The sequence below is a fragment of the Dendrobates tinctorius genome, unplaced genomic scaffold (genome assembly GCF_039654945.1).
Source record: "Dendrobates tinctorius isolate UK_male_01 unplaced genomic scaffold, ASM3965494v1 ptg000158l, whole genome shotgun sequence".
Taxonomy (NCBI): domain Eukaryota; kingdom Metazoa; phylum Chordata; class Amphibia; order Anura; family Dendrobatidae; genus Dendrobates; species Dendrobates tinctorius.
In genome coordinates this window covers 41,907,155-42,037,500 of record NW_027361825.1, presented here as the reverse complement: position 1 = coordinate 42,037,500, position 130,346 = coordinate 41,907,155, and the positions used below count along the sequence as shown (strand labels likewise).

The 130,346-nt window shown below is 45.3% G+C and overlaps 1 protein-coding gene across 1 annotated transcript; it reads left to right on the top strand.

Moving 5' to 3' along the window:
* Positions 1–31,880: 31,880 nt before the first annotated feature.
* Positions 31,881–106,054, top strand: LOC141052140 (NTPase KAP family P-loop domain-containing protein 1-like). Its single transcript, XM_073549373.1, has 6 exons — positions 31,881–32,025; positions 40,927–40,960; positions 44,848–45,045; positions 58,481–58,573; positions 91,542–93,202; positions 105,187–106,054. Exons 2-6 carry the CDS (start codon positions 40,939–40,941, stop codon positions 105,373–105,375), a joined length of 2,163 nt encoding a protein of 720 aa, XP_073405474.1. The 5' UTR covers positions 31,881–32,025; positions 40,927–40,938; the 3' UTR covers positions 105,376–106,054.
* The last annotated feature ends 24,292 nt before the right edge of the window (positions 106,055–130,346 follow it).

Sequence of the window (130,346 nt, the reverse complement as noted above, 5' to 3'; positions counted from 1 at the left end):
GTCATGGTTTGGGTAGTGTGAGGGGCCACCTAAAAATGTTGGAAAAAAACGCAAACGCGGTAAAAACGCGCTAAAAACGCATACAAACGCATAAAAACGCTGCGTTTTTTTCATGCATGCTCATAAAAATGCTTGAAAAAAACGCAGCAGTTGTATGCTTATGTATGCGTTTTTTCAATGCGTTTTTTTGCGGGAAAAACGCGCTGCAAAAAAAAGCAAGTGTGAAACTAGCCTAAGCCCTCATATACAGCATTCTAGAATACTGTGTATGTATGGCTCCAATCCACTCTGAATAACACAAAAAATAGCCTTTATTATACGCATCTACAGGATTGTCCAGTGCAATGGACAAGGCTGGTCTGGATCCAGCACCTCCTCTCTTCTTCTGATTCCTGTCCTCTTTCCCTGTGCGTACACATGACGTACCTTTCTGAGGACAGAGCAAAGTATTGTAGTGCACATGCATCGGCGATCTTTGACATCTTTCCATGCGTTCACATTACAATAGTTTGCTCTGCCTTCAGGGCTGCCACTAGGAATTTCGGATCCCCATACTGGCAAAATTTTCGGGGCCCCCTTGAGACTCCGCCCAGGCTCCACCCAGCCCCGCCTCCACCCCTCAAACTGTCCACAGTCTCACCGCTCTCTTGGAAAAACTCCACTTCTCACCTATCACACATTAACAGTTCCCATCACCAGATCACATAAATAGTCGGCAGCTTTTGTTTTGGACAAAACAATTTTTTAAGCCGCCACCATAACAGGGTAGACACTTTTGTCCAGGCCCTACTCTACTGTAACCTATTAAATATTTATTAAAATAGGCAATACACTTTAGGTATATTTTTATTTATTTTTCAATTTTTAAAATGACCAATAATATCACATACAAGGAACAAATACCGCTACACCATGTCCAGACCACATATTACCACCACATAGTGACCTATAATACCACATACAAGGAACAAATACTGCCACACCATGACCAGACCACATATTACTACCATAGTGACCGAATAATATCACATACAAGGAACAAATACCACCACACCATGCCCAGACCACATATTACCACCAGATGGTGACTGAATACTACAATACTGATCATTAATAAAAAAAACATAATACTATCACCATAAGTGGCTTTATACACAGGAGATCTGTATTTAGTATGCAGCGTCTGTGTACAGGTAATATATTGATCAATGACATTATACACAGGAGCTCTGTATATAATGTACAGGTAACACAGTGATCACTGGTGACATACACAGGACCTCTGTATATATAGTATACAATGTATAGTGTCAATGTACAGGTAACACACTAGCTCACCAGTGATGTCTGTAGGTGAAGTTCTTCATCCTTGCTTTTCATTCAACCAGCACAGATCACCATCACGTCTTCAAGCCAGGACTCGTCTCTGCAGGAAATAACATGGTTATCTAGAGCTCCGCTTGCAGAACACATTACTAATTTTTTCCCAACTTCTACATTACACCACATGAAGAAAAAAAAGGCGACATAGTGTCGCTCTGCACAGTAACAGGACCGCCCCCCCATTTAAAACAGTATCCTCAAAATATTAAATATGTGACTGCAGTAATAATATCCCTTAATTAGCCCCTATGGTAATAATATTCCCCATCCTGACCCTCGTGTGTCTCATTCCTGGCTTTAGCCATATGTTCTCCCATCCCATCCCAACCTCATGAGTATACATTCTGCCCCATATGATCTCCATTGTATCCATCCTGCCCCATGACCCTGTGCGATCTGTCTCCAATCATGCCCCGTATCTCCATTCTGCCCTCATGTTCAGCACTCTGCCCTCATGTTCAGCACTCTGCCCTCATGTTCAGCACTCTGCCCTCATGTTCAGCACTCTGCCCTCATGTTCAGCACTCTGCCCTCATGTTCAGCACTCTGCCCTCATGTTCAGCACTCTGCCCTCATGTTCAGCACTCTGCCCTCATGTTCAGCACTCTGCCCTCATGTTCAGCACTCTGCCCTCATGTTCAGCACTCTGCCCTCATGTTCAGCACTCTGCCCTCATGTTCAGCACTCTGCCCTCATGTTCAGCACTCTGCCCTCATGTTCAGCACTCTGCCCTCATGTTCAGCACTCTGCCCTCATGTTCAGCACTCTGCCCTCATGTTCAGCACTCTGCCCTCATGTTCAGCACTCTGCCCTCATGTTCAGCACTCTGCCCTCATGTTCAGCACTCTGCCCTCATGTTCAGCACTCTGCCCTCATGTTCAGCACTCTGCCCTCATGTTCAGCACTCTGCCCTCATGTTCAGCACTCTGCCCTCATGTTCAGCACTCTGCCCTCATGTTCAGCACTCTGCCCTCATGTTCAGCACTCTGCCCTCATGTTCAGCACTCTGCCCTCATGTTCAGCACTCTGCCCTCATGTTCAGCACTCTGCCCTCATGTTCAGCACTCTGCCCTCATGTTCAGCACTCTGCCCTCATGTTCAGCACTCTGCCCTCATGTTCAGCACTCTGCCCCCATGTTCAGCACTCTGCCCCCATGTTCAGCACTCTGCCCCCATGTTCAGCACTCTGCCCCCATGTTCAGCACTCTGCCCCCATGTTCAGCACTCTGCCCCCATGTTCAGCACTCTGCCCCCATGTTCAGCACTCTGCCCCCATGTTCAGCACTCTGCCCCCATGTTCAGCACTCTGCCCCCATGTTCAGCACTCTGCCCCCATGTTCAGCACTCTGCCCCCATGTTCAGCACTCTGCCCCCATGTTCAGCACTCTGCCCCCATGTTCAGCACTCTGCCCCCATGTTCAGCATTTTGCCCCAGTCCAGCATTCTGCCCCCATGTCCGGCATTCTGCCCCCACGCCCGGCATTCTGCCCCAACGCCCGGCATTCTGCCCCCAGGCCCCCTGGATCGCCGCTGTCAAAAAAAAAAAAAAAAATGTTCTCCTTACCTTGCCGCGGTCCAGCGGCGGGCAAGGCTCCCTCCGACCTTTCACGCTGCAGTGCGCTCTAGCCGGCGACAGACACTGACGTCAGACGCCGGCGAGGTGCGCGCTGTGGCTGACGTCAGCTGCCAGCCTCCGATTCGCTGGCAGCTGTTAACTATTGACGTGCGGGCCGCCGGGCCCGCATGTCAATAGCGTTTAGCTGCCGCCCGCAGCGCCGCTAGCCAGGACCCGGTTTACCTGCCGGTGGGGGCCCGCCGGGCCCCATACACCAGTCAGGGCAGTAATGCCCTGATGGAGGCCTGTCTGCCTTCATCAGGGAAGAGAGGAATGCGCCTATGCAGGACCATGGTGGAGGACACAGTGGATGACATAAGACATGTTTATTTAGGCTATTTGCAGACAGTTCCCCAAAACTGTCTGGAAATAGCCTAACTATACCTTATAAAGCTACCTTTAGAATGGCAATGGGCTACCTTACCTAATATGTCCCTGTGTCAATGCACACTTTGCTTATATGGTTTGGCCTCCCTAATGTCTTACTCCACTTTAGCAGCAAAATTCCCACTTTTTGATAAATCATATTGGGTCGCCCTCACACCCAGGGCTATGGGGTACTCGATACCGGGCCCAATGAGCTTCAGTGGGAGATGTCACGGCAGCTGGGACCCAGCCAGTGGCCCTGAGTGCCCAATGTAAAAAGGAGAATGTTCAGTGTGCTGATGGTAGTGAAAGTTTATAAGTGATTCGTGACGCCACCTGTGGTATTTGGCAATAGAGATGTAAGCCGACGCTGCAGACAGATCCTCTGGGACAGATGGTGTGGTGCAGTAGTGATGTTATAGCCCTCCACAGGCAGGTGTTATGAATGAGTCACCGAGGAGGAAAAAAACAAAAAGTAAGCTAAGCCCAGAAAACCGGAGAGGTTGGTAACTAGCGGATTGCAGACCCCTGATCCTATACACACAACTAGCAGTAGCCGTGGAGCGTGCCTACGGTGGTCCTAGACACCTCGTCACGGCCGGAGACCTAAATAAGCCTAAAGAAAGAAAGGGAAAATCTAAACTGCCCCAGAGCAGACCTCAAAGCAATAGACAGCCCCCAACATGTATTGTCGGTGAAACAAGATGAAAACACAAACACAGATAGAAAGATAGGCGGAGCAAACGATGGGGCCCTCACTAACTAGAAAGGACAGGAAAGAAAAGCTACGGTCTGCAATTACGCAAAAAACCCTGCCAAAAAATGTCCAACACGTCTGATAGAAAAAGGCCCTGAAGTCGCAAGACTTCAAATCACTATATCAGCACTCAGGTATATTCTGAAGACAGCAAAAGAGATCAACTGATCAGAGACAAAATGGGGATTCAGCCCAGTCCCAGCCAGGGCTGGCTGAACACAAAAGCTGAGTAAACCAGACAAAAACTCATATGAACAGTAGCAGAGAAAACTTAGCTTAAAGAAGGCAGGAACCAAACTGGAAACCAGAAGCCACAGTCAGGAGAAATCACCAGCAAGAAACTAGGGAGTCGGCTGCCTTAAATCCTATCAGAAATTCCTGATGTCCAATCACAGTCCTCTTCCTCAGGTGGCCGGTCTCTGCAATTTAGATCAGCTTCATTACCTCCCTTCACCAACAGAGGGAGTCCAGATAGAGAACTCGCTACTCCTCTGTCAGCACAGCCAGCTCCATAACCTTCACCAGAAGCCAGAGGCAAACCCGAAAATGAGCTCACAACAGGCAGGGCTGTAGTCGCAGGGCAGTGTAGGTGAAGTGACACTGAGATGGTGTAGTGCCAGGCGCGAGGGATGTAGCAGTGCTGGGCAGGTTGGCGCGGGAATAAGTGGAGGACACCAGGGCATGTAGTTCCAAAGCTTTACTCAGTCTGCTGTACAAACAGGTGCCTGCTTCCGTGCCATGTCCTCCGGGTTAGGGACTCAGTCAACCTCCAGGCCAGTTGGAATACTCCTTTCCAACACTCCGCCAACATATGTGCCTTTTCTGAACATCTCCTCTTATAGCGCCTTTGAGTGAAGTACTCCTAGTACTGAGTTACACTGGAGTTCCTCCTGTCAGATGTTCCTATGAACTCTACTTGTATGGCAGACAGCTGTAGCCTGCTTCGGGGACTCCTTGCTACTAAGTGCCGGCTCACTATTCAATTGCTGTTGTGCCCCCAAGTCTTGTGTGGGAATAAAGTGGTCTATACTTCTATTCCTCCGGTGTCTGCGGCAGGACCATTAGTATCCGTACAACCTCGGGGACCGGACCCCGGCCTTGCGATTAGAAGTTGAAAAGGGTTCTCCTCTAACCCTGGTCCTTGTTGTATTATTCTCCTTACGTTCCGTACTAATCCTTCTTTCCAATGGAGAATCAAGCTTCCTTTCTCTGTCTCTTTCCTGTGCCCGCAGACCCTGATCACTGTGGCCTGCTGCAGCACTTCCTTCTTCCATTCCTCTCCCGGGGATTTTCTCTATCTCACACTCTGTCCTTCTACATCCTCACTCACTGACTGAGTCGAAGACTGACTGACTCAACTCTTCCCGCTCTTTTGGTGCGAACTAAACTCCACCCACCTCCCAGCACGTTTCGTGTTCCAAGCAGGGAGCCACCAAGGGGTGCTTTGCTATACTCCAAGCAGGGAGCCGCTGAAGGTGCTTTGCTACACTACTTTGTGGTGTGGGGTGCAGGTGTTGGAGTGTGGTCAGGTGTTTCCACCTTACCTGGATGGTGGGGTACCACACCTCAGGAGGAGGTGCAGTACCTCTGTGGCGACTGAGCCTCAGGGGCACCACAATATCAGCATGCAATGTTTTAGATCTAACAGTGACCTATTTTAATTGCAACTGTAATGCCTCCCAAAAGACACATGTCCCATAGTGTTGACTGGCACACCGGTCACCTTAAACACTGCGTCAAGGCTTATCTGGTGAGATGGATTCACTAAGAGATTAGTCAGAGTAAGCAGCACAGACCAGAGGTGATGGCGCAGCAGAGCTGTACTTGCTGGACGACCAGTGAATCACTGATAACTGGGACAGCAGGGTATGCAGGATAGTAGAAGAACAAGCAGCGTAGGAAACACCAGAAGACAGAAGTGTGAATATGTGCTATAACTATAGATGTAGAGTCAATCTAGGACTTGCATCAGACAAATAGTTAATGGGAGAGTTGTATGCTATCAGCAGACATTTGATCAATAACAGTCATGTGTGTTACACACCCCTCCCAGGTCCGGACTCTTCTCCCTTTGCCTCAGTGTACTGCCCGCTGCTCCATGTTAGGCTTTGCAGTTTACCAGGCCTGTGATGTCATCTCCCAAGGCCTTTTGAGACCCTTAGCACACAGACCTGTTGGATTGTTATCCTAGACTTAGTATACCCTGTGTTAACATACTCCCGTTCCCGCTGCCTTACTGACTTCACTGCAATCATCCTGCTACTTCCAAGACACTTGAGGGTGTCTCATCCTCGTTTCCCATATTTCATTCTGCCAGCTGCACCAACACTCGGGACTTATATACCCACCCGGACCCGATGCTTAGTGGGTCCACTTCACCTGGTGAGCTGTAATAGAATCCATAGACCATGGATCCCAAAGGTGCAGCATCAAAAACACCAGTGCTGTGGCATATGGATGATCTTTCTGGATTGGTAGTGCAACGTGCTGACAGCAAATGGAACTGGTCCAGGATGTGCAAAATCTCAGCCAGTATGGATGCACTACCTCGGATTCTTGTAGTTTCACCACCAGCTCCTCAACACCAGCCACAGCCTGATGTGCAACACCCAGGCTGGAATGACACGCTCCTGGCTTTCTTCTACACCGGCCGGTCCAGTCATGTCAAAGATGAATTTACAGGTAGGGATTTGCTTTCTTCACTTGATGATTTCATTTCCCTCACTATTCATGTGGACTTAACGATTTATAGAACGATATAGGGGATCTGAGGAAAAAACTCTGGATTCTCATGTCTCACCTTCAAGAGGAGTGCCATTCACCCTGTTACAGGCTTGGAACCATCCAGAGGGAGAGTATATCACCTATCTCTCCCAGAGACTGAGGCAATGTCTGACTACTAAAGAGAACCTAGAAAAGGGATTCAATAGAAAATATTCATTCCCTGCAAGTGTAGATTTCTTCTTCGTTACAAAAACATGGATCTCTGAGACCGTGCATAGACTATGGAGGTTTAAGTGAAACCACTCCAGAAGACCATTATCCATTGCCCCTCATCTCTGAGCTATTTGATAGGATTAAAGGTGCTTTTGTCTTCACTAAATTAGGTATGTGTCACGTTACTAACCTAGTCCATTTCTAAGAGGGTGATGAATGGAAAATAGTGTTCAATTCCTGCGATGTTCAATATGAATATCTATTGATGCCTTATGGATTATGCAATGCATCGGCTGTGTTCCAGCACTACATGAATGAGATATTTTGTGATGTCCTATATCAGTATGTCTGAGTTTACTTTTGTCATGCCGGTGACTTGCACTGTTTGTATGGGTTGCCCTTACACCCAGGGCTGTGGGGTACTCGGTATCGGGCCCGCTGAGCTTCAATGGGAGATGTCATGGCAGGCTGGGACCCGGCCCATGGCCCTGGGCGCCCATTGTAAAAGGGGTTGTTTCAGTGTGCTGATGGAAGTGAAAGTTTATATGTGATTCGTGACGCCACCGGTGGTATTCGGCAATAGAGATGTAAGCCGACACTGCAGACAGATCCTCTGGGACAGATGGTGTGGTGCAGCAGTGATGTTACAGCCCTCTACAGGCAGGGCTGTAGTCCCAGGGCAGTGTAGGTGAAGTGACACTTAGATGATGTAGTGTCAGGCGCGAGGGATGTAGCGGTGCTGGGCAGGTTGGCGCAGGAATAAGTGGAGGACACCAGGGCATGTAGTTCCAAAGCTTTACTCACAGTCTGTTGTGCAAACAGGTGCCCACTTCCGCGCCGTGTCCTCCGGGTTAGGGACTCAGTCAACTTCCAGGCCAGATGGAATACTCCCTTCCAACACTCCGTCAACATATGTGCCTCTTCTGAACGTCTCCTCTTATAGCGCCATTGAGTGAAGTACTCCTAGTACTAGGTTACACTGGAGTTCCTCCTGTCAGATGTTCCTGTGAACTCTACTTGTACTGCAGACAGCTATTGCCTGCTTCGGGGACTCCTTGCTATTAAGTCCCGGCTCACTAATATGTTGCTGTTGTGCCCCCAAGTCTTGTGTGGGAATAAAGTGGTCACTACTTCTATTCCTCCGGTGTCTGCTGCGGGACCATTAGTATCCATACAAACTCGAGGACCGGGCCCCGGCCTTGCGCTTAGAACTTGAAAAGGGTTCTCCTCTAACCCTGGTCCTAGTTCTCTTATTCTCCTCACGTTCCATGCTAATCCTTTCCAATGGAGAATCAAGCTTCCTTCCTCTCTTTCCTGTGCCAGCAGACCCAGATCACTTTGGCCTGCTGCAGCACTTCCCTCTTCCATCCCTCTCCCTGGGATCTTTTCTGTCTCACACTCTGTCCTTCTACATCTTCACTCACTCACTGAATGAAAGACTGACTGACTGACTCAACTCTTCCCGCTCTTTTTTGGTGTGAACTAAACTCCACCCACCTCCCAGCACGTTTCGTGTTCCAAGCAGGGAGCCACCAAGGGGTGCTTTGCTATACTCCAAGCAGGGAGCCGCTGAAGATGCTTAGCTACACTACTTTGTGGTGTGGGGTGCAGGTGTTGGAGTGTGGTCAGGTGCTTCCACCTTACCTGGATGGTGGGGCACCACACCTCAGGAGGAGGTGCAGTACCGCTGTGGCGACTGAGCCTCAGGGGTGCCACATGTAAGTACCATCCTACTCACTGCATACACTGCTCTGCTCCTCCCAGTGACAAACCATCTAGCTGAGCTGCCTCGTGCATCACTTCCAGCAGTGCTACATGCTCCTGTTGCTGTAGTGCCTCCACCCGGCTATAAGGAGGTACAGCTGAACTCCTGTAGGAATTTAAAACCACTGTGTCCTGCAGAGTTTTGCATAGGAAGTCACTTAGTTATTCCTCTCCAGGGAAAGCCAGGCCAGTGGGTCAGTGGGTCCACACCCACCATCATCACAATCTGGACGACATCCTAATATTCCCCGGAGACTTTGACAATCATTGCCTTCATGTCCACTCCATTCCGTGTACAAATATGAAGGCCAGATTTATAATGTGTAAACAAAAAATAATGATTATTGATGGTTTAAAAAAATAGTGTAGTGTGTAAAATAAGATGAAATAGTGCAAAAAGAAAACATCTCATTTGCTGGTCTACGCACGGACCCAGAAAAAGTTTTCGCCATATTAGATTGGCCACAGCCAGTTGGTCTCAAAGCTCTCGAAAGATTCCTTGGCTTTCCTAATTATTATCACCAGTTTATTAAAAACTGCTTTCAAGTGGTTGCTTCACTGATGCTCCTAACTCGGAAGGAAGCTAATTCCCAGAACTGGTCAGAATCTGCTGTTCAAGTCTTTCTAGAACTCAAGTCTTGGTTTTCTACTACTCCAGTCCTGCACAATCCTAATCTAGATAGGGGAATATTATGGAGAGGGACAGTGTGGGGGGACATTATGGAGAGGGAAATTTTATGGGGAGGCTAAGTTTGGGGGGTATATTTTAGAACGAGGCAGTGTGGGGCAGATATATTGTGCAGGAAGCACAGTGATGGGCCATCATTTATTCAGGGGCACAGCATAGGAGATATTTTTATTTATGGGGCACGATAATAATACTTTTATTTTAAGGGCACTGTGTCTGGAAGTGCTGCTGAAGATAGAGATGATGGAAGTCTGCAGAGACAAGCATTGGGCAGGAAATCTCATTATGGCATCTGGATAAAATGGAGAAAAGAACAACTTCAATCAGAAAAGATGTCACTTACAATATAAGGTACCTGGATATAAATTTTTATTTGAATACAGAATATGTCTAAGCAGTCCTTTGGTTCCTGTGTGGTTCAAAGTCTGATAAAGACTAGTAAAGAAACTCCCAGATCTCTTGACCATAGTTAAGGACATGCTAGGAGTTGTAATTCATGCAATACAATTTTATGTGGGGCTGACCTGACACTGCAATTTAAAGGTGTGCGAAGCGTGACAATGTATTCATGTACTGATGTGGTTCTGATTATGGTGTTTTTGTGCTGCATTCATGTGCTGATAATGTTCTTGATGCTGCGTTCATGTACTGACAGTGTTTCTGACACTGCATTCATGTACTGATGGTGGTTCAGGCACTGCATTCATGTATATATGGTGGTTTTGAAACTGCATTCATGCATTGACAATGATTCTGGTGCTGCACTTACATAGTAATGGTGATTCTGATACAGCTTTCATGTACTGGTGGTGGTTCTGGTGCTGCATTTATGTACTAATGTTGGTTCTGGCTCTGCACTATGTGCTGGTGGTGGTTCTGATCTTGTGCACATGTAGCAATCCATGTCATATGTGAGATTATGAGGAGGGTATCTGCTCCAAAAACTCAGTTTAAGTTAGTGTGTGTTGAGGTGGTAGGCCAGTCTGAATAAATGCGTTTTCAGGGCACGCTTAAAATTGTGGGTATTGGGGACTAATCGTATTGACCTGGGAAGTGCATTCCAAAGAATTGGCGCAACACGTGTATAGTCTTGGAGACGGGAGTGGGAGGTTCTGTTTTTCGAGGATGCTAACCTCAGGTCATCAGCAGAACGGAGGGCGTGGGTAGGATGGTATACTGAAACAAGGGAGGAGATGTAGGGTGGTGCTGAGCCATGAAGAGCTTTGTGGGTGGGGGTAATAAGTTTGTACTGGATTCTGGAGTGGATGGGTAGCCAGTGTAATGACTGGCACAAGGTAGAGGCATCGGTGTAACGATTGGCGAGGAATATGATCCTGGCAGCAGCATTCAAGACAGATTGGAGGGGGGAGAGTTTGGTAAGAGGGAGACCGATTAGAAGAGAGTTACAATAGTAGAGACAAGAATGAATAAGAGAAACAGTAAGAGTTTTTGCGGAGTCAAAAGTAAGAAAAGGTCGAATTCTAGAAATGTTTTTGAGGTGCAGATGACAAGAGCGAGCCAGTGATCGTATATGGGGGACAAAGGAAAGCTCAGAGTCAAGTATGACCCCAAGACAGCGGGCATGTTGCTGCGGAGTAATAGTGGAACCACACACGGAAATGGCAATGGCGGGTATAGGTACATTAGTAGCGGGAAGAAACACAAGGAGTTCAGTCTTTGACAGGTTCAGTTTCAGATATAGTGAGGACATAATGTTAGACACAGCATTTAGACAATCACCGGTGTTTTCTAGAAAGGCTGGCGTGATGTCAGGAGAAGAAGCGTATAATTGGGTGTCGTCAGCATAGAGATGGTACTGGAAACCAAATCTACTGATTGTTTGACCAATAGGGGCAGTATAGAAAGAGAAGAGGAGGGGGCCTAGGACTGATCCTTGAGGAACCCCAACAGTAAGGGGAAGATGAGAGGAGGAGCCAGCAAAAGATACAGTAAAGGAGCGGTCAGAGAGATAGGAGGAGAACCAGAAGAGAACGGTGTCCTTGAGGCCAATAGAATGTAGCATAGTGAAGAGGAGCTGATGATCCATAGTGTTGAATGCTGCAGAGAGATCCAAGAGATTTAGCATGGAGTAATGACCATTTGATTTAGCTGTTAGTAGATCATTAGAGACTTTAGTGAGGGCAGTTTCAGTAGAGTGTAAAGAGCGGAAGCCAGATTGGAGAGGGTCGAGAAGAGAGTTATCAAAGAGATAGTGAATAAGACGGGAGTGGACCAGGCGTTCCAGGAGTTTAGAGATGAAGGGAAGATTAGAGACAGGTCTATAGTTAGCGGCACAGTTTTGGTCGAGGGATGGTTTATTAAGTAGTGGATGTATGACGGCATGCTTAAATGAGGAGGGAAAGATACCAGAAGAGAGAGGTTAAATATTTTAGTTAGGTGAGGGATGACAGCAGGGGAAAGGGGCTGAAGTAGATGTGACGGAAATGGGTCACTGGTGCAAGTGGTTGGGCGAGAAGATGCAAGGAGCCTGCTTACTTCTTCTTCTGTGACTGATTCAAAATCAGAGAGTGAGCTAGATGCACTGGGGGAGGGAGGACAGACAGTGCATGGTATGAGGTGATTGGGAGATAATTTCCTGTTGGATCTGGTCAATTTTTTCTTTGAAGTAATTGGCCAGATCGTCAGCTCGAAGCTCCGTGGTTGGGGCCTGTACTCTTGGGTAGAGTAGAGAATGAAAAGTGTCAGAGACGTTTAGGGTTATTGGACAGTGAGGTGATGAGGGTGTTGAAATAGGTTTGTTTGAGAGGTGAAGGGCAGTGTTGTATGTTCGAAGCATAAACTTATAATGGATGAAATCTTTGGGTCGGTTGGATTTTCTCCACAGACGTTCGGCGCACCTGGATCACCGCTGCAGGAAACGTGTTTGCAGGGTGTGCCAGGGTTGTTGCCGTCTGTGTTGTGGTGTTCTATGTATAGGAGGTGCAAATTCATCCAGGGCACTTTGAAGTGTTTCATTGTAATGCTTCAATGCAGAATCAGGACATAAGAGGGAGGAGATAGGGGCCAATGAAGACTGCAAGTTCTTCATAAGTTTCTGGGTGTTAATGACCTGTATGTTTCTATAAATATGGACAGTGGGGGTGACCTGAGCAGCCTGGCAGTTCTTGATAGAGAATGAAAGAAGGTTGTGGTCAGAGAGTGGGAGAGGGGAGCTTGCAAAATCATCCACTGCACAAAGCCGAGAGAAGACCAAGTCGAGGGAGTTTCCGTCTTCATGCGTAAAATAGTAGAATTAGTAAGCTGCGAAAGGCCAAACGAGGAGGTTAGAGATAAAAGATGAGTAGCAGATGGGGAGAGGGGAAGAGCAATGGGGATGTTGAAATCGCCCATGATGAGGGTAGGGATGTCACAGGAGAGAAAATGTGGAAGCCAAGTGGCAAAATGATCCAGGAACTGATGGGAGGGGCCGGGAGGATGATATACCACCGCCACTCGCATGGAGAAGGGGGTGTAGAGTCTGACAGCATGGACCTCAAAAGAAGGGAAGATAAGTGAGGGTACTTGAGGGATAACCTGAAAGGTACATTTTGGTGATAGGAGCAGACCAACGCCTCCACCTGCTCTATTGTCTAATCTTGGGGTATGGGAGAAGTGTAGTCCACCATATGAAAGAGCAGCAGCAGCGGTATTGTCTGACTGCTGGATCCAGGTTTCAGTAAGAGCCAGAAGGTTAAGAGAATTAGAAAGGAAAAAGTCATGAATGAAGGAGAGTTTGTTACACACTGAGCGAGAATTCCAAAGTCACAATTAAGAGAGACAGATGGCAGGCAGGGAATATTAATAAGATTAGAGGCGTTTCTGAGTGTAGCAGTTGGTGGGTTTGACTTCCTATAACATGGGGGACCAGGGTTGGGAGCAATGTCTCCTGCGACTAGAAGAAGGAGGATAGCAAGAGTGAGCAGATGGTTAAGTGAAATGTGAGAGCGTCTCTGATGTTGAATAGTGGGACTGAATGGATCTGTGCTGCGTAGCAATGTGAAAAGAGCGTGAGTGCTATACATAGGAGAGGAAAGGAGTGAGGGGCCAATATGGACGGAGTGTAGAGAGTTAATACCAGGGTGGTGGATGTGTGTAAATGCAGCGGCCAGGATATAAATTATACAAATGCATATGGTAAATATTTGCGGTAGCCCAAATGTACAGGGAGTAGATTTATTTATTTGTCTTACCTGTCTCCTGCCCTGTCTAACTGCCATGTTAAAAAAGTAACATGGTCATTCTTCTGGCGTTTTCTGCTTGAGGAAGACACTTTGTACTTTACAATATAAGTCAATGGAAAAGCTCAAAAGATTACAATTTTTGGAGCGTTCTATCATCACTTTTACTTAAATTCTTATTTCATAAATCAAAAGTACACATGAAAACAAGCAACTTAGTAATACATCTTATCAGAGAGATCTACTTCATTCTCTCTCGGGACCGATCAGCCATTTTCAAAATTCTCAATTTACGAATAAAATGTGTATTGAGTGAAAAAAGATTACATTACTGAGAGAAGACATGGCGGTTGCTACTGATAAGATTTTATTTACCAGTTAATTTGATGATTTTGAAAAATAAATGATCAGTCCTGAGCGATAAAGAAGCAGATTACTGTGATAAGACATATTACAAAGTTGGTTATTTTCATGTGTGTCATTGATTTCTGAAATAAAAATGAAAACAACTGTTCTTTAACCCCTTTACCCCCGAAGGTGGTTTGCACATTAATGACCAGGCCAATTTTTACATTTCTGACCACTGTCCCTTCATGAGGTAAAAACTCTGGAACGCTTCAACGAATCTTGGTGATTCTGAGACTGCTTTTTTGTGACATATTGTATTTCACATTAGTGGTAAAATTTCTTTGATATAACTTGTGTTTATTTGTGGGAAAAAATGGAAATTTGACGAAAATTTGGAAAATTTAGCAATTTTGAAACTTTGAATTTTTATGCCCTTAAAACAGAGAAATATGTCACACAAAACAGTTAGTAAATAACATTTCCCACATGTCTACTTTACATCAGCACAATTTTGGAAACAAAATTTTTTTTTAAGAAGTTATAAGGGTTAAAATTTGACCAGCGATTTATCATTTTTGCAACAAAATTTACAAAACCATTTTTTTAGGGACCTCCTCACATTTGAAGTCACTTTCAGGGGTCTATATGGCAGAAAATACCCATAAGTGACACCATTCCAAAAACTGCAAGCCTCAAGCTGATCAAAACCATATTCAAGAAGTTTATTAACCCTTCAGGTGTTTCACAGGAGCAGAAGCAACGTGGAAGGAAAAAATTAACATTTACATTTTTAGTCACAAAAATGATTTTTAGCAACAATTCTTTTTATTTTCACAAGGTTAAAAGGAGATAATGGACAGATAATGTTGTTGTACAATTTCTACTGAGTACGTCGATACCCCATATGTGGGGGAAAACCACTGTTTGGGCGCACGGCAGGGCTCGGAAGTGAAGGAGCGCCGTTTGACTTTTTCAAACCAAAATTGGTTGGAATTGAGATCGCATGCCATGTCGCATTTGGAGAGCCCCTGATGTGCCTAAACAGTGGAAACCCCACACAAGTGACTCCATTTTGGAAACTAAACCCCCCAAAGAACTTATCTAGATGTGTGATGAGCACTTTGGCCTCCCCCAAGAGTTTTACTAAAGTTTGTAACACCCGGGCGTGAAAATAAAGAATCCTATTTTTTCCATAAACATGATCTTTTAGTCCCCAATTGTTTTATTTTCCCAAGGGTTACAGGAGAAATTGCACCCCAAAAGTTGTTTTCCAATTTGTCCTGAGTACGTTGATACCCCATATGTGGGGGTGAACCACTTTTTGGGCGCATGGCAGGGCTTGGAAGTGAAGGAGCACCGTTTGACTTTTTCAAACCAAAATTGGCTGGAATTGAGATCGGACACCATGTCACGTTTGGAGAACCCCTGATGCGCCTGAACAGTGGAAACCCCTCACAAGTGACCCAATTTTGGAAACTAGACCCCGGAAGGAACTTATCTAGATGTGTGGTGAGCACTTTGAGCACCCAAGTGTTTCAATAAAGTTTATAACGCCCGGGCGTGAAAATAAAGAATCCTATTTTTTCCACAAAAATGATCGTTTTAGCCCCCTGTTTTTAAGTTGGCACACGGGGCTCAGAAGGGAAGAAGTGACGTTTTGGAATGTAGACTTTGATGGAATGGTCTGTGGGTGTCATGTTCCGTTTGCAGATCCCCTGATGTGCCTAAACAGTAGAAACCCCCCACAAGTGACCCCATTTTGGAAACTAGACCCCTCAAGGAACTTATCTAGATGTGCCTAAGCAGTGTCAATGTCCAACAAGTGCCTCTGTTGTGAACACTTTTGACCTGGCTTCTGAGTTTGGGCTCCCTCTCGTGGTTGCTGCGGGTAATGGAGCTGGTCTAGCTGACAGAAGTCAATCACCTGAGCAGGATGATTGGAGGTCAGGTGTTACAGACTGGGAAGATTTAAGTGAACAACCTTCCCTCAGCTCTTGCCGGTGATTTGGTTTGCTTCCTGAGCACATTTTGAAGTCTGCTTTTCTCCTGCTCCATCCTGCATCTTTCAGATAAGTTATTTGTCTTCTTGAATCTTTTTTTGCATTGGATGCATTTTTGCTTGTCTCTGATTTTTGCTTAGCTGGTGTTAGTTCAGCCTGGTTCCATGTTGGAACCTGTGCTGGACCCTGTTCCATATGCCACAGCGTATGTGTCATGATCCAGGTTGGATTATGACAGATTTTGCACAAGTAACCTTTTTTATTTCCTTTAAGCTGTTTGCTTAAAGTTAGTTTTGCCCCCGGTGGCCATTAGGGTCATTACACTGTGGTTGTTTTAGTTCTAGTTTTGCCCCCGGTGGCCGTTAGGGTCATTGCACTCTGGTTACTTTAGTTGCCCCCGGTGGCCGCTAGTGTTATTGCACGTGATTATGAAACAGGTGTGATTCCCTGGCTCCTACCTATAAAGGAGTAGCAGGTGGTCTCACACACTGTTGGTGATATTGCTCATTTCCAACCAAGTCTGGTGAAGGAAGGAACTACAGAGAGGAGTTCCTGGCAGCTCAGGGGAACTCTGGTGTAATAGCTTCAGGTGTGAATTCAGGTGTCGAGCTTCAGAGGTGAAGCTGAACTTTGGTGTCATACTCTGTTGCTGGGAGCAATAGCAACAGAGCAAAGCTAAGTGGTGTTTTTTCCTGTTTGCTACTTTCCTTGTGTGTTTATTAGTGCAGTGGTGGGATTAGTTTCTGCACCGTCCAATTCACTAGAAAGGGATAGGTGCAGGGCGAGCTAGGGATTTGAGGTATCCAGCTCGTCACCAGGTGCGGAACCTGCCTAAGGATCGTCAGGAGTGTAGGGACACTGACTCAGGGGAGTGCAGGAGGTCTCCATGTCCCCATTCCCGATTGCAGGGCCCTCCATTGTAACGGTTTCCCCGGTGTTCCCCTTAACTCTGTTTAAATTCGCCCTGCTGGAGGCGGTGTATCCAGGGTCATGGGTGTTATAGAAATTCGCCCTGCTGGAGGCGGTGTATCCAGTCACACATGACATTACAGTATGTTAGTCTATTTAGTAACCAATTCACACCAGAGTTCTGATTTAGTGGGGGAGAGGTTGTGTGGCCTCAGTAATTTTGCATATCAGACGTGTTGGATTTTTCTTAGGGCTTTTTGTGTGATTACAGACAGTAACCTTTCCTGTCCTGTTCTATCTAGACAGTTTGGGCCCCATCATTTGCTTACTATATTCTCTGCCTTACTATATTCTCTGCCTGTGTTTTTTTGCTTCATTTTGTCTCACTGGCAAGATATGTTCGGGGGCTATCTATTCCTTTGGGGTTCTACTCCGGGGCAGTTTAGCTTTCCCATTTCTCTCTTTAGGCTTAGTTAATTCTGTGGCTGTGCTGAGGCATCTAGGGCATCGTAGGTACGTTCCACACCTAATTCTAGTTGTGTTGTCAGTTTAGGGGTCAGCAATCCGCTAGCTACCAACCTCTCTGGTTATCTGGTTGCCTAGTCTACTTTATTCCTCGTTGTCCTCCTCAGTTACCTAATCATAACAGAATCACTGGCCTAACTGTAGATCCTAGGGTACTCTAAAGAAGTAAAGAATTGTAAAAAAAAAAAGTCTGTCAGAATTTTTTATATATTTTTTCCTCTTTTTCTCTGGGGGCCGTAGGAGGATTTTTTCTGTAATGGATACTAAGCAATTGTCTAATCGTGTTGAGCAGCTCGCTGCTGAAGTTCAGAGAATTTCTGCCTATCTCGCTCAGTTGTCTGCTGTAGAACCTAAAATCCCTATTCCTGATTTATTTTCTGGGGATCGGTCAAAATTTTTGAACTTTAACAATAATTGTAAACTGTTTTTCACCTTGAAACCTAATTCCTCAGGGAACTCGGTGCAGCAGGTTAAAATTGTCATCTCCCTGTTGCGCGGCAACCCTCAGGATTGGGCTTTTTCCCTGACACCTGGGGATCCTATTCTGACTAATGTGGATGCGTTTTTTCAGGCTCTGGGGTTATTGTATGATGAACCTAATGTTATTGATCAAGCTGAGAAAGCCTTATTGGCATTGAACTAGGGTCAGGAATCGTCAGAGTTATATTGTCAGATATTCCGAAAGTGGGCGGTCCTTACTAAATGGAACAATGATGCCCTAGTGGCTTGTTTTCCTAAGGGATGCCCTAGCGGCTTGTTTTCCTAAGGGTCTGGCAGAGACCATTAAAGATGTTATGGTGGGATTTCCTGTCCCCTCTGGTCTCAAAGACTCTGTCACTGGCCATTCAAATTGACAGCCGTTTAGGTGAACGTAAAACTATGCGAGAGGCGGTGTTGCCTTTCGAACAAACTTCTGAGTCCATGCAGTGTGATAGGGTGTTTTCTAGGGCTCAACGTCAACAATTTAGAAGGCGTAATAAGTTGTGCTTTTTTTTTGTGGGGACGCCTCTCAAACTATTTCCGTCTGCCCTAAGCGGGAAAAACAATTTGCTCACTCATCTGTTTTGGGCAATATACAGCCTAGATTCCTTTTGTCGGTTTTCTTGATCTGCTCCTTATCTTCATTTTCTGCTAAGGCTTTTGTTGATTCAGGAGCAGCTTTGTATCTGATGGATTTTGATTTTGCCAATTGTTGTGGTTTTCCCACGTACCCCTGCAGACTCCTATCCCTTTGAGGGGTATTGATGCTACTCCTTTGGTGAAGAATAAACCCCAGTTTTGGACCCAGGTGATAATGTGGGTCGCCCCGGACCACCAAGAGAATTGTAAATTTTTGGTGTTGCATAATTTACATGACATTATTGTGCTGGGTTTTCCTTGGTTGCAGACCCATAATCCTGTTCTGGATTGGAAATCTGTGTCTGTGGTTAGTTGGGATTGTCAATGTGTTCGTAGTGACACTCCTGTTTTCTCTACCTCTCCCCAGTCTCATGATGATGTCCCTGACTATTTGGCTGATTTCTCTGATTTGTTTAGCGAGAGTAAATCTGCGTCCTTGCCTCCTCATAGGAGTTATGACTGCGCGATCGAGTTAGTACCCGGTTGTAAGTTTCCCAAGGGACGGCTCTTCAATTTATCTGTACCTGAACATGATGCTATGCGAGCCTGTATCAAAGAATCCTTGGAGAAGGGTCAAATCAGACCGTCCTCTTCACCTTTAGGTGCCGTCTTTTTCTATGTGGCCAAGAAAGATGGCTCATTGAGGCCATGTATTGACTATCGTCTCCTTAATAAAATCACTGTTAAATATCAGTGTCCGTTACCCCTGATTTCTGATTTATTCTCCAGAGTGAAAGGTGCTAGTTGGTTTACCAAGCTTGACCTCAGGGGGCGTATAATCTTATTCACATCAAGCACGGTGATGAATGGAAGATGGCGTTAAATACTCCTGAGGGGCATTTTGAGTACCTAGTGATGCCTTTTGGGCTCACTAATGCCCCTTCCGTCTTACAATCTTTCATGAACGATATTTTCTGGGATTTTGTGGACAAGTTTTTGATGGTTTATTTGGACGATCTTTTGATGTTTTCCAATGATTGGATTCTCATGTGGAACATGTTCGGACTGTATTCCGGATTTTGAGAGAAAATGCTCTGTATGTTAAGGGATCGAAATGTCTCTTTGGCGTACAAAAAATTTCGTTTTTGGGATTCATTTTGTCCCCGTCCACTATTGAAATGGACCCGGTCAAGGTCCAGGCTATTTATGATTTGGTTCAGCCCGGTTCCTTGAAGGCTCTCCAGAAATTTTTGGGTTTTGCTAATTTCTACCGTAAATTCATAAGTAATGTTTCTGGTATTGTTAAACCACTGACGGATTTGACCAAAAGGGGCGCTGATGTGGTGAATTGGTCTCCACAGGCAGTCTCGGCGTTTCAGGAGCTTAAGCGGAGATTCACTTCTGCTCCTGTTCTACAGCAACCTGATGTTTCCCATTTCAGGTGGAGATAGATGCTTCTGAGATTGGTGCAGGAGCCGATCTGTCTCAAAGAGATCCGGTAATCTCTAAGATGAATCCTTGTGCCTTCTTTTCTTGAAAATTTTCCCGATCTGAACGTAATTATGATGTGGGGAATCGGGAGTTGTTGGCTATGAAGTGGGCATTCGAAGAGTGGAGACATTGGTTGGAGGTGGCCAGACATCAAGTTGTGGTCCTCACCGACCACAAGAACTTGATCTATCTCGAATCAGCCAAGTGATTGAATCCTAGACAGGCTAGGTCGGCATTGTTTTTCATGCGTTTTAATTTTGTAGTCTCCTTTCTTCTGGGCACTAAGAATATTAAGACGGATGCCCTCTCTAGGAGTTTCTTTGTGGATTCTCTTGATGTGACTGAGCCTACTACCATTCTAAATGAGGGTGTGGTTCTTTCTGCTATTTCACCTGATTTGAGACTTGCCCTGGAGGAATTTCAGGAGGACAAACCTGAACGATGCCCTATGGGGAAATTGTATGTCCCCGACCAGTGGAGGAGAAGAGTAATGTCTGAAATTCATTGCTCCCTGTTAGCTGGTCATCCTGGTAATTTTGGTACCAGAGATTTGGTGAGTTGCTTTTTTTGGTGGCCTGCTTTATCTCGTGATGTCAGGAATTTTGTGCAGTCCTGTGGGACTTTTTCTTGGTCCAAACCCTGTTCTCGTTCTAGTGAATTATTAGTGCCAATGCCGGTGCCCAGGAGACCATGGACCCATATATCAATGGATTTTATTTCCAACCTCCCTGTCTCTCAGAGAATGACTGTTATCTGGGTGATCTGTGACAGATTTTCCAAGATGATCCATCTTGTACCACTGCCGAAGTTGCCATCCTCTTCTGAGTTGGTGCCCTTGTTTTTACAGCAGGTGGTTAGTTTGCACGGTATTTCAAGAACATTGTGTTTGACAGAGGAGTCCAGTTTGTTTCCAGATTTTGGAGAGCTTTTTGTTCTAAACTGGGAATTCAGTTGTCCTTCTCCTTTGCGTTTCACCCTCAGACTAATGGGCAGACTGAGAGAGCAAACCAGACCTTGGAAACCTATTTGAGATATTTTGTGTCTGCTGATCATGATGACTGGGTCTCTTTTTTGCCCTTGGCTGAATTTGCTCTAAATAATAGGGCTAGTTCTGCCACTTTGATGTCTCCTTATTTCTGCAACTTCGGGATTCATCCTCGGTTTTCTTCAGGGCAGGTGGAGGCTTCGGCCTGTCCAGGTGTTGATTCTGTAGTAGAGAGAATGCAGCAGATTTGGGATCAAGTAGTGAATAAGTTGTCTCACTCTCAGGAGAAGGCCCAATGGTTTGCCAATCGGCATAGGACTATTGGTCCCCTGTTTAAAGTGGGTGATATGGTTTGGTTGTCTTCAAAAAATATTCCTATGAAAGTTGAGTCTCCAAAATTTAAGCCTAGGTTCATTGGACCTTATAAGGTTTTGGAAATCCTTAATCTCGTTTCTTTCCGTTTGGCTCTTCCAGGAACGTTCAAGATTCACAACGTCTTTCATAAATCTTTGTTGAAAAGGTTTGAGGAGCCAGTAGTTCCCATGGCTGCACCCCCTGATCCTGTATTGGTTAAGGGTAATCTGGAGTATGACGTAGAGAAGGTATTGGATTCTCATCTGGCTAGAAAGGGACTCCAGTACTTGGTCAAGTGGAAAGGTTATGGTCAGGAGGATAATTCTTGGGACTTTGTTTCCATCATTGATGCCGAGAGATTGGTTCGCGCCTTTCACCGGGCCCATCCTGATCGGCCTGGTGGCGTGGGTGAGGGTTCGGTGACCCCTCCTCAAGGGGGGTACTGTTGTGAACACTTTTGACCTGGCTTCTGAGTTTGGGCTCCCTCTGGTAGTTGCTGTGGGTAATGGAGCTGGTCTAGCTGACAGAAGTCAATCACCTGAGGAGGATGATTGGAGGTCAGGTGTTACAGACTGGGGAGATTTAAGTGAACAACCTTCTCTCAGCTCTTGCCAGTGATTTGGTTTGCTTCCTGAGCACATTTTGAAGTCTGCTTGTCTCCTGCTCCATCCTGCATCTTTCAGATAAGTTATTTGACTTCTTGAATCTCTTTTTGCATTGGATCCATTTTTGCTTGTCTCTGATTTTTGCTTAGCTGGTGTTAGTTCAGCCTGGTTCCCTGTTGGGACCTGTGCTGGACCCTGTTCCATATGCCACAGCGTATGTTAGTCTTTTTAGTATGCAGTTCACACCAGAGTTCTGATTTAGTGGGGGAGAGGTCGTGTGTCCTCAGTATTTTTGCATATCAGACGTGTTGGATTTTTCTTAGGGTTTTTTGCGTGATTGCAGACAGTATCCTTTCCTGTCCTGTTCTATCTAGACCAGAGGTCTCAAATACACAGCCCGCGGGCCGCATGCGGCCCCTGAAGCAGTCATCTGCGGCTCGCGGTGCACCACGTCGCACTCCCTGAGGTAGGTAGAAGGGGGAAGGCAGTGGCATGCATTAGGAGCGTGCGATGGCTGTGTGCACAGGACCTGTGATGAGGACACAGGAGGGGAGGAGTCAGAGGTCACATGATCAGGGCTTCAGTGTATGCAGGACGCTAATGTCTGTGCTGGTTGTCATGGCGTTGGATGCCGGTAAGTTTCTGTGTGGAGTCAGGAGGGTTTTACAGGGTGGATGTAGCAGAGCTGAGTGTGTACGAGGTGTATGGAGCGGAGCCGTGTGTACGAGGACCGAGGTGTGCGGAGTGGAGCCGAGTGTGTACGAGGTGTATGGAACGGAGTCGTGTGTGTACGAGGACCGAGGTGTACGGAGCGGAGCCGTATGTGTATGAAGTATGCGGAGCCTAAGTGTATGAAGTGTACGGAGCGGAGCCGCATGTGTACGAGGAGTGCAGAGCCGCGTGTGTATGAAGTGTACGGAGCGGAGATGTGTGTGTGCGAGGTGTGCTGAGTGGAGATGTGTGTGTATTTTGGCATGGCACCAGGGCCCATAACTTTGTACTTATGCCACTGCTCACGCTAGAAGAGAGGAGTGCGCCGCTCCGTAGTGGCTGTGGCCCTGCGTGATGACATCACACCAGCGCACAGAGAGCGGAGGCTTGACTTTCCTCCCATTGCTGGATTTTGCAGGTGACTGTGGCTGTGCGTGTACAGCGAGATGATAGTGCCGGCTCACATGCAGAGCTGATACTATCATCCGCTGAGGTTAAGGCTCCTTCACATACAGTGATCTCGCTAGCAAGATCGCTGATTTTGTGACGCCATAGCGATCTCGCCAGCGAGATCGCTGTGTGTGACGGGGATCAGCGACCGGCCCCCTGCCGGTTATCACTGATCGTGCAGCATTGGCCTGGGCCACTTTCAATCGCTGGTCTCCCGCTGCCCAGCACACATCGCTGCGTGTGGCAGCGAGAGACCAGCGACGCTGAATGCTTGTTTCTAATGTAAACATCGGGTATCCAGGAGTCCCGCAGCTCTTAGATACCCGATGTTTACATTAGAAACCAGTGTGTACGCCAGTTTCCAAGGTAAACAGCGGGCATCCAGGAGTCGCGCGGTTCCTGGATACCCGATGTTTACATTAGAAAGCAGCGTCGCTGGTCCTGATCGCTGGGGCTGTCTTGTGACCGCTCACCAGCGATCAGCCTAACAATGTCCAAGTGATCCCATCATGTCGGATCGTTCGAGGGATCGCTGGGACATCGTTATGTGTAACGGGGGCTTAAGCTGTACATCACAGCTGACAACCTGTTTAAACGGTCACGATCGGTATTAGCACCGATCGCGGCCGTTTAAGCCCTTAGATACCGCTATCAATTGTGACTGTATTAAGTTTGAAAAGAATGCGGCCCACCAGCTTAAATTTTTTTTTTTTATGTGCGGCCCATTTACTCTGCCGAGTTTGAGACCCCTGATCTAGACAGTTTGGGACCCATCATTTGCTTACTCTATTCTCTGCCTGTGTTTTGTGCTTCATCTTGTCTCACCGGCAATATATGTCCGGGGGCTATCTATTCCTTAGGGGTTCTACTCCGGGGCAGTTTAGCTTTACCATTTCTCTCTTTAGGCTTAGTTAATTCTGTGGCTGTGCCGAGGTGTCTAGGGCATCATAGGTATGTCCAACAGCTAATTCTAGTTGTGTTGTCAGTTAAGGGGTCTGCAATCCGCTAGCTACCAACCTCTTTGGTTATCTGGTTGCCTAGTCTATTCCTTGTTGTCCTCCTCGGTTACCTAATCATAACATGCCTCCTTTTTGGAAACTAGACTTATCTAGATGTGCTCCCTTTTTGGAACTAATCTACTGTTTCCTATTATGTAAATTAGTAGTGCATGGAGGAGTGGTACAGTTTGAAGCAATCTTTCATACACATGCCAGGTTTGTTGGGGCAGGTGTCGCATTGATAAGTGGAGTCCTTGCGTATTTCCCTTTTGTAACATACTCGGCACCTTTTTTGCGGCTTACCTTTTTTTTCAGTTGGCGGGACCACTCCTGGGAAATGCTGACCTGGTACGATACGAGCACCTTCTTTTCCGGAAGTACTGGAGCCCTCTCCTTCCTGAGTGCAAAATATCAGGGCCTTAACCACTACCTCCTAGAACTGAAGGTACGACGTATCGGTGTGGTGTGCACATTGTGACAGCAGGAAAGCATTGAGCATTGCCATTTGTACGATGTGCACGGCCAGCTTTTTGTACCACACCTTGTCCTTTTTCAATGCACTGTACGGTTGGAGGAGTTGATCAGAGAGATCAACGCCCCCATGTTTTTGATGTACCCCAGTACACAGTCCGGTTTGTAGACCTGTGTAGAGATACCTCGTATAGTGCTGAGGGCGCTGCCATCACCATGTATAGTGGTCCAGAGAAGAACATCCCTCTTGTCCTTGCACTTGACCACCAGCTGGTGGTCACTACATTGGGCTCTGCTGTCACCCCTTCAGAGCATCTGCCCAAGTAGCGTTTTCGGGAGGCCTCTCTGATTTTTGTGGACAGTACCGCATGCTGCGGTACCTCGCGCAGAGAGGAATTTGAAGATTGGGATGCTGGTATAAAAGTTATCAGTGTAGAGTTGATAACCTTTATCCAGCAGTGGGTGCACCAAATCCCACACAATTTTTCCACTCACTCTCAGGACAGGGGGACATTCAGGGAGTTCAATCCTGGTGTCCTTTTCTTCATAAACTCTAAACCTGTGGGTGTACCCTGAGGTACTCTCACACAGCTTATAGAGTTTAATTCCACTCCTGGCCCTCTTGCTGGGCAAGTACTGATGGAATCCGAGCCTTCCCTTAAAACCAAGCACTCATCCACGCAAATGTCCCTTTGGGGCACGTACACTTCAGCAAACTTTTTGTTGAAGTGTTCGATGACTGGCCGAACTTTGAATAGACGGTCAAAGTTGGGGTCATCTCGTGGGGACACTGTGCATTTTCGGTATAATGCAGGAATTTGTGGATGGCCTTAAAACGCGTCCAGGCCATGACCATTTGGAACACTGGAGTGTTGTATAAAACATCAACACTCCAATATTGCCGAAGTTCTGGCTTCTTCAGGATCCCCATGTGAAGGACCAGACTCCAAAACTGCATCATTTCAACTGCATCTACAGGAGATCAGATAAAAAATGATGAACCGGGGTTTTGTGCCAAAAATTGAACAGCATACAAATTAGTTTGGTCCACCATGAGCTTAACAAAATTCTCAAAGAAAAAGACTTTGAAAAAGTCTATTTCTGTGAGGCCGGTGGTGTCAAATCTTGATTCCTGATTCGGCCACAAAATCAGGAATCAGTGGCTCGTAATTTTCGGGGGCGAGGTCCATACGGGGTCTGTAATGGGGTGCGCTGGATCATCTTCTGGAAAGGTGGGCGCTGCTTCATCTTCTGTCCTGGGACATCTGTGTGGCGGTTCTGCAGGACCTGAGGAGGACGATGTGGAGGAAGAAGAGGATGAGGATGAAGAATCTGAAAAGTAAAGAAATGTGGGATCCTCTCCCTCACTATCAGTGTTGGAGGCAAAGAAAGCATATGCCTCCTCCACTGAATAGCGCTGTTGGGACAAACGTGACAGGCGTGACATTTTTTTTGAGTATGATGCTTGTGTTAAGTACTTTTGTTTTTAACTGTTTGTGTGTGGGGGGAGTGTTTGGTGCAAACTTGTCTGAAAAGAAAAAGATAAAAGAAAATAAGGGAGAAAAAAATGTCTGTGAAAAGAAAAGTGTAAAATAGCAGCAGCTCTGATAAGTGAACTATTTCACTTATCAAAGCTCGGCGGCTGCTGGATGTGTGCACGGGGGTTGTGCAAGGGGGGTGAGAAAGAAAAGTGTGAAACAGCAGGCATGAGCTCTGATAAGTGAACTGCATCACTTATCAAAGTGCGGCGGCTGCTGGATTTGCACACCGGGTGGCGCAAGGGAGGTGTGAAAAAGAAAAGTGTGAAACAGCAGGCACAAGCTCTGATAAGTGAACTGCGTCACTTATCAAAGTTCTGTGGCTGCTGGATGTGCACACGGAGGTGGAGCAAAGGGGGTGGGAAAGAAAAGCGAGCACTAGTGTTGATCAGTGAACTGCATCACTAATCAATGCTCGGCGGCTGCTAAATGTGCGCATGGGGGCAGTGCAAAGGAAGGGTGGAGGAGGAAAAAGAGGGGAAATGGGGGGATTGGGGTGGATGAAGAGAGATCGGGCAGGGATCAGGAATCGGAACACTTACGGTTGTAGTCTCTCTTTTGTCTTCTTTCTTCTGTCTTCAGCAGCAATTGTGGTGTCACAGGCTTCTGTGGCACTACAAGACCCAGCACAGCAGGAGATCCAGCAGTGTGAGCATTCTGCAGGAATCCTCAGCTAGTGTTAGGACCTGCAGAGCAGTCACAGACAGGTCAGAGACAGGTCATTCCGCTGCTGTGACCTGTTATTGGTGGGATCGATGATGACATCGATCCCATCAATCAGAGCTGGCCCTGGTGAAGCCGGTGTTGCTAGCTGTGATCTCCGATCCTAGGCAGGTCACCGGCAGATCACAAGCAGGGCACAGCGCGGTCACACCCATCGTGCCAATCAGCAGCTGCACGCCATGCATGGCCTTTCCTAGGCACCAGCCTAGGATCGGTGCTATTATAGCACCGATCCTAGGCAGGTCATCGGCAGGGTACAGCGCGGTAACACCGCGGCTGTGAACTGCGATTGGAGTGATCGATGTGATCGTTGATCGCGCGAATCTGAGCGGTTTTGGATGATGCCAGGCACCAGCCTAGTATCGGATACATCGGTACTCGATCCAAGGCTGGGACATCACTGTTTCAGCCAATCTGATTGGCTGAAACAGTGAGAAACGCTGCTATTGGCTGTTAAGAATTGAACAGCGCTCGTGAGTGCGGGTGGACGGGGACACCCAACCAGGATACCGACACCATCTTCCCACAGGTAAGATGGTGCCGGAATTTTAATGCGATCACCGTGACTTCGGTCGCAGTGTCGCATTAAAGATATGACGTACTATCCCGTCCATGATCAGACAGGCCCAGATTACATGGACGGGATAGTACTTTGGATGTCAGAGAGGGGTTAAAAAAAAGCAGTTTCTTAATTATTCAAGAGAGTAAAAAAATAACAGTAAAAAGACTAAACTATGGGAAAATCCTATATAAAATGCTGGATGAAAAGATGTTCAAAGAACTTTCAGGAAATGACTGAAAAATCTACATAAAAGATGCTTCAGGAAAAAGAACTCCAGAGTTTCCTGGAATGTCTTCTGCTTTAACCCCTTCCTGACATATGATGTACTATCCCATCCATGTGCCCTGGGCCTTAATGTCCATGGACGGGATAGTACGTCATAGCGATCAGCTGCGCTCACGGGGGAAGCGCACCTGATTGCGGCCGGGTGTCAGCTAATTATCACATTTGACACCCGGCACTATGTGCCAGGAGTGGTCACGACCCGCTCCCTGCACATTAAAACCAGGCACACTGTGATCAAACATGATCGCAGTGTACCGGGGGCATAGGGAAGAATCATGCAGGGAGGGGGCTCCCTACGTGCTTCCCTGAGACCCAGAGAACAACGCGATGTGCTCGCGTTGTTCCGAGGGCCTCCTTACTGCTGGCCCCGGATCCAAGATGGCCGCGGGGGCCTTCCGGGTCCTGCAGGGAGGTGGCTTCCCAGTGCCTGCTGAGAGCAGGCGTGGAGAAACCGCCTGCAGTGCCTGTCAGATCGCTGATCTGACACATTGCAGTGCAAAGTGTCAGATCAGCGATCTGACTTTATATAGTAATGTCCCACCCTGGGACAATGTAACAAAGTGAAAAAAAAAATTACATGCATAAAAATAATTTTTAAAAAATTCCTAAATAAATAAAAAAAATATTCCCTAATAAATACTTTTTTTTTTTGTAAATAAAAAAAACAATAAAAATACTCATGTTTAGTTTTGCTGTGACCGTAACGACCCGCCCTATAAAACTGTCCCACTAGTTAACCCCTTTAGTGAATCCCTTAAAAAAAAGGCAAAAAACAATGCTTTATCATCACACCGCCGAACAAAAAGTGCAATAACACGCGAACAAAAAGATGGATATAAATAAACATGGTACAGTTGAAAATTACATCTTGTCCCGCAAAAAAATGAGCCACCATACAGCATCATCAGTGAAAAAATAAAAAAGTTATAGCTCATAGAATAAAGTGATGCATAATTATTTTTTATATAAAATTGTTTTTATTGTATAAAAGCGCCAAAACATAAAAAAATTATATAAATGAGGTATCACTACCATCGTACTAACCTGAAGAATAAAACTGCTTTATCAATTTTACCACACGCGGAACGGTGTAAACGCACCCCCCCAAAAAAAATTCACGAATTGCTGGTTTTTGTTCATTCTGCGTTCCAAAAATTGGAATAAAAAGCGATTAAAAAATGTGATGTGCCCAAAAATGGTACCAATAAAAGCATCAAATCGTTCCGCAAAAATTAAGACCTCACAGGTCTCTGGGTCAAAATATGGAAAAATTATAGCTCTCAAAATGTGGTAACGCAAAAATTATTTTTACAATAAAAAGCATCTTTTAGCGTGTGACAGGTACCAAACATAAAAACGCGCTATAAATAGTAAATCAACCCCCCCCCTTAGTTAGGGAAAAATAATAAAATGTAAAAAAAAATGTATTTATTAGGGTTGGGATTAGGGTTAGGGGTGTGTTGGGGTTAGGGTTGGAGTTAGAATTCGGGGTTTCCACTGTTCAGGCACATCAGGGGCTCTCCAAACACGACATGGCGTCAGATCTCAATTCCAGCCAATTCTGCCTTGAAAAAGTCAAGCGTTGCTCCTTCCCTTCCAAGCTCTGCTATGCGCCCAAACAGTGGTTTACCCCCACATATGGGGTATCAGCCTACTCAGGACAAATTGCACAACAACTTTTGGGGTCCAATTTCTCCTGTCACCCTTGGAAAAATAAAAAAATGGGGGCAAAAAATCATTTTTGTGGAAAAAAAATATGATTTTTTTATTTTTATGGCTCTACGTTATAAACTTCTGTGAAGCACTTGGGGGTTCAAAGTGCTCACCACACATCTAGATAAGTAACTTGGGTGGTCTAGTTTCCAAAATGGGGTCACTTGTGGAGGGTTTCCACTGTTTAGGCACATCAGGAGCTCTCCAAACGCAACATTGCGTCCAGCCAATTCTGCATTGAAAAAGTCAAACGGCGCTCATTCCCTTCCGAGCTTTGCCATGCACCCAAATAGTGGTTTACCCCCACATATAGGGTATCAGCGCACTCAGGACAAATTGCACAATAACTTTTGGGGTCCTGTTTCCCTTGGGAAAATAAAAATTAGAGGTGAAAAGATCATTTTTTTTGAAAAAATATGATTTTTTAATTTTACTGCTGTACGTTATAAACTTCTGTGAAGCCCTTGGGGATTCAAAGTTCTCACTACACATCTAGATAAGTTCCTTGAGGGGCCTAGTTTCCAACATGGGCTCACTTGTGGGGAGTTTCCACTGTTTAGGCACATCAGGGGCTCTTCAAACGCGACATGTGGAGAATGCCTGCTTGGTAGGGAATCCCCACATGTATTCAGGCTGTATAGCAGCCGCAAATCATGCATCTGTTTCGACACAAACTTAATCTCCAAGCACGCCAAAATACTCGGAGGACACCCGAGCATGCTCGGGAAAATCCGAGCAACGAGTATAATCGCTCATCACTAGTGCTGACCCATCACTGCCATCATCTGTGCTCCAAATGAGTATGCTCTGATATCAGTGCAGCTGAAAGCAGATAAATAGACTAGGAAAAAGCAGAGTTTGGAAAACACTTACCGGCTATTTCCTGCAGGAATGAAAACAAATACCCCAATAAAGTTTCACGTCTTTCAATGCTGGAAAAAATTATTTAAAAAAAAATCTAAAATTAAAGTTATAATTATGCTTTAAGAGAAACTATGCAAATAGCAGCCAAATAAAAAGATGATCCAGTTCAATATTAATAAAAAATTGTATAATTGTTTGGAGGAAGATAAATAGGTACTTTAAACAGGAATAACCAAGTATCTGGAGACAAGGGTACATAGAGGAATTCATTCAATGTGACAGATAGTAGACTCATGAATTATAGTTTGAGTGACTCTTCTTTCCCATATTACCTTATGGTATGCCATGAATAAGACCTGAATGGACGAAACGCGTCGGTTGGAACACCAGGGACCCCATATCTACCATGTACCTAAGCAATTACCAGTTTTAATGTTTTCAAATAAAATTGTGATTTTATCTCAAGAAGTTTTCACCCTGGAGATCACTTTTTTCTGACCTTATAACCGAGGTCAGGAGCGGAGAGGTCAGGCAGGACAGATAAACAGGCTGGATTATTAACAGGAAGTTTAATACATGAGGATGCATACACAAGGGCTAACAGATCAGGAAACGTGTTAGAGCAAAGACTGGTGGGTGGAGCTGCTTAAAATAGGACCTGCTGGAAAGAGATAGGCCAGACCAATGACGGCTCACAAACCAGACAAAACATTATTATGAGGGCAATCTGGCCATGCCCCCCCTCCCCAGAGCCACAGGGTGTGGCATGTGAACATAGTGCTAGCTTTTCCTTGGGTGGCAATAAATCTTGATGTCATGACCCACACGAGATGGATGATACCACATATACCAACAACAGGCTGGAATCAGGAGAGGAAGGCCCTAACAGTAGAGAACGTGGGATGGGACACCTCCTGACTCCAACCTGAGCCTATCTCTAAGCTCTAGACAGACAGAAAAAGGGGAATAGTACTTAACAACTACTACCTCAGCTGCAAAGCACCAAACAGCAGAGGATAAGGCACCAGGACCCTGAACTCCATGGAAACAGCAGATTCATCACTGACCCCAGAGCGCTCTGTACTCCAGGCTGGACATCACAGAATAACTCTACAACCGACAGTCAGCTGATGGATCATGTGATTATCTAAAGGATGGTGAGAGTGGTCACCATCCACATCGGCTGAACAGCAAGAAAGCATCTGCCAGCAAGGAAACTGACATTAACCCTTGCTGGCCCAAAAAGTAAAAAAAGTTACATTTAAATTATAGCAGAACTAGAGCTGCCACGAATCTAAAAATGAATAGTAACACTTGAGTTGAAGTTTTGGCATTTAAAGCACATGTAATATTGTAGCACATGAGATTAACTTAGCCCAATTGTCTACAATCAAAAAAATGAATGACTACATTAAAAACTGGCTCCTTATCCAGGCCAAACACAAGATAATTAATGATTAAAATAATGGATGGAATTGCTAGAAAATCCTTTTCCTTCTTTGGTTCTACAATAGCTGAACTTCACCAGCTGGAGCTGGCATCCATACATCAACTTTCAGGTGTATCCAGAACAATTTCTTTTTTTTTCCCAACAAGATAATTAGTTCTCTGGAATTCCACACCCCAAAGGATAATTTACATGCGTCTTATAGGAGGTGAATACTATAAATATTTCTAATATCAGCTTTAACTCAATCCAACAACAGAATCCACCTGTATCCATTACTTCCAGATCAAGTGTTGACCGTAAGTAGAAGGATTTCTTTTATTTTTATTCTAAACTTTAACAATGATATTTACATATCTGGGTTGTGATTTTAACTAAATTCATATTTTGATGTCCTATGTCATGAGCAAAACATTTCTATGGATTCCATTGTTCTGTTACTGAGCACCTTCCTTATTCTGAACACAGCCATTGAGCTATACTGTATGTTCATAAGAACACCGAATATCTTTTATTAACCCAATAGATGCACAACTAATTGAAACAGGTTTGTTTTTATAATATCTTTTTGCATAAAGATATATTTTTTTTTTAAATATTGGTTTGTTTTGCTCCTGAATGAACTTATTAGCTAATTTATGATCAAAAGTTGTTTGGGTGAGGAGACGGAGGGGTTGTAAATATTAAAAAAATCTATACGTATAGACCATAATGACATGTGCTAGGCTGTATACTAAAGTGAAGTTTAACAAATGCATTTTTTTTTTCAATAGAATATATCTTATAGACACTGACTAATGAATTAGGCCGGTTTCACACTAGTGCATTTTCAGCGCGCGCACGGCCGGGGGTAGCTCCGCCCCCGAGCCGGCTCTCTGCCCGGCGTGCCCGCCCCTTCCTTGTAGCGCCGCCTCCTAGCGGACAGCGGCGCCTGCGATCGGCGCACCCTATCTTTAGCATAGGGTGCGCCGATCGTGCGCAGGCCGTGCGCTAGTTGCGCTTTGACCTGCGCTGCGCACTTTTGACGGTGCGCCGTGCGCGCCAAAATCCGAAAAGTTCGATTTTGGCGCGCACGGCGCACCGTCAAAAGTGCGCAGCGCAGGTCAAAGCGCAACTAGCGCACGGCCTGCGCACGATCGGCGCACCCTATGCTAAAGATAGGGTGCGCCGATCGCAGGCGCCGCTGTCCGCTAGGAGGCGGCGCTACAAGGAAGGGGCGGGCACGCCGGGCAGAGAGCCGGATCGGGGGCGGAGCTACCCCCGGCCGTGCGCGCGTTGAAAATGCGCTAGTGTGAAACCGGCCTTACTGGTATTTTACACTTATCTCTATTACAGATTGCCATTTTATAAAGGCTATATCTGATGTGCTGCAGTGTCCTCTCCTCTGCCTTCCTTTTGCCCAGCACTTAAAATGAATTTATCATTGGAAAATGACATATTGTTGAAATCAGGCTTTTGTGTTAAATGTATTTCTTTTTTAAGTTGTAGAAATGTTTTATTTAGTCATAAATTTGTGTTAAAAATAACATTGAGAAATCTTGCAATTTTCACACTAGCCACTTCATTTTTTTTACATACTAAGGGGACATTTCATCAAAGTGTTTTAGCCAGAAAACTAATGTAAAACACTTTTAAAAGTCTCTAAAATTTTGAGCAATGCGTAGTTGTGTAAAAATGTAGTGACCATCAAGGAACAGTCTCTAACAATGAATAGCCTGTGCATAGGTCATTGTGAAGGAAGGGAGAACAGGGTCAGCTGTCACATCACCTATTGTTATGGGTGGATCCTGTGTTATCAGCTGTATTTAGAGGTGTTACTTGTTATTACAATCCTACCTCTGATGATAATGAGCCTGCTGAAAACTCTTCATGAATGGAAATTTGCAAGATTACTAACTTTATTTTAAAAAGGCGGATTGTTATATGCAAATGCATTGAGCAACGCTGGAAACAATTTAATCAGAATGTGGCCGAAAGTATGCACAAGACCGCCCTTCTTGGCATTGACACTGGAGAATCCTCACAATTGTGCACTGCTTGCAATGTGAGGATTCACAAGTCTGCAGTCACACAGAGTGACTGCAGACTTGTAGTAGACTGGACAAACCTTTTAAGCAAATAAGGTAAGGTATATTGCTTTTCCCCTATTTCTCAACCAAGACATAAAATAATTTCAAATAGTGTAATAATAGACAAGACGTTAATGAGAACATCACTGGTGGTTCTCGACACTAAATAGGTTAATGGGCTAGGTAAAGTACCATGTGTCTGTCTGTTTACTCACCTCCTCAGTCTCCTGCACTGTCTGCGTTGAGTAGGGCTGCGGATGGCAGCCCTCTTCCCCCTTTCTTCCAAAATTTTGCATTTCCGTGTGGTCGCCGCACACATCAAATCGCTGCATGCGGACGCATCTGCATACAACGCATGTCCCTGCGTACCTAATGTTAAAGATAGGTACGCAGGGAAACGCAGGACGCATGTGGGAGTAGGCGGAGCGTGGGCGGAGCTTCACAGAGGAAGAATGGAGGAAGTAGGCTACCATCCACAGCCCTCCTCAACGCAAGTGTGAAACTAGCCTAAAAAGGCTTAAATAGACCCCAATCTCGAAATAAATGCAATCTCCAAAATAATACAGAGCTAAGAATAATGCTGGGAACATCTGTTGACTGAATATTGACGTTGGAAAATAATCCTTCATCCTTGGGGGAATCTATGTCTCCTCCTGGTAAGTGATGTTTTACATTGTTCACATTAAATACTTAGGCCTATGCAACAATGTATTTCTTGGGCTTGTTAAAAAATAATTATTGTTTTGCTTCAAATTTAAAGTGAACCTGTCATGTGAAAAAATGCTATTTACCTGCAGATATGGGGTTGATCTGCAGGTTAGTAGCACTTTGAACTTGCCCATTGCCTGCACTTACACCCCTGCTGCTGGGAAATAATGAACTTTATGCCTCCCAGTAGCATTCCGGTTTCAGTCACAGGGAAGATGCCGTCGCGCATTCAGTCACGGCTCTTTGCATAGAGAGTGGCGGCTGCAACCGAACCCTCAGCACTCAGACCCGACAAATGATGATTATTAGTGGTAGGTTAAGGCTGGAGTCAGACACAACCAATAAAAAATCGATCCCATTTTAAAGGTCCAAAATCGCACAAAGGTATCTTAACCAGTGATGCGTTTTTGATGCGATTTTTCTTCATTGATGCGATTTTAATCGCATGTAAGCATCTGTTTTACATCCGTCTGCCGATTTTTTTTTTTCTCTGACCATTCCAAAATTGACAAATAACCGTTCTTAGGCCTGAAACTCATTTAAAAAATCATCCCGCCCTATATTTATGGCCTCTCCAACAGGTGTGAGGCTGCCACCTTTGACATAGTCACTGCTTGGATTCGGTTAGCTCTGCTTTGTGCTAAACATGACAGACAGGCTCACTTTTAACACCACTGAGCGTGTTCTTTTCTATTGGGTTTTATCCCGACGTTTTGGGGAGCAATACCCTGTGATTGTGGATCCGAGGAGGCGTAGGCGAATGTGGGTCCATCCCCTTTTGCTCCGAAGGATATCCATTTCCACCGTCTCTATACATCTCTGCGTAGCCATCCGGAGAAGTTCTATCAATATTGTCGGATGAGCCTTGCGACCTTTGATATTTTGCTCGAGATTGTGCGCCCTGGGATCACGTTTCAGGACACGAGGATGCGCAAAGCTATTTCTGCTGAGGAGCGTCTACTCCTCACCTTACGGTATGTCTCAAACCAATATGTTGATGATGTGTGAAGCTGCATATTTATTTAACACACCTTTAATCATATTTCGTATTGCCCTATTATCTTAATTTATTTCCAAAACATTTACCAACAAAAATGTTATGCTTGTGGCTTTCAGAACCAAGCCATGGCATGTAATCTTATCTTCATCATGCCTACTTTAGACTTCCTCGACTTTAAATGTGTTTGAAACTGTATCTGTTGTTTGTTTGGCTATGTCCTAATTTTTTTTTTTCCTTTGTTTTTTAGCTTCCTTTCAACTGGCCTTTCATATGCTGGTCTGCATTTAGAATTTTTAATTGGGAAATCAGCAATCTCTGGCATTGTGCGGTCTACATGCTCCAAAATCTGGACCAGACTCCATCATGTGGTAATGCCGGAGCCCAAAATGCCTGACTGGTTGCGTATCTCCCGTGGATTTGAGGACACGTGCCAGTTTCCACAATGTATTGGAGCCCTAGATGGGAAGCACATCCGTGTGCGTAAGCCGCCGAACTCGGGGTCCCAATTCTATAATTATAAACAATATTTTTCTGTAGTATTGTTGGCTTTGGTTGACACTCACTACAGGTTTATAATTGTAGATATTGGGGCCTATGGAAGAACCGGAGACTCCAGAGTCTTCAATTCTTCCATTATGGGTCGGCGGCTGCGTAATAATGAGCTTGACCTACCACCACCACCACCACGTCAGCTTCCCAACTCAAATCTGGAACCGGTGCCTTATGTTATTGTAGCAGATGAGGCGTTCCCATTGAGCAGACATATCATGAGGCCATATCCACGACGAACCCTTGACCACCGGCGTAGAATATTTAACTATCGCCTATCACGTGCTCGGCGACTGGTGGAATGTGCCTTTGGCATTCTTACCGCCAAATGGAGGGTCCTACAGTCCGCAATTCAGCTGAGTGAAGCTAATGTCAATGAAGTTATTAAAGCCTGTGTTGTCCTACATAACTTCACAAGGATACATGACTGCCCCTCATATGATGATGCTGAAGTGGACTCTGCTAATGTGTCTAGGCCTAGGACTCATGTAAACCCACCCCGTCGTCCAATTTCCGGACTCAAAGTCCGTGATGTGTTGACAAATTATTTCGTAACACCTCAGGGTGCAACTCCATGGCAAGATGATGCCTTATCTATGTAGTGGTTTGTTAGTGTTGTGTTCTCATAAAGATTTTTGGCTTTACCTTTGTGTTATTTTTTTTTTTACCAGTACTTGTTACTATATCTATCTAACACATTACAGAACATGTACGTACATGAACAGACACACATAGTGAATGTAAACAAGTTTATTACTTGTATTTTTTTGGGTTATTGCGGTAACATATAACCATAGTAGTTGCCTTTGGCCTAATGTTATCAGCACATTAGGATTAAACATTTCAAGGCAAACAAAAAACATCATCGACAATACACCAAACCTAACAACAAGGTAAAAATGAAAACTTACAAGTCATGGTAGGTTGAGGGTGGTGAAGGTGGGGGGCCAGTTTGGAGATTTGGCCTTGGTTGCTGGGCCACATCTCTGTCCCCCTGTGCACTGGCAGGTGGCTGTGCCATCTGTTGCATCCTGGCAGGATCTATTTGTGGGTTTTGGTAGGGGTAATTTTGTAATTGTTGTGGGTAGTCCTGGTAGGGCTGCCCAATTTGCCCATATCCCCCAATATGTCCATGTCTAACATACCCATGTTGGGGCCAACCACCAACATTGGGTAAGTTAAAGTGGCCATATTGGGCATGTGCGCCCTAGCCCATATATTGGACCTGTGGAGCCACATTGGGGATGTGTGCAGGCTGAGGCGGAGGTGTTGCCACCCGTGGAGGAGGAGGAGGAGGAACAGGTTCCAAGGATGGTTGACTTGTCACATCAAGTCCAACCAGCCTATCAATCTGATTCTCCTCTGACAGCTGCCACCTTTCAAGAAACTGAAAGACACTGCAGGGATTATTGGGTGGTGTGCTGGCATCCAAGACGATTTGGAGAGCCCCTCTCGTACGCAGCCTGTACCCACGGGGAATTGCCCTCAAATACTGTGCCAGACTGCGCCCATATGCCTCCTTCCCATCATCATGAGCAGCTGTCGACAAGTAGTCCAATACACCTCGGTCAACCTGCATCCTTGTTCCCGAAGCTGCTCCTTCTCTCCTGCGCCTGCCTCGTCGTGGTAGGGCAGAAGGCTGTGGCGAGGTCTCCAGTGGCATGGTGGGGCTGCTACTGTTGGCCCGGTCATCAGGCTGTGCTGGCTGGCAAACTGTTTCTGGTGGTGGTGATCTTGGTGGTGGTGCTGGTGTTGCTCCTGGAAGTCCAGAAGATGGGCCGGAGCCTGCAGCAACATCCGACTCAGGATCATTCAGCACCTCAGAGTCGGAACCCGTCTCCCTCTCTGTGAGGTTTGACTCGGTGCTACAATGGTAAAAATCACATCAAGTATATTGTGCTTACAGAATATACAAAGTACTACATTAAACCATGTACTTACGGTCTCAGCTCCATCACAGGAGCCAGGAAATGTAGGCGGTCGTAATAGAGGTATTTCCTCTTTGTGGTTCCGGCCGCTCCACTACGGGACCTCAGCTGTCTCTCCCTCCTATATGTGTCCCTGCAGCTGCGCCAACGCCTTGTCACATCAGTCGCTACAATGTTAACAAAAACACAGGATTTTGTTACAACACACATATGGTTATGTAATCAAGGGTTACCCAATGCTTAGGCACACATTTTACAAATGATATGATTTATATTCCTGTTGACTCCACACCAATCAACCAAAAAAAAAAAGGTCGAGGCCTACTACAAAGGACCTTCGAAACAACATATTTGCTAACCAAATTTAAAAAATCATGTGGTAATAATGCGAACATCTATGCTGTTTTTATTACAAAAACACTAGTTATATAGTGGCTAAGATACGGGCCCAAAAAATAGAAGATCACTGCATTTGGTGGCAGAACAATTAGCTAAATAAATCAAACTTTTTTCACGCAAAATCTTCATGCTGCCACCAGTCAGGAATTTGGAATGTAGATGTAGTAAATATGGTCCAAAAAAATAAAGGCAAAGTCATTAATTACTGATATCTGAGCAATGACTTATTGGGCCTTACATTGTGCAGATTAGATTAGGGGATTTGATTATGTGAACACATTCTTTCACTTACTAATTTGGTCCCGCTCCTCCAGAGGTCTTGCCGCATATCCAGGGAACATCTGGCCACAGATTCTTGTCCACGCTGCCTCCCTGCGTCTGCGGTCAGCATAGTGGGGATCTCTCTGGTCCCATTGTTCTGGCCTCTCCTGGAACAGAACTATCAGCATTTCCACATTCACTGGCGTGGACATGATGGAGGACTCCGTGGAGGCGTTCTTCCTGGGTTTTTTTTATGCTGCTTGAGAAATTTGCATACCCAAGCTTCCTGGCCATGCCTCCTGCTCTTTCCTGTTGCCCAGGAGAAGTCTTGAGATTTAATCGCAAGTCACACGTGTGGTGCGTTTTCCATGCGATTTTTTTATCGCATCCATAGACTTGCATTGTCGAATCCGATCCGAAAATCGGTGACAATCGCAGCATGCTGCAATTGTCTCGGTTCGACAAAAAATCGCATGATGTGAGCAGCACCATAGAATAACATGGGTTCGAATGCAATGCGATTTTTTTATCACATTGCATTTGTCCGTTTTAATCGCCAGTGTGACCCCGGCCTAATAGCGTTTTTCATGTGACCGGTTCAGTTTAAATAACTAGTATTTCATTTACACTGTGTTCCAAATTATTATGCAAAACATATTTCCTCATATATTCTCTACATTACCTATATGAATTGCAGTCATTGTTATTTACCAGTCATCTAATATTCTAGTATAATTGCAATGTTTTTGAACAAACTGCCTATGAAAACAGTATATTTTTAAAAATAAGAAACACTAAAAATGCATGTTCCAAATTATTATGCACAGCAGTTTTCAACCTTTTTATTTTTATTTTGAACAAAAAAATGGTCAATTGTGAAATTATAAGCATTATCAGCTTATTACAAAATGAAATCAAACAGTTTTCAAGTCAAACCTTTATTCTAGGTGATGTTACATTTGCACATAGGACCCCTTGTTCGAAAGAAGCTTTTGAACTCTCTCGTCCATTGAATTTGTCAGTTTTTGGATGGTTTGTGCTTCAATTGTTTTGCATGTGGACAGAATACCCTCCCAGAGCTGTTGCTTAGATGTGAACTGCCTCCCGCCATCATAGACACTCCTTTTGATGATGCTCCAGAGATTCTCAATGGGGTTGAAGTCAGGGGAAGATGGTGGCCACACCATAAGTTTGTCCTCTTTTATGCCCATAGCAGCCTGAGATGCAGATGTGTTATTTGCAGCATGAGACGGTGCATTATCATGCATGAAAATGATCTTGCTGTGGAAAGCATGGTTCTTCCTCTTGAACCATGGCAGGAAGTGCTGTTTTAGAAATTCCACATAGATTATGGAGTTCATCTTTACCCCTTCAGGGATCCTAAAGGGGCCGACAATCTCTCTCCCCATGATTCCAGCCCAAAACATTACTTCACCTCCTCCTTGTTGGCGCCTTAGCTGTGTTTTCATGGGGAGTCCATCAACCAGCCATCCTCCACTCCATCCATCTGGACCATCGAGCATTGCATGGCACTCATCGGTGAACAAACAGTTTGGAAGTCAGTCTTCATGTATCGTTTGGCCCACTGGAGCCGTTTCTGCTTGTGTGCAGTGGATAGAGGTGGTCGACAGGATGGCTTACGCACAGCGGCAAACCTCTGAAGGACCCTGCATCTTGTTGTTCGGGGGACGTTGGAGGCACCAGCAGCTTCAAAAACTTGTCTGCTGCTATGACAAGGCATTTTTGCAGCTGCTCTTTTAACCTGACGCAATTGCCTGTTGGAAAGAGTCCTCAATTTTTCCTTATCAGCACGCACACGTGTGTGCTGGGAATCAGCTACATACTTCTTGAATGTGCGATGATCACGATGAAGTGTCTTGGCAATGTTGATTGTAGTCATGCCTTGACCTAAATACTCCACAATTTGTTGCTTCTCAGCAGCCGACACATCCTTTTTCTTTCCCATTTTGGCAAAAAATGTAGGCTGCTTAATAATGTGGAACAGCCTTCTTAAGTAGTCTTGCCTTTATTTGGACACACCTGCCAAACTAATTTGCACAGGTATCTGCAATTGCTTTCAGTGATATAAAGAGCCCTGACACACATCACCATCAATGAGTTTAAATGACAAACAAAAAAATTCTAACCTTATCACTCCTAAACCCTTTTTACATAATAATTTGGAACACAGTGTATATTATTTAATTATTATTTTGTTATTTATGTTTATAAACAATATACAGGGTAGCTTTTCTAATTTTCTAATTTGTTTTTATTCATGTGCAGGAACACATTAGGATGGAGTCAAATTGCAATATTGGTAAGTATGACGCACTCCAATCAGCAATGACTGGATGTGAATCTTTTGGTGATACTAGATAGAAGAGGTGTCCAAATATTGTGTTTTAACCTGAAAAAGCTGGAATAAAACAATAGCACAATAGGGTACGAACTGATTAAAATATAGGGCGGGTGGGTGAGGGAATTGCTTACCTGGCTCGGGTTGTGTGACCACAACCACAGAAATCAGTTAAAGGGGTGATCCAAAGGCAAAGTCATTTTCCTCCTAACTCTCTATTTGATGCCATAATCTAAGCTATTTTCTAATATACTTGCTTTAAAAATTCCCTACCGTTCCTTCACTCCCTAACTACTTAATCTGTTTTTCTATTTTTTTTTTTTACTTCCTGTCTGATGACAATTCATATGAGAGCCCCCAGTGCATCCTGGGATACTCAAATGAAGCATCATCAAAGCAGTGAGCAGATGCTGCCATCATTGTCACAGCCTCTGTCCCCTCCTTGAAACAAAGCATCATCAGAGACTCTTACTTTAGGGACTGGTCCCTGCTCTGTTACCTGTCTCCTGTGCACTGTCCCCAATCACCTGCATGGTGTACCAGCTCTGATGGTTGTTTACATGAATAGTGATAAGCCGGCAAAAGAGAGGTGTCAGAATACCTGAAGAGACCAGTGACGTCACCTGCGAGGAGCGGCGCTGGTCTCCTGCACACCTATGTAGTGCTCTAACTGTATATAGAGGGTACTAGGTGGGCTCTTACTGTATATAGGGGGAATATGTGTAGCTCATGCTGTATATAAGGGGCTATGTGGGGCACATGTTGTATATAAGAGTCTATGTGGGGCACATGCTGCATATTAGCGGCTATATGGGGCACATATTGTATATCAGAGTCTATGTGGGGTACATGCCATATATTAGAGTCTGTCGGGCACATTCTGTATATCAGAGATTATTTGGGGCTCATATTGAATATCAGAGGCTATGTGGGGCACATGCTGTATGTCAGAGACTATGGGTGGCACATGCTGTATATCAGAGGTTATATGCAGCACATGCTGCATATTAGAGGCTATATGGGGCACATGCTGTATATCAAAGGCTATGTGAGGCTCATGTTGTATATCAGAGGCTATGTGGGGCACATGCTGTATATTAGAGGCTATATGGGGCATGTGCTGTATATCAGAGGCTATGTTGATCACATGCTGTATATAGGGGGTTATGTTGGGTTCATGCTGTATATATGAGGGTATGTAGTGACTCATACTGTATATAGGAGGCTATGTGGGGGCTCCTTCTGTAAATAAAAGGCCATGTGAGGGCTCATACTATATATGGAAGGCTGTGGGGGCTCATACTGTATACAGGAGGCTATGTGGGTGCTCATACTGTATATAGAATGCTATGTGGTGGCTCATACTGTATATAGAATGCTATGCGGGGAGGCTCATACTGTATATAGAAGGCTATGTGCGGGCTTATGCTATTTATAGGAGGATAAGTGGGTGCTCATACGGTATAAAGAATGTTATGTGGGGGCTCATACTGTATATAAAAGGCTATGTGGGGGCTCATGCTGTCTATAGGAGGCTATGTGGGGGCTCATATTGTATACAGAAGGCTATGTTGGAGCTCTTACTGGATACAGGGGGCTGTGCGTCGGCTCTTATGGTATATAGGGGGCTGTGTGTGAGCTCTTACGGTATACAGTGGGTAAAGAAAGTAGTCAGGCCTCTTTACATTTTTCACTATTTGTTTCATTGCAGCCATTTGGTAAATGCAAAAAAGTTCATTTTTTTTCTCATTAATGTACACTCTGCACCCCATCTTGACAGAAAAAAACATAAATGTAGACATTTTTACAAATTTATCAAAAAATAATAAAAATCTTTATTTTTTATATAGCACTAACATATTCCAAAGCGCTTTACAGTTTGCACACATTATCATCACTGTCCCCAATGGGGCTCACAATCTAAACTCCCTATCAGTATGTCTTTGGGAGGAAACCAGAGTACCCGGAGGAAACCCACACAAACACGGGGAGAACATACAAACTCCTTGCAGATGTTGTCCTTGGTGATTCAAACCCAGGACTCCAGCGCTGCAAGGTTGCAGTGCTATCCACTGAGCCACTGTGCTACCCACAAGAAAAACTGAAATCACATGGTCATAAGTATTCAGACCCTTTGCTCAGACACTCATATTTAAGTCACATGCTGACCATTTCCTTGGGATCCTCCTTGAGATGGTTTTACTCCTTCATTGGAGTCCAGCTGTGTTTAAATAAACTGATAGGACTTGATTTGTAAAGGCACACACCTGTCTATACAGGACCTCGCTGCTCACAGTGCATGTCAGACCAAATGAGAATCATGAGATCAAATGAACTGGCCAAGGAGCTCCGAGACAGAATTGTGGCAAGGCACAGATCTGGCCAAGGTTACAAAAGAATTTCTGCAGTACTAAGGTTGCTAAGAGCACAGTGGCCTCCATAATCCTTAAATGGAAGAATTTTGGGGCCAGCATAAGTCTTCCTAGTCCTGGCCATCCAGTCAAACTGAGCAATCCTGGAAGAAGATCCTTGGTGAGAGAGATAAAGAAGAACCCAAAGATCACTGTGGCTGAGCTCCAGAGATGCAGCAGGGAGATGGGAGAAAGTTCCACAAAGTCAACTATCACTGCAGCCCTCCACCAGTAGGGCCTTTATGGCAGAGTGGCCTGACGGAAGCCTCTCCTCAGGGCCAGACATATGAAAGCCTGCATAGAGATTGTTAAAAAAAACACATGAAGGACTCCCAGACTATGAGAAATAAGATTCTCTGGTCTGATGAGACGAAGATAGAACTTTCTGGTGATAATTCGAAGTGGTATGTGTGGAGAAAACTAGGCCCTACTCATCACCTGCCCAATACAATCCCAACAGTGAAACATGGTGGTGGCAGCATCATGCTATGGGGGTGTTTTTCAGCTGCAGGGACAGGAAGACTAGTTGCAATTGAAGGAAACATGAATGCGGCCAAGTACAGAGATATCCTGGATGAAAACCTCTTCCAGAGTGCTCTGGACCTCAGACTTGGCAGAAGGTTCAAATTCCAACAAGACAATGACCCTAAGTACACAGCTAAAATCACAAAGGAGTGGCTTCAGAACAACTCTGTGACCATTCTTGACTGGACCAGTCAGAGCCTTGACCTAAACCCAATTGAGCATCTCTGGAGAGATATAAACTGGCTGTCCACCAACATTCATCATCCAACCTGACGGAACTGGAGAGGATCTGCAAGGAAGAATAGCAGAGGATCCCTAAATCCAGGTGTGAAAAACTTGTTGCATCATTCCCAAGAAGACTCATGGCTGTACTAGCTCAAAAGGGTGCTTCTACTCAGTACTGAGCAAAGGGTCTGAATACTTATGACTATGTGATATTTCAGTTTTACTTTTTTAATAAATTTGCAAACATTTCTACATTTCTGGGTTTTTTTTCCAGTCAAGATGTGGTGCAGAGTGTACAAAAACAAACAAATGTTTTAGAATTTACCAAATGGCTGCAATGAAAAAAAAGAGTGAAACATTTAAAGGGATCTGAATACTTTCCATACCCAATGTATAGTGGGCTGTGTGTAGGTTTCTACGTTATATAAGAGGGCTGTGTGCGGGTTCATATGATATATAGTGGGATGTCAGCATACTTAATTCTGCTTAAAATTAAGTGATATCATTATTATTAATATGACATAATTATAATTGTGCTAATATTAATATTTGAGCAGAATTAATTTCAGCCTATTGGTTCGACCATCCACAACAGTCATGGTCTCTCATGTGGCCCCTTGAAAAAATGAATTGCCCATCCCTGGTATAAGACATAATGTTCTTCTTCCTCGATTTTTCCCTATAAAGAGAAAATGTGCAGAACCCAAGATGATGACAACACCTCAGATGATGATGATGACAATACCTCAGATGATGAGTACACCCTAGATGATGATTTTTGTAAAGCACTGGCCTGGACTCTCTATAAGGGGAAATGTCCTATGACAGTTGGTCTGTATGTACCATGGGGCAGATGCAAGGATGCCCTGCTTGCCAAGATCAGGGGTAAGCATAACAGTTGTATTTGGACACATACAGGATTCTTATTAAATGTACAAGGTTTTTTAGGAAGTAGAAAAGAATCAACTTGTCACAGTGACCAGTCCAATCACACATGTCGATTAAAGCTCTCTTCAAACCACATTCAGTGTGTATATGCAGTATATAAATTAGTAGATATGTAGGCGCATGCATTAAAATTATACATAGAGCCCTACAGAGAAGACAGAAGCCAAAAAGTGCCCTTTTGACATCCACTGGGTAGCTACAGTGGATAAAAAAAGTTGGCACAGACCTGTTAAAATGCTAGGTTTTTGTCATATAAAAAATCATGTCAAGAGACTCAAGAAGAATAATTTTAGAACTGTTTCCAGTTTTAACCCCTTTCTGACATGTGCCGTAATAATAATACGCACATGTCGGATTCCCCCTGTTTGGTTCAGGCTCCGGCGCTGAGCCTGCACCTTTCCGGGCACATGACAGCTGATCTATACAGCTGACATGTGCTCCCAACAGCCGCGGATGGAATCACAATCCACCAGCGGCTGTTAATTAGTTAAATGTATTTAACTCGCGCTTACAGGAAGCACGTCACGGGCTCCGCCCATCGGCGTCCCCGTCACATGATCGCTGGGTCGGCATGACAATCAGAGGTCTGCAGCAGACCTCTGTGGTTGTCATTGTCAGATTGCTATGAGCGCCGCCCCGTGGTCGGTGCTCATAGCAGGTGAACATTTCTACTACACACAGGCGATCTGATCATCGCCTGTGTGTTGCAGAGGCGAACAAAGTACTGCAGCTTCTAGTCTCCCATGGAGACTATTGAAGCATGCAAAATGTAAAAAAAATAATGTTTTTAAAAATATTAAAAAGATAAAAAATGTAAAAGTTCAAATCACCCACTTTTCGCCCCATTCAAAATAGTCATAAAAAAAATAAAATATACACATATTTGGAATTGCTTAGTTCAGAATCGCCCTATCAATATAGAAAGGAATTAACCCGATCACTAAACGGCATAACAAGAGAAAAATTAAAAACGCCAGAATTACTTTTTTTTGGTTGCCATTACATTGCAATAAAATGCAACAATGGGTGATCAAAACATTGCAGCTACACCACAATTGTATCAATAAAAATGTCAGCTCGGCATGAAAAAATTAAGCCCTCACCCAGCAGCAGATCATGAAAAATGGAGACGCTATGGGTCTTGGAAAATGGTGCTTTTTTTTTTTTGTTTTACAAACTTTGGAATTTTTTTTCACCACTTTAATAGAAAAGAACCTATACATGTTTGGCGTCTATGAACTCGTAAAGGCCTGAAGAAATCATAATGGCAGATCGGTTTTAGTATTTAGAAAACATAGTGAAAAAAACATTTTCCAGTGCAAAATATGTTAAAACCAATGGCATTGTTCAAAAGTACAACTTGTCCCGCAAAAAACAAGCCCTCACTTCACCATATTGACTGAAAAATGAAATAAGTTATGGTTCTGGGAAGAAGGGGAGCAAAAAATGAAAATGAATAAACGGAGAATGGCCTGGGGGTTAAAGGGTGAATATCAACTATAATCTGTATAAATCCATTGAGAAACAAACGGAAATTTTTTTTGGGGAAAATAAAAATAACAAAGCTAAAATAATGTGGTCTCATAATTGTGAATACCTTCTTAGACTTGGGAAAGTAGTGTTCAAAATTTGACAATCACATTTACACAGTTACATAATAGTCAGTACACAGTTGACATCATTTACAGCAATTCTGACTAACCTCGTAGAATGTTTCGCTGTTTTGGAAGAGTTTTCCTGTTATTTTCTTATTATCATTTTACAGAAAAAGCTATGGTCCATAACCAGCTTACAACAAAGCATAGGGATCTAATTGTTGAAAGTTATCAGTTAGGAGAAGGGTACAAAAAATTTACACGACATTAAATATACCATGGATCACTATGAAAACGGTCATCACAAAGTGGCTTTAAGGGGTTTTCCCACGAACAAAAGTTAATTTCAATCAATAGATCTTGGAATGATAATATTTTCCAAAATTGATGTGTTTCAGTAAAATGTTCCTGTGCTGAGATAATCTTATAAATGTGTCCCTGCTGTGTACTGTGTAATGGCTGTGTCTGACTGTACAGGAACATGGTCCGATCATACCACAGCTCCTGCGTATGGGGGGGGAGAAAAAACAGTATACAGACCTTACATCATGAAATGAATCTTTATTTGAAGTAAAAAATTGTTGTAAAAAAAAGGCAGGGTAATGCTTTACCTCAAAAAAAGAATCAGCTTTGATCCCATGCTGTGCTATCTGTATACTCTTTTACTCATTCCCCTGACCAGTAGATGTGGTGTGATCAGGCCATGTTCCTGCGTGGTCAGACATGACCATTACAAAGTACACAGCAGGGGCACATTTATAAGATTAAATTATCTCAGCACAGGAACATTTTATTTAAACACATCCAATTGTGGAACTTATTATTATTACAATATCTATTGATTAAAATCAACTTTTGTTTGTGGGACAACCCCTTTAACCCCAAGGGTGATTTGCGTGTTAATGACCGGGCCAATTTTTACAATTCTGACCACTGTCCCTTTATGAGGTAATAACTCTGGAACACTTCCATGGATCCCTTTGATTCTGACACTGTTTTCTCGTGACATATTGTACTTTATGTTAGTGGTAAAATTTTATTCATATAACTTGCATTTATTTGTGAAAAAAACAGAAATTTGGCAAAAATTTTGAAAATTTTGCAATTTTCCAACTTTGAATTTGTATGCCCTTAAATCACAGAGATATGGCAAACAATAAATTTAATAAGTAACATTTCCCACATGTTTACTTTACATCAGCACAATTTTGGAACCAATATTTTTTTAGTTAGGAAGTTATAAGGGTGTGTGCACACGCTGTGGATTCTGCTGCGGTTCCGCAGCGGATTTGGCCGCTGCTGATCCGCAGCAGTTTTTGCTGTGGTGTACAGTACCATTATTCCCTATGGGAATAAAAAAACGCAGTGCAGACGGTGCGGATTTTTCCGCACAGTTTTCCTGCGGTTTTGAAACCGCAGAAAGAATTGACATGTGAATTCTTTCTGCGGTTTCCGCTGCGGTTTGCCACCTCCTCCATTGTGGAGATGAAAAACCGCAGGGCAAAACCGCAGAGCAATCCGCAGGTAAAACCGCAGGTCTTTTGACCTGCAGATTTACCTGCGTATTTTACAAAATCCGCACGGCCAGATCCGCACCCCATTCCGCAGCGTGTGCATGTAGCCTTAGGGTTAAAAGTTGACCACCGATTTCTCATTTTTCCAACACCATTTTTTTTAGGGACCACATCACATTTGAAGTCACTTTGAGGGGTCTATATGATAGAAAATACCCGAAAGTGATACCATTCTAAAAACTGCACCCCTTTGACGGTACTCAAAATCACATTCAAGAAGTTTATTAACCCTGCAGGTGCATCACAGGATTTTTTTGAATGTTTAAAAAAATGAACATTTAACTTTTTTTCGCAAAAAATTACTTCGGGTCCAATTTTTTTTATTTTACCAAATGTAACAGGAGAAATTGGACTGCAAAAGTTATTGTGCAATTTGTCCTGAGTAAGTGGATACCTGATATGTGGGGGGAACCACTGTTTGGACACATGGCAGAGCTCAGAAGGGAATGAGTGCCGCTTGACTTTTTCAATGCAGAACTGGCTTGACGCCATATTGCATTTGGAGAGCTTCTGATGTGCCTAAACAGTGGAAACTAGACCCCCCAAGGAACTTATCTAGATGTGTGGTGAGAACTTTGATCCCCCATGAGCTTCACATAAGTTTATAACGTGCAGTCGTAAAATTAAAAATCATATTTTTTGCACAAAAATGATCTTTTCACCCCCAATTTTTATTTTCCCAAGGGAAACAGGACCCCAAAAGTTATTGTGCAATTTGTCCTGAGTATGCTAAAACACCATATGTGGGGGTAAACCACTGTTTGGGCGCATGGCAGAGCTCGGAAGGGAAGGAGCGCTGCTTGACACAAAATTGGCTGGAATTGAGATCGTGCGCCATGTCGCATTTGGAGAGCCCCTGATGTGCCTAAACAGTGGAAACCCCCGACAATTGACCCCGTTTTGGAAACTAGACCCCCCATGGAACTTATCTAGATGTGTGATGAGCACTTTGAACCCCCAAGTGCTTCACAGAGGTTTATAACGCCTGGGCGTGAAAATAAAAGAAATCATATTTTTTCCACAAACATCATCTTTTAGTCCTCAATTTTTTTTATTTTACCAAGGGTAACAGGAGAAACTGGACCCCAAAAGTTGTTGTGCAATTTGTCCTGAGTACGCTGATACCCCATATGTGGGAGAAAACTACTGTATGGGCACACATTGGGGCTCGGAAGGGAAGTAATGATGTTTTGGAATGCAGACTTTGATGGAATGGTCTGCGGGTGTCATGTCACGTATGGAGAGCCCCTGATGTGCCTAAACAGTGGAAACACCCCACAAGTTACCCTATTTTGGAAACTAGACCCCCCAAGAAACTTTTCTAGATGTGTGGTGAGCACTTTGAACCCCCAAGTGCTTCACAGAAGTTTATAACGCTCGGGCATGAAAATAAAAAAATCATATTTTTTCCACAAACATGATCTTTTAGTCCTCAATTTTTTTTATTTTCCCAAGGGTAACAGGAGAAATTGGTCCCCAAAAGTTGTCGTCCAATTTGTCCTGAGTATGTTGATACCCCATATGTGGGGGTAAACCACTGTTTGGGTCCATGGCAGAGCTCGGAAGGGAATGAGCGCCGTTTGACTTTTTCAGCGCAAAATTGTCTGGAATTGAGATCGGACGCCATGTCGCGTTTGGAGAGCCCCTGATGTGCCTGAACAGTGGAAACCCCCCACAAGTTACCACATTTTGGAAACTAGACCCCCCCCAGGAACTTATCTAGATGTGTGGTGAGCACTTTGAACTCCCAAGTGCTTCACAGAAGTTTATAAAAAAATCTTTTTTTCCCACAAAAATATTTTTGCCACCAATTTTTTATTTTCCCAAGGGTAACAGGAGAAATTAGACCCCAAAAGTTGTTGGGCAATTTGTCCTGAGTAGGCTGATACCCCATATGTGGGGGTAAACTACTGTTTGGGCGCATGGCAGAGCTTGGAAGGGAAAGAGCACCGTTTGACTTTTTCAATGCAGAATTGTCTGGAATTGAGATCAGGCGCCATGTTGCATTTGGAGAGCCCCTGATGTGCCTAAACAGTGGAAACCCCCCAATTCTAACTCCAACCCTAACCCCAACACACCCTAGCCCTAACCCTAATAGGAAAATGGAAATAAATACTTTTTTTGATTTTATTATTTTTCCCTAACTAAGGGGGGGTGATAAAGGAGGGTTTGATTTACTATTTGTGGCAGGTTTTTATGTTTGGCAGCTGTCACCTGCTTTTTATTGTAAAAATAGGTTTTGCATCATCACATTTTGAGAGCCTTAATTTTTCCATATTTTGACCCACAGGGTCTTATTTTTGCAGGACGAGTTGATGTTTTTATTGGTACCATTTTCGGTCACGTGACTTTTTTTTATCTCTTTTTATTCCGATTTTTGGGACGCAGAATCAACAAAAACCAGCATTTCATGAATTTCTTTTGGGTGGGCGCTTACACCGTTCCGTGTGTGGTAAAATTGATAAAGCCGTTTTATTCTTCGGGTCAGAACGATTACAGCGATACCTCATTTATATCATTTTTTATGTTTTGGCGCTTTTATACAATAAAAACAATTTTATATAAAAAAATAATTATTTTTTCTGCGAGCTATAACTTTTTTATTTTTTCGCTGATGATGCTGTATGGTGGCTCGTTTTTTGCGAGACAAGATGACGTTTTCAGCGGTACCATGTTTATTTATATTCGTCTTTTTGATCGTGTGTTATTGCACTTTTTGATCGGCGGTATGATAAAGCATAGTTTTTTGTCTTGTTTTTTTTTTTGAAGGGGTTCACTAAAGGGGTTAACTAGTGGGACAGTTTTATAGGGCGGGTTGTTATGGTCATGACGATACTAAATATGTATACTTTAATTGTTTTTTTATTCACAAATAAAATAATTTATTAGGGAATTTTTCTTATCATTTATTTAGGAATTTTGTAAAAATTATTTTTACACTTTTTTTTTTTTTTTTTACTTTATTAAATTGTCCCAGTGTGGCACATTACTATAAAGTGTCAGATCGCTGATCTGACACTTTGCAGTGCACTGTGTCACATCAGCGATCTGACAGGCACTGCAGGAGGCTTTCTCAGCGTCTGCTCTCAGCAGACACTGAGAAAGCCGCCTCCCTGCAGGACCCCGAAGGCCCCCACGGCCATATTGGATTTGGGGGCCTGCAGAGAAGAGGCCCTTGGAGCAACATGAGCACATCGCATTGCTCCGAGGGTCTCAGGGAAGCACGCAGGGAGGAGGCTTCCCTATGCCCCCGGTACACTGCGATCATGTTTGATCGCAGTGTGCCAGGGGTTAATGTGCCGGGTGTCAGCTGTGATAATCAGCTGACACCCGGCCATGATCAGCTGTGCTCCCCCGTGAGCGCTGCTGATTGCGCTGACGTACTATCCCGTCCACGGTTATACTGGCCCAGGTCCCACGGATGGGTGTAGTATGTCCAATGTCAGAAAGGGGTTAAATTTGGCACAGCAGTGACTTTACCTAGAGCTGGACATGCCTCAAAAATTGATGAAACGGGAACAAGAAATTTGTTACTGTAAGCTGCCAGTACAAAATCCATGTGTTCATTAGGATCTGATTCTGACCCTTTCTTTTGTATTGAAGCATGTAATGAGCATATGCAAGGTCATTGTGAATAGAGGGGTAGTAGGGTCTCCTGTGACATCGCCTATTGTGATTGGTGGATCCAGTGATCCAGTGATATCAGCTGTGTCTAGAGGTGTTATCAGTAGAGATGAGCGAACCTTTCAAAGTTCAATTAGCCGAACGATTAGACGTTCGCTGAGCATGTTTAATGAATGGTTCAACAAACGTATAAGAACCCCATTAGATTCAATGGGAGATCAAATCAAACGTATACACCACACCTTAAGGGGTGACAAAAGCTTCACAAAATAGCTAAAATTAGGGGTATAACCAGAAGGAGAAGAGAAAAGAGAAAAATGTTTATAGAGACCACGAGGACTAATCACAAAGGCAGACAGAGTATGTACTATGATCCCGGCATATCAATTATCGTAAAAGGATAAGGTAGCAATTATCTTAGCATATTTTGGTACATCGATAAGGATAAGAAGGATTCCCAATTATACCATTTCTCAGCCACTTTGTTAGCTGCCTCTTGTGTATGGGCTATCAGGAATTCCATCCGGTGAACTCTAGCCACCTCCGCAAACCATTCCTCTAGCGAAGGCGGGTCTAAGGACTTCCAGTGTTATGGAATTACCACCTTAGCCGCCTGAAGAAGGTGCCTCAATAACGACTTCTTAAAAGCATGGTAAACATAAATAGTAGAATTGCTTCCATGCGTTTAGGGATTGACACCCCCGTCATTTCTTTAATCGCTTTAAGAACACCTTTTCAGAAGGCCGCCAAGGCCTGGCATGCAAGTGTCATCAATTTCCACAGAGTGGAAACAGTATAGTAGGCCTCTGATACACCTTCTACTACAGGCAACCACCAGATGGAGACCCAACTTTGAGTTTTAACATTTCAAAAAAATGTTTGTAACATCAGCAGAAGTAGCAACAGCAGGCACATAAGATACCACAAACATGGCACAGACTGCAATAAAGCAAGATCAATGCATGACACCAAAAACTACACCATCGCCTAGTCTGCCCAATCTGCTACTGGGGTGAAAAAGTCATTGGAGATACATGACTTGTTCATTTGATGACAGTTAGGCAGTCTACAATTTCAGGGGACAGCAGGATGCGCTTATCCATCAGGACATCACCTCCATCGTTGAAGACACATTTTGAGAGAACGCTGGCTGCCGGGCATGACAAAACCTTCAAGGCATGACAGATGAACTTAGGCCACTCTTCCATGTTTGAAGATCAAAATATAAAAGGTCCAAACCTCCCCCTGATGGCATTGATATTGATCTCCAGATATTCCTGCACTATCCTCTACAGTCATTCACAACGTGTCAGACTTGTACTCTGTTCTGCTGGTGCACGGGCTGGTCTAAAGAATATGTTAAATGACTCACAGATATTGCTTCTGCCACTTACACTGCTGCTGCTAATTTTTTGGCGATGATGCCTTGACGTTCCCGGGGTTGGACATCTAGTACTGGGATGCACACTTGTGCCTCACTGCTGTCTTGGGTGAAACCGCTCTTAAGATTGTTACGCGTCTGGATCGCCTGCTAGGGCCGTGGGGTACTTGGTACCGGGCCGGTATTTAAAGAGGTAGTTTCACGGCAGCAGTTGACCCGGTCCGTGGCCCTGAGCATCCAATTAAAGGGATATTTAAAAGGGAAATAAAGTTTATAATGAAGCTTTTGATAAAGTGTTTGTGACGCCACCTGTGGTATTCGTTCAGGGGACCGACGTTGCAAAGCAGAACCTGTGGGATGGTGACAGGGCAGCAGAGATGCTATAGCTCTCCATAAGTAGAGCTGTATCCCAGGGCAGTTTGGATGTGGATGTTAAAGGTGATGTTGGTAGAAGTGATGCAGGGCAGGTGATGCAGGAATGATCTGAGGACACAAGTGAGGTGCAGTTCCAAAGCTTTACTCACTGTTCTAGTGCGCATATGCCCACTTGGTGCTGCGTCCTCCAGGTGAAGGGTTCAGCAAACTCCCAGGTAGATCAGGATTCAACTTCCCAGGACTCCTCTCAATATATGCCTATCCTGGCCGTCTCACTGTGTTGGCTTTCCGCCTCTCCTGCCCAACACTTCACAGTAAGTGTCCCAGGCCAGCAGCTGCGGACCTTGTCAGGTGACTCTGTATCCCCTTGCTCCCTTATAGCTGCCTTTCGGGTGAAGATAACTGTGGCTTGTGGCTGAAGCACCTACAGGTGCCCCTGCCTCCGGCTTGCTAGTTGAGTCTGGTGATTCCTCCACTAGGCTTGGGGGCTGGTACCCCCATGCAACCTGGTCTCTCCAATACTGAATCGGGCCCCATGGGTGGCATCCACACTTCCTGTGCCCCTAAGACCCCTTCTGCTCTCTGGGAGCTTCCTTCTGTCTCTTTCCCTCCTTCTTCTGCTCCTCCTGACAAGGAGCTGCTTCACCACATGTCTCTCCACTTCCCTTCCACTCTCTCATCTCTACTTCCCGCTCTCTTCCTACCAACTCCACCCACCTCCCAACACCCTTTACTACCCAGCCAGGAATGAGACCATCCTCCCATAAGGCACGTCCAGGGTGCCCTGCTGCTATAGTGTGTGTTGGGTGCAGGTGTTTGAGTCCAGGGTCGTGCTCCCTCCTTACCTGAGAATTGGGTACCACACCTCTGGGTGAGGTGCAGTACCTCTGTGGCGACTGGACCCTCAGGGGCGCCACACATCTATCACCTTGTCCTCCTCCATTTGTTCCTAATGCATCTTCACTAACAGTTTGTCTAGTACCATGAGCTCCCCTTGATCGCTGTAAGCCACCCTCCCATTGCACCTGCCTAAGCGACGACAGTCCGGAAATTTGAGATATTGTTATCCCTTCCACATCCTCCTCTGCTTCCAACTCATCCACTAGGTCCGTCACCTCCTCACGCAGACTATTCAAACTGTGCTCCAGTATGTAGATGACCGGAATAGTGACGCTGATGATGGCATTGTCAGCGCTATACATCTTAATAGCCATTTCAAAACTATGAAGAAGGGTGCAGAGGTCCTTCACCTGTGCCCACTCCGCAAGGGTGATTTGCACCACATCCAGACTACACTGGCTCAGGCTATGCAAAAGGACATACTGCACCAGGACTGCTGCCACAGTCGCTGCAACATGGGAAGAGTGGAATTCCACCGTATTGGACCTTCGCTAATCAACCGATTAAGCGGTAGGCCGAAAGACCTCTGTAGCGATGCCAGTCAATGACTTGCGGAGTGCGATTGTCGGAAGTGAGCACACAGTGACCATGCTTTCTGCAGCAATGTATCCAGGCAGGGATAGTGGTGGAGAAATTGCTGTACTACCAGGTTGAGGATATGAGCCATGCAAGGCACGTGTGTGAGGTTGCACAGGCGTGGGGCCACCACCAGGTTTGTACTGTTATCACACATGGCATTCCCTAGCTCCAAGTTTAGTGGAGACAGCCATTGCTCTAAATCGACCTGGATACCTGTCCACAGCTCTTGAGCTGTGTAACTAAGATCTCCAAGGCATATTAATTTAAACACTGCTTGATTGTGGTGAGCCATAGCTGTGCAGTATGAAGTGGAAACATTCTATCTGCACTGTTGCAACGCGTGTCTGATTAAATGAGAGGTTGAGGGCACAGGTGGAGGCCCTAGAGAACGTGGAGGAGGCAGAAGCAGTGGAGGAACTGTTAGATTCAGAGGTTTGTCCCACAAGCCACCATAGTCACCCAGAGCCCAGTCAGCGAGATGTAACGCATCCGCCCATGTTTGCTCATCCATATGTCAGTGGTGAAATGCACCCTGGAGACATAGATATTTTCAGGGTACGAGTGATGTTGTCAGCGACATGCTGGTGTAGCGCAGGCACAGCTTTCTTAGAGAAGTAATGGCAACTGGGCAACTGTTACTGGGGGACTGCAAAGGCCATCAACATTCCGAAACTGTCTGTATCCACCAGGCAAAAAGGCAGCATTTCCATGGCCAACAGATTGGAGATGGTGGAGCTCAATCTCTTAGCTTTGCCATGTGTAGGAGGAAACATTTTTTTATGTGACCACAGCTGCGGGACCGAGGGCTGGCTGTTGTGCTGAGAGAGGACAGAGTACAGAGAATAGGACAAACTGCTGGACTGTGAGTGCAGTACAGGCGGAGATGTTATGGTGGATTGGGAAACATGTGTTGTGCTAGGTGACACAAAAGCAGCAGTCATGTCTACTTCGGTAACAGCTGACCGGCTCTCACTCACCCTGACTGTGGTGGGTAAACAGTTGTGGTTTCTGCGGCTGGAGAGCTGTGTGAGAAGACTTGGCATGGTGACGGAGGAGGAAAAAGCAGCAGATGGGGTTGATGTAATGGCGAGTCGTTGGCGAAGCCCGCTATTCTGCATTTTAGTGCAATGAGATTCCCACACTAAGGCATGCTGATTGCGCATGTGCAAGTTCATGTATGTAGTTGTCAAATTTTTGCAATTTTTGCCTTTTCTGAGGCTTTTTTTGCAAATTTGACAGATAACATGTGTTCGGTTATCCTTTGTGGTGTCAAAAAAGGCCCAGGCGGCAAGCCCCTGCGAACAAGAAATTTGTGATCCTGTACTGGCCACAGCCAGAGTTGGGGCTGAGGATGCAGTGCTTGTCGTGGTTGCATCACTTCATGTCTGTGTGGGAAGCCACAACGTAACCTCCTCATCTTCCTCCTCCTCCATCTCCTCTGCTGAGCTACCCAGCTGCATACCTCTGGGATGACACCAAGAGGGATCTACAACCTCATTGTCATTCTCTCTGTTCTCACATTGCTCACCCTGAGAGTCACTCTCCTCATCTTCCTGCCCTGACACCACAGTACAGTCAACGTGCACCTCTGGTATCTGAGTCTCATCAGGATCACCTCCACCCTTGGTGGTTAACGTCTGGTGTCGAGGGTCTGGATTCTGCTCAGACCCTACTTTGTCCAACCCCGGATCCAGCATGAAAAAATTTTGGTTATTGGTGCAGATGCTTTCCTCCTCTGGATTCTGTGATTCTTTGGAGCAGACCTCTGATGCCCATGGAATAAAATGTGTGAACAGCCCTGCAGAATGGCACATCTGAGGTTCCCCACAGTCAATTGTGCGTTTGGCAATTTTTGATGCAGGGGGAAACAAGGGTGATTGGAGTGCCACCTATGAAGATTGTACTGGGTGTGATGATAAGGTGGAGGAAGAGGAGAGGCTACTTGATACAGCACTTGCCATCCAATGTAGCACATGCTGCTTCTCAGCCTCATCTACAAGGCGTATCACTGTGCGGCCGCCAAACAAAGGGAGTCGAGTAGCCCAGCCAGTTACAGATATTGTCAGTGGTCTTTGGATAGGATGAGAGAGTATTTGTTCAGTTGAGCTTTAACTCACATTAACACCTAACCCATGAATATGTCGATATGTCGAACACCAAGCCTATTTCCCCTTCCACCACGATCTTGCTTTTTCCCTCTCATGTTGTAAGTAGCCTTCCCCTCTTGTACCCTGCTGTTTCACAACCTTAGGCCAACAGCTGTCATTCACCTGTCACTAAATGACAACCACTATTTATTTTCTTAGGTAGTCTGTCTGGACAACACTCTTTTACATAACGATTTTTAAGTGGAAATCTGGCCTTCTGATTTGCCACTGAAAACCAGTTTTAGCACAAACGATTTGCAGTAGCAAATTCGGCTTCCGGAGACTGCCACACAGTTTGTGCACAACCTACTTTTATGCTGGAAGATCGATTTCACATCACACAGGACAGGATCCTATCTATTTCGCTGACAAGTTCACTTTCAGCACCAGCTCTAGCGCAGGAAACGACCTCTCTGCAATGTGACACTGAGCAAATGGCGCCAGCAAAACAAGATGTCCACTTTTTATATGGCCAGGGACATTTGACTTTGGCAACCAATCACAGAAGACTTTGTGTCATGACATTGTGTATGGTTTCTGCACCCTGGTTGGTTTCCGGAATCAGCACACACAAAATTAAGGGGTAAAAAAGCATATGCCGCTCATGTAATCTCTTCAGACACTCCTCTTTCTCTCCATACCCCCTCCCCTCATCAAACACATCCCCCCGTCCCTTCCGCTCATCATACAGCAGTACTATCGTAGTCAAATTAATAACAAACGCATTAGTGGAAACGCGATGATTTACCAAACTGTGACCGACTTTTGCTGACTTTGAGTAAATATGCTTGTGAAAGCGAACACAAATCCGAATGTGCTACGTTCCTACCAAATTTGAGATTGGCGAATGTTTTCGAACAGGATTGCTCTTCTCTAGTTATCAGTCATTGTTATGCTGTTTATGATGACAAGTAGCCTGCTGAAAACTCTTCCAGAATAGACAGGAAGTATGAGTCTAGAATAGCTCTAGTGGTCAGTGTGATAATTGCTAGATTACTAATTTATTTATTTTTTTATAAAGGTTGTGATATGAAAAAAAAAATGTTACTCACTTATTTCCTTTCATCTGCTGAATCATAAAGATATAAGCTATAGTATACCAAAACATTATAACCAAATGTTTTTTTTTCTAACACCCTACATTGCCTTTAAAATTTTAAAAAAAATCAGGTCTTAATATTTTTTTTGTTACTACAGAAAACATTTGCAAAATAAAGTTTGAATCTGAAGAAAAGTCTGAGTTTGAAGAAAAGAAAATGCCAAAACCCTCAGAAACAATGCCTCTCAAAGGTGAGAAGTTATTGTAAGGTAGGATGGACATTCATTGCAATCTGTTGGTCACCCTGCTGTGTGAATTAAGGTGATAAAAGAAGATGCAGACCCCTTGTTTCTCCACCTCAACTGAGTATTTATGACTAGACTTGTACTCCGCTTCTTTATTCTTGTCAGCCAGCGAACTCCTGTCTTAGACTGCGTTCACATGTCGCGTTTTTTTTGCGTTTTCGTGGCGCTTTTTACCGTGCGATTTTGCCATAAAAACGCGAAAAAACAGCATCCCATGCAATCCTATGGGATTCTGCAATGCTGTGTTAAAGCTGCGGATTTTCCCACGGCGGAATCGCAACGCATAAAAATCTGCAGCATGCTCATTAATTTGCGGAATCGTGGTGATTCCACCCACATACAGTAGGATTGCATTGTTCTGATTACTTTCCGCATGTGGCTGTGCCCACCATGCGAAAAGTAAGCAGAACATTTGTGGATGGTACCCACAGTCCGGAGGAGAGGAGACTGTCCTCCGGGCTGTGGGTACCATATCCTTGTAGAAAAATAGAATTAAAATAAAAAAATCGGGTTATATTCACCTTCCGGCGTCCCGCGCAGCGTCCCCAGGCTTCAGCGATACACGCGGCAGGTCCCGTTCCCAGTAATGCATTGGGATGACCTTTGCTGACATCGCGTCTCGCGATCATGTAGCGATCTTGCGAGACCGCGACGTCAAAGGTCATTGCCGCAATGCATCACTGGGAACGGGACCTGCCAGAGCATCGCGGAGGCCTGGGGACGCTGCGCGGGATGCCAGAAGGTGAATATAACACGATTTTATATTTTTTTATTATTTTTAACATTAGATCTTTTACTATTGATGCCGCATAGGCAGCCTCAATAGTAAAAAGTTGGTCACACTAGTCAAACACCATGTTTGACGAGTGTGACCAACCTGTCAATCAGTTCTCCAAGCGATGCTACAGATCGCTTTGAAAACACTAGCATTCTGCAAGCTAATTATACTAGCAAATCGCTAGTTTTTCAGCGGGAATTTAAAATGTGATTTTCCGGCAGAATGGAATTCTCGCGGTAACTTCCGCGGGAGTTCCGCAACATAGCCTTACACACCACTGAACACACAGGTCACTTAGATATTAAAAGGGGTCAGGGCTGGGGGATCAAAGACTCCATTTTCCTTTGCCACAAGTACAAAACATGGGGGACTGGCAGACCTGGACCCTCAGGTGGGGAATATATGGCATTACATGGTGGGCAAAGAGTTCTCCTGCCAAGTTCTCCCTGCATGTACAAGGGAGAGAAAAAGATGGTGGTGGCTGGGAAAGTTAGCCAGTCTGCAGTATGTCGCGGGGAAATACTGTGTTTCTACTACTGCGGTGTTCACTGATATGGGTTGAGGATAAAAGATGGCGGTGCTGAGGTGCCATGTCAGACCTCAATGTCGCATTAACTGAAGTGCTGCTGCACCTGCCGAAGATGGAAGCTGTCCTGAAAGAGCTCCGGAGGAAGATAGGGGAGGACGGCGCCCTTGCCTGCCTGCAGCGATACCTGCTCGGTCCGAAACTGACAGACTCTGACACCAGAGAGCTGCAAGTGCATGGCTGGTCTCCATAGAATAAATCTATCACCGATTGTCAGGTGACTATTTAAAGGATGGTGGGAGTGGTCACCACCCACATCAGCTGACCTAGCAACTCAGCAGGTGCAACAGGCTGCCAGCAAGGAAAACTGACATTAACCCCTGCTGGCCTGAAAGGAAAAAAGCTACATTTAAATTATAATGGAACCAGAGCTGCCACAAATCGAAAAATGAATCATGACAGGCAAACATGGCAGGCCAGCCCTCCACAAGGGAATATTTTAATAAAAGCATTGATGCCGGTAAGGTTGGAAAAAATGCGAAAGTGGCTAGAGCGGCACCCAAACTGCAACATGGCAAACTTATTAACTGACAGGTTTTCAGACGGGTTTGTAATTCCTCAATTTTTCTGGTGTAAGGTGCACAAGGGTGGATAACTTAAAATCAGCTGAACTACACCCAAAGGTGGTGAAAAGCAGATTAGATAAAAAAGAAATAGCTGGGAGAATGGCGGGCCTCTTTAAGGAGCATCCTTTTGTCAACTTCCATCTTTCATCTCTGGGGGTTGTTCAAAAGAAGGAACCAAATTATTTTTGACTATTTTATCATTTATCTTACCCATATGATTCATCATTAAATTATAGCATTGATAATAGCCTGATATCAGTAAGTTACACATTAGCAGAGGTAGTTAATCGCTTTGGGTAAGGGGCTCTAATGGCCAAGTCTGGCATTGAATCAGCATTCAGCCTGCTTCCAATTCATCAGGATAGTTTCAATTCTCTGGGTTTTCAGTTTCATGGCTTTTTTCTATGTTGATAACTGCTTAACAATGGGTTGTTCTCTATCTTGTTTTCATTCTGAAGCATTTTCTTCATTTATAAAATGGGTAACAGCAGATCAGTGTATGAATGGTGGGTTAGCGGACTATTTGGATGTTTTCCTTTTAGTTGGGCCAAGGGATTTGGATGTGTGTAGTGAACTGTTGGTTACTTTGGAGCTAACCTGCAGCGACTTAGGTATCCCTTTGGCTAAAGAGAAGACAATTCCTCCAGGTGTCATGGTTTGTCTGGCTCGGTTATTCTAGGGTTAATTCCTGTAGCCTCACTCTGACCCTGGGTGGACGTTTTATGGCCTCCATTTGGGAATTTTCCTTGCCAGTAATACTTTCACCCTGGGCTGAGTGTGTTGACCCTTGAGTGTGTTTTGTGCCTTGTGCTGGTTTGCCCGATACTTTGTTTTTTGACTCTGTCTGATCTCTGGACACTGCTTGTTGGATTCTGTTTCTGCACCTTCTCTGTCCACTTGGTATTGAACTCTGCCTGGCCCCGACTATCCGTTCTGTCTAATCCTTTGGTACTGTCGTGCTATAATAATAATAAATCTTTATATAGTGCCAACATATTCCGCAGCGCTTTACATTTCAAAACACAAGTCATAAGTAACAACGTTAACAATACAATAATTATTATTATTAATATTTATTTATATAGCACCATTGATTCCATGGTGCTGTACATGAGAAGGGGTTACATACAAATTACAGATATCACTTACAGTAAACAAACTAATAATCACAGACTGATATAGAGGGGAGAGAGGACCCTGCCTTTTCAGGCTTACATTCTACAGGATGGTGGGGAAGGAGACAGTAGGTTGGGGGGTTGCAGCAGCTCCAGTGATGGTGAGGCGGTGGCTCCAGTAGTGGTGAGGAGGCAGCAGGGATCATTGCAGGCTGTAAACTTTCCTGAAGAGATGGGTTTTCAGGTTCCGTCTGAAGGATCCGAGTGTGGTTGATAGCCGGACGTGTTGGGGCAAATCTCATGCTTTGACCCCGGCCAGATCTGGTTTATGTCCCAGTATATGCCCCTGGGTAACTCTGTCCCTTAGTTGCCTTTCTAGGAGTTTTCCTTAAGCTCCTAGCTCTCTGGAGCGTAGGCCATGCCCCCAACAGTCAGGTGCTTCAGGTCCTATCTAGCCTCCTAAAGCAATCTCTCTTCTGTCCTGCTCACCCCGCATTCCTAGGAGCCTAAGGCTGTCTTCTGAACCCCTTCCGGGAGATTGCACCGGTGAGTTCACTTGCAACCCTTCCCGTGACACCAGGTAGTTGTATTGAATATTTAGGAATAGTTATAGACACGGTAACTTTCACGGATGAATTTCATTTGCCATTAGCAAAATTAGAAAAGTGTACGAGGGAGGTCAAATCTTTACTGGGTTTGTTGGCCTTCGCTTCTAGGATGATGCCGATGGGAAGAGTTTTTGTAAACATTTAGCTTTACATATAGTTGTCATAAGAAATCCATGCTTTTTTCACGTTTGCATATCTAGAGATATAAAGGAGTCTTTGGAAGTATGGCTGGAGTTTCTGAAACACTTTAACGGTCGTGCTTTGTGGCGAGACCCCTTCCTGACAGCTGAGCAGATGAATCTGGCTATGAACTCAGACGCATCAGAAGGTTTTGGCACCTTTTGGAATGGGAGATGGTGTGCAGGAAGGTAGCACCTGGCTTGGATAGAAAATGGCGCCACAAAGAGCTCGGTTATATTATAATCATTCCCGATCTTGCAAACAAGAGTATTTTACTCAAATCAGACAATAGAGGTGTAGTATTTGCAATACTTGTCTGTCAGGTAGGTGTAGCCTAGTGGTAAAGCTGCTTAGACATTTGGTCTTGGTATTTTTAAAATGGAACATCTAGTTGAAAGCAGTCCATGCTAAAGACAAATGCAATTTAATAGCTGATAGTGATGAGCTAGTATACTCGTTGCTCGGGTTTTCCCGAGCATGCTTGGGTGTCCTTTGAGTATTTTGGCGTGATCTGAGATTTAGTTTGTATTGACGCAGCTGCATGATTTGCGGCTGCTGGACAGGCTGAATACATGTGAGGAATGCCAGTTTGTAGAGAATCCCCACATATATTCAGGATGTCATGCAGCCGCAAATCATGCAGCTGCTTCGACACAAACTAAATCTCTGAGCACGCCAAAATACTCGGAGGACGCCCAAGCATGCTCTGGAAAAGCCGAGCAACGAGTATACTCGCTCATCACTAATAGCCGATTCACTCTCTCCTTTTCAGGTCAGGAAATTCCTAAATGTCGTGCCAGGTGCCCAATAAATAGGAGAGCATTGTCCGGAGTATCTATCGAGATTAATCTAGACCTAGTTATGGAGCTTTTGCAGCAGTCAGTAGGGGGTTCAACCTGGAAAGATTACCTGGCGGCTTGGGAGCTTTGGTCCTGTTTTTGCAATACAAGAAATTAGGAAGTGGGTAGACGTTCAGAGAAGGCCGCTTTGTTATTTACTATGTCTCCTTTTTCATTAAACTACTTTGACAACGACCACTTAATAGTTAATTTTTAGTGAAACATATAAAAAGGATAAAAGACGGAATATTGTTTCCATGATGGCAGATGCCCTATCTCTCCATCTATGTTAAATTACTTATGCTCATTTTCATGCTGTTATGACAATTTTGAAGTACTACTATTTTGTACAGCCGCTTCATAATTGTTTTTTTGGGCTCTACGTTAGGGGAGCTATTAATGAGAGGCAGAAAGGGAATGGAAGGTCCAAATGTTGAGCACTAGAGTTGAGCGACTTTTGTTTTTTTAGGGTCGAGTTTCGTTTCGTGAAACCCGACTTTTCCAAAAGTCGGGTCGAGCAAGATCGGCCGACTATAGGGAAAAGTCGGGGTCGTCCCGAAACACGAAACCCAATGTAAGTCAATGGGGAATAAAAGTCGGCAGTGAGAGGAGGACAGGAAACACACCTACAGTGCCCATTTGAATGCCAAAAGCATCAATTCTTCTTACTTAAGCTTGTCAACCTTAATTAACTTCATAATACAAGTTACGCACTGAAAAATGGGGGTTATTTGGCTAAAGTTGTGGGGGGGTAGGGCTGGCTCCAGGTTTTCATGTGCCCTGGACGAAAGAGCGCCCCTTTAACACATACCACAACTCATCATGCTTCGATACGGCAGAGAAATAGCGGTATAGTACATTGAAAAATACTTCACTTTTTACATCTCATGACAAGGCCCATCTATTTCTCCATACAGAATCATTGGTCCCATATAATGTTTGAAACAGTATATGATGAGCTCCACATAATGCTACAGTATATGTTGGTCCCCATGGATGAAGCTCCACTGTCTTATGGGCCCAAATAATGCTCCAAACATAATGGGCCACATTTCTAATGCTCTAGTGTATAATGGGCCCTGTAAATGCTGCTCCAGTGTGTGATGTCCACCTTTGGAATGTTCCAGTGTATGGTGGGCCCCATCTATCATTCTCCAGAGTATAGTGCTCCCCCAAAATTGCTGTCCCAACATTGAAAACAATGAAATAAGTCTCCTCGCTAGGGAATCCCTGTACTAGTCTGGACTCCTCGTCGTTCCCATCTTCCATCTCACTGCACAGTATTTCAACCTTGCAAGTGCTGTGATCCTGAGCAAGCAGGGGGGGCCCACTCATTGGCGACGGCACTGGCACAGGGCCCCTGATAGTACGGTGGTGTGTCTGATGGCGGGTGGGCCGAACCTGCACTTTCATCTGCAGCTTCCTCTTTGTCACCGTGTAAGATGGAACTGTATATGGGAAAGGTAACCTGAGTTTCATCAGGGTCAGATTCAGGCCGTGTAGCGTGCGAGGGGAATGTAGTGGTCTGGGTCAATGTACCAGCAGATTCATCGAGCAGTGGCTGGGCATCAGTGCACTTGTGTCGCCCCCAGGAGTACGGTCACCACAGTGGCATTACCTTCCTCCTAGGGAGTGTGATGTCATGCTTGGGAGCAACAAAGGATCTCTCTAGCAGGATAACTGATTGGGCGGCGTTATTCCCACGAGTCATGGCCCTCCAAACAGCGTTCATGAAGGCAAAGTGTTTGTTTTACGTGGGCAGTATGGTTGCAAAGCTGAACCTTAAAGGAATGTCCTGAAGGGCACCACCAGGAGTGGAGCCTACGGTTTAATTCGACTCCACCTGGGAAACCTCAACCATGCCCCGCGGTCCGAGTCCGGCTTACTAGAGGGACATGTGAGGCTCTGGCACATGAGATTGGCCAATAACTGGTGTGTCATGCCCTTACATGTCCGTGGCTGCATGTGCGCTACACTGAAAAGGCCAGCGTTTGTCGCTTAAAGGTGCAGATAACCCGCTGAACAACGTTAGTGATGGGGATCTGAGATTACAATTATTACCCGCGAACGATGATTTCCCAGTAAGTGCAGGTCAACCGCAGTTCTGGAATTAGGCCTAACCGTCATTCCTGAAAAAATGAAAAACTTACGTGTGCAAACCACAGGTGCTGTAGCTTGCTTAACAGCTCGCCAGCCGTTCTCAGGCCCAGTATGGATTACACGTGATTGCACAAAGGTGAGAAAGGGTACCGTATCCCCGGATAACATGTATGGATAGCATAGTGTACACATTCAAAATATATGTCTATACATCAGGAGGCAGGCTCAGACGGTGTTAGGCCCAGTATGGATTGCACGTGACTGCACAAAGGTGAGAAAGGGTACTGTATCCCCGGATAACATGTATGGATAGCATAGTGTACACATTCAAAATATATGTCTATACATCAGGAGGCAGGCTCAGACGGTGTCAGGCACAGTATGGATTTGACGGCCCAGACTACACAGCGGAGGAGCAGGGAGAGGTAAAGATTGCAAATGCTGGGGCCCTGCCCAAGCAAGGGGGGCCCACTCGTGGGCGTCGGTACTGGCACTGGGCCCCTCATAGTACGGTGGTGTGTCTGACGGTGGGTGTGCACCACCACCGTCAGAGACACTTGATTGCACTATGAGGGACCCTCTGCCAGTGCCCGCGCCCAAGAGTCGGCCTACCCACCTGTCCAGGGCAACGGCACTCGCACGGTGTCGTGCGCTAGTTGGTGACCCCAGCCATGGGGGGGGGGAGGAGGCAGCACAGTTAGGGAGTTTTGGAAAGTGGCATATGTTGATGTTGGACATTCAGCTGATGCAAAAGGCGAAATAGGTCAAGTCCCAGGAAGAGGTGGACCAAAGCAAGCCATTTTTCTGTCACCCTATGTGTCATCAGGGGAAGGTGGGACAAAATCCTTGGAAACCCATGCATGGTTCATTTTAATGAAGGTTAGATCATCCACATTTTGGGTTGACAGACGGGTCCTTTTTTCTGTCAGGATTGATCCAGCTGCACTGAAGACTCTTTCCGATAGCACACTTGCAGCTGGGCAAGCGAGCTCCTGTAAGGCATATTGTGCCAATTCAGGCCAGGTGTCCAGTTTAGCGGCCCAATAGTCAAAGGGGAATGACCTGTGTGGGAGAACATCGATATGGGAGGAAAAGTAGTTTGTAACCATAGTTGACAACTGCTGTCTCCTGTCACTTTCCATCGATGCGGTATTACCAGTTGTGTGAGCGGTACTTGAAAAATCAGTCCACAACATTGTCATGAAACCCCTGTCTCCAACGACACTTCTGCTGTGTGCACCACGAACACCTCTGCCAAGCTGCCCCCGGCCCGTACGGCTCGTGTGAGAACCATCACCGCTGCTGTGTGCTGGGAATGCCTCAAGCAACCGATTTACCAGAGTTGCTTGTTTATTAGCCAATATTAGGTCAAGGTTCTCCTGTGGCATGATGTTTTGTAATTTGCCTTTATAGCGTGGATCCAGGATGCTGGCCAACCAGTAGTCGTCATCGTTCATCATTTTGGCAATGTGGGGGTCCCTTTTTAGGATCTGCAAGGCATAATCTGACATGTGGGCCAATGTTCCCGGTGTCAATGATGCACTGCGAGTGCTGGTTGGAGGAGCACTTTCTGGCAAATCCACATCCCTCCAGTCACGCACAAACCCTGTACCAGACCTTGCCACGCCAACATTTTCACTTGCCCCACGAGATGCATCCTCCTCCCCTAAGTAATCATCCCCATCATCATCCTCCTCCTCCTCTTCTTCCTCCACCTCGTCCAGGAGAGGTCCCTGAACAGACAATGACTAAATGTCATCAAGGATTCCCTCCTCGTCAACATTGGCTGCAGACGCCTGCTCCTTAAGGTGCATCAAAGTTTGCATGAGCAGACGCATAAGTGGGATGCTCATGCTTAGGATGGCGTCGTCTGTGCTTACCAGCCGTGTGCATTCCTCAAAACACTGAAGGACTTTACAGAGGTCTTTCAGCTTCGACCACTGCACACCTGTCAATTCCATGTCTGCACTCAAAGTGCTTGGCCGTGTATCCTCACACAAATGCATTATGGCCTGCCTCTGCTCGCACAGCCGCTCAACCATGTGCAGGGTGGAGTTCCACCTTGTTGCAATGTCGATAATGAGGCGGTGGTTGAGAAGGTGGAGCAATCGATGCAGCTTCTGCATACGAATGGAGTGTACAGGCGACCGGCGGATGTGCGCGCACAGTCTTCGCACCTTCTGGAGCAGGGCTGTTAACTCCGGATAATTTTTGAGGAAGCACTGCACCACCAGGTTCAAGGTGTGAGCCAAGCAAGGTATGTGGCTGAGTTTTGAGAGGGCTATGGCTGCCACAAAATTACGGCCGTTATCACTAACTACCTTGCCTGCCTCAAGATGTACACTGCCCAGCCATGACTCAGTTTGTCGCTGAAAGTACTCGGCCAGCACCTCTGCGGTGTGTCTGTTGCCCAAACACATCATCTGCAACACAGCCTGCTGACGCTTTCCACTAGCTGATAGGGGGACACCTCGTGTGCAACAGTGGCAGCTGCAGATGGAGTGCTCGTACGACTGCGCTCTGTGGACGAGCTTTCGCTTCTGGAGGAGGAGGGTCGACCGCCTACAGCCAACTGTTTCCTATACCGTGGGCTAGGCAGCACTGTCCCACCACCGCTGTCCCCTGTGGACCCTGCATCCACCACATTAACCCAGTGCGCAGTGATGGACACGTAACGGCCCTGGCCATGCCGACTGGACCATGCATCAGTTGTGAGGTGCACCTTTCCACTCACTGACTGCTTGAGTGCATGGACAATGCGGTCTTTCACATGATGGTGGAGGGCTGGGATGGCTTTGCGAGAGAAGTGGCGACTGGGTAGATCATAGCGTGGTACTGCATAGGCCATGAGTTCGCAGAAAGCTGCGCTTTCCACCAACCGATAGGGCATCATCTCAAACGAGATTAGTTTGGCAATGTGGGCGTTCAAACCCAGTGTACGCGGATGAGAGACTGAGTACTTTCTTGACCTACTCATAGCGTCTGGGAGGGTGAGCTGGACTTTAGAGCTTCATATGGTGGAAGTAGCGGTGGACAGGGCGGACTGAGAGAGGGTTGATGATGGTGATGGAGTTGGTGTTCTTTCTGATGGCCTAGATTCAGTATTTCGTTGATATAACAGTGGGATTCCCTGACTGCTGTGGCCTTGCAACGACACCTCAACATTTGCTGCTGTGCTGACCGGTGGGCTTACAGTGGGGGAAACAATGTAGCATTGCTGACTACCTTCTTTGTGATCAGTTGCACATGTGGTACTTGAGGTTTGGTGTTGTGTCCACGCTTGCAAGTGCATGGTGGTTAAATGTCTAAGCATGCAACTGGTATTCAAATTTTTCTGATTTTTCCCTCGGCTAAAGGTCTTTGCGCACTTCTTACAGATAACCTTGGCCTGATCATGAGGATTTTGCTCAAAAAAGTGCCACACTGCACTCTTCCTACTTTGGCAGACATTTTGCGGCCTAGCACGCTGTGATATTTTGACCCTCTGGACAAGCTGTCCAGCAACTCTTTTGATTTTTGGAACCTGTCTTTGGAGTGCTCCGTGCCTGCCAGATAACAGCTGTTGCGATGTCGATGTCTGCTGTGGATGCTCCTCATCTGAGCTATTGGAAGCAGCACCCTCTTCCCCCAATGGATGCCAATCTGGGTCAACAACTGGGTCATCCATCACCTCCTCTTCAATGTCATGTGCACCTTCCTCTGTGTCACCGTGTATGGTGGTATAGTGTGCGGGAAGGGGCACCTGAGTCTCATCAAGGTCAGAATCTGGCTCTGTACACTGCGAGGACAATGTAGTGCTCTGAGTGAATGTACCAGCAGAATCATCTATCAGTGGCTGTGCATCAGTGCACTCCATGTCAGATTCATCTTGGCCTGGGTAATTCACCATTTCACTTGGTAATCCAGGCATGGTATGTGAAAACAGCTCCATGGAGTAATCAGTAGTATGGCCTGCGTCATCCTTCAATCTTGGTTGGGGTGAAGGACACAAGGAAAGGTGTGGTTCATGAACATGAGCCTCCAATGACGACTCAGTGCTTTTACTTTTTACAACTTCAGAAGAGGAGGCGATAGAGCTGGAGGCTGAGTCAGCAATGTAAGCCAAAACTTTTTCCTGCACCTCTGGCTTTAAAAGCGGTTTGCCAACTCCTAGAAAAGTAAGCCTTCGAGGCCTTGTGGAGCCAGACGATGACGCAGGCTCAACACCTCCTGCATTCGGTCCTATTTTGCTTTTGCCACTTCCATCAGATCCACCACCAACACCATCATTACCAGCTGCCAACCCCCGCCCAATTCCATGGCCTCTTCCACCAGCCTTCCTCATTTTTGGTAGAAATGTAGACAAAATCCAACAAACTATATAGTAATGTAAAACAAGGTACAAGGTGTCTATAGGACAGGGGAGATTTTGAATTTCTGCACACACTTGTGGACACTGGATACTTATGGATTGTTTGAGGCCCACTGAATATCAGAGCGCTCTGTCACAGGCTCGATGGCACAGGTGTGAAAAAAGTGACTACAGGATCACGGAGATTTTGAATTTCTGCACACACTTGTGGACACTGGACATTTATGGATTGTGTGAGGCCCACTGAATATCAAAGCGCTCTGTCACAGGCTCGATGGCACAGGTGTGAAAAAAGTGACTACAGGATCACGGAGATTTTGAATTTCTGCACACACTTGTGGACACTTATGGATTGTGTGAGGCCCACTGAATATCAGAGCGCTCTGTCACAGGCTCGATGGCACAGGTGTGAAAAAAGTGACTACAGGATCACGGAGATTTTGAATTTCTGCACACACTTGTGGACACTGGACACTTATGGATTGTGTGAGGCCCACTGAATATCACAGCGCTATGTCACAGGCAGAAATTGGCTAGTGTATCACAAACTACAAGGTGTATATAGAATTGGGCAGAATAGGAATCTCCCTAGAGTGTAGGTCTGTAAGAACGGAACAAGTCCTCCACTTATCCTTCCACAGTGACACACAGCTTCACTGTGGCCGTGATAACAGCCGTTACACGGTACTGAGAGGAGCGTGCACGTACACGGCTGTCCGGTGTATGTAAAATTGTCAAGCTCCGTGTTTTTTAAGTATACGGACTGACACACGCTGTCTCTCTATAGTTTTGAATGGGATCAAACAGCAAATATATTTAACTGTTTGAAAGCTAGACAAAACTAGAAGGTGCAGGTCTGTAAGAACGGAACATGTCCTCGACTTATTCTCACAGAGTGACACACAGATAGCTTCACTGTGGCTGTGATAACAGCCGTTACACGGTACTGTGTGAGGAGTGTGCACCGCTGTATGGTGTGAAAAAATGCACGCTCAGTACCTCAGCAGGACAAAAGAAAAAATTGAGATTGCTTTGAAAAAAGCAGTTTGCAGAGCAGTGGGTAAACAGCAATGCAGCTGTCAGGAAGCCTTAGAAGGCAGCCTAACAACCAACACAGCTGATCCACCAAAATATAGCCTCCCCTTGCACTGCACACACAGTGACTGGTGCGTTGTACAGGCAAAATCGCTAGCAGCAGAAGCAGTTTTTGTTTCTTCTTCCCTGCCTAACACTCTCCCTACAGAATCAGCAGCAATCTCTCCCTATGCTAAGATCGGCAGAAGTAAGATGGCGGTTGGCGTGCACGCCCTTTTATACCCCCTGTGACGCCCACCAAAGCAAGCCAATCACTTGCATGCCCTTCTGAAAGATGGTGGTGACCCCTGCCTATGTCATCACGTTGCCCACAGTGTCCGTGGATCCTGATTGGCTGAAAAAGAGCGCAAAGCAAACTTATGAAACGCGACTTTGGCGCGTAAGTCGCCGACCTCATCCTAGGGTCGGGTTTCGTTTCATGAAACCCGACTTTGCCAAAAGTCGGCGACTTTTGAAATTTTTCGACCCGTTTCGCTCAACTCTATTGAGCACGTTGCTGTTAAGACTGATTATGTTATGTTATATATAGCCAAATCTAAAAACGGACCAAGCCAGGAAAGGCAATTGGTTAAAATTAATGTGTCTACCAGAGTAGAACATTTTGTCCAGTTTGCTTAGTCAGGAAGTATGAAAAACTGCACCCAGCAAATGATTTTAGAATACTGTTGCACCAGTCTGGGGAGCCTTTGACGCAGTTGTAAGGTGGACGACTGGACCGCGAGTACCTGCATGCCGGGTCCTGAACTGAAAAGGCTACATCGCCTGTTCCTGGGGTGGGGGGAGAGCCTGAGTGGGCCGGACCTTCCCCTATTGCCTGGGGGAAGCGTTAGTGTGGTGGACCTTCCTGCTGTCCCAGGAAGGTGGTGTGAGGTGGAGGAAAAGAGCAGACAGCAGCAGGGGGATAAAACCAAAAAGCGCGTGCTGCAGAACAGTTTGGTGCCAACGGAGTGTAGCACACAGAGCGGCGAGAGGCGCGCTCTGCCCCCCTGTCCCCACCAGAGAGTACCAGTGCTGCGACAGGCCGCAGCTGCAGAGCCGTGCACACAGAGCAGAGCCGTGCACACAGAGCAGAGCTGTGCACATAGAGCAGAGCCAAGTCGTGCACACAGAGCAGAGCTGAGCTGGCCATGCCACAGCAGAGAGAAGGGCCAGGCGTGCTGTAGAAGCCAGAGAGAGGAGTGCTCCGTCCTGGGAGTACCAGTGTCGCTCAGGTCAGTGTCCGCCTTCACCCTCCACCAACAAGGGGACCAGAGGTGAAGCAAGAGGTAAAGCAAGGTGCCAGATACTTCGGGCCCTTGAGTACTGCACATAAAAGAGACTGGGTGCGTGACCGTTATCTACACCCTGACATTGCCAGCTAATAATTGCCTTGAGACTTGTGACCTGACTTCATTAGTGGTTATAGTTGCAGAGCCATGTTGGGCTCGTACAGGACTGTGGCCCGTACCCTTGTCAGCCACTGCAGTATATGGACTTTAGGGCAGTGGAAGGTACCCGAGACCGATCACTGTCGCCAGAAGACGGGGTATTATTGTTTACCGGACCCCATTGGAAAGGACACCGCACCAGCCTTTGTCATCAATATTCACTTCATAGACTGAGGAACCAGTGACTTTCATCGGAACCGCCGTGATTTGTACCGCTGTTCTTCTTCTCACCATATCCTTTTGCCATTTATACTGTTAATCCCTTGTTTAACCCTTTACCTCCCTGCGTGGAGTATTCCCCTGTAAAATAAAATGGTTAACCCTTGCTCTGCCTCCTGCCCGTCACTGAATGCAGTGTACCTGCTTACACAGTTACAGTTCAGGAGTATTCTAAGTAAACTCCTAGGTAATTTGGGACTAGGTGGTAAATATTTTTCCACTCACTCTTTCAGGATTGGGTGTTGTGAGTTCATTTTCCCCTTTACCACTGAGGCCCGATGAACTCCCTCTTCTAGTAAAGAAAGATAGTGAGCCTGATTATCAGGCATCTGGGTCTAATGATGATGATTGGCTGAGTGGAGTTTCTGACTGGATATAAGGCTGTCCACACCCGTCTGCTCTGCGGGTGATTTCTCTGTGGATCCTTGGATACCAATCTGAATTCCTGCTCTCCAAAAGCTAAGTTTTCTGCTCTGCCGTTTGCATTTGTACGTTGTTTTTGTTTTGCTGGATTTCTGTCATTCCCTGCTGGGGTGATCTGAATTCCTTTAGCTCTGTCTTCAGAAAATACCTGAGTGCTGATATAGTTTTTGAAGCCTAGCTGCTTCAGGGCCTTTTTCCATATCAGCCTGTTGGCTTTGTCTTTTCAGGGTTTTTGCAGATTGCAGACAGCAGCTGTCCTATCCTGTCCTATTTTAGTGAGTTTGGGCCCCATTGTTTGCTCAGCCTATCTTTCTATCTGTGTGTGTGTTTTTTCATCTTGCTTCACCGTCATTATATGTTGGGGGCTGCCTTTTACTTTGGGGTCTGCTCTGGGGCAGTTTAGTTTTCCTTTTCTTCCTTTAGGCTATTTAGTTTCTCCGGCTGTGATCGAGGGGTCTAGGGCACCGTAGGAACCCCCCACGGCTACTGCTAGTTGTGTTGTTAGGTTCAGGGGTCTGCAATCTGATAGTTGCCAACTTCTCCGGTTTTCTGGACTTAGCTGCTATATTTGTGTCTGCCTCCTACGGTGACTCTTTCATAACAGAATCACCCGCCGAACCGCAGATCCTAGGGTACTCAATAGCAGGAAAGAATTGTAAAAAAAAAAAAAGGTGTGTATATTTTTTTTCCTCTATATCTCTGAGGCCGTAGGGGGATTTTTTTTTCTCTCAATGGAGATAAAGCAATTGTCTGATCGTGTGGAGCAGCTCGCTGCGGAAGTGCGGGGAACTTCCGCCTACCTTGCTCATTCTCATACTGCTGAACCAAAGATTCCCACACCTGATGTATTTTTTGGGGATCGGTCTAAATTTTTGAATTTCAAAAATAATTGTAAATTATTTTTTGCCTTGAAGCCTAACTCGTCAGGGAGCTCCATGCAGCAGGTTAAAATTGTCATCTCTTTGCTGCATGGCGATCCCCAGGATTGGGCGTTTTCTTTGAAACCAGATGATCCTATTCTGACTAATGTGAATGCATTCTTTCAAGCTTTGGGGTTGTTGTATGACGAACCTAATGCCATTGATCAGGCTGAAAAGACCCTGCTGGCATTTAGCCAGGGTCGTGATTCTGCAGAATTGTACTGTCAAAAATTCCGAAAGTGGGCAGTACTTACTACCTGGAATGATAATGCCTTGGCTGCTCTCTTTCGGAAGGGTTTGTCAGAAGCCGTAAAAGATACTATGGTGGGATTTCCTGTTCCCTCTGGTCTTGACGATTCTATGTCATTAGCCATTCAGATTGATCGGCGTTTGCGCGAACGCAAAACTGCACGAGTGGTGTTGCCACTTGTTGAACGAGTGTCTGAGCCTATGCAATGTGATAGAGTTTTGTCCAGAGAGCAGCGTCAGGAGTTCAGAAGGCGTAATAAGTTGTGTTTTTTCTGTGGAGATGCCTCGCATATTATTTCTGTCTGTCCTAAACGAGAGAAACGCTTTGCACACACGTTTTCTGTTGGTGGTGTTCAACCTAAGTTTCTTCTGGCTATTACTTTGATCTGCTCCCTGTCCACATTTTCCGCCAAGGCTTTTGTGGATTCGGGAGCAGCTCTAAACCTAATGGACTTGGATTTTGCTAAACGTTGTGGATTTCCGATGACACCTCTGCAGACGCCTATTCCTTTGAGGGGGATTGATGCTACTCCTTTGGCAAAAAATAAACCTCAGTTTTGGACCCAGGTGGTAATGCGGGTCGCCCCAGACCATCAAGAAAATTGCAGATTTTTGGTGTTGCATAATCTGCATGATACCATTGTTCTGGGGTTTCCCTGGTTGCAAATTCATAATCCAGTTTTGGATTGGAAATCTGTGTCTGTGGTGAGTTGGGGTTGTCGGTGTGCCTTTAGTGAGGCTCCGGTGTTTTCCACATCTCCTCAGTCGCATGATGTTCCTGATTATTTGGCGGACTTTTATGATGTATTTAGTGAGAATGAGTCTGCGTCTCTGCCTCCTCATAGAAGTTATGACTGTGCAATTGAACTGAGCCCGGGGTGTAAATTCCCCAAGGGTCGGCTCTTCAATTTATCTGTACCCGAGCACGAGGCTATGCGATCCTATATTAAGGAGGCGTTGGAGAAGGGTCATATTAGACCATCCTCGTCACCCTTAGGTGCCGTTTTTTTTTTTTGTAGCCAAAAAAGATGGATCATTAAGACCTTGTATTGATTATCGTGCCCTCAACAAAATTACTGTTAAATATCAGTATCCGTTACCCCTGATTTCGGATCTATTCTTAAGAGTTAAAGGTGCTTGTTGGTTTACCAAGCTTGACCTCAGGGGGGCGTATAATCTTATTCGCATTAAGCATGGGGATGAATGGAAGACGGCGTTTAATACTCCGGAGGGACATTTTGAGTACCTGGTGATGCCTTTTGGGCTCACTAATGCCCCTTCTGTCTTCCAGTGCTTCACGAACGATATTTTCCGAGATTTTGTCGATAAATTTTTGATTATCTATCTGGATGATATTTTGATCTCCAAGGATTGGGATTCTCATGTGGAACATATTCGGACTGTGTTCCGGATCTTGAGGGAGAATTCCCTGTATGTCAAAGGATCTAAATGCCTTTTTGGAGTACAGAGGATTTCTTTTTTGGGATTTATTTTGTCTCTGTCAACTATTGAAATGGACCCGGCCAAGGTACAGGCCATTCACGATTGGGTTCAGCCCACTTCTTTGAAGGCCCTTCAGAAGTTTTTGGGTTTTGCTAATTTTTATCGGAAATTTATAGCAAAATTTTCTAGTATTGCCAAGCCATTGACTGATTTGACTAAGAAGGGTGCTGATGTGTTAAATTAGTCTCCAAAGGCTGTTTCTTCCTTTCAGGAGCTGAAGCGAAGATTCACCTCCGCCCCGGTTTTGCGGCAACCTGATGTCTCACTTCCGTTCCAGGTAGAGGTGGATGCTTCTGAGATTGGTGCAGGAGCTGTTTTGTCCCAAAAGGATCCTGTAACATCTAAAATGAATCCTTGTGCTTTCTTTTCCCGAAAGTTCTCTCCATCTGAACGTAACTATGATGTGGGGAATCGGGAACTGTTGGCCATGAAATGGGCATTTGAGGAGTGGAGACATTGGTTGGAGGGAGCTAAGCATCAAGTCGTGGTCCTCACTGACCACAAGAATTTGATTTACCTAGAGTCAGCTAAGCGCTTGAACCCTAGACAGGCTAGGTGGGCCTTGTTTTTTTACACGTTTTGATTTTGTGGTTTCTTTTCTTCCTGGAACTAAGAATGTCAAGGCAGACGCCCTCTCTAGGAGCTTCTTTGCTGATTCTCCTGTGGTGACCAAACCTGCTACCATCTTAGGCGAAGGGGTAATTCTTTCTGCCATCTCGCCCGATTTGAGACGTGCTCTGGAAGAGTTCCAGGAGGACAAACCTGAGCGTTGTCCCAGTGGAAAGTTGTATGTTCCTGACCAGTGGAAGAGGAGAGTGATGTCTGAAGTTCATTGCTCTGCTTTGGCTGGTCATCCAGGTATTTTTGGTACTAGAGATTTGGTGAGTCGGTCTTTTTGGTGGCCCTCCTTGTCTCGTGATGTCAGGAATTTTGTGCAGTCCTGTGGGACTTGCTCCCGGTCTAAATCGTGTTCTCGCTCTAGTGGGTTGTTGATGCCTTTGCCTGTCCCCAAGAGGCCATGGACCCATATTTCAATGGATTTTATCTCTGATATGCCTGTCTCTCAGAGAATGACTGTTATTTGGGTGATTTGTGATAGATTCTCTAAGATGGTCCATCTTGTACCACTCCCTAAGTTGCCATCTTCCTCTGAGTTGGTACCCCTGTTTTTGCAACAGGTGGTTCGCTTGCACGGGATTCCTGAGAACATTGTATCTGACAGAGGGGTTCAGTTTGTGTCTAGATTTTGGAGAACTTTCTGTTCCAAGCTGGGAATTCAGTTGTCCTTCTCCTCTGCTTTTCACCCTCAAACCAATGGGCAGACAGAGAGAACAAACCAGACCTTGGAGTCATATTTGAGATGTTTTATTTCCGCTGATCAGGATGATTGGGTTTCATTTTTGCCCTTGGCCGAATTTGCTTTAAATAATAGAGCTAGTTCTGCCACTTTGATGTCACCTTTTTTTTGTAACTTTGGGTTTTATCCTCGATTTTCTTCAGGGCAGGTGGAGCCCTCTGCCTGCCCAGGTGTTGACACTGTGGTGGAGAGAATGCACCAGATCTGGGACCAAGTGGTGGATAAGTTATCTCTCTCCCAGGAAAAGGCCCAGCGGTTTTCCAACTGACATAGGACCAATGGTCCCCAGTTTAAGGTTGGTGATATGGTGTGGTTATCATCAAAAAATATTGCTATGAAGGTGGCTTCTCCTAAGTTTAAGCCTAGATTTATTGGACCTTACAAGATTTTGGAGATTATTAATCCAGTCTCTTTTCGTTTGGCTCTTCCTTTCACATTTAAAATCCATAATGTGTTCCATAAGTCTTTGTTGAAGAGGTTTGTTGAACCTGTTGTTCCTGGGGTGGCACCTCCAGACCCTGTATTGGTTGAAGGTAACATGGAATATGAGGTAGAGAAGGTACTGGATTCCTGTCTGGCTAGACGGAGACTCCAGTATTTGGTTAAGTGGAAGGATTATGGTCAGGAGGATAATTCCTGGGTCTCTGCCTCTGATATTCATGCCAAAAGATTGGTGCCTGCCTTTCATCGGGCTCACCCTGATCGCCCTGGTGGCGTGGTTGAGGGTTCGGTGACCCCTCCTCAAGGGGGAGGTACTGTTGTGAGTTCATTTTCCCCTTTACCACTGAGGCCCGATGAACTCCCTCTTCTAGTAAAGAAAGATAGTGAGCCTGATTATCAGGCATCTGGGTCTAATGATGATGATTGGCTGAGTGGAGTTTCTGACTGGATATAAGGCTGTCCTCGCCCATCTGCTCTGCGGGTGATTTCCCTGTGGATCCTTGGATACCAGTCTGAATTCCTGCTCTCCAAAAGCTAAGTTTTCTGCTCTGCCGTTTGCATTTGTATGTTGTTTTTGTTTTGCTGGATTTCTGTCATTCCCTGCTGGGGTGATCTGAATTCCTTAAAGCTCTGTCTTCAGAAAATACCTGAGTGATTTTGAAGCCTAGCTGCTTCAGGGCCTTTTTCCATATCAGCCTGTTGGCTTTGTCTTTTCAGGGTTTTTGCAGATTGCAGACAACAGCTGTCCTATCCTGTCCTATTTTAGTGAGTTTGGGCCCCATTGTTTGCTCAGCCTATCTTTCTATCTGTGTGTGTGTTTTTTCATCTTTCTTCACCGTCATTATATGTTGGGGGCTGCCTTTTACTTTGGGGTCTGCTCTGGGGCAGTTTAGTTTTCCTTTTCTGTCTTTAGGCTATTTAGTTTCTCCGGCTGTGATCGAGGGGTCTAGGGCACCGTAGGAACCCCCCACGGCTACTGCTAGTTGTGTTGTTAGGTTCAGGGGTCTGCAATCTGATAGTTGCCAACTTCTCCGGTTTTCTGGACTTAGCTGCTATTTTTGTGTCTGCCTCCTACGGTGACTCATTCATAACAATTGGGACTGTGATGGAGGCTGCCAGATTGGGTTTAAGTGAATCAGTAATGAAGAAACTATGGAGATAGGAGTAGAATTGTTACCAATTATATAATAGAAAGTAAATGGAAATAATATACTTCTATATGTTTTATGGATGTCACAGTATGGAGCTTCCGCCTCTCTCTCTGCCTGTAAACGTGTGGTTCAGCTTGCAGGCATGCAGTTTCCGCCTCTCTCTCTGCCTGCAAACGTGTGGTTTCGGCTTGCAGGCGTGCAGTTTCCGCCTCTCTCTCTGCCTGCAGATGTGCGGCTTCCATCCCTCTCATGACCTGCAAATGTCCGGTTTCGGCACCTTGATCTGCTTGTCTCAGTTTTAGATGCATCTCTCGTTCGGCGAAGGAGGATCTTGCTTTGGCCACTTCAGCTTCAGCATGAGCGACAGCAGCGAGCTCTGCCAACGACAACCTGCTGGAGCTTGCTCATGACCTCGTTTTGAGTGAGGATGTGCGTTTTCGAGACAATGTGCATTTTGTCGCATACTGCTGAGTGTATTGGCGGGAAACAGTCTATATGCAGCGAGCTTCCGCGTGGCGGGAAAGATGTAGCACTTGATGGCGGGCTGCGCTCTCTGTACTTGTGACTGTATGGTGGCCGCTACAGTACCCGCAGGCAGTGCGGTGTGGGTACAAGCGGCTCCTTAAGTCGTATTCACTATCGCAGGCGTCTAGCTTCTGTTTTACTGTTCTGCCTTCATACACGTTGACACGGTGTGCACTCTAGCATACAGCATAAACCACCTTCTATCTTCCAAAATAAGCAGACTGTTCTCTGTAGTCTAACCTGTTTATTGGTAAAGAGTATAGAACATGCGGTAAAACTATAAAGAATACAAACAACATGGGTAAGTACTGGGCTGATGATCACACAGCTAACACAATTACAGGAATTATGCAGTGTGATGCAAACTTTACATAGAAACACACAGGTGTCTAATTACATCTGTTGTGCACTGGCCACCATACAGTTAATAACATCTCTGAACAAAACTGCATTGCAAGAAAAGATATTAATCTTACCAGATATGCTTTACCCGGATAACGAACTCAAGTAGGGGAGTTACAGGAGGACAAGTAAACAACGTACATCCTATGAAATACACAGAAGAAAATGGCATCTCCCTCATCCCAGTATACATTGCTTCAATCCCACATGCATCACTCTGTTTAAGACACAGGCTGTAAAGCTATTTAAGACAAGGCTATACATTCAGCCACCACTAGATGGTGCTATAACTAAACCAGCACATAATACATACATATTTTCCCTATTCAGAGGGCAGAACAGCCCTCTTTGCTAGCTGCTCTGCAGGGACCCTCCTTCTACCTAAGGGCCCCAGTGCATCCACACCGTTTGTACATGTAGTATGTCCACCCATGCCCAGAGTTGCTTTCACACAGTATGGTACACCTCCACTTCAATCATTGTAAAATACAAAAATGCTCTACTTGTTCCCTTAAAGGGAATCTGTCATCAGGTTTTGTCACCTAGTCTGAGAACAGCAACATTAAGTGGCAGATACACTTATTCCAACAATGTATCACTTGTTGGACTGCTCAGTGTAGTTTTTATAAAAGCATTGTTTTGTATGCAGGAGATTATCAGAGTATTTTGGTGTACATAAAGCTGCAAATCAGTGATGTAGGTGGGGTTATATAGAGAAAAGGCATTCAGAGAGTACTGTTAGGTCTGCAGAAGATAAAAAATAACTTAAAAGTAACCTGTCAGCAGGATTGTGCACAGTAACCTACAGACAGTGTCAGATTGGCACTGTTATACTGATTACAATGATACTTTGGTTGATGAAATCCGTCTTGTGGTTGTTGTTTAATCATTATTTTCAGTTTTGAGTTAATGATATGCTCATGCTTCAGCGTGGCCTGTGGGGTGTCTTCATGTGGTCCTCTGCTTAGGTATTCATGTTAATGGCTTCTGACAGGTCACTTATCCCCCACTGACCTGTGCCCTAGTTAACATAATGAATATACAGTATGTACAGTATATATATAGAGAGAGAAAAAAAATCCCCTTCTGCAGGTTGCGCCTGCGCTGCAGCCTGATTGCATCTATAATGTGTATTTAATTCTTTTCTTTGATGGTATTCATAAATTCATTAAAAAAATAACCAGTTTGAAAATGGTGCCGGCTACGCCTGCGCAGTAGCAGCTATCGCTTATCCGATAGATGCTACTGTGAAGGCGCCAGGGGCGCCATCTTGGAGCAGGCAATTTTTTTCTCTAGCAAGATGGCAGCCAAGGTATCATTGTAATCAGAATAACGGCGCTGACCTCACACTGTAGGTTACTGTGCACAATCCTGCATTATCTAGTAATAATGAAAAAAAAATGAAAATGGATTCAGACTAGTAAGCCCACTAATATTTATCTTGGAAAAAACACTCACCAGCATGCAAGAGGGGATGATGAAGTACATAAATTTGCGCCTATTGAACCTTCGGCAAGAAATAGCCCAGTTTGCTATGGGAGTAATGTCATGTCCAGCCTTCATTGTTATGTCAGAGAGGGTATTCAGTGCCGCCTGTGGATTTGTATCACCAATGGACTCGCTTATCTGCCATGAGATTGAAAAGTCTAATAATTGTCTGATGCCCATGATTAAATTGGCTGTACCATCAGCATGCCTACATGACTGTTCATTGACTTTCATATACACCATTCTGGTGCTGTTGTCGATTCTGTAGTACTGTTGATGTCATTGCCGGCCCTTAATTTTCAAGCATTTTATCGCCTGCCCCTTCCTAACTCTCCACCATGCTGATCCTACTGCACCTCTTAGCAGCCAAGCCAACTACACACCTCTTGACTGCCCACTGTGTTTCATATTGATAGATTGTACTGCTGTCAGGGCTGCCATTAGTGACCCTAAACTGCCAAGCATCTCCTTGCCAGCAAATATTAATTCTCTACCCATGCTGCTCCTGCCATAGCCGTTGAATAGCCACACCAGTCACATACATCTTTGCTGGTCAGAAACATGCTTATGTTTTGTACCCTCATAAAACAGCCTGACAACAAGCCAAAACCTCTTCACATTCAAAACAGATCAATATATCAGTATTAGTGATGAGCGAGTATACTCGTTGTTCGGGTCTCCCGAGGATGCTAGGGTGTCCTCCGAGTATTTTCATGTGCTCGGAGATTTAGTTTGTGTCGACGCAGCAGCATGATTTACGGCTGCTAGACAGCCTGATTACATGTGGGGATTCCCTAACAAACAGGCATTCCCCACATGTATTCAGCCTGTCCAGCAGTCACAAATCAACACAAACTAAATCTCCGAGCACTCCAAAATACTCGGAGACCTCCCGAGCATGCCCGGGAAAACCCGAGCAAAGGGTATACTCTCTCATCACTAATCAGTATGTCTGGTGAGCGACACATGACTCAACAGGATCTGGGCATTTCCCTAGCTACCATTTTAGGCTTTTATCTTCCTATGTGCAGTGGTGATGGATCAGGTAAACCTGATATTTTGGGCATGTGCAATACACTTCATTTATCACTGGTCCTAGGGTGTGTGCAATTCATGATATCACAGTATTTGCTTTATTTATATATATTGTCTGAGCTACTATCGGAGCCATCTTTATTTATACATGCATCAGGGCTACATCTTTTGTTTTAATCCTACACCAGTTTAAATTGTATTTTTTCCTGGCATGTGTCCTACGGCCATAATTGTTTTAGTAGAACCTTGAATGGTTCAATGTCTATATTCTATATGTGTGTAAGTGCTCTCTTTTGTTTGCCACCAAGTACCCAAATGTACTAAAATAAAGGTATTTTATTACACATTTTCCATGTCTAGATTTTACAGTCAGGTTTTCAATTGGTTTTGACAGACCTATGCATGGACTGGCATGCTAGCAGCCTATTAATATACATATAAGATATTCACCTGCTCCTTGCTCTAGACATAAATACCATATATACAAACATAGGCAATCAATATTACCCGCTAACACACACACACATATATATGTGTATATATATATATATATGTATATATATATATATATATATATATATATATATATATATATATATATATATATATTCTGCCTTTGTTTCTATTTGTGATGCAATTATAATTCATTTTCATGCAAATTAGAGAGTACCGTACATATTATGTGGGCTTTGGTTATTGTTTTTTTATGACATGCATACGTTCAATTAAATTACAACTCGTAATTTTTGTGGCAGTTCACCTGCTCCTTGTACTAAGATTATATCATTGAACTAGCTGAAGAGCCCAGTGTTGCCTGGGCATAGTAACCAACTGTGTTTAGTTATAACAAATTATAATGATTAAATTGCACATGAAAGCATTTCACATCATATATTCAACACTACAGATTTGCAACACAAATTAGCTAAACGATTACCCAAGTATTGATAGTATTTTATTTTCAACTCATTCAAGAGCCTTTTGATAAACAACATTTTTGATTTTTCCTTTCGGTGCAAAGATGAACAGATTTTTGGCAGTTCCAACTCTTGAACAGTCCACGTAAAGTTGACCATGAGAAAAGCATGGAGATTGCAAATCGATCCCTACTACCTAAATTGATCCCTACTACTTTTAAGGACTGTCCCTGAGCATTGTTAATGGACATTGCAAATAGCAGTTGAATTGGAAAATGGAGGCATTTAAAATAAAAAAACAAATCAGATGGAATGAGTATGTCCTCTCCTTTGGCACATCCTGTTTCTGAGCTGTGTATATAACCCTATCCTGTGTGATAATGTCTGCTGAGCTATGTACCTAATCCTCTCCTGTGTGATACTTTCTGCTGAGCTGTGTATCTAATCCTATCGTGTTTTACTGACTGCTCAGCCATGTATCTAATCCTATCCTGTGTGTTACTGACTGCTCAGCCGTGTATCTAATCCTATCCTGTGTGATAATGACTGCTGAGCCGTGTATCTAATCCTATTGTCAGGAATCGAACCCAGTACCTCCTGTCCATGACCCAGCAGCTCTACCTCCTGGGCTATTCAAGTCAGCTGGACAGCTCCTTGCTAAAACCCAGATACCAGTGACTGTTGTTCCTGATCGGCTCCACCCTGTGTTCTCTTAGGGTACTGTCACACTTAGCGATGCACCAGCGATCCCGACCAGCGATATGATGCGGTCAGGATCGCTGGTGCATCGCTAAGTGGTCACTAGTGAGCTGCCACACTGGCAGATCTCACCAGCAACAACGTAGCGGTCGGGGGTCGCTACTTACCTGTCACACTAGGCGATCCTGACGTCCTCCCGCCCGGCTCCACGCTTGTCGCTCGTCTCTCCACAGGAAGCGCCGCAGGAAGCTGACGACGAGAAACAGTCCTGGACGTTCTCGCGTGATCAGCGATAACCAGCAGGGGAGCGGGTCGTAGGTAAGTATCAGACACAGCGATATCGTTAGCAATATCGCTATAACGTCACAAGTTATAGTGATATTGCTAGCGATATTGCTAGTGATATCGCTAAGTGTGACAGTACCATAATTGACCCTCTGATTGCTAATTACAAGCCCTATATAAACCTGGCCTTGTGATTGCTGCAGTGCGAGATTATTGTGCTTCCAGCCTCTAGTCAAGCTCTTCCTTCTGCTGATCCTCTGCTACCGAACTGCCTCTCCAGTGTACCGACCCCCGGCTGTCATCTGACTACGTTATCTGCTTGATCCTCTGCTACCGAACTGCCTCTCCAGTGTACCGACCCCCGGCTGTCATCTGACTACGTTATCTGCCTCTGTGCCCCCTAGTGGTTGCAATAATATAGACTCCAATTCAGTACAGACCGTGACACCTATCCTGTGTGATACTGACTGCTGGGCCGTGTATCTAATCCTATTCTGTGTGATACTGTGTGCTGAGCTGTGTATCTAATCCTATCCTGTGTGATACTGTCTGCTGAGCCGTGTATCTATTCCTATCCTGTGTGATACTGACTGCTGAACTGTGTATCTAATCCTATCCTGTGTGATACTGACTGCTGAGCTGTGTATCTAATCCTATCCTGTGTGATACTGACTGCTGAGCCATGTGTCTAATCCTCTCCTGTGTGATACTGACTGCTGAGCCGTGTATCTAATCCTATCCTGTGTGATACTGACTGCTGAGCCATGTGTCTAATCCTATCCTGTGTGATACTGACTGCTGAGCTGTGTATCTAATCCTATCCTGTGTGATACTGCCTGCTGAGCCATGTGTCTAATCCTATCCTGTGTGACACTGACTGCTGAGCTGGGTATCTAATCCTCTCCTGTGTGATACTGACTGCTGAGCTGTGTATCTAATCCTATCCTGTGTGATACTGACTGCTGAGCCGTGTATCTAATCCTATCCTGTGTGATACTGGGCTCCCCCTGCAGTCTGTGTCAGAGGGTGGTCTGTGTTGGCACGGTAATAAATTGTGTTATTTCCAGCTTTACAGAAGGATGATAACTAGTGTTGAGCTTTCCGATACCGCAAGTATCGGGTATCGGCTGATATTAGTTGTATCGGAATTCCGATACTGACTTCCGATACTTTTTTCGTATCGGATACCGGAATCGGAAGTTCCCATAAAGCTATCAGCCTGCTCGATTTGATTCAGCCAATGGGAATCCTCAGAAGTGTGGGCACATCCTGTTAGGCATGTTAACTATTGGCATGGCTGTGATTGGCTGCTGAAATAACGTCATCATGATGCGCGGTCTGTGCGCATCATGATGCGCGGTCTGTGCCGACTGCGGGGGGGTCTGTGCCGACTGTCGTGGGTCTGTGCCGACTGCCGGGGGCCTGTGCCGGCTGCCGGGGTTCTGTACGGGCCTGCCGGGGGTCTTGTGTGTGTGCAGGCATCGTCCAATGGGACTACAAGTCCCATCGGGCGATGCCTGCTACACTGACAGTGATTGACACATTAGCCAATGATGGGACAGTAGTAGTCCCATCATCCAGCTAATGTGTTGAATGTAAAGAAAAAAAAAACATACTACAAACATACTACATACATACATACTACATATATACATACTACATACATACTACATATATACTACATTCATACAACATACATATATACTACATACATACTACATACATGCTACATACATACTACATATATACATACTACATACATACTATATACATACTACATATATACTACATTCATACAGCATACATACATACTACATACATACTACATTCATACAGCATACATACATACTACATTCATACAGCATACATACATACTACATTCATACTACATATATACTACATTCATACAACATACATATATACTACATACATACTACATATATACATACTACATATATGCTACATACATGCTACATATATACATACTACATACATATTATATACATACTACATACATACTACATACAACATACATATATACTACATACATACATGCTACATATATACATACTACATACAACATACATATATACTACATACATGCTACATACATGCTACATATATATACTACATACATACTACATACATACTACATATATACTACATTCATACAACATACATATATACTACATACATGCTTCATATATACTACATTCATACAACATACATACTGCATACAACATACATACATAGTACATACATACTACATACATGCTGCATATATACTACATTCATACAACATACATATATACTACATACATGCTACATACATACTACATACATACAACATGCTACAGACATACAACATACATACATACTACATACTGCATACATACAACATACATACATTCATACAATACATACATACTACATACAATACATTCATACATTCATACAATACATACATAGACATACAGTACATATAACACAGAGTACATACTCACCAATACTTGTCACATTGTTCCCCGAAGCCAGTGTCATCTAAGGAAAAATATGAAAATAACAAACAAGCCATATACTCCCTTATCCGCAGAAATCCACGCGTGTCCCACGCCGATCTCCCGTGGAGAGCAGCAGCATCAGCTGATGCGGCCGCTCTCTAGGGGCTCAAGGAATCCAGTGTCGGGAGGTAGGTATCCTTCCACACTGTATTCCTCCGCCACTGTAAAAAAATAGTCCCTAGTCTCACTTTTGGCATTGCTGTGTGAAAAAGTTCCCACGCAGCATTTGCCATAAAGTAAGACCAGGGACTATTTTTTTACAGTGGCGGAGGAATACAGTGCGGAAGGATACCTACCTTCCGACACTGGATTCCTGAGCCCCGTAGAGAGCGGTCGCATCAGCTGATGCTGCTGTTCTCCACGGAAGATCGGCGTGGGACACTCACTCGTGGATTTCTGCGGATCAGGGAGTATTTGGTGGTTTGTTATTTTCATACTTTTCCTTAGATGACACTGGCTTCGCGGATCAAAGTGACAAGTAATGGTGAGTATGTACTCTATGTTGTATGTACTGTATGTCTATATGTATGTATTGTATGAATGTATTGTATGTATGTTGTATGTCTGTAGCATCTTGTATGTATGTAGTATATATGTAGCATGTATGTAGTATGTATGTAGTATGTATATATGTAGTATGTATGTAGTATGATATATGTAGTATGTATGTAGCATTTATGTAGTATGTATATATGTAGTATGTATGTAGTATGTATGTATGTAGTATGTATGTAGTATGTATATATGTAGTATGTATGTAGTATGTATGTAGTATGTATGTAGTATGTATATATGTAGTATGTATATATGTAGTATGTATGTAGTATGTATATATGTAGTATGTATATATGTAGTATGTATGTAGTATGTATATATGTAATATGTATGTAGTATATATATAGTATGTATATATGTAATATGTATGTAGTATATATGTAGTATGTATGTAGTATGTATATATGTAGTATGAATGTAGTATATATGTATGTATGTAGTATGTATGTTGTATGTATGTAGTATGTATGTAGTATGTATGTAGTATGTATATATGTAGTATGTATGTTGTATGTATGTAGTATGTATATATGTATGTATGTAGTATGTAGTATGTATGTAGTATGTATGTAGTATGTATGTAGCATGTATGTAGTATGTATATATGTAGTATGTACAGTGGGGAAAAAAAGTATTTAGTCAGTCAGCAATAGTGCAAGTTCCACCACTTAAAAAGATGAGAGGCGTCTGTAATTTACATCATAGGTAGACCTCAACTATGGGAGACAAACTGAGAAAAAAAAATCCAGAAAATCACATTGTCTGTTTTTTTTTCATTTTATTTGCATATTATGGTGGAAAATAAGTATTTGGTCAGAAACAAGCAATCAAGATTTCTGGCTCTCACAGACCTGTAACTTCTTCTTTAAGAGTCTCCTCTTTCCTCCACTCATTACCTGTAGTAATGGCGCCTGTTTAAACTTGTTATCAGTATAAAAAGACACCTGTGCACACCCTCAAACAGTCTGACTCCAAACTCCACTATGGTGAAGACCAAAGAGCTGTCAAAGGACACCAGAAACAAAATTGTAGCCCTGCACCAGGCTGGGAAGACTGAATCTGCAATAGCCAACCAGCTTGGAGTGAAGAAATCAACTGTGGGAGCAATAATTAGAAAGTGGAAGACATACAAGACCACTGATAATCTCCCTCGATCTGGTGCTCCACGCAAAATCCCACCCCGTGGGGTCAGAATGATCACAAGAACGGTGAGCAAAAATCCCAGAACCACGCGGGGGGACCTAGTGAATGAACTGCAGATAGCTGGGACCAATGTAACAAGGCCTACCATAAGTAACACACTACGCCACCATGGACTCAGATCCTGCAGTGCCAGACGTGTCCCACTGCTGAAGCCTGTACATGTCCAGGCCCGTCTGAAGTTTGCTAGAGAGCATTTGGATGATCCAGAGGAGTTTTGGGAGAATGTCCTATGGTCTGATGAAACCAAACTGGAACTGTTTGGTAGAAACACAACTTGTCGTGTTTGGAGGAAAAAGAATACTGAGTTGCATCCATCAAACACCATACCTACTGTAAAGCATGGTGGTGGAAACATCATGCTTTGGGGCTGTTTCTCTGCAAAGGGGCCAGGACGACTGATCCGGGTACATGAAAGAATGAATGGGGCCATGTATCGTGAGATTTTGAGTGCAAACCTCCTTCCATCAGCAAGGGCATTGAAGATGAAACGTGGCTGGGTCTTTCAACATGACAATGATCCAAAGCACACCGCCAGGGCAACGAAGGAGTGGCTTCGTAAGAAGCATTTCAAGGTCCTGGAGTGGCCTAGCCAGTCTCCAGATCTCAACCCTATAGAAAACCTTTGGAGGGAGTTGAAAGTCCGTGTTGCCAAGCGAAAAACCAAAAACATCACTGCTCTAGAGGAGATCTGCATGGAGGAATGGGCCAACATACCAACAACAGTGTGTGGCAACCTTGTGAAGACTTACAGAAAACGTTTGACCTCTGTCATTGCCAACAAAGGATATATCACAAAGTATTGAGATGAAATTTTGTTTCTGACCAAATACTTATTTTCCACCATAATATGCAAATAAAATGAAAAAAAAACAGACAATGTGATTTTCTGGATTTTTTTTTCTCAGTTTGTCTCCCATAGTTGAGGTCTACCTATGATGTAAATTACAGACGCCTCTCATCTTTTTAAGTGGTGGAACTTGCACTATTGCTGACTGACTAAATACTTTTTTTCCCCACTGTATGTAGTATGTTTTTTTTTTTTACATTCAACACATTAGCCGGATGATGGGACTACTACTGTCCCATCATTGGCTAATGTGTCAATCACCGTCATGGTAGCAGGCATAGCCCGATGGGACTTGTAGTCCCATCGGACGATGCCTGCACAGCCCCCCAGACAGTCGGCTCAGCCCCCCAGACAGTCGGCTCAGCCCCCCAGACAGCCGGCACAGCCCCCCGGCAGGCCGGCACAGCCCCCCGGCAGCCGGCACAGCCCCCCGGCAGGCCGGTACAGACCCCCGGCAGTCCGCACAGACCCCCGGGCAGTCGGCACAGACCCCCGGAAGGTCCGTACATACCCCCGAGAGGCTGTAGAAGGACAAAAAAGGGTTTTTCTTATTCCGATACTGGAAGTTCCATAGACTTGAATGGGACTTCCGGTATCGGAATCGGCGATACCCGATACTTTTTTAGATTGGCCGATCCATTCCGATACGATATTTTTCAGTATCGACTGGTATCGCTCAACACTAATGATAACACCATAGAAATGATAAGAATAATAGGCCTCAGTTACCACAACTGTCTACAAAGAAAACTGTTGCTGATAGCAACCAATCACAGCTCATTTTTCATCTTTTAAACAGCTCTGGGACAGCGTGGCGAGTTTTGAGTGGCGACTTTTATGTGGCGAGGATGGTGTATGTGTGGTGAAATGTGTGCTGAGGGTGGTATATGTGTTGAAGCACGTGGTAGTGTGTGGCACATTTTGTGTGTGTGTTCATATCCCCGTGTGTGGTGAGTATCCCATGTCAGGGCCCCACCTTATTAGCAACTGTACGGTATATACTCTTTGGCGCCATCGCTCTCATTCTTTAAGTTCCCCTTGTTCACATCTGGCAGCTGTCAATTTGACTCCAACACTTTTCCTTTCACTTTTTCCCCATTATGTAAATAGGGGCAAAATTGTTTGGTGAATTGGAACGCGCGGGGTTAAAATTTCTCCTCACAACATAGCCTATGACGCTCTCGAGGTCCAGACGTGTGACTGTGCCAAATTTTGTGGCTGTAGCTGCGACGGTGCAGATGCCAATCCCGGACATACACACATTGAGCTTTATATATTAGATGTAAAAAAATGTGGTTTTAATGATATCTACAATAAAATAGTTTTTAGAGCTTGACTATTGGCTCTCCTTTTATTGATATGTTATACAATGTTAGCTGAGCAAAGCAATACGAGTGATTTAAATTGATGTTTCAGCACAAATTAAATTTTGCACCTGAGCTTTATGAGACTTTTCCAATGCGTCTGCTGCTGAACAATTTTCAAGGCACAGAGCTGGTAATCCAGTGCACAAGCTTAAGTCCCACGTTGCAGAAATGCTGCGATAAAGTCTGCAGCATTTCCGCAACTCCCTGCCGCGGGTAAAACACATGCGGAATTCGCATGCGTTTTCCTGCAAAACACAAGCGTTTTGAAAGCGTTTTTAGCTTGCAGAATGCTTGCGCTTTCCAAGCGATTTGAAGCATCGCTTGGAAAGTGATTGACAGGTTGGTCACACTTGTCAAGCATAGCGCTTGACAAGTGTGACCAACTTTTTACTATTGATGCTGCCTATGCCGCATCAGTAGTAAATGATAGGATGTGAAAAATAATTAAAAAAATAAAAAATCAGGCCATCAGAAGGTGAGTATATGCCTATTTTTTATTTTAATTATTTTAATTCTATTTTTTACAGGTATATGGTACCCAGGGCACGGAGGACAGTCTCCTCTCCTCCAGACCCTGTGTACCATCCGCACATGAAGCGCTCACTTTACGCGTGGTGGGCATAGACACATGCGTAAAGTCAGCATTTCAATGCAATTCTATGGTGGCGGAATCGCCGTGATTCCGCAGTAAGAATGGACATGCTGCAGATTTTACCGCTATGCGATTCCGCAGCGGTAAAATCCACAGTATGGGCACAGCAACTGCGTAATTCCATAGGATTGCATGGGGATGCATTTTTTAAGCGTTTCCGTGGCCATGGAAATGCATAAAAACCGCAACGTGGGCACAGAGCCTAAAGGTCTGGTAACAACATTGCCATTTGGTGAATCTGAGGTTTTTCCTATGTGGGTTCTTATAACTTCACAGTGAAGTAGATAGAACAAACAAGAACCTTCTTTGGCTACTTGCATGTCAAAATTATCAACAGGGTTTGACTATAGTGTCATATCATTATATCATGTGTCACTTACTTTTTTACTATGTCAAAATATTTTTTTCATGTCTTATCTTGGCAACAATAGTTAAAGGATCGAGTGTTAATATATTTTATTTTATTACAGAAAATCATTATAACATAGAGTCAGAAAATCACACTGATGAAAGCCGAAGACTAACAGTAAAGGAGCTTTTCAAACTTGTGTTTCTCATGTTATTTTATGAACCTAAATTCACAACTAGAAATGAAGAACTAAAACGAAGACACAATATATTCATTAAATTCAGTGCTTGGCATTGTATCGGCTGTGACCATCCATGGGCCGGCCTGGTTACAACTCTCTGTGATGCTATTGAGGATAAATTTGGGCTGATCCCAATCAGCATATATCGGGCAGTACACATGGAAAAAGAATCTACCGATGAGAAAGAATTAAAGGAATGGGTTCCCAAGAAGATTCTTCACATCCCAGTTTGGTGTATGATTTTATTCATCTTTGTGATTCTGATTGGTGCTTTACTTTTAAAGCTTTGTCTGTATAATTACTCTGGAGAATTTGAAGACTATAATGATCCCACAGATTATATATTATACATTACCATGGCTATATTTGGCAGTGGCTCATTATTATTGTCAGGAACGATCATTAAAGTGATTAGAAATTGTATTGTGACTCAGAAAGGCAAATTGATACAGAAAATGAAGAGGACCGACATGAGCGCCCAGTTGGGTTTCATGAATGACGTCAAGGAGGAAATTGAGATCCTCACCTCTTACCTTCACTTGATGGAAATGTACCAAAAGCGAAAAATCATCGTCATCATTGAGATCACCAAATTGGACAAGTGCCTGCCAAACAGAGCGGTCGAGGTCTTACATGCTATAAACGTCCTCCTTTCAAATCCAGATGCTCCATTTATATCCATCTTAGCTGTAGACCCTGGTATCATTGTTGACTGTGTTGAAAAATCAGATCTCCTGAAAGGCATGGCCAACAATGGCTTTCTGTTCTTAAACCAAATTGTAACATTGCCTTTTTCTGCCCCCCAAATGAATAAAAAGACTAAGAAAAAGCATCTAAAGAATATAATTTATGGTAAAAAAATCAAAATTGAGAAGATAGATGTAAAATCTTTTAAAAGAGATGTACTGAATGTCAACCAATACATTCATAATCAAATGAACGCTGAACAACGTGACTTCATACACAAAGCCTTGACATTCCTTTGTAAACCTTATTCTAAATATCTTGGCGACAATGTTATCAACATGAACAGGATCGTGAGCACTATTATAACTGTCAGTTTGATGATCACTGATGAGAAATTAAAAATGATCTGTCCAAAAAAGGTGACAAGGTGGGTGATATTGGCTGCCCAGTGGCCGTGTGCCCTCAGTTGGATACTTCAATGCATTGAAGATGAGCAGCAGAGAGGAAAAAATAAAACTAAATTAATTGAAAATGAACAACTTTGGTACATTTATGAGATGTCACTGGAGACATTGCATGCCAACAAGAAGAGTCTTAAGCAGCTCATGGATTTAGACGGGGATCCGGAAATTTTCTACGACTTACTAAATGATGAGGAATTCACGGTGAAAGATGCCAATATTTTAATGCCATACACTATCAATTTAAATCCTACCATTCAAAGAAAAATTGAACTTTTACAAGGTAGTTTTAACCTTTTAAGGTTCAGAGGAATACCAATGAAAAAGATGGATTTACTGCCAATGAAAAAGATGGATTTACTGAAAATGAACATAAATGCAGTCTGTGAAAGGGTTAGTGTTTTACGTTATATCAACTGTATGTTAAATGGAATGTCATCAGAAAATTACCCACTGTTTGTGTCAGGTTTTTTATATTAACCCCTTGGCGTCAAGCAGCTGCTTCCAAGTGCTTAGTTCATCTCTCCATACATGTGCTCAGTGCATGTGATACTAGTGCAGGCTCAGGAGTTGTGCCGACTCCAACCGGGAGGGGGGGGTTATCAACTGTAAATTACAGATGACAACTTGCTGAAACAGTGATGATCAGTGCGAATAATAGTGACAGCAGCATCTAGGCCGTTACAGATTTAGGGGCTCTGGTCTGTCAATGTCGGTCCCTGAGCCAGGCACAACATATTAAGCACTTAAATCGTATATTTTTGGGGAAAATTACCCTTTTCACTAAATATGACCCACTGCGCATTCGTTTCTGGAAAACATGTCTGGGGTCTAAATGTTCACTAATCCCTAGATGTAAATACTTATGTCCCCCAAAAAAAAAAAAATTGAGAAAAGTATTCAAGGAGTGATACCTTTATTGGCTAACCAGAGAAATTATATTTGCAAGCTTTCAAGGCTCAGAAGGTATCACTCCTTGAATACTTTTCTCAATTTTTTTTTTTTTGGGGGACATAAGTATTTACATCTATTTTTCTGGCTAACACGGTACCACAATATTATTTTGTATTGTACGTCGTACTAATCCCTAGATAAATTCCTTGAGAGGGTATAATTTCCAAAATGAGGTCACTTGTGGAGGGACCTCTCTTGTTTTGGCACCTTGGAGACAATTTAACTATGTCATGGTGTCATCTGTCTGTTCCCTGGCATACTTACGTTCCAAAAGTTAAATATCACTCCTTCGCCTTCCAAGCCCTGTCGTGTGCTTAAGCAGTAGTTTCTAACCTCAAATGGGGTATTGCTGAGTTAGAGATAAATTGTATAAAAAATATAGGCTATGTGCACACTATGCGTTTTTGGTGCGTTTTCGCTGCGTTTTTTTCCTCGTGGAAATGGTCCAAAAACGCAATGGAATCCTTATGCAAGGTAATTCAATGACAATCCTGAAGTGTTGTGCACATGATCAGTAAATTTCCGTGCGTGTCAGCAGTGCTTTTTTTCTTCAGCATGTCAATTCTTTTTGCGTTTCTGCAGCGTTTCCGCACATATTGACTTCAACTGAGTCAGTCAAATCCGCAGCAAAAACGCAGGCATAAAAATGTTTGCGGATTTGCTGTGGATTTGTTGAGTTTTTGTTTTAAATTTTATCGGCTTGCTATGGTGTTTCCCATACTGTCATCTGTGTGACAGCCTGAGAAACACCGGCACAGTGGTTCTTAACAGCGGTAACATTACCGCTGGTAAGACTGCCAGTCAGAGTGCTGCAGGATCATGCTGGCAGATGTCAGCATGATCCCGAAACTGTGATTGTCACCTGTGGTAATGCTACTGCAGACTGTCGGTCACAGCGCTGTGGGATCATGCTGTCATATGTCAGCGTTACCCCGCAGCTGTAACTGTGACTTGAAGATGTGGGCCGATGAGACCACTGCTCACATCGGGCTACGTCTGCTGTCACTGATAACAGTGACAACAGGTGCCGCTGATGGGAGACGTAGTCTCATCTGCCAGCGCCTGTGCTTACAGTAAAAAAAAAAGGAAAATTACATATATATTCAAATAAAAATAAAAACCCATTATACTCCCCTAACACCTAAATCCCCGACGCCCTCGTCTCCTAGAAAAAATGTAAAATAATAAACCAACATATACCCACCTGTCCACCATAGTCCAGGTAATCCGAGTGTCCCACGGCGATCACGTGTAGAACAGTCACATCGGAAAATGTGACCCGCTCTACCTGGCTGCCAGCGATACACTTACAGGAAGTGATCGCTCCTGCGGTGTATCACAGAGCTGCTGTAAGAGTTCACCGGAGTTTATCAGCTCCGGTGCTCTCACTTACGGCACCGCTGTGTGAGAACTTTCCCATGCAGCAGTGGTGCTGTAAGGGAGATCACTGGAGCTGATCAGCTGATGAACTCCAGTGGCCTATCTCATGGCAGCACAGTGATACACTGCTGGAGCGATCACCTCCTGTCAGTGTATTGCCAGCTGTCTTTGAGCAATAAAAAGCTTGAAAGAAAAAAGCGCAATAGGGTCATATCTGGGTATTAAGAGATTGCCTATAATCAGATTTAATCACAAGATAGAGCCCAAACACAGGCTCATATAAATATTAGATTCTGTAGATCTACCGGTCTCCTTGTGACCAGCCAAAGTAAAAAAAAAAGGGATAAAAAGGTGTATTATCTCCACGTTGCTTGAAAGATAGAAGTCCAGATGGATAATCAGATGAAATGTGGCTTTATTCAACGCGTTTCGGAGCACTGAAACCACAAAAGCTGACACTTTTTCATTAATAAGCCTAGAGCTAGGTGTCAATGACAGCTGATGACACATAGCCATAATCCCATTATTCTGATGCCACTGCATCAGCATGAAAAAGGTGGTGTTAAACTAATAAATTACTGTACATCACAAAACTTTTTTAAATATCTTTATTTAGCTCAAAAACGCTTTCATTGCTGTACAAAAAAGCATACAAAATTGCAGGAAAAGCGCATCCAAAAACGCATGGTTTTGCCACAGCAGTTTTACTGCCAAGAGATGCAGAAACTTTGCAGAAATTTCTGCAAGCACATACTCAACGTGCGCACATAGCCTTACCCCCGAAAAAATAAACACTATGGAACTAAAAGCAACATCTTTGAGGGAAAAAATGTCATTTTTTCATTTCCCTTTGTATTAATTCCAGTGACGCACTTGCAGTGTTAAGATGTTTTTGATAAAAGTTTTAAATTCTTTGAGGGGCGCAGATTGCAAAATGATATCACTTAGGGGTAAGGAAGAGGATTTCAATATACAGGCTTCGAAAAGTTACTTTAACCCCTTTGCTACCAAGGGTGGTTTGCACGTTAACTCCCGGGCCAATTTTTACAATTCTGACCACTGTCCCTTTATGAGGTAATAACTCAGGAACGCTTCAACGGATCTAGGCGATTCTGAGAAGGTTTTCTCGTGACATATTTTACTTCACTTTAGTGCTAAATTTTCTTCACTATAACTTGCGTTTATTTATGAAAAAAATGGAAATATGGCGAAAATTTTGAAAATTTTGCAATTTTCAAACTTTGAATTTTTATGCCATTAAACCAGAGAGTTATGTGACATAAAATAGTTAATAAATAACATTTCCCACATGTCTACTTTACATCAGCACAATTTTGGAAACAACATTTTTTTTGTTAGGAAGTTATAAGGGTTAAAAGTTGACCAGCGATTTCTCATTTTTACAACAAAATTTACGAAGCCATTTTTTTTTAGAGACCACCTCACATTTGAAGTCACTTTGAGGGGTCTATATGGCAGAAAATACCCAAAAGTGACACCATTCTAAAAACTGCACCCCTACAGCTACTCAAAACTACATTCAAGGAGATTATTAGCCCTTCAGGCGCTTCACAGGAGCAGAAGCAACATGGAAGGAAAAAATTAATGTTTAACTTTTTAGTCAAATGATCTGTTAGCAACAATTTTTTTATTTTCCCAAGGGTAACAGGAGAAATTGGACCACAAAAGTTGTTGTCTAATTTGTCCTGAGTACGCTGATACCCTGTATGTGGGGGGACTACTGTTTGGGTGCACGGCAGGGCTCGGAAGGGAAGCAGCGCCGTTTGACTTTTTCAACCTAAAATTGGCTGGAATTGAGATCGGACGCCATGTAACGTTCGACGAGCCCCCGATGTGCCCAAACAGTGGAAACCCCCCACAAGTGACCCCATTTTGGAAACTAGACCCCCTGAGGAACTTATCTAAATGTGTGGTGATCACTTTGAACCCCCTAAGGCTTCACAGGAGTTTATAATGCCCGGGCGTGAAAATAAAAAAATAAAAAATATTTTTTCCACAAACATGATCGTTTAGTCCCCAATTTTTAATTTTCCCAAGGGAAACAGGAGAAATCGGACCCCAAAAGTTGTTGTCCAATTTGTCCTGAGTATGCTTGTACCCCATATGTGGGAGAAATCTACTGTATGGGCACACATTGGGGCTCAGAAGGGAAGGAGTGACGCTTTGGAATGCAGACTTTGATGGAATGGTCTGCGGGCGTCATGTTCCGTTTGCAGATCCCCTGATGTGGTTAAACAGTAGAACTTCCCCACAAATGACCCCATTTTGGAAACTAGACCCCCTAAGGAACTTATCTAGATATGTGGTGAGAACTTTGAACCCCCAAGTATTTCACTAAAGTTTATACTACCCAGACGTGAAAATAAAAAATCCTATTTTGTGCCCACAAAAATGATTGTTTAGTCCCCAATTTTTAATTTTCCCAAGGGTAACAGGAGAAATTGGACTCCAAAAGTTGTTGTCCAATTTTTCCTGAGTACGCTGGTACCCCATATGTGGGAGAAATCTACTGTTTGGGCACACGTCGGGGCTCAGAAGGGAAGAAGTGACGCTTTGTAATGCAGACTTTGATGGAATGGTCTGCGGGCGTCATGTTCCGTTTGCAGATCCCCTGATGTGGTTAAACAGTAGAACCTCCCCACAAATGACCCCATTTTGGAAACTAGACCCCCTAAGGAACTTATCTAGATATGTGGTGAGAACTTTGAGCCCCCCAGTGTTTCACTAAAGTTTATACTGCCCAGATGTGAAAATAACAAATCTTATTTTGTGCCCACAAAAATGGGAAAAACCCGTTTAGGCACACGTCGGGGATCGGAAGGGAGTGACGTTTTGGAATGCAGACTTTGATGGAATGGTCTGCGGGCGTCATTTTCCATTTGAAGAGCCCCTGATGTGCCTAACAGTAAAAAAAAAAAAACACAAGTGACATTGTTTTGGAAACTAGACCCCCAAGGAACTTATCTAGATGTGCCCCAACTAATCTAATGTTTCCGGTAAAGTAATTTAGTCGTGCATTGAGGTGTGGTACAGTCTGAAGCAATCCTTCATACACAGGCCAGGTTTTTCAGGGCAGGTGTCACATTGATAAGTGGTGTCCTTGCGTATTCTGTTTTTGTAACACACTCGGCACCGTTTTTGCGATTTACCTCTTTTTGCAGTTTGCGGGACCTCCCCCGGGAAATGGTGACCTGGTACAATACGAGCACCTTCAGTTCCGGAAGTACTGGGGCCCGCTCCTTCCAGAGTGCCAAACATCAGGGCCTTAACCACTACCTCCTGGAACTCAAGGTACGACGTATCAGTGTGGCGTGCACATTGTGACAGCAGGAATGCATTGAGCATTGCCAATTGGATGATGTGCACGGCCAGCTTTTTGTACCACACCTTGGCCTTTCTCAAAGCATTGTACGGTTGGAGGAGTTGATCGGAGCGATCAACACCCCCCATGTTTTTATTGTACCCCAGCACACATTCAGGTTTGCTGACCTGTACAGGGGTACCCTGTACATTGCTGAGGGCGATGCCATCACCGTGTATGGTGGCCAAGAGAAGGACATCCTTCTTGTACTTGACCACCAGCAGGTGGTCGCTACATTGGGCCCTGCTCTCACCTTTTTGGAGCATCTGCCCAAGTAGCGTCTTTGGGAGGCCTCTCTGATTTTTGCGGACAGTACCGCAAGCTGCGGTACCTCGCACAGAGAGGGATTTGTAGAGTGGTACGCTGGTATAAAAGTTATCAGTGTAGAGGTGATAACCTTTATCCAGCAGTGGGTGCACCAAATCCCACACAATTTTCCCACTCACTCCCAGGACAGGACACTCAGGGGGTTCAATCCTGGTGTCCTTTCCTTCGTACACTCTAAACCTGTGGGTGTACCCTGAGGTACTCTCACACAGCTTATAGAGTTTGATTCCATACCTGGCCCTCTTACTGGGCAGGTATTGACGGAATCCGAGCCTGCCCTTAAAATGGACCAAGGACTCATCCACGCAGATGTCCCTTGGGGCACGTACACTTCAGCAAACTTTTTGTTGAAGTGTTTGATGACTGGCCGAACTTGAACAGATGGTCAAAGCTGGGGTCATCTCGTGTGGGACACTGTGCATTATCGTTATAATGCAGGAATTTGTGGATGGTCTGAAAACGCGTCCGGACCATGACCATTCGGAACACTGGAGTGTTGTATAAAATATCAACACTCCAATATTGCGGAATTTCAGGCTTCTTCAGGATACCCATGTGGAGGACCAGACCCCAAAACTGCGTCATTTCAACTGCGTCCACAGGAGACCAGTTAGAATATGATGAACGCGGGTTTTGTTCCAAAAGTTGCCGATCGTACAAATTAGTTTGCTCCACCATGAGGTTAACAAAATCCTCAGAGAAAAAGACTTTGAAAAAGTCAATTTCTGTGAGGCCGGTGGTGTCAAACTTGATTTCTGATTCTGCCACAAAATCAGGAATTAGTGGCTTGTAACTTTCGGGGGGGTGAGGTCCACACAGGGTCTGCTGAATCAGCTGCGGGCATGGTGGGCGCTGCTTCATCTTCTGTCCTGGAGCGTCTGCGTGGCAGTTCTGCAGGACCCCAGGAACAAGATGAGGAGGGGGAAGAGGATGAAGAATCCGAAAAATAAAGAAAAGTGGGATCTTCTCCTACGCTATTAGTGTCGGAGGCAAGTAAAGCCTATGCCTCCTCCATTGAATAGCGCTGTTGGGAGGAACGTGATGGGCGGGACATTTTTTTGTGTAAGTATGGTGTTTGGGTGTACTTTATTTATAACTGTGTATGTGTGGGGTGGCTAGTGATTGGTGCACACTATTCAGTAAGAAAAAGCTAAAAGGAAATGGGGAGAAAAATACCTGTGAAAAAAAGTCTAAAACAGCAGGCCCTAGATATAAGTGAACAGCGTCACTTATCAAAATTTAGTGGCTGCTGGATGTGTGCACAGGGGTGGCGCAAAGGGGGGGGGTGAAAAAGAAAAAAGGAAAACAGCCGGCACGAGCTTTGATAAGTGAATTGCATCACTTATCAAAATTCAGCAGCTGCTGAATGGGGGATTGGGGTGGATGAATAGAGATTCGGCAGGGATCAACAGTTAGAGCTGTAGTTAGGTGGCACAAAAAGGGGTGAAAAAAATTAAAAACGGCAGGCACAAGCTCTGATAAGTGATGCGCGTTACTTATCAAAGTTTTGCGGCTGCGGGATGTGTGTGCGGAGGTGGCGCAAAGGGGGCTGAGTGAAAAAAAGTGAGCACGAGTGTTGATCAGTGAACTGCGTTACCGATCAACGCTCGCCGGCTGCGCACGGAGGCGGCGCAAAAGGGGGGGTGGAGGGGGTAAAAGGGTGGTGAAGGGGGGTAAAGGGGTGATGGGGGATGAAGATAGATTTGGGGTGAAGATAGATTGGGCAGGGGATCAGGGATCAGTTAGCACTTACAGTTGTAGTGTTCTTTCTTCTCTCTTCTTTCTTCTGCAGGGATTGTGATGCTACAAGTTGTGGCACCACAATACCCAGCACAGGAGCTCTTGCTGCGTCTTACCTCTCTGCAGGAATCCTCAGCTAAGAGTAAGGACCCCTGCAGGGATGTCAGGCAGGGATGTCAGACAGGTCAGAGACAGGTCAGGGACAGGTCAAAGAGCGGTCACATCGCTGCTGTGACCTGTCATTGGTGGGATCGAATGATTACATCGATCCACCAATCCCTGCTCTGCCTGGTGACCATGGCAACTGCCTAGGATCGGAGCTCACAGCTCCGATTCCTAGGCAGGTCATGGCCAGGTCACCAGCAGGGCACAGAACGGTCACAGCGTGACCGCAGCTGTGCCCTGTGGTTGGCGCGATCGCCGATCTAATCGATCACGCCAACCATTTCCTGCAGGCCCTGCTGGGCCTGTCCTAGGCTCCGGCCTAGGATCGGTGCTATTACAGCACCGTTCCGGGCCGGTACCGGCAGGGCACAGCGGCGATATTCCGCCACTGTGCGCTGCGATTGGCGCAATCGATTAGATCGGCGATCGCGCCAATCCGGGGGATTTTCGCCGGTGCCTGGTGTTGCCAGGCAGCGGCCCTAGGATCAAGTACATCGGAACTCGATCCTAGCCTAGGACCTCGTTGTTTCAGCCAAGCTGATTGGCTGAAACAATGAGAAGAGCTGCGATTGGCTGTTCTGAATTGAACAGCCAATCACAGCGCACAGAGGGGCGGGCCAGGGAGGAGACAGCCCGGGATGCCGAGGCCATCTACCCTGAGGTAAGATGGCGTCAGAATTTTAATGCGATCACCGCGACTTAAGTCGCGATGTCGCATTAAAGGGCATGACGTACTATTCCGTCCATGGGGATTAGGTCCCAGGTCACTTGGACGGAATAGTACGTCTAATGTAGGAAAGGGGTTAAAAGTGAAATGGTCCTTTGAAAATCTTAAAAATTGCTGCTAAACTTCAATGACATTTAACATCATAATGAAATAAATGGATGTTTGAAAAAATATTCCGATGTAAGATAGACATGAAGTAAATGTTAAATTCAAAGATTGCAATAGGTCTTTCTCCCAAGCAGAGATCACTAAGCTGCATAAAACGTTGCACTTGCTGCATAAAATGCTATACAAAATTCAAATAAAGGTTAAATGCGCTATTGGATCTCTTTATGCCTGAAGCTAAATGAATAAATATAGTTAAAATGTAATAAATAATCATCCTCTATGACAGATGCACGCATCATCCCTGAGGAAGGGGGACGCTACCTCCGAAAAACGTAGGATAGAATTATGTTTTTTTCCCATGAGGAGACCCGTAGCAAGTGACGTCACTTTTGATGAAAGCGGCAGACTTTATTTTTCATTTTTTGGAGTGTCTGAAATCAGTGCAGCCGGCCCGGACCACTGGAAACACCGAAAGCTCCACGGATTGAGATCTAACATGTTATTCCCCACTCAGTTAATCCTCAATCATCTCTACATTCTAAGGCCGGGTGCAGACGATCCAGAAGTTGCAGCTCTTTGGACGCAGCACATGATCGCTGCGTCTGAAATGCTGCCGTCCAGGCTCGCACTGGCCCACAGGGTAACAGGGGAATCCCCCTGGCGGGCCCCTGTCCAATGTGGGCCCCCAACCCCACTGTATGTGCAGTGCTTGGCATAATTCACTTGATTCACTCTGTACAGAAATAAACAGCATATCATCATTCATTAACCCAACTACCCAGTTTATTATTATATAGAAATATGGGTAAATTTATGAACAAGGGTAGGTGAAAAGTGGGCCCTCCCCCCAAAAGTCAGTGTTACCCCAGTCCGATAATGCTGCTGTCTATTGAACGCAGTAAACCCGCATGTGTTCACTGAACCGTTCGGATTTACCGCGTCCAATACTTTGTATGGGTGAAATTTGACATGCTGCGGTCTGTACAAATGCGCCGCATGTCTGTCTCCGTGAGTGTCTGTGGATGCATAGTGGACATGGGATTTCTTGAAATCCCATCCACTATGCTGTATTATCTGGCCTCTGCAGGTTTGACCCTGCATAAAGATGCAGCAGCAAAACTGCAGTAATTCTGGATTGTGGACTCCCGGCCTAACAGATCTAGGAACAACCCAATTCACATCTATGCACAGGTAGGCGTAGGAATTTTTTTTCAGCATTCTGTGCATCTGTCACTCAGAGGATGACTATTATATTTTAACTATATTTAGTCACTAGCGGAAGAGCCCGGCGCTGCTCGGGCATAGTAACTAACTACGGTTAGTTATAACAAATTATAATGAATATATATATATATATATATATATATATATATATATATATATATATATACAGTGTATATATATATATAAAGCTGAGTGTAGAGCCCAGCCCATTCCGCATAGCCACATTCACTATAATATCCCACATCATCCCGTCAGCCAGAGCCACCGGACTACTACCCCTAATATCCCACATCATCCCGTCAGCCAGAGCTACCAGACTACTACAGCTAATATCTCATATCATTCCGTCAGCCAGAGCCACCGGACTACTACCCCTAATATCCCACATCATCCCATCTGCCAGAGCCACCGGAATACTACCTCTAATAACCCACATCATCCCGTCAGAGCCACCGGACTACTACCCCTTATATCCCACATCATCCTGTCAGCCAGAGCCACCGAACTACTACCCCTAATATCCCACATCATCCCGTCAGCCAGAGCTACCAGACTACTACCACTAATATCCCATATCATTCCGTCAGCCAGAGCCACCGGACTACTACCCCTAATATCCCACATCATCCCATCAGCCAGAGCCACCGGAATACTACCTCTAATAACCCACATCATCCCGTCAGAGCCACCGGACTACTACCCCTTATATCACACATCATCCTGTCAGCCAGAGCCACCGGACAACTACCACTAATATCCCACATCAACCCATCAGAGCCACCGGACTACTACCCCTAATATCCCACATCATCTCGTCAGCCTGGGGTCAGAACCAGAGCGCTGAGTGGAATTGCCCTAACTTCCATACCGGAGATCCCTTTAAGAGAGGCCTAGGGTTAGTACCAAAGCGCAGAGTGGATTTGCCCTCACTTCCATACTGGGGATCCCTTTAAGAGGGGCCTTTGGTCAGAACCAGAGCACTGAGTGGATTTGCCCTCAATTCCATACCGGGGATCCCTTTAAGAGAGACTGGGATCAGAACCAGAGCTCTGAGTGGATTACCCTGACTTGCATACCAATGATCCCTTTAATAGAAACCTGGGGTCAGAATCAGAGCATTGAGGGATTTGCCCTAACTTCCATACAGGAGATCCCTTTAAGAGAGCCTGGGGTCAGAACCAAAGCGCTGGATGGATTTGCCCTGACTTCCATACCGGAGATCCCTTTAAGAAAGGCCTGGGGTCAGTACCAAACCACAGAGTGAATTTGCCCTAACTTCCATACCGGGGATCCCTTTAAGAGATCCTGGGGTCAGAACCACAGAGCTGAGTGGAATGATCCTAACTTCCATACCCCAGGGATCCCTTTAAGAGAGGCCTGGGGTCAAAACCAAAGCCCTGGATGTATTTGCTCTGACTTCCATACCAATGATCCCTTTAAGAGGGAAGATGTGCCTAAGGGATGGAGGATGTGTGATGGGGATATGGGCAGGGAGGGGGGATTCATTTCTGTCATGTTCCAAAGTTATACTGATAGGGAATTTAGATTGTGAGCCCCATCAGGGGCAGTGATGATAATGTGTGCAAACTGTAAAGCGCTGCGGAATATGTTAGCGCTATCTAAAAATAAAGATTATTATTATTATGTGCTCTCTACTCCTTTCAGGGGGGCAGACAATGGCTGGGAGCTTATGTTCCCGGGGATGCTAGATTTCTCCCACCATGTCAGTGTCTGCTGAGGTGTTGTCAAGTGGGAAAACTTGCTCATAGCAACCAATCACAGCTCAGCTACTTTCAACCAGCTCTGGTGAAATGAGAGATGCTTAGTGATTGGTTGCAAGGAAAACTATTGCTCATAGCAACCAATCACAACTTCTTTTGAACAGCTCTGGTGAAATGAAAGATGCTTCATGATTAGTTGGTGATACACACACACACACACATACATACATACATACATTCACTTTTATATTATATAGAGAGAGAGATTTAGCTTCAGGCATAAAGAGATTCTTTAGCACATTTAATCTTTGAATATAGTAAATGTCATTTTTCAACTATTTTCTTTGCATTTACTATTTGTTTTAAGGGTATAAAAATATTCTGTATATAAGACTTCAGCAGGCTCATTATCATCAGAGGCAGGATTACAAGTAACACTTCTATTCACAGCTGATAACAGGAGATTTGACAGCTTATCTTGCTCCCTTTTCCCACATTGGCACATGCTCGGATTGGAAGCTCAAAAACTTCTGTGGCCCTACGTTACGCGTAATATAGTAATATAAGACCCTCTTTTCAGCATAGAGTACAGTGCGCTGGCTTTAATTCATATTCTGCCTCTCATGTACATTTTTCTCTTCTGTTTTAGATGAAAAAGCTTGAGTTCAAAAATCATGAGCACTATGTAACAAAGATAAATGAGCATAATCTAAACGGAAAGGCTCTTCTCTACAGCGAGAACATGAAGATACGAAAAGCCTTGGGTATGAACTTGGGAGATTGGGTGCAATTTAGAGATGCATTTCTAAGCCTGCCCACTCCAAATGTTTTTTATTAGGAAAGAAGGAATTGAGGAAGGACAAAGATCTCTGTTACTGTATCCATTCTAATCTCATGTATATTTCTACTATATTAGTCCTATAATCATATACACACATTGTATAACTGCATGTATGGAGATCTCTAAAGCTATGTAAATAAATGATGTATTTTGTTCACATAGATTTGCGTAGATTGGATATCCGTGTAGTAGCTGAAAGCAGCGCTAGTCATATATGGAGTTTATTGCTTGTAAATGTAAAGCGATATTCCCATTTAATTAATTTATGGCATATCCAAATGACTGCTGGGATCTAGGTCTGTCTTGAGATTTGCTCCCCTGCAAATAGAGAGGTGGCTGCGCATGCGCATCTCGTTTCGTTCATATGTATGAGTGTGCCAAATTTGTCAAGCAAGCGTGGATAGGCCGTAATTGTATGAGATGGGATGACCCTGTTCATTAACTATAAGAAGTATCTTTGAAATGGTGATAGTTTAAAAGAAAGATATGTTGATGATTTGTAAAACATTTAATTTTTATGGTGATCTATGACCTTCATGTATATAAAGATGAAAAACCTTTTTGAAATATTAACATATACAATGTATTAGGATTATATCTGCTCAACGTATAAGTGAACTTATATTATATTTTATTATGTATGAGTCTATAGAAAAGAAATAAAGTGAATTGTGGATTTGTGTGTGTTTTTTTTTTACTTCTTTCCTGCATTGTGTATATAGACACTGTGAGGATCTGAAGTTGTGGGTTGCAATAAACACCTAGGCAGGTTATCAATGCAGTTCGATTTATTTCTTCTGTCCACGGTTATACAGCAAATCCTCATTGATGCCAAAATGGAATGTCCTCAGTCCACAAGTTCTTAATCTGAGATTGGTAGTGTAGTAGGGGGCCGGGCTAGGGGGGTGGACCACTGCTTACCAGATGAGGCAAAGACGAGACGGAGACAGCTTCCACTTGTAACAGTTCCGGATTTATTTGTCATCCTCCTGACGACCACCAAACACGCACCGCAGCTTCTTTACACCACTGTATCGCCAGGCCCGGGTACCTATTCTTCAGCTCCAGTCGCAGTAACGCACCTCACGGATCTTTCACTGGGGGCTGTCCTAGACCAATCTACCCCCAGCGCTTCACCTGCCCGAGGTCGTCTTCCAATCGGTACCCCCGGGGCCTCGTCTGTCTTGCGGTACGTCGAGTCAGGGTCTCCCCCTGGCTGCCTCTTCTCCTTGCCTGGCCTGCAGTCCGTCGGGTCAGGGCCACCCCCCTGACTGTCTCTCCTTTGTCCGTCCCCCTGGCCGAGCTCTTCTCACTTTCTCCGTCTTCTTCTGAGCTCCTCCCGGGACTAAACTCTCCTGGAGCCCCGCCTTCTATTTATCCCCTCTCTCACAGGGGAATTTCCCACCCGGGCTCCTATCTCCCCACCCCCCATGACTAAGCGGATTCCTAAGCCCTAAGCTGGTGTTAAGTCCTGTACTACTCTCCCCTGCCATCTTGTGGTCATTTCATGGTACTGCACTCCCTTTTCTGTCTTTCCCTGCTGTTACCTTTCTAACCTGTCAATCTCTGTCACTAGTGTACAAACCGTCCCCTCCTTCTACCAGTCATGTCTGTCCATCAAGTCACCTTCCCCACACTCCCCCACCCTTTGTCCATTGTCGTCCCGACAATCGTACGTCCTACCTATGTCGTTCTGAATCTTATCCACAGTCTGTTGTCGGACCGGTCGTTGGGCCACACCCGCCACGGGGACCGAACTAAACCAGGAGCACCATGCTCCGAGCAGCCTACTGCTACCCGCCAGCGCGCACGCCACGTGACAACTTCTTTCGGGTTGGCAAGGTCCACCCGGCCTACTCTGCGGCGTGTACCTCCCACTGCTCTCCCCTTCCATTACCTTCAACCATTTCTTCCTTTTTGGGGTGTCCATGGTGTCGGGGATCTGACTTGGGACCACTATCTGGTTCGATATCTCTCATCTCCTCGTCCTTCATTAAAAGAGTCATGGTCGGCGTCTTCGTCACAACTACCTCGTACCTGGAACCTGTCACATACATTTTTTTTTGTTAAACACACTACTTATTAAATCAACATTAACATACCGTATATATGATTACCACTATTCTATTAACAATAAGAGTTACTCAACCGGAGTAACCCCCTTTTCTCTCTCTTTTTCCTTTTTCAAACACAACACATTTTTCTTTTCCACAACATTTCCCATACAGCTTTCCTAAAATAAAGACTCCCCCTCCCTTTAATGTTAATACTCCCTTTTTCGCACCCCCGCTATGTCAGGCAAAACCAAATTCAACAATTATAAAAAAAAACATTTTTCCTTTAACCTGGACGCAAACTGTCCTCGTGGTCTGCACAACGGTCCAGTGAAGTCCTGACAGTCCGGTCCACCTCCTGATAGCCGGTAGCAGGGGGCCCCACAGCCGTGGAGCTCCCGGGATGTCTCGACTGTTCCTGAGCCCCGACTGTTCTTTTTGCCCAGGGCTCAGGGGTCATCTCCCTCCTGAGAGATGAGTCAAAAGGGGTAGAAGGGGCCAAAAGTGGTTCCACGGCGCGCGTTCCGCGCCAGTTCTCCGCTTGGGAACCAGCAGCCCACCACCGGTTGCGGCATGGACGCACTCATTTCTGTTGACATGGTGGCTTTGCTCCGTCCAGCCCCCAGCTCCTGCAGCTCCAACCGCAGGTGAGGGACTGGGGTCATGGACCGATGAGAAGTGGAGCGGCGAAGCTGAGGCCTGCTAGCGTGATTAGCAGACGGCTCTGCAGAGGCGGCAGAGCCTGATGACCCGGCCGAAGCTGCAATCTGGAACAGGGTCGGAGCAGCCACGGACCTTGATGGACAGGCCGCAGCTGCGGTATGGCACGCGGCAGAGGCGGCCGCGGACATCAGTGAGCAGGCCGCAGCTAGAACCATGAGCGAGGCAGAAGCGGCCGCGGGTGCTGCTGGGTAGGCCGCGGCTGGTGCCGCAATCGAACCAGGGACGGCCGCGGAGCAGGCCGCAACCGGAGTTGTAGATGGGGCCGGAGCCGCTGCTGTAAGGGAGAACGCAGCAGCATCGGCCGCGGGCTGGCTCCGCACTGGCGACACCGGACGTGGCGCCACCGGGTGGGGTGGTTCGGGGACGGGAGCAGGGGCATCGATCAGCCCGGCGGAGGCCGCCAAGTCCTCCGCGGCCGAGCCTCCAGGAGCACAGGAGGCAGCGCGGTGCGGCCGGGTGGTGGGGGCCGCTTGCGGAGCCGCCGGCAGAGCCGGGGGAACTCTCACCTTCCCCAGCGCTGCGACCTCCGACACGTCATCTCGCGGCTCCTCCCACAGCCTGCGTTCTTCACCCCGCCGTCCGGCGGTGCTAGCCTCCAGGCTGGGGAATCCCGCGGGGAGGCTCCCTGGCGATGTCTTCAGCGGCCGCTCCCCCGCAGTCGCTCCTCTTCTCCACCCGTTGTCTGGCTTTCTCACCACCCCAGATCCTCCGATGACAAGCAAGGATCCGGAACACAGTCTCCACAGGTCAGCGATTTGTAATCCACAGGTGTTTGTAATCCACAGGCTCTTGTAATCTACAGAGGAACAGTCCAAGTCCTTCTGGGTTCATCAAACGCAGGCCTGCCGCAGAAGGTGTTGTATTAGCGGTGGCGATCCTGCTGACTACGCCAAATGTAGTAGGGGGCCGGGTTAGGGGGGTGGACCACTGCTTACCAGATGAGGCAAAGACGAGACGGAGACAGCTTCCACTTGTAACAGTTCAGGATTTATTTGTCGTCCTCCTGACGACCACCAAACACGCACCGCAGCTTCTTTACACCACTGTATCGCCAGGCTCGGGTACCTATTCTTCAGCTCCAGTCGCAGTAACGCACCTCACGGATCTTTCACTGGGGGTGTCCTAGACCAATCTACCCCCAGCGTTTCACCTGCCCGAGGTCGTCTTCCAATCGGTACCCCCGGGGCCTCGTCTGTCTTGCGGTACGTCGAGTCAGGGTCTCCCCCTGGCTGCCTCTTCTCCTTGCCTGGCCTGCAGTCCGTCGGGTCAGGGCCACCCCCCTGACTGTCTCTCCTTTGTCCGTCCCCCTGGCCGAGCTCTTCTCACTTTCTCCGTCTTCTTCTGAGCTCCTCCCGGGACTAAACTCTCCTGGAGCCCCGCCTTCCATTTATCCCCTCTCTCACAGGGAAATTTCCCACCCGGGCTCCTATCTCCCCAGCCCCCGTGACTATTAGCGGATTCCTAAGCCCTAAGCTGGTGTTAAGTCCTGTACTACTCTCCCCTGCCATCTTGTGGTCATTTCACGGTACTGCACTCCCTTTTCTGTCTTTCCCTGCTGTTACCTTTCTAACCTGTCAATCTCTGTCACTAGTGCACAAACCGTCCCCTCCTTCTACCAGTCACGTCTGTCCATCAAGTCACCTTCCCCCCAGTAGTTCCACTGGCCCCATACCAGGTGATACACACTGGCTCCCAACTTTTGGTATCTGCAGCCGGTATAGTGTGCAGTCACAGCCTATGTTTCGCCAGACGAAGGAAATCATGACCGTAGCTCATGGATATCCCTCCAGGCAACAATCAATCTCCAAAATTCCATAGATGATCCAACCATCCCAGCTTGGATCCTCTCCCTTCAAAGTCACTCCAACAACTGCCTGATTCAAAGTCTGTGTCTTTTTCTCCCTCCCCCTTAAACATTCTCCTTTACCTCACAGAACAAAGCATATTCCATCACCTGGGACTGTATTTGAGACCCCCCAGTGGTGATTGCTCTCCTGGGTGTACAGTCCCTATCCACACAATGGGCCTAGGGGTGGGAGTACAATGGGAGTGAGACCTTGATACAGATGAGATTAATAGAGTCTGGCCTAAAGGTACTGTCACACTTAGCGATGCACCAGCAATCCCGACCAGCGATATGATGCGGTCAGGATCGCTGGTGCATCGCTAAGTGGTCGCTAGTGAGCTGCCACACAGGCAGATCTCACCAGCGACATAGCAGGGGTCGGGGGTCACTACTTACCTGTCAGACGAGGCGATCCTGACGTCTTCCCGCCCGCGTCCACGCTTCGCTCGTCTCCACAGCAGGAAGCCGACGACTAGAAATGGTCCAGGACGTTCTCGTGCAATCAGCGATAACCAGCGGGGGAGCGGTCGGAGGTAAGTATCAGACATAGCGATATCGCTAGCAATATCGCTATAACGTCACAAAAACCAGTGACTTTATAGCGAATTTGCTAGCGATATCGCTTAGTGTGACAGGCCCTTTAGGTATACATAAAGGCCCCTTTACACAAAACGATGTCCCAGCGATCCCACCAACGATCCGACATGATGGGATCGTTGGGACATCGTTAGGTTGATCGCTGGTGAGCTGTCACAAGACAGCCCCTCCAGCGATCAGGACCAGCGACACTGGACGCTGGTTTCTAATGTAAACATCGGGTTTCTAAGAGCCGCGCAGCTCCTGGATACCCGATGTTTACATTAGAAACCAGCGTCGCTGATCGCTGGTCTCTCGCTGCCACACGCAGCGATGCGTGCTGGCCAGCGGGAGACCAGCGATCGAAAAACGGCCCAGGCCAATCGAGCACGATCAGCGATAACCGGCAGGGGGGCCGGTCGCTGATCCCCGTCACACACAGCGATCTCGCTGGTGAGAGTGCTGTGGCGTCATAAAATCAGCGATCTCGCCTTTAGATCCATCCAACATGTCCTCCTCTGCTTGCTGTCACTGAATAGAAGCATTGACTCCTGAGAATGAACTGACAAGCAAATGAATAACTAATAAAACACAGCAAGCAAATATCTATGAAATTACAATAATAGTTAACAAGAACTGACATTTCGGAAACACGTACTTATAGAGTCCCCAAACCGGGACCTAATGTTCATAAGTTAGAGCAACTCCCAACATATAATATCATCCTACAAAAAAGACAGAGCAATAGCCCTAAAAGCAATAAAGTGAAATGAGGCAAGGTAGTATTAATGAAATACAAAATATCTTTATTAAACAACTCATTCACATAAATAATCTGGGTACAGATAACCCAAAATACAAAACAGGACAAGCATTTTAAAAAGGTACAAAGAACCAGGCAACACTTGTCATCCTGAACCTCTCATATTCAAAGGAAGTTATAGTAGCATGAACTAAGCACAAAAAGCAATAAATATGCAAATCTCCAGAAAGCAGAGTGCCAAAACCTAGCCCAGACTATAAACATTAGCATATAAACTGACTACTGAATAGTTGTATTATCCGGAGAGTAAAGTGTCGCTCATGGTGCATTAGAAGAATAATGCTTACCCATGTGGGATATAGGGTTAGTGATGAACACTGCACGCCTTAGCCCCAACGTGCGTTTTGTGTGACTGGCTTCCTCGGGGGGCTGTGTGGTCTACCATCTATACAGAGAATATATAAAGAACCCCTCCAGGTGTAAACCATTACTGCCGCATTCAAATGAGCGCATATGGGGCAGGTCCACGTGTTGCGGGCTGGTGGAACGCACCAAATAATAAAGATGGTATTTTAGGTGCGTTCGCACCGTGCAGAGGTGTTAACTGCTGCTCGGTAATGGCGGAAGCTATACGGCGGTATAATAACGGGACACATGGGGTTAACCTCACCCAATGTGTACAGAGGCGGACTCTTATCTCTCAGAGCCGCACAACCACCAAATAATAAATGCCGTAGCCTGTTATTGCTCACAGAGCTCGGCAGTGTGAGCGCTAGCGTATAGTCACAGAACTCAGCCCTTAGACAGCAGGACTGAAGTCCCTCTAGACCGCTAGCGCTCGGCACCGCGCCTGCGATGCCAGCAAGGGTTAAATCACGTGTGCAAGTGTGCACAGTGCCACTCAGGTGGATGCCACTAATCGCCCTGGGTAGGGCCAGGTAAGCGCACAGGTTGCGCAAGGCGTTGCACTGGCGTGGCTGTCACTTGCCGCGGTTCGATAATGCCCTGCAGTGGGCGACACCATCGGACGCTAGTGTGCAGATGGCTGGCATGCACTGTGGCCTATAGACTAGCCACTTTCAGGCGCTGACTCGGACTCGAAACCCTAACCACATTCATATTATCAGAGGGAAGGGGTTTCATAATGAGTCAGTCACCAGATACATGTATCTATCATCATACACTCCAAACTATTTCAGTCTATACTAGCGCATGGGCGAGCGGCCATGCGAACCTTTTATAGCCACGGGCGTCCGGGACCTTCCTGGCTTCTTGGATGGGCCAATCCGAACACGAGCAGGACCTGAGCACGTGACCCTCGAACTACAATGGGAGATCACTCCACGGGCATGCTCTGTGGCCCGACATGAGGACTTAGTACCTGGAGAATCTCGCTGCTGAGCAGCCTGCATTGTCATAGCTGTGCCAGAGGTGGCAGCAGCAGCAAGCAAACCCAAGGAGTTGGCCTGGGCGGAGTGTCAGGGCTGACAAATCTGCTTAGCTGGCTCCACTGTGGCCAAAGAAGAATGGGAGACCACTGGGTGCAAGGCTCTGGATTCCTGCTGTGCAGTGGCAGGAACCCGATGCCTAACACCACAGCCACATACACGTCACTATATACAAAAATTAAACATGAGGCTGATTGCCAATAGATTTATAACAAAAGTTACAGATGTCACTTAGTGATACTGTTGCTGACATAAGGGGGAAAAAGGTACCAGATGTAAGTGACCCCTATAATTAGATCCAATGTGTATCTTACTGTCAGACAAACTCAGTATCCATATACCAGCACTCCACATTATCCACTGGGGACTAACCCCCATCCATATCGGAATAGCATATTAGCTATATATATTTCAAATTTATTCATTATGGTGGCCGCTATAGTATAAATCCATAATAACTCATACATCCAGTTATGAAAATAATTATATTACGTTTGGGTCAAGGCGCTCCTCTGTTTTGCACGGTTGCACTTTATGCTTCGTTTGCACGTGATGTTCACCAATCTCATTGTTTTTCATCCAATGTAATTAATAAAATATGAATTCTATTTTATATGGATCTCTGGTCATAATTTGTGGTTTCCACATCCCCTTTGGTCTCTGTGCACACGGGCAATGCTTGCTCCCAGGAAGGTGCTGACCCGGGACAAAGCAGGAGGAATCTCCATTGTTCTTACAGTATTTGTTACACTATGGCTATGTGCCCACGTTGCAGAAATGTCCGCAGCATTTCCACAACTCCCCGCCGCGGGTAAAGTGCATGCGTAATTCGCATGCGTTTTCCCACAAAACACAAGCGTTTTGCAAGCGTTTTTAGCTTGCAGAATGCTTGCGCTTTTCCAAGTGATTTGAAGCATTGCTTGGAAAAGTGATTGACAGGTTGGTCACACTTGTCAAGCATAGTGCTTGACAAGTGTGACCAACTTTTTACTGTTGATGCTGCCTATGCAGCATCAATAGTAATAGATAGAATGTAAAAAATAATTAAAAAAAATAAAAAATTGGGATATACTTACCCTCTGTCGGCCCCCGGAGTCGTCCCGGCCCTCAGCCGCGCTTACAGCAACTTCAGTTCCCAGGGATGCATTGCGCGAATGACCTCTGATAACGTAGTGGTTTCGCGAGACTGCTACGTCATCAGAGGTCATTCACGCAATGCATCCCTGGGAACGGAAGTTGCCAGCAGCGCCATGAGGGCCGGAGGGATTCAGGGGGCCGACAGAGGGTAAGTATATCCCGATTTTTTATTTTTTTTTATTATTTTTGACAGGAATATGGTACCCAAGGCATGGAGGAGAGTCTCCTCTCCTCCAGACCCTGGGTACCTTCCGCACATGAAGCGCTCAATTCACGCATGGTGGGCATAGCCACATGCGTAAAGTGAATGTTTCAATGCAGTCCTATGGCTGCGGAATCGCCGCAATTCCGCATAAATAATGGACGTGCTGAGGATTTTACCGGTATGCGATTCCGCAGTGGTAAAATCCACAACATGGGCACAGCAACTGCGGAATCCATAGGATTGCATGGGATGCGTTTTATTAGCGTTTAAGCATTTCCACAGCAGCAAAAACGTGGCGGAAACGCTTAAAAAACGCAACGTGGGCACAGCCTATTACTAAGCACTAATTTATATATTTGTAAATGGCCCCAAATCCTACACCCTGGGTGTTGCTGATATATCCAGGTTGTCTGCCCCCTGTGCCATGGTCCTAAATGCAGAAACACTGCGTTTTTCCACATTTCGTCTTTAATATATATATATTTTTTGTTGTTAACAATCTCCGATTATTGGGTCATTGCTGTATTTTTTAGGTTTCCCAGTGTGTGTATTTCGGTGTAGATTTAATGCTGGGATTCTGCACTCTAAGCACCACTTTGTGGTTTTTTTTTTGGAGGGGGCTACCCCGGAGTGGTGTTTCTAACCTAAGGTCCATGCCCTGCTCCTATACTCCCTGCTGCTGTCTTCACCTTTTATCGGCACCATCTTGTGACTGAAACTTCTGTCTGTGGGAAGTCAGAAGTAACGGAAACACGCTATCAGGCCACGTTCACACGTTCAGTATTTTACCTCAGTATCTGTAAGGCAAAACCAGGAGTGCAACAATCAGGGGAAAAGTATAATAGAAACACACCACCATTTCTGGATTTTTCAACCACTCCTGATTTGACCTTACAAATACTGATGTAAAATACTGACCAAATACTGAACGTGTGAATGTGACTTTAGGCTGGTTTCACACATCCTGATATTTCCGGTACTGGAAAAAACGGTACTGGAGATATCCGTGTCCATGTGTGTAATACGTTTGGCAACTGTGTGCCGCCCATGTGCCATATCAGTACCACACAGACATCCGCCAGGGAAGAAGCGCTACAGTAAGCACTGTTCCCCGGCCAGGGGCGCACCTATAATAAAAATAAAACAATTTGATCACTTCGCCTCAGGCAGCATTGAGTCCCAGAAGACAAGTGTAAAGATCGATGTTTCAAATATATTCCTATTTAAAAGTGTATGTATTTTACATGTGAGTCAGGTTAGGCTAGTAGAGAGTAAACCAGATTTATTTGTACTGATTTTACTATGGGGTGGGGGAGGGGCGCCATTTTGCAGTTCGCCTCAGGCAGCAGAGAGGCTAGGTTCACCTCTGGTGAGAGGAAACCAGAGTAGCTAGAGAAAACCCACACAACCACTTTGCAGTTGTTATCCATAGAGATTTGAACCCAAGACCCCAGCACTGCAAGGCCACTGTGGCCCACAATGCCATGTGTGGTATAAAAAGCACAAAGCTCTTGTTTAAATACTGATTTAGTGTGTGCCATTACTACCTCTTGTGGTAGGGAATTCCACAGTCTGACTGCTCTAACTGTGAAGAATCCTTTCCTATTTAACTGCCTGAATCCCCTTTCCTCCACACACATAATAAATGTCCCCTGGTCCTTTATAAGGCCGTTGGAAAAAATAAATTGTGTCCTTTGTATTGACCACACATATATCAATCCATGGAAATGATATTACCTCTGAGGCATCTTTATTTCTAAGCTGAACAAGCCCAACTTTTGTAACCGCTCATTATTAGAGAAGCCTTCCATCCCGTGTAATCTAGTTACCTGTATTTCAACTGACTTTCCTTTAGTCCAGTTTTACACGTCCTGATATTTTCGGTACTGGAAAAACCTGTGCGGAGATATCAGTGTCCGTGTGTACTACGTGTGTCACATGTGTGGCAACCGTTTGCCACCCGTGTGCCGCATCATTACCACACAGACAGCTGCCGGGGAAGTAGCACTACTGTAAGCGCTGTTTACCAGTGGCAGGCGCTGAAGACGGCGTTCATCCATTCTCCTCTGCTCGCGCTGATCGCAGCAGAGCAGGGGAGAATAATGACAGCCACGTTCAGCACCTGACACTGGGGAACAGCGCTTACAGTACTGCTACTTCCCCGGCAGCCGTCCGTGCACATGGAGGACATCAATATGTATTCTGCGTGTTTACATTTGTGGGCCGTTTTGCTGCCCTTGTGTCCGGGAGAAAACGGATATGTCAGCGTGTTTTGCACTAGGACACACGGTCAGTGGAAACACACTGACATGTCATAGGCCCATTCATTTGAATGGGTCTACGTGTGTCAGGGTCTCCGGTATGTGAGAAAACTGTCACCACACGTACCGGAGACACTGACGTGTGAAACCAGAATTATAGTTCTATGTCATCAGCAAATACACCATGATAAAAACGTATATGTGGCGCCCCTGAGGCTCAGTCGCCACAGAGGTACTGCACCTCCTCCTGAGGTGCGGTGCCCCACTATCCAGGTAAGGTGGAGACTCCAAACCACACTCCAAAACCTGTACCCCACACCACAAAGTAGTGTAGCAAAGCACCTTTGGCGGCTCCCTGCTTGGACTATAGCAAAGCACCCATTGGTGGCTCCCTGCTTGGAACACGAAACATGCTGGGAGGTGGGTGGAGTTAGTTTATATTACAAAGAGCGGGAAGAGTTTAGGATTCAGTCATTCAGTCAGTCACTGAGAGTGAGTGAGGATGCAGAAGGACAGAGAGTGAGACAGAGAAGATCCCTGGGAGAGGGATGGATGAAGGAAGTGCTGCAGCAGGCCACAGTGACCTGGGTCTGCTGGCACAAGAAAGAGACATAGAAAGGAAACCTGATTGTTCCATAGAAAGAAAGGATTAGTACGGAACGTGAGGAGTAAAGTAGAACAGAGGACGTGGGTTAGAGGAGAGCCCATCCTAGAAGTTCTAAGCGCAAGGCCGGGGCCCGGTCCCCGAGGTTGTATGGATACTAATGATCCTGCAGCAGACACCGGAGGAGTAGAAGTTAACAATACTTTAATCCCACATCAGACTTGGGGGCACAATAGCATCAGAGAAGTGAGCCGGGACTAGAAAGCAAGGAGTCCCCGAAGCAGGCTACAGCTGTCTGCTGTACAAGGAAAGTTCATAAGAACATTGGACAGGAGGAACCCCAGTGTAACTCAGTACTGGGAGTACTTCATTGATAGGCGCTATAAGAGGAGACATTTAGAAAGGCACATGTTGGCAGAGTGTTGGAAAGGAGGATTCCATCTGGCCTGGAGGTTGACTGAGTCCCTGACCCGGAAGACACGACACGGAGGCAGGCACCTGTTTGCACAACAGACTGTGAGTAAAGCTTTGGAACTACATGCTCTGGTGTCCTCCACTTATTCCTGCGCCAACACACCCGGCACTGCTACATCTTGGTGCCCGACTTTGCCTCACCTACGCCTTCCCTTTGCCTCTACATCTACACTGCCCTGGGACTACAGCTTCACCTGTGGGGAGCTATAACATCTGTGCTGCACCATGCCATCAGTCCCAGAGGATCTGCATGCAGCGTCGGCTTAACATATCCCTTGCCGAACACCACATGTGGCGTCACGAACTATTCATCTAATCACCTACATTCCACCATTCAATCTCCCCTTTACTTGGGTGCCCAGGGCCACGGACCGGGTCACCTCTGCTGTGACATCCCCATCTGAGAGTCCGGCCCGGTACCGAGCACCCCAGAGCCCTGGGAGGGCGACCCAAACTTGGTGTCACGAACAGGATGACGAGACCCGATGCCATCGGGTTCTGTGTGCCTAAGACTCAAAGTTTTTGAAAATGTGCAGAAGACCCAATTTAATAGACTGTAAAATGAACGCTAAAAATGGCCGCTGGTGCGGTGAAGAAGGGCGTGACAACATGGGTGGTCCTAAGAAAAGACCGCGAACTGTCCTGGGCCTCCCCTATCTGAACTTCTACGCGACAGCAACATGGCCCACCCCCCTGAGGGGTTCGTATACTGGCCTGGTATGGAGGAGTTGGAAGAAGACGCCGCCCCCAGAAGGAGGAGCGGAGGCCAGTGGTGGGAAAAGAGCCCAGGCAGGAAGAAGAATGCCAGAACGCCATCTTGGAAGGTGAAGGGAGGAGGCCTGCGGAGCGTGCGGAAGTTGAGTTGAATCTCCCCGGCGCCATGGCTGAAGGCTCCAACCCCGTCTCCGGGATGAACCGCCAACAGCTGGAGGATGAGATAGCCCAGGTGACGTGCCGCCTGCGACTGAGGCAGGAAGCGTTGTGGACATTGAACCTGCTGCGCGCCCAGGAGGGGCCTACACCTGCGGTACCCGCAACACCGGTACCTGTCACCACTGCACCGGATCTTCCCCAGGAAGACCCTGTAGCACCTGAGATGGCTGCAATGACCCCAGCAGCATCTGTGGGTATCTCCTCGCCGCTCCATGCTGCGAAGGGAGCCAAAGCGGAGGAAGAGGAGCTCCCGCCTGGACCTGACGTGGCTGCGCAGGTCCCACTAAAGGTCTCCGCGGACCCGGAGCCGCCATCTGCTCCGCTGTCGCCTCTGCCGCCCCACTGGCCCATCCAGGTGGATATCCCCGCTGCCGCCGGCTATCTCCAACCTGCACCGGAGTGCCGCCAGGAGGTTCCAGGTACGTCTGGTGTCCCTGCATCAGGGAAGACCTTGGGGTGTGCCGCGGTTGCAGCGGCTGGCCAGGTCGTGCTAGATTTGGTCTGGGACCGGGATACCAGTCCCCCGGGGGGAACACCGGAACCCCTAATAGTAGTACCACGGGCCAGGGTGGGCAGAGATCAGTCCCGGGAAGAAGAGGAAGAGACGAGGGCCTGCTGCCAGGAGACCATCCGACAACTGGCAGCCGAGCAGCGGGAGAGGGAACAGAGAAGGTTGTCTGTGCTGGGCCCTGACCTAGACCGCAAAGAAAAAGCCCGTGCTGGTCACTATGGTTCCCAGGATTCAGCAGGATGGGGCCAGGTTCTCAATGTGAACCATGAGCGGGGGTTCGGGTTTATCTCTGACCCCAAATGGATCTCGACCTGTTCTTTAATCGGAGAGACGTGGAGTCCCATCTGAGAAAGGGACACCCTGCCCGGAACCTACACCCAGTGGATTACGTGACTTTCACCCGGCATGAGGGGCTAATGGGGTGGTATGCCCTAAATATACACCGCATCCCGGAGGATTTCATCGAGATTTACAGGCAGACGCAACCTGCTGCTTCTCCACCCACAGTCATCACCAAAGCAGTGCTGGTACCTACCCCCATAAGTCAAGCTACATCAGCACCAGTCCCGCCGCCGAAAGTACAGGAAGTCACTAATTTCACCCTTTGGGAGGAGGAGTACCTGCGGTCTGCCAACTCGTTTTTCACCCCAGGAGGAGATCACCACTAGTAATTTATAGTAAACTAACTTTGTTGCCCAGGAGGGTATTTGCACCTTTGTGCCTGTTTTTCAGTTTTTTTCTAATATTTTTCTATTCTTGATTATGTTATCTGTTGATCCAGTTGTGGCCTAGTTCCATTGGCAGCCTTTACACTTGAACTGTGGAGATCATGGACGCTGAGTGATCCAGAACTGTAAATATAAATAGTTTGCACCTCTTTAGGTGCTCTCTCTTGGTTTTACATAGGAACCTTCCTTGAACAAGGATTACCTCATAATAAGGACATTTCAAGACATGATGGCCGGACCAGTGTCTACTCTTTGCACTTATTAATAATGCTTAATATTTTTGAATAAGAAGCTAGAAAGTGATAGTGTGTAGTGAAAGTATTAATTACAGATTTTATAAGGTCTAATTGAGAAAGAAATATAGTGAATGTGTTACAGAGTTTGAATAAAGATGTGAGAGTTAAATAAAAATGTGAAAGATAAACAGAAATGTGTTGCTAGCAAATGTATTGCTCAAGTTGATAGTGACTCTGTTGTTATAGCACTTTGAATTAGGTAGCATAACTTTAAATATAGATAGGCAGTTAACTTGTTTGTAACGTTCAAGAAACAGTGCCTCCCACATTGGGAAGTTTAGTATAAGGAATGTTCGTTATGTAATATAAAATTTTGTATGTTCCTATATTGCCAACTTTGTTTAACTTGCAGCCCGCGAATGTGCTGTGGTTAACGGGGGGATATGTGGCGCCCCTGAGGCTCAGTCGCCACAGAGGTACTGCACCTCCTCCTGAGGTGCGGTGCCCCACCATCCAGGTAAGGTGGAGACTCCAAACCACACTCCAACACCTGCACCCCACACCACAAAGTAGTGTAGCAAAGCACCTTAGGCGGCTCCCTGCTTGGAGTATAGCAAAGCACCCATTGGTGGCTCCCTGCTTGGAGCACGAAACGTGCTGGGAGGTGGGTGGAGTTAGTTTATATTACAAAGAGCGGGAAGAGTTTAGGATTCAGTCATTCAGTCTTTCAGTCAGTCACTGTGAGTGAGTGAGGATGCAGAAGGACAGAGAGTGAGAGAGAAGATCCCTGGGAGAGGGATGGATGAAGGAAGGAGGAAGGAAGTGCTGCAGCAGGTCACAGTGACCTGGGTCTGCTGGCACAAGAAAGAAACATAGAAAGGAAACCTGATTTCTCCATAGAAAGAAAGGATTAGTACGGAACGTGAGGAGTATAGGAGAACAGAGGACGTGGGTTAGAGGATTACCCTTCCTAGAAGTTCTAAGCGCAAGGCCGGGGCCCGGTCCCCGAGGTTGTATGGATACTAATGATCCTGCAGCAAACACTGGAGGAGTAGAAGTTAACAATACTTTATTTATTCCCACATCAGACTTGGGGGCACAACAGCATCAGAGAAGTGAGCCGGGACTAGGAAGCAAGGAGTCCCCGAAGCAGGATACAGCTGTCTGCCATACAAGGAAAGTTCATAAGAACATTGGACAGGTGGAACCCCAGTGTAACTCAGTACTGGGAGTACTTCATTGATAGGCGCTATAAGAGGAGACGTTCAGAAAGGCACATGTTGGCGGAGTGTTGGAAAGGAGGATTCCATCTGGCCTGGAGGTTGACTGAGTCCCTGACCCGGAGGACACGACATGGAGGCAGGCACCTGTTTGCACAACAGATTGTGAGTAAAGCTTTGGAACTACATGCTCTGGTGTCCTCCACTTATTCCTGCGCCAACACACCCGGCACTGCTACATCTTGGTGCCCGACTTTGCCTCACCTACGCCTTCCCTTTGCCTCTACATCTACACTGCCCTGGGACTACAGCTTCACCTGTGGGGAGCTATAACATCTTTGCTGCACCATACTATCAGTCCCAGATGATCTGCATGCAGCGTCGGCTTAACATCTCCCTTGCCGAACACCACAGGTGGCGTCACAAACTATTCATCTAATCACCTACATTCCACCATTCAATCTCCCCTTTACTTGGGCGCCCTGGGCCACGGACCGGGTCACCGCTGCTGTGACATCCCCATCTGAGAGACCGGCCCGGTACCGAGTACCCCTGGGAGGGCGACCCATATACGATGTAAGTTATGTTTAGTGGATACAGAGTAGACAATAAGTAGGAAAAATGTACAGCATGTTATACAGTACACCAATAGATACCAAAAATAACAGGAATAGGGCCTATGGACAGCTTTGTTGTGTTCACCTGGAGCCTTCCTGTGCATATATTTAAGGCTGTGTGCCCACCATGAGTTTTTGACGCTGTATATTTTTGCTGTGCCAAAAACTCAGCAGCTTATAGTCCAAGATGCTGGGCAGTGCTTATGCCATCCATTGAGAGGATGAAGCGTCACGAAGGACATGGACTCAGTGGTTTTAAAAAAAACCAGGTTATTATTTATTCAACTATTCACACGATTAACAAGACAAATCAAAATATGAGGAAATCACAATTTTTGCTTTTAGAACAGTTCTGACTGTATGGCATTATCACTACGCTCTCTCGGTTCTGTGACTACCAGTCTGGCCCTATTCCTGGCCCTGGACTCCTAAGCACTATCTTGGAAAAAACAAACCCAGCGCTATTGCACTGAAAAGTGTGATGCCAGTATCCTATTCATCGACTTACTGTCCCTGAATGACCCTTACCACAGAGCCACTGGCTCCTCGACACACTGAACTTGGGCTACTCAGCTAGCTCAGTTGGCCACCTGGCAGCCAACTCACTGTAGGTTATACACTCATGTGAACACAGAACCCGTTGCAATAAATAAGACACAGACACAGTAATACATGTGGAAAACAATGGCCGCGATGTTTTATTCAGGGTAACAAAAATTGGTAAGCATAATAACTTAGATAAATAAATAACCATACTCAGAAAATATATAACTTATGCACCAATCCACCCAGGGGAGCTGGGCGATTTACCAAATGCCATGACTCAAAGAGCCATGGCCCCCCCAAAACAATGCAGCCATTGCTCAATCATAGATTGAAGATCAAGGTTGAAAATGTCAAGCCCGACTTCAGACAGGTGAACAAGGTCACCTCTGTATAAACCTGGTGTGAACCTCTCCAAATCCACATGTCTGAAAGAGAATCCCTGAACCAAAAACATGAAACGCTCCATAACTCTATTAATTCTACGTCTAATTTTTTCCAGAAAAAATAATTTCGGATCAGACCAAACTAGCCTGGGAATGATTTCGGAAAATACAAAAGAGGTACCCACAAATTTAAGCTTCAGATGAGAGATATTATTTCTTATTTCTGCTATCAGGTCCAGGGTTTTGTTTTTTTCCGATGTCATTACCACCTAAGTGGATAATATTCAAATCAGGAGAAGGTAGTTTAGCCGAAAGTCCTATTAACTCATCAACTAGGTTTCTTCATGCCTCCAACACTGTGCCAGAATATTCTGAGATGGGAAGAATTTAAAGATAAATTCTCTGTATAGCATCTTTGCGAGGCCATCTTCCGAGCCCAAAATATGAAGGAATGCCCGATAATCCAAATGGATAAAGGATCTGCAAAGGAATTCAAATGTTTAATAATAATAAAGACCTGCACGTATATACAACCTAAACCGTCTCGAAACCCATCTACCCAGCTGCATTACTCTGTCATCCTGAAGACCCATTCTAGATGCTTCCGTAGTTGCTCCTATTCTAAAGGAATGAGACGTAATTTTTAAATGACTTTTACCAAGCTTTAATAAGCATTTTTTGAGAATGAAATTAAACTGGAAAATGGTTACTGGTTCTCCATTAGAATGAATAAAGGAGAGGACCATCTTGAACGGGCCTTAACATTAACCAAGTCTTTAATTTAATGACCGGACAAATAGAGTCATCAGAAATTGAATTCAAATGGATGCTAGCCCCTTTACCAAACTGGTCCATTTTGGACTTTCTAATAAACAGAACTAAAGAGGACTCTTTTACCAGAATGTCCGAAATCATCAGGCCAGACGGGGCAGACTTCTTTGCTGAGACTAATTCTCCAACGCGAAGAGCAGCAAAAAATGCTAGACAAAAGGCTGCGGAAAAAAGACAAACCTCGGAATAATCAGAACAGACTGAAGCTAGAGTTTGAGATAGATCCTTCAGTAGATCAACAGAAATCGGGCACCTCATATCCTCATTGACGGAACCTCTCTTAACATCTTTCAAAAATTGTTTAAGTGGGAAAAAACTAGTAAGTGGAGCAGTATCAGACAATTTTAAAAAGAAAGATACCCCAGCAATTGATTTAGACAAAGCTGAATGGGAGAGACCAAATTTAAATAAATATTCCCCGAATTTCACAGCAGACAAGGGAGAAGGCTCCATATAAGGGAAATGATAGACAGTGCAGAAATTAATCCACTGCTTCCATGCAGCTGAGTAGCCAGCCCATGTTCTGGCAGCTAAAGAGTCAGCAATAAAAAAAGGAATTAACTCAGAATCAAGTCCCATTCAGCTGGGGGGCAGGATGCCAGTTTCTTGTTGGAGTGCGGGGCCAACTGACGGAATAAAGACCACTGCCGGTGACAAATTGAATGACAAATTGATGTGTTAACACTATACCCGAATTTACATTTCAACCAAATATTAAATTTTAAGCAATGCAAGACAAGAGATCTGACGATTTTAGCGACAAAAATATTTTTGGAAGATAATGTTTTAATAGAAAATACCACCCCCTGATCCTCCGATAATATTAAGAGCCTTTTATCCCTTAAAAAATCTCCCCACAAAAATATGGATAAAAATAAACAAAAAGATTCAAAACCAACGCATTGTCAGTGAGCTTATGTAGGGCCCATGATACCGGCCAGGAGTGTCCAAACCAATGAGAAAGACATATAATACCTAAGCCCATTGTTCTGTCAGCGTAAAACGCTAAAGGAATGGAATCAGAGTCTGTAAAGGGGGCCCGTGAGGAAGAAATACCGTTGAAATTAGAGAGAAAATCAAGCCAAACCTTAATATCCTCTCTAATATCAAAATTTACTCTAACGTGAGAACCAGGGGATTTAAGGCCTTTAGTGGCATCATACAAACGTCTAGAAAAAACCCTCCCCATGGGAAGAACACGTAATGCAAAATTTAGTAGCCCTAAAAGGGATTGCAATTCCTTCAGTGTGACTTTTTCTTTAGCTAGAATGTGAATAAGAGAGTTTCGCAACTTAGAGATTTTGTCCTCAGATAACCTACACTCCATTTTTTCTGAATCCAAAACTATTCCCAAAAACTCCAAGGATTTTGAAGGTTGTACTGTCTTTTCAAGGGCAAGAGGGATCCCAAAATCAAAACAAACTGAAGTGAATCTATCCAAAAGGTCCTGACATACCCCAGAATCAGGAGGGCCTAAAAATAAAAAATCATCTAAAAAATGAATAATCCCACCCTGAGAGGTTTGTGACTGCACTACCCATTGCAAAAAAGATGAAAGATGAAAATGCCTCAAAATAAAAGCAAGAAAGGGAAAAACCCATGGGCAAGCACTTGTCAAAAAAGAATTTGTTATCAAACTAAAAACCAAACGAGTTAAAACCCGCCGGATTGACTGGCAGCTGCCTAAAAGCCGATTGGATTTAGATAAAAGCACATCCTTACCAAAACCTCTGAGTAGGTCCACAGCAGTATCAAATGAAGCATAGTGAACCGAGGCCATAGACTTATCCACCTCATCATTCAATGAAGACCCATGAGGATAGGATAGATGGTGGATAAGTCTATAAGCTCCATGTTCCTTTTTGGGGACAATCCCGAGGGGGGAGATCCTAAAATTTAGAAATGGAGGTTCATTGAACTGGCCGGCAACCCTTCCCAACTGAAGTTCCTTATTAATTTTAGACCTAGCTATGTCAGGAAATTCGTATAATGATGTTAAATTCTTTTCTAAAGAACAACCCAAACCCTTGAAGGGAGGTACAAAAAAACCCCGAAGAAAAACCGTGAAACAACAAATCCCTAGTCATTGGATCTGGGAATTTGCTTAGCCATGGCTAGAGTTGAGCGAAACGGGTCGAAAAATTTCAAAAGTCGCCGACTTTTGGCAAAGTCGGGTTTCATGAAACGAAACCCGACCCTAGGATGAGGTCGGCCACGAGGTCGGCGACTTACGCGCCAAAGTCGCGTTTCAAAAGTTTGTTTTGCGCTCTTTTTCAGCCAATCAGGATCCACGGACACTGTGGGCAACGTGATGACATAGGCAGGGGTCACCACCATCTTTCAGAAGGGCATGCAAGTGATTGGCTTGCTTTGGTGGGCGTCACAGGGGGTATAAAAGGGCGTGCACGCCGACCGCCATCTTACTTCTGCCGATCTCAGTATAGGGAGAGGTTGCTGCTGATTCTGTAGGGAGAGCGTTAGGCAGGGAAGAAGACAAAAAAACTGCTTCTGCTGCTAGCGATTTGGCCTGCACAACACACCAGTCACTGTGTGTGCAGTGCAAGGGGAGGCTATATAGTGGTGTATCAGTGGTGTTGGTTGTTGGGCTGCCTTCTAAGGCTTCCTGACATTCCTGCATTGCTGTTTACCCACTGCTCCGCAAACTGCTTTTTTAAAAGCAATCCCAATTTTTTTTTTTTGTCCTGCTGAGAAGAAAAAAAAACTGCTTCTGCTGCTAGCAATTTGGCCTGCACAACACACCAGTCACTGTGTGTGCAGTGCAAGGGGAGGCTATAATGTGGTGTATCAGTGGTGTTGGTTGTTGGGCTGCCTTTTATGGCTTCCTGACAGGCTGGCATTGCTGTTTACCCACTGCTCTGCAAACTGCTTTTTTAAAAGCAATCCAATCTCCCTTATCCTCTAGTCACTTTGGTCACAGCTGTGCCATCGAGCCTGTCACATAGCGCTCAGATATTCATTGGGCCTCACACAATCCAAAAGTGTCCAGTGTCCAAAAGTGTGTGCAGAGATTCAAAATCTCCCTTATCCTCTAGTCACTTTGGTCACAGCTGTGCCATCGAGCCTGTCACATAGCGCTCAGATATCAGTGGGCCTCACACAATCCAAAAGTGTCCAGTGTCCAAAAGTGTGTGCAGAGATTCAAAATCTCCCTTATCCTCTAGTCACTTTGGTCACAGCTGTGCCATCGAGCCTGTCACATAGCGCTCAGATATTCATTGGGCCTCACACAATCCAAAAGTGTCCAGTGTCCAAAAGTGTGTGCAGAGATTCAAAATCTCCCTTATCCTCTAGTCACTTTGGTCACAGCTGTGCCATCGAGCCTGTCACATAGCGCTCAGATATTCATTGGGCCTCACACAATCCAAAAGTGTCCAGTGTCCAAAAGTGTGTGCAGAGATTCAAAATCTCCCTTATCCTATAGTCACTTTGGTCACAGCTGTGCCATCGAGCCTGTCACATAGCGCTCAGATATTCATTGGGCCTCACACAATCCAAAAGTGTCCAGTGTCCAAAAGTGTGCAGAGATTCAAAATCTCCCTTATCCTCTAGTCACTTTGGTCACAGCTGTGCCATCGAGCCTGTCACATAGCGCTCAGATATTCATTGGGCCTCACACAATCCAAAAGTGTCCAGTGTCCAAAAGTGTGTGCAGAGATTCAAAATCTCCCTTATCCTCTAGTCACTTTGGTCACAGCTGTGCCATCGAGCCTGTCACATAGCGCTCAGATATTCATTGGGCCTCACACAATCCAAAAGTGTCCAGTGTCCAAAAGTGTGTGCAGAGATTCAAAATCTCCCTTATCCTCTAGTCACTTTGGTCACAGCTGTGCCATCGAGCCTGTCACATAGCGCTCAGATATTCATTGGGCCTCACACAATCCAAAAGTGTCCAGTGTCCAAAAGTGTATGCAGAGATTCAAAATCTCCCTTATCCTCTAGTCACTTTGGTCACAGCTGTGCCATCGAGCCTGTCACATAGCGCTCAGATATTCATTGGGCCTCACACAATCCAAAAGTGTCCAGTGTCCAAAAGTGTGTGCAGAGATTCAAAATCTCCCTTATCCTCTAGTCACTTTGGTCACAGCTGTGCCATCGAGCCTGTCACATAGCGCTCAGATATTCATTGGGCCTCACACAATCCAAAAGTGTCCAGTGTCCAAAAGTGTGTGCAGAGATTCAAAATCTCCCTTATCCTCTATTCACTTTGGTCACAGCTGTGCCATCGAGCCTGTCACATAGCGCTCAGATATTCATTGGGCCTCACACAATCCAAAAGTGTCCAGTGTCCAAAAGTGTGTGCAGAGATTCAAAATCTCCCTTATCCTCTAGTCACTTTGGTCACAGCTGTGCCATCGAGCCTGTCACATAGCACTCAGATATTCATTGGGCCTCACACAATCCAAAAGTGTCCAGTGTCCAAAAGTGTGTGCAGAGATTCAAAATCTCCCTTATCCTCTAGTCACTTTGGTCACAGCTGTGCCATCGAGCCTGTCACATAGCGCTCAGATATTCATTGGGCCTCACACAATCCAAAAGTGTCCAGTGTCCAAAAGTGTGTGCAGAGATTCAAAATCTCCCTTATCCTCTAGTCACTTTGGTCACAGCTGTGCCATCGAGCCTGTCACATAGCGCTCAGATATTCATTGGGCCTCACACAATCCAAAAGTGTCCAGTGTCCAAAAGTGTGTGCAGAGATTCAAAATCTCCCTTATCCTCTAGTCACTTTGGTCACAGCTGTGCCATCGAGCCTGTCACATAGCGCTCAGATATTCATTGGGCCTCACACAATCCAAAAGTGTCCAGTGTCCAAAAGTGTGTGCAGAGATTCAAAATCTCCCTTATCCTCTAGTCACTTTGGTCACAGCTGTGCCATCGAGCCTGTCACATAGCGCTCAGATATTCATTGGGCCTCACACAATCCAAAAGTGTCCAGTGTCCAAAAGTGTGTGCAGAGATTCAAAATCTCCCTTATCCTCTAGTCACTTTGGTCACAGCTGTGCCATCGAGCCTGTCACATAGCGCTCAGATATTCATTGGGCCTCACACAATCCAAAAGTGTCCAGTGTCCAAAAGTGTGTGCAGAGATTCAAAATCTCCCTTATCCTCTAGTCACTTTGGTCATAGCTGTGCCATCGAGCCTGTCACATAGCGCTCAGATATTCATTGGGCCTCACACAATCCAAAAGTGTCCAGTGTCCAAAAGTGTGTGCAGAAATTCAAAATCTCCCCTGTCCTATAGACACCTTGTACCTTGTTTTACATTACTATATAGTTTGTTGGATTTTGTCTACATTTCTACCAAAAATGAGGAAGGCTGGTGGAAGAGGCCGTGGAATTGGGCGGGGGTTGGCAGCTGGTAATGATGGTGTTGGTGGTGGATCTGATGGTAGTGGCAAGAGCAAAATAGGACTGAATGCAGGAGGTGTTGAGCCTGCGTCATCGTCTGGCTACATAAGGCCTCGAACGCTTAGTTTTCTAGGAGTTGGCAAACCGCTTTTAAAGCCAGAGCATCAGGAAAAAGTTTTGTCTTACATTGCTGACTCAGCCTCCAGCTCTATCGCCTCCTCTTCTTCAGTTGTAAAAAGTAAAAGCACTGAGTCGTCATTGGAGGCTCATGTTCATGAACCACACCTTTCCTTGTGTCCTTCACCCCAACCAAGATTGAAGGATGACGCAGGCCATACTACTGATTACTCCATGGAGCTGTTTTCACATACCATGCCTGGATTATCAAGTGAAATGGTGAATTACCCAGGCCAAGATGAATCTGACATGGAGTGCACTGATGCACAGCCGCTGATGGATGATTCTGCTGGTACATTCACTCAGAGCACTACATTGTCCTCGCAGTGTACAGAGCCAGATTCTGACCCTGATGAGACTCAGGTGCCCCTTCCCGCACACTATACCACCATACACGGTGACACAGAGGAAGGTGCACATGACATAGAAGAGGAGGTGATGGATGACCCAGTTGTTGACCCAGATTGGCATCCATTGGGGGAAGAGGGTGCTGCTTCCAATAGCTCAGATGAGGAGCATCCACAGCAGACATCGACATCGCAACAGCTGTTATCTGGCAGGCCCGGAGCACTCCAAAGACAGGTTCCAAACATCAAAAGAGTTGCTGGACAGCTTGTCCAGAGGGTCAAAAGATCACAGCGTGCTAGGCCGCAAAATGTCTGCCAAAGTAGGAAGAGTGCAGTGTGGCACTTTTTTGAACAAAATCCTCATGATCAGGCCAAGGTTATCTGTAAGAAGTGCGCAAAGACCTTTAGCAGAGGGAAAAATCTGAAAAATTTGAATACCAGTTGCATGCTTAGACATTTAACCAGCATGCACTTGCAAGCGTGGACACAACACCAAACCTCAAGTGCCACATGTGCAATTGATCACAACGAAAGTAGTCAGCAACGCTACATTGTTTCCCCCACTGTAAGCCCACCGGTTAGCACAGCAGCAAATGTTGAGGTGTCGTTGCAAGGCCACAGCAGTCAGGGAATCCCACTGTTATATCAACGAAAGACTGATTCTAGGCCATCAGAAAGAACACCAACTCCATCACCATCATCAACCCTCTCTCAGTCCGCCCTGTCCACCGCTACTTCCACCATATGCAGCTCTCAAGTCCAGCTCACCCTCCCAGACACTATGAGTAGGTCAAGAAAGTACTCAGTCTCTCATCCGCGTACACTGGGTTTGAACGCCCACATTGCCAAACTAATCTCGTTTGAGATGATGCCCTTTCGGTTGGTGGAAAGCACAGCTTTCCGTGAACTCATGGCCTATGCAGTACCACGCTATGACCTACCCAGTCGCCACTTCTTCTCTCGCAAAGCCATCCCAGCCCT

Coding starts and splice junctions, on each gene's coding strand:
- LOC141052140 (XM_073549373.1), top strand. CDS start 40,939: ATGGAGTCAAATTGCAATATTG. Junction 40,961..44,847: donor GGAGTCAAATTGCAATATTG/GTAAGTATGACG, acceptor TTCCCTATAAAG/AGAAAATGTGCAGAACCCAA. Junction 93,203..105,186: donor TAAATGCAGTCTGTGAAAGG/GTTAGTGTTTTA, acceptor CTTCTGTTTTAG/ATGAAAAAGCTTGAGTTCAA.